General features: G+C 40.2%; 1 long non-coding RNA gene across 1 annotated transcript; it reads left to right on the top strand.

Moving 5' to 3' along the window:
* The first annotated feature begins 4,844 nt into the window (after positions 1–4,844).
* Positions 4,845–104,524, top strand: LOC130610456 (uncharacterized). Its single transcript, XR_008975052.1, has 4 exons — positions 4,845–5,221; positions 102,461–102,595; positions 103,182–103,314; positions 104,394–104,524. It is a non-coding gene; the product is annotated as an uncharacterized LOC130610456 (long non-coding RNA).
* Positions 104,525–144,179: the final 39,655 nt, after the last annotated feature.

Here is a 144,179-nt window from a genome sequence, read left to right on the forward strand (position 1 = left end):
TGATGTGGGGGGGGAGCAAACAAGCAATCGCCGCTGCGGCTAAATCAATGAACCCTGAAGAGGAATGAACCCTAAAGAGGAGTGACAGTAACAGAGTAGAGACGTTCTGAAAAATGCAGTGCATATAGTAACAGGCAAGGAACATTTTAACGAGCCTTGGAAAGGAGTAGAGAGGAGAGTGCTTTCGATTTCCTTACCAGGAGGTGTCGAGGATGGCCACAAAGATCAGAAAATAATGATACAGCATAGCACTTGCAAACTGCTTGAATGCACGTATAATAGCACTTGCAAATTTCAATGCCTTGAAAAGTGGTACTTGATAGTGCACTTATCTTTGCTCACTATCTAGGTAAACAGGTGCCGCATGAGCTATGCAATTTAAAGTGTTGACCCATACTAGACAAAACTGGACTTATGATATGACTTTTTTATATTTTTTTATACTTGAAATTAAATCTTTTGCTTCTTTTTTAAAGCGAATGATTGCTTTTAATGTTTGCACTGATTTAGTTGCATGATTAGTCAAAAAACTGCCATTTGAAAAAAATGTTATTTTTATAGCAGCAAAAAATGAATACAGTTAAATGTATTATACATAAATTTTGGAACCAAAGAGGCCAACATATTAGTTATAATTTTTATGAGATGGCAAAGCCATCATATCATGTAGTCATACTGAGCAATCCCTCACGAGGCCTACCAATTGTTTCAGGGTACAAAATGGATTCTGTTTGTTCTATTCAGCGTCTTTTCTATACCATACGCACATGGAATGTAGAGTGAAAAATAAAAAGACTATTGTAGAATACATTACAATATGTGCATCCTTTAAATCCAATTTTTATGTTTATTTAATAAAGTTCCTTTTAGGTTCTGTTCCGTAATAATTTAAACCAAACAATTTTCACTTAGATTTGCTGTTGAAGTATTTTACATTTGTGTACAGTTTAAATAAATAAAAAAGATTGAAAACTGAATGTGCTTTTCGTTTTTCTTTTTTTCTTCCCCCCCCCCCCCCCCCCTTTTCAGTGTGTAACATCTGGAGAAACTTGCTTACTTTCAGGACTGCATGCGGCTGCAGACACTGAACTGTCGCATTAGACTGTAGTTGTATTAGTCACTGCAGAAAGCCTTGTCTGAGAGCTCAGCTGTGCTCCTAAAAATGTTACACTCCACTTTTATTGCTGTCTATACATGTAAGCATCTGCTTCTTTCTATCTGCATCAGTGCAGTGTCTTTGGGCAAAGGAACGGCGCTGTTCCGCATACCTGCAGGTCATTTACAGCAAGTTCCTGGTTCACCTGCTGTGTAAGAATGTAACTTCTTGTCTAGGTCACTCCCTCGGTGGTTACAAGAGGTAAAAATATAACGTGGAAAGCACTTCCAGGAAAAAGAGGTCAATACTGTTTGATGAACTTTTTGCTTTTTAATTAGCTGGCACCAAAGAGAGGTTTTCTTTGAGTAAAACGCATCCCCTTTACTAACAAGGGATTACTAACAAACCCCAAAATACTCACAGAAATTCTCAGCAGCTGTGCATATATCTAGGTATTGATTTCATTGATCTTCACAGATAAATTCTTCCTCCTGGAGACCTGAGCAAATGCCAGCTGAAGCTGACAGAAGGACCTCTGTTGACTTAGCAAATGTTAGGTCTGACCCTGAGACCTGGAAAGTGTTGAAGAAGCAAGTTCATGCAGCTAATGATGGGTTCTAGTTACAATTCACATTCAAGCACAGCCCACCCCTCCCCAAAGCCAGACTGCAGTGAAATTACTTTGTTTCAGGAGACCTGTAGGAGCGATTTGCTGTGGCTGTGTCAACAACCTGCTGTGCAGAACTTTGTCCCCACACCAAATTTTTTGAATATTTCATAGTTTTCTCACCACCTTGAACTGCACATTTATTGTCAAAGCTCTCTGCTCCATCTCTTAGCAGCCTTCTCCCTTTGTTCAACTGTGCTACTGATAAGTTCAACAAATTCCCCTCGAAATCAGTGGCAAATAGATGTCCCTTCAGTCTGAAGGCACATTTGACCTAATACGACACTGTCGTTATGAACAAGACTGGGCTGCACTTTTAAAAATGGGATATATTGAGAAATCTTTCCCATTGAAATGCAAGGCCCTGGAGGCTGGGTCCGGTTAGGTTTCATTCTTAATTGAAAGTGTTTGGTTTCTGGGGTTGAAGCCAAGCCCTGCATTGGACACTGGGACTCCTGTGCTCTCCCAGGAGGAGAGAAGGGTGTCTCGGCATGGGATTTGGACCTGCAGTCCTGGGGAGCAGGGAGCTGCTGACAGCCGGGATAGTATGAGCTTGGGTTGGTCAGAAACAAGGGGCAGGAATGGGCTGTGTTCTCCATCCCACTACAAACTCACAAGCAAGAATAGGAGCCTGAACTCTTTCAGGAAGAGAACATCCCTTTTCTTGGTAAAAAGCTTTCATAGCTTTCTTCCCCTGCCTTCCCCACTCAGCCATTTGCTGCTACAGCCCTGATATTCAGGGGGCAGAAACAGAAATGCAAAGAAGAGCATGAATCAGTACGGTGTCAGGGGCATCATGAAGGAGTGGGAAAAGCTAGATCATGGTCCAGGTTCCCGAGTCCTTTTATTTTGTGTGAAATGGCCTCTGGATATCGATTGTAACAGAACACACTTTGAGTTTTCTGCAGAGTGGAGTCAGTGCTCTGGGTGTGCTGCAGATAGTGAGGAATTCCTGAGTCCTGGTGCCATCAGCAACCTGTCACACAGATTTCTAAGGCTAAAATAAAATAAAATAAAATTTAAAAGGTCTTTAATTTTGTGGGACCAATCTGAAACAGTTGGGCTTGATTTTTCAGAGATGTGGCAAGGCTAGTGCTCTTGCCAGCTTTTTGCAAGGAGCTGCAGGAATTTCACTTTCTGCAGCTTCCACCTCCTGCATTTTTGAAATCAGGCAAAATGCAAGATGCCCAAGATTAATGGCTGCATTTTGAAAATGCTGGGGTTTATTTTCCCATCTGTCACTCCCATCCTTATAAAACTGAGCATCCAGTTTCACTGCCTTATGCCAGGTTAAGTACTGTACCTAAAAAACCAGCTTGGTCTGGTCCATACCCTCCCTGAGGTAACTAGGTGTCCCTATAGTCTCTGATAGGCTTTGAATTTGATCCTGTAAATGCTAAATCAGTGTCTTCTATCATGCAGAAGAATCAATCTCTGCAGCTGGAAAATATTAGTCCTTTAAAATATTCTAATGCAGGCAAAACCCTGGTCCCAGTGCCTGGACCTCCCACTGGCATTAATGAGGATGGTGTGAACGGGGTGACTGTCATGATGTGGTGCAACAGAGCACTTGGTGGATTAACTCTGCATACATCATGTATTTCCACACATAATAGACACCTGCTCCAAAATTGCCAGCTCTCACCTTCTTTGCTTCGTTGCTTGTGAGAGATGAAGTCAGCAGCTGAAATTAATTGCTGCACTCTCTGTGCCATGGGAGAAGAGGGAAATCCCTCACTGAATGAATCCTTTTTAAGAATAATTTTTGTTTGGAGTGGTTTCTCCAGTGAAGGGCTGGAAAACATTTTGCAAAATGGATCAGAGGGGCAAACTTTTGCCTAAGAAGAGAGTCTGTTTCTGTTAATACTGGTGTCAGTCTGCAGTAGCTCCCCTAAAGTCTGCAGATATAGTTCAGGCTAGCACCAAAGACACATCTGAATCTGTTTTTCTTGAAATCCTGATCGGGCCCAGCTCAATCCCAGTATTTCTAAAACTTCTCTCTTTTTTTTTTTTCTCCCCTGCTTTGGAATCAGCAGCTAAAATATTTTACAGCACCCACAGGTGCTGCATGACAGATCAGAAAAAAAGAGAAGCCCCCAAACCTGGTCATGAACAGAGGAAGAATCTCCCTGCACACACTGGAATTTGGCCAGGAATTAGCAATCTCTATTGGTATAACATACCCCAGTAGCTTTCATTTGCTTGCCCAGTCAGTACCCTTGAACCAAAAGCTGGATTTACCTGACTGCTGGTAATTTGAGGGTCCAATTTTATTTAGGTACCTTCATTGATTTCAGGGGAATTGTTTCTGATTTGTACTAGAATAAGTGGGAGCAGATTTAGGTTCTTTAATGTTCTTCCAGTTTAGCTCTTGGAATAACTTATATTTCATTATTATGTGTTTATGTAATTAGTGCAATTATATCAAATTATATAATTGGTACAATTACTTGGACTCATGTAACCACTGCATATAGCATTCCATGCTGTAAAATCTTTTACCCTGGAAAAAAAAAAAGTCAATATTGCATGGGAATCTTAATTTGTTTTTAAATTCCAGTATCAAATTTAGGGCCTGCCCACATGCAAGGAACTTCTGGTTCACATCACTGGAACCTCTCCGAGCAGGCAGCTTGCAGCCTTCATCATAGACACTGGGTTTTTAATCTGATTTGGCCAATTCTATTCAACAGAGGCCCTCCTTGAATGTGTGCAGCTCTAAACAGACTTTCTCGTACAAAGCAGAGATGTCAAGTTTTATACACATGCCATTTTAACCTGAAAGATCTCTGAAGCCATCAGAGATGTGAGATATGCAGTTTCCTTGTAATTAATCATCTTCGTTATCTGCTGCTGAGAATTTTAAGCAAATACTTTTATTAAATTCATAGGTTTTCTCTTTTTGGTTCTTGAAACTGTTTTTTTCCCTTACTATAACCTGCTTTCAGGGTACATTTTTGTGAAAGCTTGGAAACAGTAGGATCAGCTGAGTCTGTCTTGGGCAAAGTAAGCATACCCAGCAAAACAGAAAAAAAGGGCAAGAAGAAAACCTGGGAGGTGAATTGATTTCCTTAGGTCAGATATCACCATCAAGGAAGACCTAGGACGACAGCTGTGTTTGCTGGCCACCTGACAGATCTCTCCTAGTGAAAGGATGAGCCCTCCCAGGTGGTGAAGCAACTCAAGATCTTTCCTGGCCCAAATGCAATCACTGAATCCAGCTGCAAAACACACAGACCCCAGGCGAGGCACATCTCTGCCTAATGGGTGCTCTGCTGAGCCCTGCTGCTGCCTGCTCCTTCTCATTTTGGACCTTCTTTTGGAGAGGGCTCATCTTCTGCCTTGTCTTCCTGCAGATTGGTCTTTCAAAACAGGCTTGGGAGAGGCAGCTGCAGCCCTAAAATGGCTGTGTTGTAGTAGGCTGCAGCTAGTACTGCCTCACTGCCTTCCTCCAGCTGGTAAGTGTGCTCAGTGCCTGTTATTTTTATCTTGAGCTTTTGCTTTGTTTTTGAGGATAATTGCACGTTATTGCTGCAATATGTTATAATAAGTGCTATGAAGATGGCTATTGTATCCAAGGGGAAAGAAGATGTGGCTGGGGAGAAAACTTAAACCTATGTGTCAGCAAAACAAACACGCCATGTTTGGGCTGTGTCAGTCAAGTGGTACCAAAGTGGCATTTAGGTTTTGGCCAAGTGGAGGCTGCAGGGCTGATCTTGTCCTTCTTTGCTTTGTTGGATGGAGTGTCTTGTGCCCGCTCCCACAGAAGAGTTTGTCACAAGCTGTAGAAGAGCTGCAGTGGCTGTGCTTTACTGCGGCTGTAGCTTAACTCCTTGCCTGGGTGATGGGAAGCCTTGTCCTGGGCAGCGCAACAGGAGTGAGGTAGGACAAGTGGATGCTGAAGCAACATCCATTTGAGGAAAAGGGCTATTAAAGCTAGCAGAACTGGCTCTTGTGAGCTGGAAAAGACTGGGCTCTTGGATTTTTAGACCCCCTTGTCCCATCTCCTATTCACTATGCTAGCTGTGGTCAGGTTTGCTCTCTTATGGTTTGTTTTTGGGTCAGATTTTGGAACTGACCTACAGATGTGGGACTTTAAGCTTAAAAAAATAATTCAGGACCTTGTAAATTAAGGCCTTAGGCTCTTTGAAAGGAAACAAACAGCTCTTATCTGTCCTAATGAGAGTCATACATGCATATTTTGTATCCAATTGTATGAATTATCTTTAGCAGTGATACTTTGTAAGACCATGTAATTTATGAGGTGGTTATCAGTGACTCATAACTATTTATTTATGTCTTAAATGCATTGTGTATGTTTGACTTGATCGGGTGGCATGTTTGCATGTGTGAGCGTGCATTTTATGTGCAAACACACAGACAAGAAAAGCAAGGCTTTCTCTAAGCAAATCAGCTTTGCCTTGTTAATGCCTCTGTAATAAAACGTGTTTTGGGGGATCCTGATGATAGATTGGAGGTAATCCAGTGTAGCTGCCCACTGCTTTGAGTAGTTCTCTTGGCTTTGGGGTGCCTCATCTTAAGTATGCTGTCTTGCATTAAGTATGTGCTGTGTAGGTGCTCTTGTGATGGCTGAAGAGAAGGCAGCCTGTTCTCAGATGTGGCTGTGTTCCAGCCAGCTCCACATCCAAGAGAGTGCAGCAAACCACTTTTGCTTAACTTGTGCTTTGAAATTGTTCAGAAGCTGGTTTGGTCTTTAGCACAGTTTGGAACAACCTTGAAGCTGCCTTTAGGATAGCTGTCAGGGGTCCCCAGTGTTGCTGTAAAAGCTGAGAAAGGCAGAACACCAAAGCACCCTGGTCACACATTTTGCATTGAGCCATGCTTCCTATACTGGGAGCTGCTGGGCAGCACTTGGGCAGAGTGAGCCCACCTAAACCTCTGTGCTGAGTGTTTCTTACTAACTATGTGATAGCTACAGAGACTTAGGATTTAAGCTGTCTCTGTTTATATTAGCTGCACACCACAGTGGTCAAATCACTATGTTAACCTTGTATGACAATGAAGGAAGCCCTGTATTTCATTTTATGGGTAGGTTCCCTTACTTTGTTCTTAACCCCCCCACCCCATGGCAATTGTAGACATGCGAATCTTGGAGCACATTGCTTCCAGACCATACTGTCTTGAAGGGAGTTACTGCATCAAACAGGGAAAGCAAAGCTTATGTTTAAGTTTTACCCCAAATGAAAGCTTTTTCTATTCTCTGTGCCGCAAATAGATTTTCAATTACAGGAAGCACATGCTGTAAGTGCACCCTAGGATCTGATTCCATGCTTTGTCTGTCAAGCTTGTGAATATGCTAACTTTTACAGTAATCTTCTTCTTTAGCATCACCTGTCTTACTCCAAAGTTACTATATATAACAACAAAAGGAAGGGCAAACCAGTCCATCTGCCAATAGCCACCAGCATCCTGTCTCTGTCAGACTTTATCGTGGTGATGTTGAACATTCCAACAATTCAGAGGTGCTCTGTGACTTGCTGGGCTTAAAAATCTGTTAGCATTAATGTAGGGCCAAATTCAGTTATTCACACCTGTGCAAAGCAGGCTCAAAATCCTACCAAATTGGAATTCCCCAGTCAATTACAGCCATAAACAGGCTGCAAGAGCGCACAGAGCAAAGGCCATAGTACTTTTTATGCAATATCAGAGCCTAGCTGAAGATGCTGCAACTCCGTGAACTTCCATTGTTGCACCCATTTGCACCAGGTGTGAATTTATCCTGCTGGCTTTTAGACAAAACCCTTGCTTTAGATCAGTCAGCAGCCAGCCTCTTGGTATTGTGCTCTCTGTATCTCCATAGCTGGTAATAGCAGCTACTGTTCTTTTCTGCAATATATTCATGGCATCAGGAATTATTACTCATGTCATAATACCATTGTGAGCTGTTTGTTTAATAATACAGCATCCATATCGTGTCACTGTAGCAATATCCTTAATTCTTTCTATTCTTAACTTCTGTTTTGAAGTGTTTATACTTTTAATTTAGCTTTTCAAATTCTCACTGGATGTAAGCTGGCACAAGGGGAAAAGGTTCATAAACACAGTTGAAAGAACCTGCCAAATAATTTATTGGCCATGCCTGATCAGAAAAGTGAGAACAAGTGTTATTTGCTTAAATGCTTAAAGCTTCTTTTTTTTTTTTTTCTTGGCAATAAAGGGTAAAGCAGACTTTATCAACACCTAGGAAGGAAAATGCTGGTGCTGCTTTTCTAATCCCTCCTCCACCACCCCCCACTACTGAGTGGATTAAAAAGTTAATAGTATCTTTTAATTTGACAAAGCAGGATACTGAAAAAAACCTCCCAAACCCATAGCTTGCCTTTCTTGTGTCAAGCAATTCAGGAATTTGTTAGGGTGGTTGTTCATTTAGGCAAGGATGTATTTGCCTCCTATCTAGAAATCTTTGAAACTATCTGTGCATCCCTGGTACCATGCAGAAAATGAATCTCCTTAGGTCTTCCTTTCTTCTCTTCTGTCTGCTGGCAGAAGAGAGGAGCAGGATGAAGTGAATATTTAGGCAGCAGATCTTCTGTCAAAGGTATTGGAGTAGAAATCTTATCCTATAAATAATTTGGGGTCAGGGAACATCTGAAAGCTTCGTTGTTGTCCCCTCTTTTTTCTTTCCTGTTTTTCTTTCCCCCCGTCTGATCAGCTTAGCTTCTGTCAATGTTATACAATATCACTCTAGAGCTGTCTTTCCTGAAAACAGGAGAGTTCTGGAACATAAATGTAGATCTATTCTGCTGGGATATCTACAGTGACCCTTTACTAGGGCTCTGAGTAAATCTTGCCATAATTGATAGAAACAGCTTTAAAAGCAAAGCAAAACAGATCATGAAGAAAAGAAAGAGCTGATAAAGCTTCTAGCATCAAGAGTGTGCATGTTGAAACACTCTCTAATTATATATTTATCCAATCCAGTTAATACTACAGAGCTTGCAAAAAAAGCCCCATAATTAGGGGTTGTGAAAATGTCTACATAGCAATAATATGGCACCTAAATATAGCATCTTTCCTCCTGAAGCACTTTACATCATTTGAGAACCTCAAATTGACTCAACTCACAGCTGGCTTTCACAGGTGCAACCTTATTGATTTCAATGGAATAGTGCCATTTTTTTACCAGGTTTAATTTTCCATTTTTAAATGGAAGTTTTATCTATCCTATGGGCTTGCAGGGCTGCCCATTACAGTAGTATCTGCATATCTTTTACATCAAATCAGCTGGCAATAGCAAAACCTTTAGCAGACTTTCGGAGTCTCTGCCACATCTGTCTTCTCATGCTGCATAAGTATTTGGTCAGTCTAAACTCATTTGTACTGTGTATTTTGGGGACAGAGAGAGAAGAGCAGCTGATGGTGGCAAAGTTGTGGTCATGGGCTTTGCTTACCGTTTTTGCTAGAATCTTATTTCACAGTTGTAATTTCTGGATTGGGAATGTCAGGACTCTGGTATTTGTGTTGCTCTGAGCACATCTGGAAGATCAGACGTGTTCCTAAATGTAGCAGGACACAAATTATGTATGTGTCATGATACCCATCATTGATAGGGTGAAAGAATAGCCCCATTCTTTCTCATTCATTCTCTGGGCATAATTTTATAATTGAATTTAAGACTGCTTCATATAACTTTAAAATTTTAAAGTGTACTTTGTCCAAATGGGAATTTGCCTACATCACCAGGGCAAAGACTCAACATTGGAAAGTTCCGCTGGACTCCCCTGTGTCAGAATGGGTCCTGGAGATTTTGTTCTACTTGTCTGCCACTTTGCAGATTACCTGTAAAACTCAAGACAAACCTTTTAACTACTTTGTACTCCTCTAACATGTGAAAGACGGTGTTTCCAGAGAGTGAAGTGAAAGAATTGTACTCCGAGCTCAGAAGGAAACAAAAGAGATGGTTTGTACGTTATCCATATTTGCTACTACTTCGAATTGCACAAGTTATCGACTGCTCATCTTGAACATAGCAGAACTTGGAATACTTTAAGAGAAAGATTAAAATGCTGTGCTGAATGGCTTCCATGTGAGGAACTATCGATTGTACTGAAACTCCTCAGCCTAAGGAAGAGGAGATGTTGGTGGGGTAGGAGTGAATTCTGCAAAGCAGCAGTCAGAAGGTGAGCAGGGATTGTTTGTTCTGTGGCAGTACATCAATTAAGGTCATTGAATGAACTAGAAGAAGCCAGGCCCAAAGCAGAGAAAAGGAGATGTGTGTTCTCCATGCAAGTGGTAGTGGACACAAGGAATTCACTGCCAAAGGTGCCTGTGGAGGCTAAAAGGCTTGTTAGGGTTCAAAGGATGACTGGACAAGTTTGTGTAAAGAAATGCATGGAGGATTAGTAAGTAGCTAGAAACCACATCTGCTTAGGAAATACCTTGATCTGAAAATAGCTGGAGGCTAGTAGAAATGTGAGGGAAATAGCATAAGTGGTTGCCTTATTTCTACTGTTTTCTGGCTGTTTGCTATAGGAGAGTTGATGCTGGGCTAGATGGACCGGTATAGCTGTTCTTCTGCTTGTACTCAATATGGTAACTCTACTACGCAGGTTGTTGCAGCAGGCATATGCGGGTTGTTGCTCCAAAGCAAAGCTGTTGTGTGCTCTACTTCTCCTCTGATCTTGACTGGGGAGCTCCATCTCAAGTTGCCTGTGAAGGTCTGGGTTCAGATCCTCTGTAAATGGATGATGTCTTGTGCTAGAATACCAGCTTAGTATGAATGGAAAGTAGAGACTGTGGAGTACTGAAAATCAGCCATGTTTCCTGTAATAACTGATTTTTCTTTGAGGCCTCCTCTCTGATGCTTTAGAAGACAGATCCTGCATAGCTCTAAAAGGATTGAGGAGCTGTAAAGTCTTATTGTGGAAAGAGAATAAATTATATTGAGCAACTCCTACACACAGACATACAGGAAAAAAAAATCACCTCCTCCCATAATATCAGATTGTAGATATTCCTTGCATAGAACTGTATGGAATAAACAAATGCATTCATTAACATTTACTCAGTAAGGTGAATTGAGGACAGAATATCAGTCCAGATATCCAGGCTTATCTCTGAATTTCCTGGATTTTATGGGTTTAAGTCTGACTCTGAACAGGTCTTAAGGGCATTTTCTTGGTGGATTAGAAGGGTCTGTGTTTGGACAGTCCCATCTACAGTACCTATGGGATTGTACAAAGCCCTAGTTTTACTATTTGTATGTGTTTTAAAATCCTGCTATTCATTTGCCTGAGTCAAACAGCTTTCAAACTGGAATTACAGTTGGGTACGTAGCATGAGGATAGTACACATCTGGCAAGTGCTTGGAAGACTCAACGAACTTTTCACTGACAATGTTGGAAAACAAACAAAAACCCTTCTTAAAATGTGGTCTGCAGATGGGTCTTCATAGTCTCTTCCCCATTATTTTAATGGGGAAAATTCATCTTTAACAGAAATGCATTCAGTATAATAACAGCAGGAAAATGACTCAATGGGAGTCATTTTCCAGGATATTTTTCTGTCAGTGCAAAACTTTTGTGCCGAGACTGTTCCTTGTGGGGTGGCTGTAGTGTCGGAAATGCCATCACCTTCATTGGTGTCTTCTGCTGAAACAGCACTGGATGAAGCTGCAAATTTTCTAAGGGTGTTTCTCTGGTTGCTATTGTGGGTATGGGGCTCTGCTGCAGGCTTGCCCAATTTGCCAAAGAAAGCATCGCGTGCCTTGTGCGGCCAATCCCAGCTCCAAAGATGGTGTGCTTGTTGCAAGCTCGTGCCAAGCCATCTGTAAGATTTGTCAGATAAATGTGACTAGCGAAGTGGCACTCGTGAGCAGATGAAGGGAAATTCCCTAGGGGATTCTTTTTTTCGCTCGTCATTAGCAGGAGAGGCAGTGGGAAAATTCATTGTTTAGCTGTTCAAAACACTGGTGAACATTTGATACCGAATAATCTTCAAGGCGGGGGGGGGATGATGTCGAGCATGTCTTGAGCAGCCTAGACACTGTGCTGGAGACAGAGTATCATGTTCTGCATGTCAGGCTTACCTTGGCAAAGAAGGATATCTGAGCTACTCAATTTCGTGTTTTGCCTTGAAATCGCCTTCCCTCCTTGGGGTAACCATACACAAAGTGACATGTGGCATGGAGCAGCCTGGAGGTACATTGCTGCTGTTTACCTGTATGTATCCCTCAAATGGAAAATGCAATCTGCCCCTGCTTGCTGAATGAAGCCTGTTTGTGCTCTCTTTGGTAGCAGCTTTGCAGCGAGGGCTAAATCTTGCTTGCTTAAGTCAAGAAAGTGACTTAGATGTGATGACTTGCAGAGCAGACTTACTGAGCTTTGCCACTGATGTTTTGTGAGGTAAAGTGATGCCAACCTTACAAACTTAACCGATGGCAAGTGCAAGGTCCTACACCTGGGTTGGCGGAATCCCAGGCACAGCTACAGGTTGGGCAGAGAAGAGATTCAGAGCAGCCCTGCTGAGGAGGACTTGGGGGTGTTGATTGATGAGAAAATGAACATGAGCCGGCTTCAGTGTGTACTTGCGGCCCAGAAAGCCAACCGTATCCTGGGCCGCAACAAAAGGAGCGTGACCAGCAGGTCCAAGGAGGCGATCCTGCCCCTCTACTCTGCTCTTCTGAGACCCCATCTTGGAGTGTTGTGTGCAGTTCTGGTGTCCTCAACATAAAAAAAAAGGACATGGAACTGCTGGAACAAGTCCAGAGAAGGGCCACGAGGACGATCAGGGGACTGGAGCACCTCCTGTATGAAGAGAGGCTGAGAAAGTTGGGGCTGTTCAGCCTGGAGAGGAGAAGGCTGTGTGGAAACCCCATAGCAGTCTTCCAGTATCTGAAGGGGGGCTATAGGGATGCTGGGGATGGACTGCAGTGATAGGACAAGGGGTAATGGGTTAAAACTTCAACAGGGGAAGTTTAGATTGGATATAAGGAAGAAATTGTTTACTGTAAGAGTGGTGAGGCACTGGAATGGGTTGCCCAGGGAAGTTGTGAATGCTCCATCCCTGGCAGTGTTCAAGGCCAGGTTGAACAGAGCCTTGGGTGACATGGTTTAGTGTGAGGTGCCCCTGCCCATGGCAGGGGGGTTTGAACTAGATAATCTTAAGGTCCTTTCCAACCCTAACTGTTCTATGAAAGTAGATCCACAGTTCATGCTGATGAGAAACAGGTCACCAGTCTCATGTTCTCCACAGAACTTCTTTGGCGCAACTCACTTTTTGCTAAAGCGAGTTTTTAGTCTTGGAAGTGAATAATCTAAGGTCCCAGAACTACCTTCCCAAGTAAGATGCTTTAGGCAAAGTCCTTGGTTCTTTCTTATTTTTGTGGTAGTGCAGGGAGATTTTATGGCATCTCAGTTTATGGACTGACAGGAGCATGTGTGGCATAGAATACCATGCTCCCATTGCCATCAGCCCTCTTATTCAAACTCCTCTTAGGTTTAAACTGGAGCTTGGAAATTAATGGAAATATCATCCTGTTGAAAGCTACAACATTGTACTTGCACTGGTTGGTGTCTCTTCCTCCCAGGGAGGATTGGGTGAGGTGGCTAAGCTGGTATTTGAGGAATAGGAGAGAGGGGTTTGCAGTATTCTCAGTTCCCTGAACTCTGCCATAGTCTGGAGAGCACTATGGGTCTTGCTTTCGGGGAGATTGACTTAATGGAGAGCTGGTGAAAGGGACATAGTAAAAGAGGTTTTCTGCTACTGAATCTCATAAAACAATCCACCCCAATGGTTTTCCCCCATACAGTGGTATACAATACAATGAAAGGTTCAGATATTGTCTCCCACCACTTCTTCATGTAAGTCAAGATGAAAAGCACACCAACCAATCCAGAAAACCACTGTCCCATAGAAAGGGTCTCAAAGCTACATTCAGTAGCTTCAGTGTGTGGGCAGACTTTCAAAAGCTGAACCATTCTGTAGTTCCACTAAGCTTGAGGGAGATGTGAAGCAGAGACTCTTCATTAGGGACTGTAGTGATAGGACATGGGGTAAAGGGTTAAAACATAAACAGGGGAAGTTTGGGTTGGATACAAGAAAGAAGTTCTTTACTGTGAGGGTGATGAGGCACCGGAACAGGTTGCTCAAGGAAGTTGTGAGTGCTCCGTCCCTGGCAGTGCTCAAGGCCAGGTTGGACAGAGCCTTGGGTAACATGGTCTAGTGTGTGGTGTCTCTGCCCACAGCTGGCGGGTTGGAACTGGATGATCTGTAGGTCCTTTCCAATCCTAACTATTCTATGATTCATGATCCATATGATAGTATGTGAAATATAAGACTGTGTATCAGTGGCTCTTTATCAGCGAATAAGTTGCTTGCCAGATGCAGCAGGTTTCATCAGTGAAAAAGTAATTGTGAATTTGGGTTGAATGCACTGGGTAGCTGGAAAAATGAGGATATTCCATCAACAACTCCAGGCTTTGCTTCAGCTTTTGTGCAAACAGACAAACTTCTGTGGACTCCAGTACAGTGTTTCCTGCATGCATGAGACTGGTCTTTTTTTTTATACAGGAAAAAGTCACATCACAAGAGACCTTTGACGTTTTAATGTGTCCTGGCATATCGATGGATACATCCAGTGGAGAAGAACAATCTGGGACACTTGGTCTGCATTTGTGCTTTGCTGGAGATTTGCTATGTAACCTCGAGCAAATCTATTAATCTCCTAGTACCTCAATTCCCCAAATGCAAAATGGAGATAATAAAACATAACTCCCTTAGCAGGGTAAACACATTAAAAAATGCACTTAAAAGCAGTTGGGTACTAGGTTAATGGAGACCTATATCTTGTGGGGAAGATTTGTTGTATTATAAATAATACGTCTTCACAATTATTCCATTTAGTCTGCCTTGAAGCCTTCAAAGACATACCACGCAAATGTTTACTGGCAGCGTGTTTCCCCCCTTTTATTGGCCAACAACATGTTTAGACCAGACTTTGCTGTGGCAAAGTATTTCAGTGCATTGCACATGGCAAATGGCTCCTTTACTGTAAAAGTAGATAATTTTTTTCCAGAGAATGCCCCAAATAATGCTGTACTCAGCAAAAGCCTCTGCACCTGGAATAGCTGTCTCTGAGCAGATTTCCTTGCAGAATGTTCAGTGTGCTTCTGCCTAGAGCTTTCAACTGTAACAGAGAATAAAGGAGGTATGGTGGGTACCAAGGACAAACTTTTTAAGGGTGAGTTAGCTTTGCAGACCACCTGAAAGAACTTGGGTATGTCTCAAGTCAGCTAAGCAGTGCTACTGCTAGGATGTTGCAGACAAAAAGGCCAGTGTTGCGGAGTTCGGTTGAATTACCTAGGGTACAAAGTGGGAGTTTGGGGGACTCTCACTACAATGTTAGTGAACAGAAGCTATTCAAGCCATTAGACCACCCACTGTTTTAGCAGTGTTACTTAGCTTCCCTGGACTCTGTAATTGCTCTTGTCACATTACTGAGGATAACATAGAAATATTGCAAGCTTTTGCCTTGAACTTGGAGTGTTGAGGCTTATGTAAGGGGGGAAAAAGGCTACACAGGCTGAAATGAAGGATGTGATTCTTATCCCACTTTTGCTTGTTTTATGCTGGTTTTGCCTCTTTAATGTTGATGGAATGAGTTCAGAAGCAGGCCTGTGTCTGCAAAACAACTTTGCGTGCCTGAAAAGTGTGTATGAGGGTGTTTTAAGGAAAGCAGCAGCCTGGAACTGGCATTTGCTTCAGTTCAGATAAGATTCCACCCTCTCCCGTCATACAGTGAAAAGCCAGTGTGACGTGAAGAAGAGCAAAAGCTTTTTCAGTGATCAGGGCATCAAACAGAGAATTGCATTTGCTCAGATGCCCTTCCGATGGGGATGTTCCTCCAGAACTGATGATGGCAGAGGTGTGCTGTCACACCCTCTACTGCAGGCAGCAGGAGATGGGGAGCAAGACTTGCTAGTGTGTGAGACCTTTTACCTTCCTGCTTCCAGGAATGAGGTGTGTTAGTGTGTGTGGGGGGTGTGTGTGTGTAATAAAATTGTGGTAACTCCATCAATAACTCAAAGATAATCCCAGATCTGCTTCTGCTGCACAGCTCAGGAGGTGTCATACATCCAGCTAAGAAGGGCTGGGTACCAGGAGGGTTTGCTTTCAACCTCTGCCCTGCAGCACAGGAACTATTGAATTGAGGGTTTTCCTGGTGTCTGCTTCTTTGACTGCAATGTAATGATTTTGGGTGAAAGGCACCATGGAAGAACAGCAGTGGCACAAATATATGAAAACCCCTAAGAATCATCAAATCATAGAATCACAGAATGGCTTGGGTTGGAATACCCCCAGATGATTATCTGGGATGAGAGGTAACTTTGCAGATGGAGCTACCATGTCAAACATTAGCACCCAACAGTCCTCCTGATCTGATGCTAACAGAAACCACAGCAATGTTTGGTTTAATCTCTGGCAAACACCTATGCATTGAGTAAGAATGAAAAGTTGATCTCATGCTTGGGAGGAGTTTGGGAAGAGTGAGTACGTGCTACTTGCTTGTACACCTGGCAGTGCTGGCCAGTAGCTCCTGTAGGTGATGCTGGGCATGGCAGGTGTGCTCCTGGTCTCTTGCAGGCTGTGTGTGCTGCAGTGAGCACAGCTCTGAACCTTTCTGCAGCCTGGTCTGTGGTCTACATGGGCTGTGTTAGAGGGTTGAGGTTTGGTTGAGTGTGACCCATGAATGGGATGTTATCACTGAGAAGGTAGCATTAATTGTGGGTACCCATGTGCACTGCTGGAATGGCACTTCTGGTCATACAGTTTGTTAATACTTATTCCATAGCGAAACCAAAGCAGCCTAACAATTCTCTCATAAAGAGGAGTGTTCGCCTGATTTCTACAGTCTGTTGTGCAGAGGCCCATGGAGAGAGACTAGGTACCCGAACCTTGGGGTTTTATCTCCCAGTGGTGGTAAGCTTGAGGTCAATTTTTTGTATTTCATGACTGCTACTGTTGATGCTATATGCGCTAGTGAAAAGCGTTTCTTTTTCCTCAGTATCTTAGGTATCCTACCATATCTTGGTGACTACAGGTTAACAAAATCTCTGGTTTACTGTGGAAAATATTACAAATTACTCTAGGTATCCCTTCGGTGATATTGTGCCTGTACTTTCTATTGTGGTTCAGATTACCTCCATTAGTAGTGTCTCATCCTTTTTCCAGTCAAATTGCTTACAAATATGTGTTGGTTTTAACTGTTTGGGATGTGAAATTTATATAATGCAAGGTCATTTATTCTTCTGTTTCTGATCATCTGTTACCTAGATTAGCAGACAACAAAGAAAAAAGTGGTAGTGCCAATCTACTATGTGTCGCTGTATGTATGTATAGCACCTAGCACAGTTGGGAGTATATATTATCGACACTGCGATGGTGTGAAGGGACCTTATTGCTCTAGGCAATACACAGGCAGACAACAAAATATGGTGCCTTCCCAAGGAGCTTCTGAACAAAATGTAGTTAATGATCAATTGGTCTTTGCAGCAGAATTCTGTAGGAGACCAGTGTATCAAAGCTGCATACATAAAATGGAGGCACATGTTTATCCTACTGATGTTATAAGAGGGTCCGTGTTACATTCATACAGAGGTTCGTGGAAGGCTGTGTTTTAGGTTGTTTGGTGTGACTCTGCAAGGACTACTTAGTATTAATAAGAGGACCTAGAACAATAAAGTCAAGGCCTAGCTAAATAAAGGCCAGTGGATCAAACAAAAAGGATGGCCCGAAATGACTGGTGAGAGAGATAACAAGGCTCACTTCAGAGAAGGCTAAAAGGGTATTTCTACCCACGTTGAACTTCCTTACCCATATGGACAAGCCAGCCAGAGACTTTTACGTGGTGCAGCAGAGAAGTTGCAGGGCAAGTTACCCTGCTAGACCTGGGTGTATGTATTGTGTCATTGCCTTGCAGAAAGGAGAGGCAGTAAAGGCCAGGCAAATCTTCCTAGAAACTGAGACTTGGGGAGAGGCAAGGTAGAAAGAAGGGGATAAGAGGATGCAGTGGAAGTGGCTAACGAGGACCAGTGTCATGGGGACTGTGGGAGGACAAGGTTTCCAGAAGAGAAATGCAGATCTGCTGTTGTGCATGTGTTGATGACTGCTCAAAGCTAATGATACGAAGACTGAAGCTCATCTTTAACTAAGAAAGGGACTCTGAGACTCGAGCTTCTATCTTTCAGACCAGCAGAATGAAGGAGGGGCTTGCAAAATGATGAAACTACACTGCTTGTTTGGTTTTCTTCTTGGGGGGATAAAAGTGGTGCAGTGGCATATAAAGAAATACATGGAAACAAGGTTGAAGGAGGGTCAAAAGCTCATTGAAAAGATCTGAAATTGTGGGAAGTAAGGTTCATTTGCCTTGGAGGACCAAAGCTGGCCCTAGAGGAAATGACAAAGCAAGAGAGCAAGTGTGGAGACAAAATACCAGTCAAAATAATGTGGACAGGAGGCCTTTGGAGAGCATATGGTGGAGGTGACCAGCACCTAAGGAATGCAATGGAGGTGTGACCAGGGCAAAGAGATCGAGTTAAAGTAGGAAACACAGTGTGCAAGTAAATTAAAATAAATATTTGGTATTTTGTTTTTCTTTGTCTCCCAAATTTTACACACAGCTTTTGTAGAAACTGCGAGGTATTTTGAAAGAACTTGAAATTACTACTGTTTCCCTACAATAGGTAAGAAAGTAGGTCAACGTATTTTGTGATGATTTTTAACTATTCATTTCATGGCACAATTTGGGGAAGGGTTATAAAATCTCTACCCACATTTCTCATTTTTGCATGAATATATGAATTTCTTCATATGAACAAGGCAGAGATTAACACTTAAATAGGCACAGAAAGCAGGGAATGGAGACTAAAAATGGAGATTAAATAGATTCAATATGAATCGAATGGATTCCGATGTGAAATCTGCAAATGCAATCTCCTGCAGTGTAAACCAGTTATATTTTAAGTTCCCAAGTTTGATCTGCACCTGAAAAAGCTTAGTCTAAATGGAAATATGCATCTGTACAAAGCCTCTTGCCAGACTTTAAAAATTAATTTTAAGTTTAATTAGTGCAGCTTTTAGTTATAAACAGAAGATGTATGTTAGTGTGGAAACTGAACTCAGATTTCTGGACTTCCAATAGCACACATGTACCACAAGCCCACTGCTTACTGTATGAAAATCAGTGCAACGCTGGCAGATGCAGAGCACAGAGGCATACATAGGATGGTGTTAAGTTTTTGATCTTTGCCGTGAAATATCCTACTGTAAGAACTGCAGATGGGGGGAGCTAGGAGAAGACTATCCCTTGGAGTGCAGAAGGCTAGTGGTGAAGTATTTATATTGTAGTACTTTGGGGAATTGCACTTTCAGTGGCTTACAGGCTGCTGGTGTAGAAATGGATGAGTTTTCTTGCCATTCTTTCGTCTCCTCATGGTGTGGAAAACCATGACTAAAGACATCACCTGTATCTGTCGTTTGCTTTTTTTTTTTTTTTTCCTTCCCTGTAGGCTGTGGAGGTTCAGGTCTTTCCATTGCAAAGTTAGGAGCTGATAATCCTCTGCAGGGTCATCAGAACTGCTGAAGTGCCAGACTGGCTGTTTCCCTGGTTCTCATGAGTGCAGGTGCCCATTCTTCTTGCTTTAGGGGATACTCTATTTGCACAGCCTTAATCAGCAACACGTTATGGTTTTGGCCAGTGCAGTTCATGATGGTGACATAGCATATTTATTTTTAATGTGGAATTGGCCCATGCCTGATTGAACAATGTACAAATAAAAGAGATGGAAATCAGAACTGGTTTGGCTTGCTGGCCAGCATAGACAAGAATAAAAAAGAATAGCTGAACACTTCCAGCAGGTAATTATCAGTCTTTTGTGTCTACCTCATGCCAGTGAGAGGAGAGAGTGCAAGACTTTTCCTACTAGTATTGCGTGCATTTGGGGAATGACAATTATGACTTGGAAACATTCTCCTGCAGGATGTTCTTTTATTGACATTCTGGTTTTATGAATATTAAAATCTTTATCATCTGGTCAACAACTCCTGGTATTCATTTTGGAAAAAAATGATATTTTCATATTGTACTTTGGATAAGGATTACAGAGAAAATGCAGGATCATGGAACAGTGTAGAGCAAGAGTGTGAACAAAATAGGAAGCCCACTTAGTCCTCTGCTATAAGCAATCTTGCTCAGTATTTTAGATAAAATAAAAGCACTGTAATAGCCACTTTCACAGGTCTGACCCTGTTGAAAAGCCTCTGAGAAAGTATAAGTATCTTGCTGTTTTTTGCTATGTGGGCAGGCTGCTTTCAGTATCTATCTTGGGGAAAGATTTCACTTGATGACAGAATTATTATTAAATAATATATTTGGTTGCTGGGAGTTACCCTAGACTTGAAATTCAATAGGTAATAGGCTTTATGACACTGATAAAGTACCTAAATTTGCATATATTATGTCTGAAATCAATGGAACAAGTGAAGGGAATCTCTAGTAAATGTGTTAAAGAACTTTTCTCCTATACTTCTGGAAACAAGTGAAAAATGAAACATTTCTTAATGCTTGGCTTAGTACAAGGACACTGTGCTTACTGAAGGGCTTAACTGCAGCAAAATGAACTGTCCAACTGCTCTGTCTCTGCTGGGATAGAGAAGAATTTCTTGGGTCCTAAATGTGGCTGTGGACAGTACTCATGGGGTACTCTGGGGAACCTGAATTGACAAGGGTTTGAGGCACAAATCTGGAATAAATAATAAAATCTCTTCACATTTATTTTCATACCTGTTTTTCTGTTTCAAAGGTACATAATAATGCAATGTGGTTAGAGCAGTGACATCACTCTCTCCTCTCCCTAAAGGGGGGGGGGGAGATGATGCAAGGATATTAATCATATTAGTTGTGGCAGAGGGCAGCTGTCTTCCTCAGTACCTGTTCCATGACATAAATAATATTTCTGGATGTCTTCAGGGAGGATTAAAAAGTCTAATGTTAAAGAACAAGGAAGATATGGATATTTTGATTTTGTCTTTTCTGCTGTTAATCCCACCCAAGATAAAATGTTAGCAGCAAATTTATCTCTGTTATGTCTTCTGTCCAAGCCAGCTTGGGTCTCTGCTTCAGACTGTTCAGTATTTGATAATTCCCATTTAAGTCAAAGCTCTAGCTAGCTTCTGACTATAATAGCTGTCAAGTTGTAAAATACAAAGCCTTCATGCAAGCACTACTTAATTGGTAAGTAATTCATGGTATAGGCCTTCATCTGTGATTACAAACCAAATTGCTAACATGAGAAGTCACTGCAGGGAACACTGAACCATCATTGTCTTTCAAAAGTTGAGAATCTTGCAAGGAATTTCTTTCACTGGAGGTGGGGAGGGGGGCTGTGGCCAAGCAAAATCTATTGCAGAATTCAAAGAAATTCTTGGGAAAAATTATTAGATGTTTTGTATTTCCAGGCATTGCTATAATGGATTTTGTTTCAGAATAGAAAATGGAGGTCATACTGAGAAAAGGAAAAAGCTTCTTTCTTTCATGTGGTCAAAAGTGGAAGCCTTCCAAATTTGGGAAAATACAGTAATAAATCTGCAGCCACCTAGAATTATGTGGTGTTACAAGTGAAGACAGTTCCAAACTTCATTCCTGCAGTAGGAACAAAACTTGGTTTTCCCACCTTGAATCCACTGCTGCTTGTGCTCTTCTTTGTCAGCTCCTTGTACCAGCACCTTGGGGCAGAGCCAGGCTGCCTAAGCCTCTGCTTTCCAGGGCATTGCTGCCCACAGCAGATGGTTTTGGTACAGTTACACCAAGATTTTTACAAATGAGTATTGTCCATATTGTAGTTAACATCTGGGACAGTCAAATTCAGAGGTCCCACAGGACTGGATGGCACCTCATGAGCTCCTGAATCCCTAGCCAGGGCTGGCAGCCACATCAGCTGACTTCAAGTGGGGAACTGACATGAAAACCAGGCTGTTTTTTCACCTCTTTTGCTCTCCAAAAAACTACTCGGGTACCTCATCTTTCTGATGGCTAAAGAGCGGCTGCTTTCCTTTGTGAGGTTCCTCTCCTTGGTGTGGCGCTTAGGCCTGGGAGAGCACCTTTACTCTCTTGCAGCCTCTCCTTTATATTTTTCTCTTGCATACTTAATACTGAACAATTCATTGCATTATTTATTTTTTCCTCTCTTGCTTGAGGATTTTCTGCCCATTTTCTGTGTGTTGCCAAGTGGTTCTGTGTTGTAGCTCGTTAACTGCCAGTGTGTTGGTGTTGCATATGGTAAAAAAGTGTAGCTGGCAATGTAGTATCACCTCCGCAGAAGAAAAAGATGTGAAACCCCACTGAATTCAGCCCTGAAGCTGCTCCTGTGGGGACTGTCCAGGGCAGGGACCTTACTGGGTACAATTAATTAGGGATGCTGTGCAGCTGGGGAAGTCTGATGAGCGGGGCTGAAGTGGAGCAAATTTCTGGCTGTGCGTTGAATGTCATGCTTTGCCATCAGGGATTTTAAATGTTGAGGTTAAATGTTGTTGCTGGAAACTGTCGGGGAAATGGGGGACTCCAGAGGGAGCAAAACAGGTAACGAGGGTGGGAAAGCGAGCTTTGTTCCCAGGCTGCTGTGCAGTGGGGGAAGGATGATTGCTTGCTACTTAGGAGAAAACAAGCCTCGTGAAAAGGAGGTTGTTTTCCTCCATGGGGACCGGGTGGGGAGAGGAGCAGAAGTCTGCGGAGGAGAGGGGCTGGAGGAGGAGGAGGGGAAGGTGGGGTGAGCGGGGCCCAGCCTGGCAGGTGGTGGATGTGCCAGCGCCTCGGGTTGTCGTTTGCACCTCGGTCACGTGTGTGGAAAACATTGCTGCTGTTGTAGCTGGGTACCGCTTGCTGCGCGTGGGTGCAAATGGCAAGGCGAGATGTGGGACGGAGCAGAGCTGGGCCCAGCTGCTTCTGTTTATGCTCTGCAGGAGGAAGCAGACGTACAGAGTGACTCTGTCTTGCCGAAAGTCAGCTAGGGGCTGGTGTCCATGGGGAGGCTCGTGGGGACTGGAGGCAGTCCAGAGCCTTCCTGCAGAGCCTGCTTGTTCTCCCCTCTCCATGGTCAGACCCTGGTGCTCCGCAATGGGGCTCATTTCACTTGTGACTTGCTGCTTGTCCTCATCCTCAGCGGTTCAACCCTCATCCCTCCTTGCTGATCTGTGGAGGCCGTGGCAGAATTTGGATGCGCTCTTTTCTGTCTCAAACAATAGTAAAATTCCTGAAAAGGGGGTGAGCATGTGCGTGCATGCAGGTGTGTTTGGGGAGGGAGGCAACTGATCCTGAGACATCGTGAAGAAGGTAGGCAGCCCAGGGCCTGGTATGATGGTCTCCCACTTGCACCAGCGGTTTTGTGAGGCCATCAAGGCTTTTTGATGCTCAATTGCATCACAAACCCCAGTTCCACTGCATTTCTGTTCTCAAGCCTCACTCTGTATCCCTGAAGACCACTAAATAAATAAAAAAAAAAAATTCCATCCCACATAGTCAGTGTTTGAAGGAACTGTGGTCTGAAGATGGTCTTAATGGTGTCATGGTAGAAGCATGATGCACCTGGAACAGATGTGAAAGGGGAAGAGACCCAATCTCTCTGTTCTGCCTCTCTCCATTTTAAATTTGAATAGGACACGTGGCTCCTGACACGTTGTCTAACCAGCTCAGTTTTATGTGCTACTTCAGTCAGGAAATTAATCAGGGTAAAAAAGATAAGGGAACGTTATGCTATTCAGAGTAAATAGCTGCATTACACAATGCTGCTCCCAGTGCCTAGGTAAAGCTGTTTAAGAAAATGGGCTGGCTTGAGGGCTTCCTTCTGATTGTCTAATTAAACTTCCAACCTTTGCAATTATGAAAATAACTGTGTGGTTAGAACTACTTTATATGCTATAGGTAACTCTTGAATTAGCTAGAAAGAGACTAAGATGTTTCCCTTGAGATCTTATTCTGAGATTTTTATTTTTTTGTTTTGTGTGCCCTTTGTGCTACTCTACATTGAAACAGTATTTTCAGAAAAAATCCAAACTTGTAAATACGACTGTTGTGATGGCTCAAACCAGAGGTCCACTTGTTGCAACATCCCATTTGCAGCAACGCCCAGTTAAAAAATGCCTGTGAGGAAAGTGTAAGAAAACTGATAACAGACACAAACCAGTAGGGCCTTCCTAGCCTCAGCAATTAGCTTCCATTTTAAAACCTTTCATTCAATCATAGCCAAGCAATTGGAAGATAATGTCTTGTGGCTGAGAGTTCCACTGGTTAACTGTGTGCTCTGTTAATGCTTTCTCCTAGCTGTTTTCATGTTTTCTGGCCTGCAGATGTGCATGTAAGGTTTTACTTTTTTTTTTCTACTTTTTTTTTTAATGAACCTGGGAACATTATGGCTATTATTTGTATTACCTACAATTTTTAATACAGGTAATTAATATGTAATTCCCAAATACACTCTTATTTATCTCTCTTCAGTCATCAAAGTCATCAAACTCCCTTAGGATGGGTATGTGTCCTAGTCTCATACAATTTTCTATTTTCTCCCAGACCCATAAATATTGGAAGCAGCTGTCTGCCCGATCTCCTGGGGTACAATCCTTCTCAGGTGAAGGTGACTCCATCTTTCATAGTACACCTGTGTACTGTGCAATCGGTGAGTTCTGCCTGCCATAGCCATGAAGGTTTTCATTACAGCAAGGCTACAGGTGCAGATATTAAAAATCTAGTCTTCAAAATAATTGTCACTTTTCTCAACCCCCTGCTTCCTCACAGGATAACTGTGACAGATGAAGGATTGGTAAGCAGAGGCTGTGCTGTCCTCTGGTACAGCGGAAATGCCAAAGTACTTTTTGTCAGGCTCTGTTATCACCTTATCCTCAGCTTTTGTTGATATAAGTGAGCACATCTCTTTGTTAGCTCGCTTGTACCTTATAATGTCATCTTTTTTTCTCCTGTTTTATCTGATCCTCGTTATAAAAACAGAGCTACGTGATGCACAGCTGGATGCACTTTGAGAAATCTGCTGCTGCCTGAGTGCTACTTGTTCTTGTGATCGGAGGGGAGTGCTGAGCTGAAGAATAGAATATGTCTTTTGTGATTGATCTGCTAGGCAGGTTTGATAGTGCGGAAAAAGTAGTAGGTGTCGTACATATAGAAACGTTTGGGCTTGGACTCTGTTTTCAGTCTGAAATATGAAGTGTGGTTGAAATTTGAAAGGAGAGACGGACTTTGCATTAGCAAGCGGCAAGCACAGCTGAGTGGCTTGTCTGGTGTGTTCAAGTGATTTTTCGGTTTCTAATGGTGCTGGTTGCAGTGGGGACTGCAGTGTGATAGCCCGTGGAGGTACTGACAGAAGCAGGGATCTGCTGGTGAAGGTGCGATACATGTGGTATTCAGCCATCACTCAATGCTTCACATTCTTGTGAGAAATCTGCTTTAATCTGGGTCTGGTTCCAACTGGCAGTGCATAACAACAAGGCTTTCCAGCCTTCTCCTCCCCCGGGGTTTCAGTCCTTAAAGATGCAGGTTCTGATAGCATGTTTTTCTTTCCAAGCCAAAATTAAGTTAAAAAATTGACAAGCACTTACACCCAGCAAAATATTTAACCTTACTGTCAGGCTGGAATTAGCCTTTGAGTGGCTTTCTGCTATTTCATGGTTAGCAGCACTAGAGCAATCATAGCTACTTGTGCTCTCTTTGGGGCCAAGAGATCCACGAGGTCACCTGATTGTCACTGTGGCTTTTCTGAGATCTTTCTCTAGTAAGATTGTCACCTATTTCTTTTCCTTGTAATTTCAAGACCACCTTCTCATGAGATTCTAGGGGCAGCAGGTAAGGGATCGCAACTGCTTGGGACCACAGGTGTGGTCCTTGCTTTCTATCCAAGATGTGCAACTTCCACACAGTGGTGGTTTTCAGGACTTGTTCTGTGTCTGATCAGGGCTGTGTATGGATCAGAATATGCTGGAAGGCTTGATTCATTTCAGGGTGACCTTTAGTATTTTAACACTATTTTTCATATATCTGGCAGAGTGAAGATAACGTAGACTAGTGATTGCATCTAGATGTGTACTCTATTGCAAGCTGTTTATGCCCCTAGCCATTGAAATGACCTGTTGTCAGACTTTATTATGTGCAGGGTATGATATTGGGTGAAAATAGGCTTTATATGAGAAGTCAAGGCTCAGTATCTTTAAATGAGGCTAACTCAGGGAGGACCACTCTTTATTTTTTTTTTTTTTTTCTAGTCATAGCAACCAAACCAGGCTGGCTGTGCTCCAAAAGGCCAGTTTTTCATGTCCTTTTGCAGTTGAATTGGTCTATGTTTTTTGTCCTACAAAGAAGCCTTAGCAGCTCTCCTGCTGGTTTGTTTTCAGTTTGTTTATTTGTTTTTTTCTGGCCATTATAAAATAGCTCTTCCCCTTCCCTGTAGGCTTCTGATATGTTACTGACCACCTTCTGAAGATATTTACTGTAGCATTGTAAGAAATAGTCTCTGTGTCTTTAAAACCCTGTCTAGTATCAAGAAGCTCTTGGTAAGCTGAATGTAGGAGCAAAGCTCTCCTGTGCTAGCAGCTCCATATAGACCCAGGAGCAGTACCATTGATGATTACAGCCCCAACTATCCAAGGGTTAAGGGACCAGGTTTTGAAGGGCTTTACATGATCCCTTTGTTCAGAGTCTTGTATTACAGAGCCAAAATGAGCATCATAGTGGTCCACCTGCATTGCCTTGTGGACACAGGTGTTGACTACAGACCTCGATACCAAGCATCAGCCTTACTATGACTGGGCTCTGACAGCACAGGAATTTTGGTATTTTGCAGCTTGCAGATTACACTGCTCAATTCTTTGCTGGCCTGGGACATAAAAATCTGGTAAAATTTTAGTGGGCTGAGTTTCTAGGCAGACAGACTTTAAGTGACCTCTGTCTAGCCTTCATGAGTCTCTAGATACATTATTTTTGCACATGCTGCTCAGCTTTCTCCAAAGAGAAACCATAGGCACTGGCTGTCTAATCCACACTTGATTTAGGTTATTTTTCCATTTACTTTAATCATATTCTCAACCCATTTGACAAACAGGCAAATGTGTAATGCTTGGGGCAGACCCAGTTCGCCTGTGGGGGAAATAGTTATTTAAAATAAAAACAGTCTGATTTTTCTGGAGGTGATGAAGACCCGCAATTCTGATTGACTAGTTCACCAATAGATAAAAATCAAAATATCATCAAACTTATCTATTTACAAATTGTCCAGGAGCAGATTGTGAAATTGTCAGGTTTGTCATGTAAAGTTATTCACTAATTTCTTCAGGGAATAATTAGATCATTAGACAAATATGCCATAGGCAATCTGTGTGGGAACTTGTGTAATTAACCAATCCAAAATGAGTGATAAATTGTATATCGGTAATTTTCACACTTCGCAATATAAGATGTGTTAAGTAGTTTTGTCATCAAGTTAAGGAACAGAAACAATACATTGTGACTTATATAACTAATTAGCATTCCTGATTTTACAAACACAAACAATTTGGAATTTACCTTGGGCGACAGTTTGCTCATGTGAGGTAGAATATTCATGAGCGCAGAACTTTGCACTCACTTTTTGCAAATGCTTGAACGTTAAAGGGGTCATAAATCTGGTTAATCAGAAATTTGCCTTTCAATTCTAACAAATGTTCATGGTATGTTAGTAAGAAAAAAAAAAATCTTTCTTTCCCCAATATTGGCTCAGCTTCTTGTAAAATCCTCTTGACAGCACTTACTGAATCAGAATTGTGTTGTACTAAGGAATGGGTCTGTGCACGTTGTGTAAAGTACTGGGTGATTCCTTTGTTCATCCAGTTGCTGAATTTATGGTGCGATGTCATATTATGACTTCCGTTGTAAATGGATTAAGTGGGGGGAGGTTGGAAACAGAAGAATGCAACAATTTGGAAAGGTGAAATTGAGGAAGGATGGCAGTAATCAGGAGAGGTTAAACTGTGGCCACAAGCAGGCAAGAGAGGCACAATGCACAGGAAAGGCTGTGATCAATGTGGTATAGAAGGGGTATAGCCAAGGAGAGGTGTCATACTATAAGGTGGTGGAAGCTGGGGGTGAATATCAAAAAATGAAAAAGCTCTGGCTACTGCAATCGTTTAAGACCTTGATATAGCCACCTAAGAAGGTGTAATATGCAATGGTAAACTGAAGGTTAAATATATATATGCATGCACACATACCATGTGAAGGAAGATGGAGCTGATGACCTCAAGGTCTTCTTCCATACCTGAATTTGAGGCTCACAAACACCATAACTCTGCAAGTGTTTTAGGCACAAACCCCAAACTCTCCCCTCTTCATCTCCTCCTCTGCGGCATCTTTTAGGTACAGAGTGAGCTCATCAGCATAACATTAGGTCAAGCACTATGCAACACAAAGTATATATAACAAAGCTGTGGTGTGTGCAATCCAGGGCTACTGAAAATATCAAGGTCTCTGGGAAGAACAAGCAGCTCTCTCCTATATATTATGCTGAAACTAGTAGAACTATGTGAATGGTTTCTGGTTTGCTCAGAAGACATAATTAAATGCAGAGACAAATCAGTGACACTGTCCAGTTGCATCAAGCCGCTACAAAATTCCACAGACATATCTGACTTGACCCTTTTAAAGATCAGTGGGTTGGATTCTCTTTCTCAATTTGAAAAAGGTGTGTGAGAATGCCAGGATGCTTTTAGAATGAAGAGCATTATGTATAGCCCATTAAAAATAAAATTTAAAATCAAAATCCACTGCACCTCTGGAGAGTCAGCAGAGGGAGTGCGAGTTAGGAAGCCCCTGTTTAGTATCTGAACGGATGCAATGCAGGAGGAGGGAAGTAAACAAAAAAGATGTGCGAGCTAGAACTGTGGGAAAGAAATAAACCTAAAATAAAATCTTGATGATAAAGTTAAGGTGACAGCAGCAACACCCTTTGATGAAAGTTGTGATACCCCTGCCCTTGGAGGCATGTGAGCTTGAAGGAATACATGCTAGAAAATGTAATAAATTTCATGAGGTTGCCTAAGCACTTCCAAGTCCTGTGATTTTAATTATTATTCTTGCAGTATTTTGTGCTCACACCCTCTAGTCCATCAAATCATAGTTACATTAAAATCCTTTGCTTTTCTATATTTTTGACTCTCGAGTTTCTGCTGAAATGATATGGAGTCTCAATATTACCAAGATGGTTATGGAGTCAAGCTTAAATTGTGATCTGAGTGCATTTAATGTGTGAAAAAGCCATAAGGCAAATAACAAGATTCTCAGGGCTTGAAAAGTCATGATGGTGCTTAAAACGCTTTGAGCTGGCAATGCTAGCACTACTTAAAATGAGAGTGCATTTCTGGGCAACCCCACAGAATCTATTTTACCTCTGTATCTTGTAGGGTTTTTCTTTTCAGTTACAGAGAAAATATGTAATAAAAAAAGGCTAAAATGGTATTTTTGTATTTGTGTTTAATTTGTCTCTTCCAAGAATGCACACTTATTCCCTAGAGCTGTACTTTTCTTTTTTTCCTGATCAGTTCAGGACTCTCAGTCTTGGCTCTAGCTGAACAAGTCTGAGACCAACCATTTTCTTGAATGTTTTAGAAGGGTGACCAGGAGTGGCCTTAAGATTTAAACCAAGCTGCAATTTTAATTAAGGAAAAACTTCTGTTTCTCAATCCTAGAGGTAAGCAGAAATGCCATACTAGCTAGATGATATTTTAAATAATTGAATGTGGTTTTGTCTGGCGCTTCAGAAATACATAGCATGACCTTCTTTATGCTTCCCAACAAATCTGCATCTATGTTGAAGATCAAAATGAAGATAAGCAGTTGTATAAAAGATACTTGCGGGCTACTTACATTTTTGTTCAGTTTTGAATACTGTTCTTTACCTGTACAGTAATTTACTTTGAAGTATATGCTCAGAAAGAAATGCTTCTTGAGATTAATAGGGAATAGATGCTGAAAATCTCGATTATTTCTTTTCTTTTAAAAAGGCAAACACCAAAACAAACAAAACCCCCAAACCCCCACCACCCCTCCATTCCCCCCACCTCCAGAAAACAAATCCCAATCAAAAAAAAAACCAACACCAAAACTGACAAAAAACCTCAACAAAAATATTTAAAGTCCACTCTACTTTTGACTGCTAAAGATCTGTAGGTCACAGAGGTGTATCTTACAGCTGTATGTGTCTGGTGTTGGCTATTATGCTAGCAAATCCTCATGCATTTTCAGTTTGTTTCACTCCAGTATTATGTTCCCCAGTTTATTTTCAGTGGTTTTTTGGAATTTTTTTTTTCCTCTCTCCTCTCCCCTTCCTAAACTTCTGTCAATGTGTTATGGTAATGCAGCTCTGCTTTCCACTCATGAGGTGCCTGCATTCATTGGTGGGTGATACGAATAAGTAAAACCTGTCTCTTAGTGCGCATTCACAAGAGTGTTGAACTGAGATTACACTGACATCTGAAATTCTGGCAGTTTGTAACTCCAAGTGCTTACACTTTGTAAATCTCAATCGCGTCCTTAATGTAGATTTTGTTTCATTTCTTGCTAAAGAGTAAAAAAAAATGTAAATTTAGAAAAGACTGTCACTCTCCCCCTTGGTCTTTGAGTGATTTAAGTCATTCCTTTGTCAACTGATCTAATGTGTTTTTTGCAGTGATAATGTCATCTTAGTCTCCAACATCTGTGTGCTGGACAGAAACTGAGATTCCTAGATGTGTCTTGGGTGCACCATGTCTTCACCATAGCACAATGACACATAGGTAAAACACATAGTTTTATGCAACAAGTGCAAATGAGACTGATTTGAACTGAGCATTCTTTGAAAGCTTTGATGAAAGAAACTAACATTTAGGCACAGGCTTATTTGATTTTATCAAAACTGTTCTCCTGAAGAAACTGGAAGTGGAGTGAGTCTACGGTGCCTTAACTGGCTCTGGTGCTGCGGACACCTGGGGAAGGTCAAGATGTGGGTGAGAGTGGCATGACTCAGGACTCTTGCTGGCATGGGCTGAGTCACAGTGCCAAGTTCATGTGTCTTTCTGTTGCTTGCAAAATCTGAGATCTGTGATTATGGCCTCTCCTAAGAAGAGACTGAACTGTGTCCTGGGTGAGTAGAGGAGAGACCTGTGAAGAACAGAACGTTTTCTCCTGATTTATCTGAACAGACATCTCTTGCTGCTTGGGGCTCCCACTGGGACTGTGGGACACTTTAGTTTTGTTCATGGGCTGAGCTTTCATACAGCTTTAGCTCTCAAAACTGAACACAATCTGTTTCCTCACCTTCATGCCTTTTCCACAACTATCTGCCACCTTCTTGCCCACCCTGAAGTGCATGCACATAAGGGGAAGCAAAGTGTTAACCGCATGCCTCTGACCCTGAAAGAGCCCAGAGGCTAAGGAGGTATCTGAGGTACAATTGTAACTCAGAAAAGTGGTTTGTTGTTTTTTTTTTCTTTTTCCTGCCTTGTTGTTTAGTGAGGCTTGAGTTAACATTGCTGCAAGGGTCTTTCTCTGGTCTAGGTCTTGGAAACAAAGGCTGTTCCCCAGCAAAAAGCTGATGAGCCCCAACATGTCAAACTGACAACCAGCATATGCTTTGGTACAGCATCACCTGTTAAGTAAGGACGGGAAAGTTGCGGCTACAAAATTATATGGTTATACAAATGCAAAACACTTCTTACAAAATAAGAATAACATGCCAAAATAAACCACTGTAGCGGAGAAATGGAGCAGCTGCTCCTGGGCAAGATGAGGGGTGTAACTGCAGATGTCAAAGTCAGCCTCCGTACCAGAGAGCAGCAATGGAGTAAGGTGGTTTCTGTTGTACAAAGTGTATGGCCTTTAAATAAGTATAGGCCTCTGCTAGCTGATCTCATGCCTTCTTGAGAAGAGGTGGTGGGACTTAGCTGTGCTTGCTCTGTGCTGTGCCCAGGGGCCCCTGGAGTTAGAAAAAGAGAGGAACTTGTGGTGGCAGGGTCCCAACTCTGCTTGCAGTGGTGGCTTCCAGCAGTACAGCCATGGGTGTTCAGGAGCAGGGAGCTAGGATAGGCTTTGAATCTGGTGGGGTCCAGGGCGCTCCATGTGCTGTGGTGGGAATTGGCATCAGACTGTGTCCAGCCTGACTCTGCTGGTGTCCCAGTGACCGTCCAGCATTGCTCAGTCACTTCACTGGGTTTTTTTAATGACTTTTTTCCCTTTCCCCCCTTGTTTTTCACATAGGAAATGAAATGGATATCAATGCTGGCAATTTAAATGTAGCAATAGCAAACCCTCTGACTTCTCTGTTCAGTGTCTCCCTGTGAAAGATTACTTTGGGTCAATTGAAGTGGACTTAATTTTTCTTCTGAATAAAATATCATCATAAACAAAAATCACTTCTGTCCAAACCAGTGTCTTTCATTTCTTGCTATCTGAGCCTTTATTCATTTTTATTAAAAAAAGAAATTAAATAAATTAAACCTCCTTTTGCTGCCTAACTGTTCTCCCCCTCCCCAAACCCCAGAACTTAGTTTAAAGCCTGATGGACACAGTTTGACTTGTAGAAGTTGTTTTTCTCAATTATTTCAATATACACTTCCAAGTTTGACATGCAATATCAAACCCTGTTGATCTGAAATAAATTGATAAATAAAATAGTTGTCAAGAGTGTTGCCAAGCTTTCCTCATGTAGATTTCTGAGTGCCAGCTGCATTTGGTTCTTAATTTAAGATTTCTCTATATTGTAACAGGTTTAAGCCTTAAAAATGAGGGCTGACATCTTGAAGACCAACATCATCATCTGTGGAAGCTCAGGCCAAAAGACAAGAGTTGCAAGATCACTAACTTGTGTAACAATACATTTTCCTATGTTCGAATAATAAAAAAGCTGCAATTACTTTTAATTAACTTCAGCAAACTACATTTTTGAGGATGCTCTACTTTTCTTTCCCTAATGAGAGGTTAAGTGGGCCAGCAGAATTTAATTTAATTGGCAGTATTTTGTTTCTAAGCCACTGCAGGTCACCTTACTGGCTGAACCTGGTGCTCTGTTTGGAGCCAATGGTGGGAGGATAATCTGATCCTCTCGACCCAGGGGCTTTTGTGGTGATGCCACCAGCACACCCACAGTCCTTCCAGGGAGACTGGGTGGGAGGAGTCCTGTTGTGTGTTTTTGCAACATGCAGCCAGAGCAAAGGCCTGTGAGCTGTGCTCTGTTTTGCTGTTTTTGAAGAAGTACTGAGAGAGTGGCAGAACCTCCTGGATCTCTGCTGTTTAATCTTCAAGAGTTGCACCTTGGCATAAGAGATTATACATCTTGATCAGCCTGCACAAGCTGCACCTTATAGCTTTGGGTGTGAATTTAAAGAGTACGAGGGGAAATAGCAATGACAAAGTGCTCTGCTAGTCTGGACAGAAAAAAAAAACAACCAATCCTCCTGTATTTGCCAGATACATAGTATGAACTTTTTCTTGAGCTCTGGCCTTGGCTGAGCAAATGCAATTGTCTTTGGAAACCCCACTGGGGTCTCTAGTTACCCACAGAATGTTTTGCCAGCATGGTCCCTATTGCTGCAGAAAGCTTAGAGGTGAGCCCCCATACAATCTAGGTACATCAGCAGCCTGCTGCTTACACTGAAGAAAGCTGCTTGTTGTTGAGTGTAGCAGGCCTGACCTGTGGAGCAGCCAGCTGGGGCCACCTCTCTCTGTCAGGCTTCTTCACCCATCAGCTTGTCCTTTCCCAAGGATCCATGAGCTGTTTTTCCGTGGTGTCTGGAGGGATCAGGTTGTGCTTACCCTTCCTACTGAGTAGGTGCAAATGAAACCCTACATACAGTATTTAGCCTGTCTGCAGTACCTGTCTCAATGGCCATGGCAGAGTTTGAAAATGTAGAGTATGTAGCTTCTTCTTGATTTAAAGACTCCTAAAAAGGGGGAGGAAGAAACCTCCACCCTTGTAATTATTTTATTTTTTTTTTTTTGGCACTTCTTTCAGTTTGAGTTGAACCAGAGCTGCTTCATTGATCCATGTGAAGATTGTTGAGCTATGTAAAAACCTTGCTGTCATATTCCTGTCAGATATTCTGTCATGTGTTCCTGCCCATCTAGTAAAATGTCATGCACAATATAGTCTTTCCTACACAGAATAGCCTTGGGCAAATGCACTCTACTAGTGCCTGACAGCCCATGGGATCTAATCTCTGCTCCCTTACCGACTGTTCGTAACATTTCTGTGCACTTCAAGACTTTCAGGCTAATCCTTTTGCATATAACTGTAGCAAATAAGAATTTTGGAAAGCAGTGCCAGACAGTGTGGTAAGCCTACAGTTCAGTTGCTTTCTATGTTGTTTTCATGAAGGAAAATGTCTGTGATGGCTGAGCCCATGGGGAAAGGTTTTATGTGGCGTTGTCTATTTCCCACTAAGAATAAACCTTTAGTTTAACTTGCTATGGACCATTTCTCCAGATTTTGGAAGACCCTCCATGTGTGATACCTGAAGGTGACAACAGTGGAGCTTTATGATAGCTGGCTGTTTTCCTTGGATTACAGACTGTTCTGTATGCCAAGATCCAAGAAAAAACTAGCAGAGGGTTACCTGACACTCAGTAGTAGTGCATTAGTTCCCAAATAACTCTGGATTTCTGCAGTCTGACAGTGTTGGTTGAAACTCCTGGAGAACAGCATGCCTCTCCTGAGCTGCAGTGGGAGAGGGTTATCCTGTGGACATGATGATTTGTCATTTCGCATGGAATGGTCCACTTGGGGGCATGTTTGCCAAAAGTCCTGGAGCAATTACTGTCATTGTTTTATAGTGAAGCAGGTACTATGAGGTGACATTTGAGGTTGGGTGGAGTTTAAATGCCAGATTAATTGATATAGTTGATTAAATCCACCTCTGAAAGTGGAGAAAGTTGGAGAAGCTGGCTGAGGAGATGTGGGAATGCAACCTTGCAAACTGTGCTCAGGTGAGCTCCTAAATGTTAGTTTCCAAAATCTAACGGTTATGGGGCCTGGATATCTTATGGGATAGCATTAAGCTTCATATCCTTTTGTACATGGGAATCCAATCCAATGTAGTAGTAGCTGTAGGAAAATGATTTAAGCCAGTGGGTGCCTGGTGACTGTTATCTGCGGGAACTAAACTCACTGCTGTGAGCTGTGGGACTTGGCAGAGCTCAAAGCTGCAGACACTGAACTTTGCTCACATCTCCTGCAAGAATCTCAGCCCTGCAGGTGAGGGCAGTGAAGGTGGCCATAGATAAAAAAGTAATTTTTCATTAGTACTGCCAAAATAATTCTTTTCACCCTGCGATAATCTTCTGAAGTATTTTTATAGCTACACTTTAGAGAGATGAAAATTAAGTGTTCTGTGTGTCTTCAGCTCTTGAAGCTTGCACTGAAGTCACACCAGGAGCAGCACAGATACTGTAAACTCTGCTCATGCGCTGAATGCAGCTCCTCCGGCAGCAGAAGGCCCAGCAACCTGCCTTGCTCTCCCTTTGGCAAGGAAGAACCACCTTGTGATTAAAGCAGGGCCGGGACCCAGGAGTCAGCCTCTAACTCCCAGCTCTGCCCTGAATTGCTTCTGTGTCCTGGGGGTGGCTGCTCAGAGGAGCAACCTGCTGGTGTTGCTCCCAGACCTATTTCAGTCCAGGTGAGCTATGCTATCCAAAAGCATTTGCTTGAGTGCTGTCAGTGGATGGACCAGGGGTGCTGGTGCAAGCAGCTCAACTGGCTGTGCTGGAGAGAAGGTGGGAAGCAGCTGGAGGCAGACTGAGGCACAGCTGGGTTTGGGAAGACTCAGGGTCACAACACAGGAGGATGTTGCTTCCTTTTTCTCTCATCTCCTAGATAAACAAACAAATCTCCTAAACTGTTAGTTATTTCAGTGAATTACACCTGGGATTAACCTGTGCTGTTGGCCTCATTTATCTTTGTGCAAAGCAAGCAGGAACACTGAGGCCATACCCAGGAGCTGGGAATGAAGGATTATTGCACTATGTGGCATATTCCAAGGGCAGTGAAAGAGAAAGACTTTGCATTATTCTTTGCGTATGCAGCAGCTCGGAAACTACCAGGAAGCTTGCCATGGTTTCTTGGTATGCTGTAATCCTGTGGAGGTGTTTGTGATAGCAGTTTTGGTGGTGTGGTACCTCTGACCTCTGCAGACTGGCGTGCTGGAACAGACTCAGCCCAGGATAGCTCCGCTGATCGAGGGGAGAGGTCAGACAGCCTGGGGACAGAGGGAGGAAAAATGTTCACTGGGACAACTGGTGTCTGGACTGATACGCTTTCTTCAGTCTTGGAGTAGGTTCAGTGGGCTTAGCTTCTCTTGAGACAAACACTCCTTAAAAAATAAGTTCAACCGTGGGAAAGTGCCCAGACATCACATTTTCAAAACAGAATGTTTCGATTTGCTTTCATGCATTCACAACTTTTTAGTCAGCCTGTCTGAAGCTGTAGCTGTGCTGTTACAAAGAAACTCTGGACTCCCTATCTTACTGTATAATCACCATGTCTGCTTTAGGTATACCTGGGGAAACAGCCAGGGGCAGGGGTCCCTTTCATGAATCTCTTGCTGGTCTAAATGGCAGATTTGATAAATGAAGATATAACAGACATCAGAAAAGGGTGGAGCAGCATATTACAGCTTGTGGATTCAGAGTTTAGATGCACCTATATTTTATTGCATTGTCTGTTTATACCAACATGTGATGCCAGATTCTCATGCTGTGTAAACGATGAGCTAAGCACAGGGGCTACTCTTTGATGTTTGTAGACAAAGGGATTTCTCAGGAGCAGTTTCAATGAGGTGAGGGGCTGATGTGTGCTGACTAGAGCTTGGAAAGCTGTTCCAAGCATGAGAGAAGGTGTGGGAGATGGTGCAGAAATGCCTCTGTGATGAGGGAATGAAGGGGAATGCAAGGTCAGTGCTGCAGGACTCACTGGGGGGTGAGTCGGGTCACATGTGGGACCATGGGCAAATCCATTAACTGCTCTGTGCTTAAGCTTTACTGCTCTAAAGCAGGGCTGGTAATGCAATATCCTTGGCTCCTGTGGTAACTCATAGTTGATAACAGCGATGTCCAGAGTAAACACAGCTAAGCCTGGGTCTGGGTATACATTTGGGTTTGTGCTCTTCTTTCTTTTTGACGCGTTTAGACATTCTGCCAGAGTCAAGGGGCTGTGAGAAACCAGGCTATCAGCATCCAGAGGCTGAAATCCCAGCAGAAGACCAGTTATTGTATTATTCTACTTCATTAAGTACCTGCTTGAGGGGTTAAAGTAGCCTGTGAAAACGTGTTATCACAAGCAGTGGAGTGTCTTACAGCCTTTTGGGGAAAAGGAAAGATATGCTATCTGTACACTTCAAGATCCATTTGTAGTGGCAGCCACGCAGGTTGTACTCCCTTCCCCCAGCTCTCTGCTCATCATAATACCTGGGCACTTCAAATACTGCAGATAACTCTCCTTGCTCCACAGAAGGAGAGATTCTCAAGTAATGGAAGTTTAGTACTGGCTGGAAGAGAGTCTCTCATACAGCAGCTTGTGTATCTTCGGCCCTGGACCTCCATAGGTCAAAATTTAAATACTGGTTGAACAGGAATATATGATCTGTAGTCATAGTGGGCAAAGTAATTTTAAACTCTTGCATCCGTGTAGAAAACTGGTTTTATACTGACTGCTTTACGGCTGCTGGGATGTATATGGGTTAGTGCATGCTGGGCTGTACACTATCCTTTCCTGGTGGTTCCTGTCCCGAAATGAACGCTTCTTCAAGCTACCATTTTCCATGGAGTTCCAAGCAGTAAACGCAGGCAACTTGTTTTCAGGACAATAGAAAGTTTAAATGTGTGTTCAGAAGTTTGCAGGGTAATAGATCCTGTCCCGTCAGATTCGGTACCAGAGGGTATAAAATATGTCAGCTAAATCATCAGGTGTTGGGATTAGATAACATAACTTAATTAAGGTACAGTTTTCCTGAGAAACAAGCTGTAAGATGGGTAATGCCATTACTGGATACCATGTAGCAACATGTAGGTGCCTCCACTAGAACAATAGTAGAATAAACAAACATCAAAATGGGTAAGTCTTTCGCATATTGCTAGAGATGATAAATAATACATGGCAAAATTTAGCTTTGTGGGTTTTTTTGCTTTTAAATCCTTCATAATCTGGTCCTTGCTTCTATTTGCAACTCATTTGTGTTTGCCAAATTGCTTCTGAACAATTTTCAGCTGACGAGAGTTGTTCATGAGGCCTCTGCTCTGTAACTAGCTGGTAGTTGTTCATGATGTGCTTGACTGGCTGCTGAAGTCAGTCTGCACTCTTTTTCTTTCTGAATAAATGGCTTAAACTTTTTGAGCACAGAGGAATAATGGAGCAATACACTCTTAAAGTGCGTCATTTGGTAATTTATATTAAAGTCATGAAATCTTCAGGGTTGGAAGTGTTTTCATAAGCATTGATCCAGCAATCCAAAAAGAGAATAATATGACTGGACCAGTAGCAGCAAACAGATTTCACTGACTTTCCCTTTCCCCAGTTCTTTGTAGTATTTAACTTGATGAAAAGAGTATTTGAATTTCTGGTTCTTAGTGGGGTGCAAGGTGTCCGAGTGTGATGGCGACCTTTCTGCTGGGCTCCTGCATGGATTTGGGTTGGTTGCTGCCTTCCTGCCTATGCTGCTGAAGTAGCACTGCCTGATCCCCCCCAGCTGTAGGGCTGAACCCCTCTTGTCTTGCAAGGAGTGTAGGTGGCCTGAAACAGATTGAACTAATGGCAGAGTACAGTGGAAAATTGGAATGCTTATACTTGAGCTTGGTCCCTGGCCTCTTTTAACGCTGTAGGTAGAACCTATGTGATGAGACTTGATGTACAGTTAAGGAACTAAAATATTGAATGTTTCCTATCTTGGAGAAGCATTACTGGGGAGCTGGGGAGAGTGGGATATTATTATTTGGGAGCTGGTTTAATAACATTATTTTTTTTTAATGGTCAAAAGCAATTAGGTAAACCAGAAAACATTAGATGTGGACCCAGGGTGGCCTTCAGGATACCCCGTGTTACAGTGTTTCCCCGAAGCAGAGGTTGGATATAGATAAAAGGGAAGGAAAGTACAGCTTCTGGGGTAGTGAAAACATTGAGGTGGCTCAAGGAGAAAGGGTATGTATGATCTCTTAGCCTGTAGGTCACCCCTGTGTTGTCATGAGTAGCAGACTAATGTATGTGAAGAATATACTTATGTCTGAAGTTTACCAGAGGGGGCTGTCAGATTATATTTGATAAAGCTTAAAAATGTTTCTGCATTTATAGCACTCTTGATTTGCTGAAAGGAACAACCAAGCAAATAACTGATGACTAATTTTTACTGCCTGGTGCAAAAATATGTCTAGGTGTGTGATTTCATCAGGCTTCTCTGTACCACTACAAGTGAGATCAGCATCAGTATTGCAAACTCTTGGGGTGAGGGAGAAACTTTCCTTGGGAGTCAGAGAAGAGGAAGGAGGAAAATGATAATTTAAGTATATTTTAATGTGGCATAACTTTATCTCCATGTATTTTACCTTGTCTTTTACCAACTTAGGTCTTTTGTTTATCTTTGCTCTTAAGAAGAACAAGGCAGCGATTCATCCCCAATATGCAAGGATGCCTCACTTTGCATTTGTATAGTATTGTCTGGCAAGTGGCTCAAAGTCCTTTACAGACTTTAAGGGTGGTGTCTTCAGCTGGTATAGCAGTGTTATGCTGACACCATCTGAAAATCTGATCCTTTCTTAATTCGCTTTCTGTCTGCATATTTTAACTTGATGTACCCTAATATTAGAGATGCAAAACACCCGCCTCTCCAAACCCAGCAACAGCACAATTTGCTCATAGATGACCTCTCTAACATCAGCTTTTAGAGCTGCGGGAGCACCTCTTTGTCTATTCCATAGGAGTTCCTTGTTCTTACAGTTTTACATATCTGTACTGAAATGTGTTGTTTGAATGAGTCCAGGTTAGCAACTGATGTGAATTATTTTGTACAACAGCTCTGCATTTACTGTTGTTTACTGTAAGTCCTGGGGGGGAAAGTGCCTCTTATATGCATTTTATTATGGTTTATCTTCTACATCATAATTTTATGTCAGTGAAAGTTTCAATGCTCTGTGTGCATCCAAATGTAGAGAACTGCTCAGAACTCCCTTCTGTGATGGCTTTCTGTACCATAGCTAATTATACATTAGTTGGGAAATGTGTGTTACTGATAGTTATACTGTTACAGTTTCTAATGTCAAAATGTCACATTGGACCAAGTGCTGCAAAATCTGTACTTGTCTGAAAGTATCTATATTGATCTTGTCACCGCTGCAAAGAATTTATATACTTTATATATGTGTATGTATGTGGAAAATTATATTTTTTGTGTGTTTATATATAATTGTGTTCAAATAATATTGACTTGTGTTCTATTCAAATCAAACCCTGAATTTTTTATTAGCTGAACCTCTATCAGGTTTATTTGGTTTATTGATTATTTTCACTCAGCCCTTGTTAGTCTGAATAATCTACAGGTTCATTGGCTACCCTATTTATATATTTATTTCTTTGTTTACTTACTTATCCTTATCTTTGGGATCTTCTGGAATCAGCCTGATGTTCTAATCTTTAAAAAATAATAACAAAAGGATGTTAGTAAGACACATATTTTTCAGGTACCTATCTTTTAATATTTTTAGTTAAAAGATATCTGGATCTATTCACTAACAAACATTATTTAATATTTTTAAATGATAAGTATTCTTTGCTGCTAATAGAAAAAAAAAATGGAAATCATTACTGAAAGTACTTGATCTCTGTAGTTCACATACATAAGAGCAAACTTGTAGGAATGTTATAGGCTGGTTGCTGCAGGGAGTTATGGTAAAACTGTCAGTAACTGCAGAAACAGCAGAAATGGTTTTGACTTGTTTTTAGGAAGAAGATTGGCTTTATGGCCTCCTAATCAGCTCCTCATAAAGAACATCAATCTTTCCTTCATACCTTTGAGATCTAACTCCTTCTTCCCGCTCAGCATTATCTGTGTCTTCCAAAGCTAAACTTTATTCATACTACTGGCTGTGGAGCTACTGCACTGATGCTAAATTAGTCTGGGCCAAAATAGTCCTTTTGGTGACTGCAGGTGTGCGGTTTGCTGGTAACTAGTTCATTTTGAACCCTCAAAACCATACTAAATAGGAAATAGAGATTCCTCGTGTAAAGGTTCTCATGCATAAATGTTGTATTAAAAATTATCTGTAATTCTCAGAAATGTCTCATTACAAGCTGTGGAGGCTTCCAGCAAACTGGAGTCATGTGTAATGCAGTTTTTATTTCTGCATGTTAAACAAGTGTTCAGGGATTGAATCATCCTGCTCCCTGATGTGATTTGGTGGTCTGAAACAAACATGGACTAATATTCTCCCACCTGGGCTTTACATTTCCCTGAACTCTTATATAAGCCTTGTAATACAACGGGATGCTGTGTCACTTATTCCAAAGGTATCATCACCAGTGGAGACTTGCCAGGTGACTTCATCCTCCCACTCAGTTTTGCCTCTGTCTCATGGTTACCTTTTGCAGAAGGAGCATACCAGCCTGTCATCCTTGTGCACCTCACTGAATTTTCTTTCCATATTTCCTACTGTGGAATCCCTCAGGATTACTTGCCCTTTTAGGAAAGCTGAAAGGCCTCCTTTCATAGCTGCTTAATTCTTATAGTCAAGATATTTTTTATTCTTTGACCCACAATCTTCCTATTCTGTTCCCCCTAAGGATTCCTTGGTATTTGCTTTGCTAAATATTAGATATTTCTAGCTGCGTAGAAATGTCTCCTGATTCTTTTTCCTTGTGGTCACAAATCTGTTTCTTGTATCTCCAGTTCTTGTACCATCTGTCCTTCCCCCTGCAGCATGTGTGGCTGTAATTTGGGTAACTTATTGTCCAAGAAGTCTTTGTTTCCTCAGATGCTCTGCATTAATGACGTTTGAGTTTTAGACTGTATGTATCTTTTCATTTAATGAACCAGCAGCATATTTGGACTACTATCAGACTGAAAAACCTGATCACAGCCAAGGCACTACTAGAAGCTTTTCCCTGCTTATCTGCTATTTTCTTAGAGGAAACAGTGAGCCTATTCTTCCCAGGCTGTTCCCCAGATTGGTGGTTAACTGCAGCCCCTTCCCCAGAAACTCAAATAAGCTTCATTTCAAAGATTCAGTGACATCATTTTGCAGAAGTGCTGGGTGAAGAATAAGTTTATTTCCCTCGACACTACATCTTAATGCATTTTTGTTCATCAATGCATACAGCTAATGTGAGGAGGCAATTCAGTCTCAGCAGTCATTCTACTGAGGGTGAAATACTGATAGGTACTTCATTTAATAAAATAATAATGCTGTGCAGCTGTACACTGTCTCTCCCACAAGGATCTCTACGTACCTGAAAGAGTATTAAATAATTAAGCCTGACAATACCCCTGTATTTCATTAGTTCCATTACACAAGTGGATTAGCAGAGGTTAAGTGACTTGACCAAGGTCAGGATCAGACCTTATTCCTATGAGGGAAGCCTGTTTGGGGGACAGTTTGTTTGCAGGTGGATCAGTTGGTCTCGTATCAGGTCCCTGTGACAACTTGGGGTCTGTGCACGAAGGCAGAGCCAAAGCCAGTGGCAGAGCAGGGAGGAACTGGGGAATCCTGGCTCTGTTTTCTTAATTTGTTTCCAAATGTCCAGGCCTAGGATAATCCATACTAAATGCGGTGACAGGACTGAAGGGTTTGATTTGCTGAAGCCACAGAAACATGTAACCTGGTGCCCAAGAGACCTGCAAGCATTTGTTTCATATCCACTGACATCTCCTGTCCAGTTGGCTCAGCAAGTCATATTTTAGTGAAGTTATTTTGCACCATCTGTATTAAAAATGGCAACCTGGCCAATTACAATGGATTTTGAGTTTATTCTGTGAGAGTTTTAAAATGGAAAGAGTCCAGCAGTGAGCCAGGGGAAGGAAATACCATGTCTTTCCCAAGGAAAGTCAGGGTTTGATCCCGCATGCAGCTGAAATGTGCAAAATTAGTCGGGTGCTGAGTGTTCAGCATCTTTTCAGAGATGCTCAGGATTTTGCAGAGTCAAAGCTCTGAGCTATAAGGTTAAGCATGAACATTAATGAAATGTTATCTCTCTACCAGATGGAACCAAGTGACAAGTACTCTGGCTGTCAAGCACAGAAAATTGTGAATCTGTCGCACATCCCCTGACAACAGCAAGGCAATCTTCTTAAAATTGACTTATGCAATAGGAATGGAACTGCAGTGGGGTACATCATTCACATGGTCAAAATGCTGACCTTCAATGGGAACTATTTTCCCCTAGTTTTGTTTATTTGTTATTTTTAGGGTGCATCTAGCTTTCTGATCAGCTGCCACCTTGCAAATAATCCACATAAAAAGGATGTTTTACTGATAGCTACAAGCTAAGGCTCAACTTGTATAAAAATTACATGTATACTTGAAATCTTTACAACTGATGATTCCAGATAAGAGCAGATACTCCATTCTGATCAGCCTTCGGCTGAAAGGTGTAACCACTACGAGCTTTTTGCTGTCAATGAAACATCTTCCCTGTCTACCAAGATATAACAAAAACATTATGTTGCCATATCAGAGCACAGCAGAAATCTCCTGGAGCCTGAAGGGATTGCCTCATATTTTACAAACTTAACTAACTGCTGATAAATGAACAACACCATATTTTTTTATATGTGCATACTCTGCATGAATGATCATGTAGTAATATTTCACCCACAGCTGAAGTATCTTTATATAAGTGGAATACAGAGTATAAGGGGAATGTATAGGGGAACTTGCATGTTTGAGGTGAGAACAGAGATGAAAAGTAGAGTTAGGAAAATAAGACAAGCTTTCAAAGCAATCTCGAATTTTGACTGCAACCCTTTGGTCTAAGCTCATAGCAAATAAAACAAGGTCATTCAGAGGAAACTGAAGTTCCTCTGGAAGCTTGGCTTCTTGTGGATTTCACAATGAACTTACCTTTGCCATATAATTGACCTGCTGCTCCAATTCTCACCTGCTCTTGGAAAATGCCCTTGTCTGTTCCTTCAAAGAAGGGCTCATTTTATGATAAAGTTTAAATGAATGGTTTGGAGTGGATTTTTTTTGTATAAAATATTCATTATGAACAAACTGTGAACTTGTGAATATGCATGATTCCCCTTTAATCTGTTTCTTGAGAAACATTTCCTTTTCTTTTTTTAAAAATGTAGGCAAAAATGGGTCTGCTTAAACTGACCAACAAGACTTAAGTATCAGTTGCCGAACAATCTGCACACAAGCTGCCTACAGGCATGATTATTTTTCACGTAAAGAATTTGCTAAGTGACTTTGAAGAAAACCACAAACGTGACTGTGGACAACTCACAACGGACTGAAACTTGTTCAGTAAGTTATGTCTTTCGCTCTAACAAAAAACTAGTCTCCAACTAATGGGTGTTACACGGTTAAGATAAGAGAAAGAAGTCCGGAAAAAGAGGATTGAAAAACTTGAGGATATACTGGAAAACTCCTACCACACTTGGGAAGCATGTTCATTAGTTTCCTTCCCTTACAGTAGAAGGGGAAGTGATCATCTGGTTAGTGTTTGGACAACTGCATTTAGATGGTGGCAAAGGCCAGCCACATACTCAATATGTGAACATTTCTTCATCATGTGGTTGCTGGGACATTTTCAGAGGTTCCTACTGCTTAAAATAATAGCAGCCTATGGGATTCCCCTGCTGCCATCCATGGTGTCCTCAAAGCTGTATGAAAGCATTGTGCTGCAGCCTCTCTTGTTGTCCCCTTATTTGGGCAATGCTACTTGCCATAAACCACTTCTGGGGGGCTAATCCTCTGTCCCAATGATAGAACTCCTTAGCATATTTGTTTGGGAAATGGCTGTGGGGGAAGGGGGGAAATACCTGAATTTCATACCTCACAGAACAACTCTAGGAGCCGCTGAGGAAGCAAGAATCACTATATTTGCATAACCAAGCTTAAGTTGATGTATGTATATCTCTTTCATGTTATTGGGAATAGAGTTGGGAAATACTGGGAAAATTCTCCCAAGTTCATTTTACAACAGTGTTTAGCCAGGATTGTTCCAGGTAGTGGTTATAGCAAGGATGGCTTTTGGGAGATACTGACATCTCAAGAAGGTACAACCCTGAACAAAAGTCTTCTGAATGTTTAGCTTGCAACTGAGGTAAGCACAGGGTAAGAGATAAGTGCTTTGATGTGATAGGACCCGAGATGTGCAAGAAGAAATTCGTTTTCCTTTTCTATAGCAAATGTGTAATTAGAAAAGACAACCCAATCAGCTGACAAAGTCTGTGACTGTAGGCAGCATGGATCAACTCAATTATGTGGGAAATCAAAATGTTCCTTTGACTTTTGAGTATTGGGCAGCCTCATCCCATTTCTGAAAGGCTCTGAAAGCTTTCTGGGATGAAGTCCTTCACAGTTAGTGGAAAAGGATCCCAGGAACAGGTCGCCATCCTGTTTGCCATATTCAGGGTGTGTCTCTTGGCCCCATCACACCCATGTCTTCTTGCCTTAAACTTCTGTCATGCTTGTGATGAAGTGGGTGTCAGCACTGGGGGAGGAAGGGATGTGCTGAAAAGCCATGTGTGTTTGTGAAGTAGATATTCCAGGTATAGAAATCTCAATTTAAATAGAGAAGAAGACCCCCTGAGCAACAAGAGGAGGAGGTTAGAGGAAGGGAGAAGCTTTACTTCCAGAGTTCAACCACTCTCTTTCCAGAGCATGATCAGAAGCCTTGCATTCGAAAACTATCCAAAAGCAGAAGCTGTCAAGGACTGCTGAAGTTAGTTACTAGGTTTTTGAGATGTCTTCTGTTGCTTAGTTTTGAAATGCAGCCAGTGCTGGGGTAGGTCGTGCAGTTGCAACACGCACATCGGTTTTAAGCAGAATATTGACTATGTGCTAGCGAAATCCAGGCAGAGTGGAAGCTGGTTTAGGGATCTGCGCTTGCATCTCTAGGCTCATGAAAGTGAAAAATGAAATATTTGACTATCGCAAACAGTTCCAACACATTGATCTTCAAAAACGTGTTGCAGGAGCAGTGCTTTGCTGCTGGCTGTGGGGAAAGGAGACTGCACTTCTGGAAGAATCCCATTCTTTCCTTCCTCTCCCACTTGCATATTAACCCAGCTTAACTCTCTTTGGCAGGGTCAGGAAGCACTTCAGATCAAAAAGGCTACCTGCCAGCTTTCATTTTTTGTAGTTTAGTCATTCATGTTTTTCTGTGGAAGAAACACCCTGTTTGCTTAGGAGGTAAACTTATTTTGGCAAGGGGGTAAATTCACAATTCTCGCTGTCAAATTATGGCTAAAAAGAAAGAGAAATCATTTTTGCATTCCAAGAATTAAACTCGTTAATGTATGTAGCATTACATTTTAGCAAAGTAATCACAGCTGAGCATCCAAAATGTTGTCTTGAATGCTTGAAAAATTTACTGAAAGTAGAAACGGAAAGCGTTCTGCAATGTCCTTTATAAGAGAATCTGCTAGTAATTCTCATATTAGGTCAGCAATTCAAGATGTTAAATTTTTTTACTTACATATAATAGATACATGCATATGAGTGTGAGTATAAGCAAAAAAATCCTCACAATGAAAATTTTCAGTAGTTTTCCGTATTTCAAGCCATAATACTGCCTCATATTGAGCATTTACAATATCCATTATATGAAGTTTGGGTTTTTGAAGGGTGCATATTTATACATAATCTGGTGATTCTATTATAGAAATATAAAAATAAACAGAAGTTATGTGTAGCTTTTTAGAAAAAAATAAATAGTGAAATGGGGCAGAAAGCCCAGCTCCTGGTTCCTGTGCCGGTTTTGGAATTCCTATGTGTATCTGTGCAAATTCTTACCTTGAAAGAGATGTCAGCTTTTGAGCCCCGTAGTCTGTGGAGGCAAGCCACTGAATATTGTATGGGTACTTTTTTGGTTTTAAATAGAAATGTGTAATAAGCACTACGCACAAACTGGCAAATTTGTGAAGTTTTGTGAGGGCTGATTTCCAAGGGTGTTTACATATACCAAATTGTTGGTGGAATGTTCTCATTGATACTTGGTATTTTTGGACCTGAGAGGATCTGCCCCAAACCTGCTTTTGAGCAGTTTGAGTTAGGGATATGGGAGAACTCCTTAGGTTTCTCTATGTGTATACGTGTATGTGTATTATTTATCAGGGAAGTTGAAATGGATGCTTCATTTCTGTTTAGTGTAATTAAGCCCCTAATATTAATATATAATCAAACATTTTGCTTAGGGCTTGACTCTTCTGATTCTCAGCCTCAGCCTGAAGATATTGTCTCTTTCTTTCCTCCTTATTTTTTCATTAGTAGCTTAGATAGGCATGAAAAATCTTTTGAGCTTAACTAAGAGATCTTTGTTGTTGTTGTTCTTGTATAGTTCAAAAGCAGTTAATTTTTAAGACCTCAAACTTGGCACATGGCCACTCTCAGCTGGCAAATCAGCCTTGCTATTTTTGCTGTGTGTGATTTCTAGTTCATCTGGAAGCTGCTGCCAAACAACTTTAGTCTAATTCTCCTGCCCCTTGCCTCTTCCTATTGCTCTCCAAGTGCTCTCATGTGCTTCCACCCAGTTAATGAACCATCTGTAAAATGAAGGAGTAGCTCAGTCCTCAATGTCTCTGCTGAATTCCCCAGGCTGTTACAGCAACTGTGGTGGCTGGTGGCTTGCACAGCGGTGACTGAGTCAGCTGGGCTGGCAGCACTGCACTCGCCTCTGACCCACCCCAAGCAATCATTCCGTGGATAGCAAAATTATAGGCACTGCAAGGCTAATCTGTTTGGGAGCCATGCTCCTCAGTGTAAGGTGATCTACCTCTTCAACGTTCTTCTCTGACATCCATTGGTACAGGCAATTGCATTTTTACAACCACAACATTTTCTCTGGCATTCAGTCTGCAGCTTGGGAGCAGATTCTTGTAGCTTCAGGTGTGTGAAAGTAGAAGCTGGCATGTTTTGTGAGCAGCAGGTGGGAGCTGTTCAGTGGGAAAGTTAGATGAGATGGTAATTGGGAGAGAGTCTTCAGGCTAGTTTAACTGAGGCAGGAAAATTTCTGTGGACTTTCTTTTCTGTTTTAGAGTAGTTTAAGAAATTAAGGCAAATATCATGTCAAATTTAAAAGCAAGGGGTAGGAATGAACTTTGTGGAGCCTACAGCAGAGTCTGTCTTGGACAGTATGATTAAGTTACTCTTTCAAAACCTCTTTTTTAAATGAAGTTGTGTTTTTTGTGTGTGGTTTTTTTTTTTAATTATGAGATCTAGTATAATGCTATAAACTGTCTTTGCTGAAAATTTTCTAAGCAGAACTTCTGCAGAAAATGTAAAAGAAGCTTGCAAATCTTTCATCTTTTCCCTTTGTCTGTCCCCTTGTTTATCAGTATCAAAGAAAATCTGTCTGAAAAAAGATGCAGAGAAATACTAAACAATTTTTACCTCATCTGTAAAAGGAAGCAGTATCTGAAACACTACAAATGGCTTATCCCTCTCTTGTATCATCACACTTATTACATGTAATGTTATAGTAGTATTTTTAAAATATATTCAAATAATGTAGTGTATCACAAATGTAGTGTTTGGTTTCACCAGAGGCAGTTTCATGAGCAACTGAATCATCACTGAATGTGAATTGCTAATGTGCCCCTTTCTAGAACTGGGTATTACCCACTCTTCCTGGCATGCTTGGCAGTGCTTACAGTCAAAGGTGACTGCAGGGCCCAAGTCCCTTTGAGGTGGAAATACTGTGTAGGTGAGAGAGACAATGTTCAAGAAGGACGGAAAAGTAGCCATTGAGTGACAATGGGCATTTTTTAAAAATAGTTAAAATCTTGAAACAATGAAGTTGGGTGTTAATGTTGTTTTTTGATTCTTGAGAGCTGTAAAAGCCTTAGGCAGGCCAGAGGCATTTGGAGATACAGGCACTTTCATGTTACGTGTGTTACGTATTTCTTTCAAACACAGAAGGGTGAGCTTGTACTGAACTGGTACTAGAGTTAAGCAGACAGCGCTGGCAGCATAGCCATAACTTGCTGACAGTGACAAAGCTGAAATTGGCAACTGAAAATTAAACACACCAAGGTTTTTGATATCATTTTGTTTAAGATAACAAGTGAGACATCTGCAGAAACTGATGTGAATTGTCTAGGTTCCCAGACACTTTTTGCATCAGTCGAAGTTTGGGAGTGTGTCTGTCTGCACATGTGATCTTTGCTATGAGTGTCTGGCACAATGTATCACCAGAAGCCATCTTCACCTCATCTGCAGTAGGGTCTTTGCTGACATCATTAATTAGGAAGATTTCCCTCCCTAACAGGAGGACATGAAAGGGATGGAGTTTAGTATTGCTGTGTAAATCCTGAAGACTGACTGCAAGTTCCTCAGATCATTCCCTGCATCCAAGATGGAAGGTTATGAAAATGATGTGGGTTGCAGTATCACTGAAGCTTGGTTGATACTTGTATCTCTAATCATCTTCTCATTGGACCTGTGTTCAGTGGTTCCTTTGCTTCCCTAGCTCTTGGCAGAGGTGGTAATGAGCTGGTTGCAGCTCAGAGCCGAGCAGATGATAACAATGAGGATTATTCAGGAAGAATGGGTGGGACCTTCTGCCTGCCTCAGCTTGTATGATATACGTCCTATACTATTATATCACCTAAAGGCTTTCTCTCAGTCTGGAGGAGAGGAATTGGGCCATTTGAAATCAGCTACGTAGTCAGCTACTTGCCTTTAGACAAGCATGTATTTGTGGATCTTTAGCTTTCTTGAACAGAAAATAGACACAAAGTAAAAATGAAGGGGTGCAAACAAGTTCAAAGTGGATCTAAACATATATTATGTATTTTTTAAAGATAACTTGTGTCCAGTTCTTCTCATCTACTGTTGGCAAAACAAAAATATTGATGAAAAGCTGCTGGAGGAAAAGTAATTAGAAAGCGTGAATAACTTGGAGACCAGAAAATGGGCAGGATGGGGGATGGATGGGAACAAACAAACAAGGAGATGCAGAGTGCTTTTGTCTTGGGGCTTTCTGATCTGTGTTAAGGATCATATAGTCTGTGTAAGTTTGAATTTTTGGTAGGGTTATTGAACTTGGCAGTGTGAGCTGCACATTCAACAGGAGAGATTTATGAACTTAACTCATGTAGGAGGTTAGACCTGTGTGCTGTTATCCATAAAGGATACAGTAACCTTGGTATGAATCCTTCCACACCTGCTCTGTTTAAGGTCATGATGTGATAAAACCCACAATACTCCTGATCCCTGAAGAATCTGAGCTCTCTAGGAAAAATGTGTAATAACTACTAATATTTAATGCATATGCTATCTTTGCATTCATCTTAATTGACCATCCAGCTCCCACTTCTAACTGTAGGCTGTACATAGTGCATGTGGTTTTGGTTGGTCTTAACCATCTTTACAGTGCTAATAAGGTTTAGGTTTCTAATTTGCCTTTTGTTCTTCATTCAGTCTGCCTTAAGACTGTGCTGAAGCTTCCAGTATGAAAATTCAGGCAGATGTATTTAAAATGTATTAGTCTAACAGCCTGAGCTTTAGGATTAGGATTTTGTGTGTGTGTATGTGTATGTATGTGTAATTGCACAGGTGCTTTATTCATTTGGTGGTACTTACAGGGTTCTGTTTTTCCTGTGTGTATTGTGGTGTTGTAATTCTCTAAAACAAACAATTATATTTTTCTGGCCTTATCTTTTACAGTGAATCTCTTCCTCCTTGTGGATCATAGATATTTATTTTCTTTTCACTGTTAAAAAGAACATGTCTTTTCCATTTTAATGCACCATAGCAAAACTGATAATACTCATATGAGGCTTTAGAATTTGGAAGCATGTTATATACATTAAATCCTGCAGAATTCCAATCGAGTTAGTATTTTTTCCCACATTGTGCAGATGAAGAAACACAGTCAAAGTCATTAAGCTACTTGCCAAACCACACAGTGAGTTAAAGATGGAGATATGATTGGACTTTGTGGTTCTCAATCCATGTTCAGACTAGTAAAGTATATTGAACCTCTGGGTTCTTTTTGTAATGTAAGGTAATATCCAAAACCTTTCTTTGATTTCTTAATGTAGAGTGAGAATGTCATTGACAGAAAGACCATTTGATTTTTCTCAGCCTCAAGGAGAATGTGAGTTTTTTTAGAACTGAATTTTTCATCAGAAAATTGTATGCTGACTTTTATACGTCACAAATGCCATATGGACTCCTAAATATGGAGAGGGAATAATTATGAGCCCCTTTGTACTGACTCACTTCTCTGATTTTTTTTAACTGCGTTTTAAGGATTCAAAAGCTGATTGCTAACGTGGTGTATTGCTTCTGTTGTTAGATAATCTTAGCTTTTTAACTGAATACAGCCGTGCAGTGCCTTATGATTAATTACATGTACAACAGGTGTTGATCTTGTTGGACTGAGATTATGAAGTTCTCTGCTATCCAGGTGGTCTGTTTTAATATAAAAAGACCAGTAGCATAATGAGCAAGAAATTGAACTAACGAGTGGGGGAAAAAATACTTGAATGCATTAATCACCTTTAATAAGCTTAGCCAGCTCAGCACAGCTAATCAGCTGGGAAGTCCTTGCTTTGAAGAAGCATCAATTGTTGTATACCCAGTAGGGTAAATAAAAGATAAGCCAAGAGCAGTGGGAAGGGTGTTTGTACATCTAAAAGCTTTCAAGATTTTCCAAATATAAGGCACCTGGTATGATGTTTTTTTTAAATTATATTAGTCAAAATGAAGTTGCAGTTACCTTCTGGTAATGAAGAGATATGTCATTCAGATATCTCCAGATGCACTAGCATGGCAGTAATTATTGAAAAATGCTAGTTATTTGCAGTATAGCTCATTTTAATTTTCACACTTTGAAGGGAGCCATGGGCCTAACTTAAAGCTCCTGTTTATGAGCCCTGAGCTCAGAAATGTGAGGCTAAGATACTACTCTTACTTAAAAAGATGTGGTGTTAAGTCCCCTCCCCACACAATATTTTCCATTTCATATGCATCAGTTCTTTGTATTTCAAATTCTTTGACAGTGAGGTGTCTGTCTAATGATAGTTAACAGCCATTTTAGCACAACATCTGTAATTTCTTTTCTTTCCCTAATACCATAAATATTTTTTTTAACTCCTGGTTTTGCAACTCTTGTCCACATGGTAGCAATGACTGTACTTGTGCTATTGTTATGTTGTAAGCTATTGGACAATTGTATTATACACAAATGTAAAAAATATACAGAACTTCCAATGATGGGATCCATCTTTTCTTGAGAACTTTGTCAGTTCTTCTGTGTTGCTGATATTAGGAAAAACTGTTTCTGATTCTGGAGTTTGCAGGTTAGGGCTGTGCAATTTCAATATTGCATTCTCGCTCGTGCATCGTAGCAGCTTCTCCAGGGCTAGAGAAGAAGGACAGGTAGTGCTCTCAGTACCTGTGGCACTCAGGATATGATTTCCTCAGGTTATTGATGTTACTTTTTACCCACAACTGCTTATATGTTTTATTTTTTCCTTCCTCCCCCACCCCATGGTTTTTATTTGGCAGTTGAGACACGTGGTGAACTTGGAGGCTTTTCCCTTCTATTCTGCTCCTTTTTTTTTTTTTTTAAATTGGTGTGTGAATCAGCTTTAATTTTTTTTTTAATTAGAAAGAGTTTTTAAACTGTAAAACATTTTCCTTGATCTCTTGTAACTCTGAGAACAGCTGAACAGATCTTTCATCACTTTGGTGATGAAACTAAGCAAGCGAAGTTTCAACATTTTGGCATTAAGTGAGAATGTAGGATTGAAAGGTAAGTCTGACCATACTAAACAGCTATCACCTGAGCTAGAAATCCTGGTACGCTGATACAAAGACATTGCTGGCCATTCTGAAGGATTTTATTAGAAGGAAATAGCATAGAATGTTTTCAGATATAATACAATCTGTCCAATCGGATGCTTTGAGTCAGAGTAAGGTCTTGTCTGAAGTGTGACAGAGCATCTGTGTAGAGGTTCTTGGTTGCAGCGAGTCACCTGCATGCTTACATGTTAACTTTTCCAGTACAGTGAGAATCTAGCCATGTCTTGTGATCACTTCAAGACAAGAGCAATTACTGTTATGTTTTCTTCTCACAGCTTCCATTTGATTACTAATGGTGGTTATGTGGAACTTGGGGTGTTGTGTCCATACAAGCAACTCAACACAGATGAAGAAGGACATTGATGCTGTAGCTGTGTGTCTGGGCATAACCCTCCTGTAGCTAGCATGATCTGAGGCTGTTGTAATTGGGGAGTAGGCAACACTTTAAATACTGGCAACATGTGGGCATATTCAGTAGCCACTTTTCACATAAAGCTCCTGGGTTTTTTTGGAACTGCCTGGCACACAGTTTGGCAGGACCCATGCTGAACTGACTGAGGAGAGGGTGATCTCACCCTCAGAGTATTTTCATGTTGATGTGCCTCATTCTCCAGTAATGTTGTGATCCGATGGAGTCTGTCACATATTCCTTAACATGTTCAGACGAACATGCTCAGATTTATCATGCCAGGCTGAGAAGCTCAGCCAGGAAACTGGAGGGTGAGGAAAGCCTCCAGAAGTTGGATATTCACTGAAATGACCATGGTGTCATTCTTTTAAAATAGAGTCCACACAAGACTCCCCTTACTTACCATTTAGAAGTTTCTACAGTGCTGTGGCATAGTCCAAAACCTGCAGAAAACCTGGCTGTCTCAAGGCTTTCATTCTGAGCACTTCACCTTGGGTGAGAGGGAAGCTGGGAGTAAAAAATGTGAGGGGCAGTCCTGTACTTGTACGTTAATGCATCTGTGCCAATGAGCCTGCAAGGAATGACCTGGATGTGGTTACTGCTGATGTTGCCTTCTTCAATTAGAAGAATTGGACTGTGTCCAAGCTGCTGATAAATGTTGAGTCTGAAAATGGCTGGTTCTTATTTTGGGATATGACCATCAAAGTCCTTGATTCATAATTACGATCCTTGAGACTGGAGTACAGTAATTCACTCTTCCGCTTTTGGAGTGGGAAGGTAGTGGGAACAGCTGCTTTCTGCTCCTGTCTGAAAGGCTACAAACTCTTAACAATTCTGGGTGCTTTCAGAAAGACACACAACCCATATATGTGCAGCACACAGATAAAACTTCTTTCTGAAATTTCAGGCCAATTCCAAGATCCAATGAAGTATTTTTGCTCCAAGACTTGACACTGATTGGGCTAAGACAGAACAAGTTATCCATCTAGCATTTTCTCGGAAGACATCAGATGCTGTAGTATATTAAAAGATAGATAATGGAGTGTAAAATAACACGAGAAATCAGTACAATTAGTTTTAATAGTCAACTAGTATGACTGCAAATTCTCCAAAATTATTTCCCTTATCATTCAAGGAATTTGTTCAACAGCATGGTAAAACTGAGGTTTGGTTTTTTGAAATGAGAGTTGCTGGAGGTGGGGGAAGAGGTGGATAGGATGGAATAATGCCTGTCATCCTTACCCTTAGAAGTCTCAGAAGTAAAAATGACCTGTAGTCATAAATTTACCTTGTATTTCCCTGAGCAATGCTATAATAACGAGTGTCGTACATTAAGAGAATTGACCTTAAGCTACCTCCCTCACAGATTACTTTGCTTCCTGCAAGCTCACAGTGCTTGCAAGCATATGTGCATACTGTCAAAGCATGATGTCAAGAGAGAAAATAAGGTTCTAATGATAATTTGGGTCTTGGCTATGCTTAGATAAAATCAGTAGTGAATGCTTTTTATGCCCGATTTTCATTAGATTTTTCTAACGCCCTGTTAGATACTTAAATTGTCTTCTTTATTCTACAGAGTAGATGCGCAATCGTGGGGAGCTGGCAGTATTTTTCTGATTTTGCAGTGTATGAAGAAATCTCTTCTTCTTCCGCATGTTCTGCCAAACCTGAAAGTCCTGCAGCTCAGTCAACAGATGAATAAAACAGATAACCGAAAACTTTCTTGAGCCTCTGTACCACTTTCAGAATTGCCAGAGGTCAAGCTGACTGTGTCCTTGCAAAGCAAGTTAAATAGTAAAACTTTCTTTAGCCATACCAATAAAAGAGCAAGGAACAAGGAAGCAAGGTTGCTTAGCAGTGATGCAATCAAGAAGTTTGTAGTCTCCCAATAAGTAAGTTGATACTTTGCCTCTAGTTTTTAAATGAATATGGTAGTTTGAAGTGTGAAGGTAAAACCAAGACTTCTAATGAGAATGAGTGTGTGGAGTGAAAATTGGCACATCTGAGGTGAAAGTATGACTGAAGAACTTAATTCACTCAAGATGCAGGTAGCAGATAGTCCTCATTAAAAAAAAAAAAAAAATTTGAAAAAACTGGCAGTGTGCAGTGGAATTCCACCAGTGAAGATTTTTAATGCATTTGTCAAGCTGATGTTGTTGACTGTGCAATGGCAAATGTATTTATCCATAGACATTAAGGAAATGTGTAAAAATTATCCATGCAGCTATAAACCTGTTAGTGTGGCCTGAGACGTATACAACTCTTTGGAACAAATTATGAAGGAAGGTATCACTAGACAGCATAGTAAGTGGAGAATGTGATAAAAATGTAGTGTAGTTCTAACAAAAGATGATCATGCCAGACTGATCCTATAGTGTTCTTTGACATGATGACTGATTTTATAGGCAAGCCAGCTGTGCTAGATCTAACGTATTTGTTTTTCAGTGAAGCACATAAGGCAGTGCTACATAGGAAAATATTAGCTGAGCAGAAGGTAGAGTTTGGTGTTATAAAGCAGGTACCGTAGAACTAGTGAAGGGAAGAAAACATCATTGCTGGTTCCAGAGAGATGAACAGTAGACCATTTCAAGTATTGCAGGGGAAAAAAAAAGGTAGCTAGTGGGCCAATGAGATACGCTGCTGCTAGCAGTGTTGGGGACATGAAGCATTGTAACACCTGGGACAGCCCGGGTTATGAATGACCATGAAATTAATATTGTGTGGTACAAAGGGGTGACATCGTGAGTTTGGTCAGCATAAGTTCTTGTAAACTGAACTTATCAACCAGAAACAAAGTAAGAGAATTAGTAATAGTTGTACTGTCTAGGTGTACAACAACTACTGCAGGGCATAGCAGCTGAACAGAGGATCATTGTAAGCTACCTTCTGATCCAACCTCGGAAAAGGCAAATAGAGTGCAGGCAACTATTTATAGTAGATAACTTTAACACTTGTAAATAAGGCTTTATATACACAAAATAAGATGTAACTTTTAGTCACCCATATTCAACAGAGAGTGGTTTACTGGGGCAGCTTCAAAGAAAGGTTACCATAGGGGACTGGGAAAAGGGAGTCTATTTTATGAGCGGAACTGGAAAAAGTTTGGCTCCTTCAGTAAAATGAAAGCAGAGAAGAGGCATAATTGCTGTCTACAAACAAATCACATGGGTAAATAATAAAGGTGGGGAAAAAAATTAATCCGAAGAACAGTGTTGGTAGCAAAGCAAAACATTAAGTTGGTCATGAATATGGTTAAGATGGAAATCAAAGATTTCTAATTGTTAACACAACTGTGAAGTTCTGGAAAACTTTTCTAAAAGTACGTCAAAGACAACCATCTTTTAAGATGCAGTATAGTAAGTCTACGAGTGAGATTATATGTCATAGTTGTCCAGTTGTGAAGGGTTGTATTGGATGTTCCTGGTATTCCTATGCTCAAAGCTTGTGTTACAGTTCTACCATGAAACCGGTCTGCAGCTCATCTAAAGGAATTAGATGTTGTAGCCCCAGTTCATCTAAAGGAATTGCTTTTGCAGCTGTGACTGTAGAAATACATCCTTTAGCAGTGTTTCATTATTATAAAGTACAGATGAATATCCTTTCACTAGATTAATGGTCTAAGTTGTATAAAGCTAGTTATCTACAACAGAACTAGAAATTGTCTGCATTTGAAAGTGAATAAAATGAAGCACTGATCTGTGATGACAGTTTAAGATTTAGGGAAATTTAAATTAAGACTCGGAAACCCTTTTCTGAAAACATAAAATAGGATTATAGGCTGGTACGTATTAGCAGACTGAAATCCATAATGGAGTTGCATCAGTTCCCTTGTTTTAATCTTGTTGGTATGGCAACCTATGGCTGAAATTGTCCAAAAGGACTTTTATTAGCATGCGGCTCTTTGTCTCCATATCTATCAGTGCTTACTGCTGATTTTCACCATATCAACAAATTTGAGGGGTTTGTGGTTGTTTTTTTTGTTTGTTTCAAAATCTTTTGATCCCCAATGTGTAACATTTTTGCAAGGAGATATTATTTACAAAGAACTTAAACCATCTGCTTTGTGCTTAATCATAGCTTCTGTGTTGGTTTCACAAGTTTAATTTCACTTTTTATATTGCACCAAGAGTATGGTCTATGGGCTGTTTAGAAAAGATGCTGTCTTCCAACACCAGTATTGTTCAAAAGACTCACCTTAAAATTTGGAGCCCATAATCCCAGATGTGGCCTCTGAAATAGGTGTTAATACACAGATACAGCCACGCTGGCTTCCTGTTACTCCCAACTGGACACAGTTTGGAGGCCTGGGGGAAGACCTGTGGATCTACATTATGCGAATGTGATTCCTCAATTCCAACAGTAGCAGCCGCATTAATCCCCAACGTGGCTGTTGGGGATCACTTGGGCTGCGCCCTGCCTCCCTGGCGTCATTACTTTTTTTCCATCTCCAAATAGGTGATGAGTAATTACTTGGTCTTGATTTATTATTCAGACCATAGTAATTCTGTTACAAAGTAAACATTTTTGTTGGCTGAGTTCTAATGCAAAGGCCATTTCACAACCACCTCTTATTTTAGGTTTTAATTGCTTCGCCTTGCTGTCAACTGATGGCCCCCTCCCCCATGCCCAAGCCCTCCTCCCTTCTGCCTCCCTTCACGGTAAGGGTTTTTTTCCTGTTTCCACACTGCTAATGTGATGAGCAACAGTTGCAATATCGCAGGGCCCTCTCTGAAGACGAAGAAAAAAAAAGAAAAAAACCCAAACACCACCTTGTTTGCTTTTAGAGCTCTCCCGCCTTTTCAGTAGGGGCTGTGTTAATCCGTGCACTATGAAGGGAAACTCCTATGTAAATCAAACCAGTGCTCTATGCTCTCCTCCTTCTCCCTCTTCTAGCTTCTATATATTAAGTGATTGTTCTCCTCCTTTAGAAATGACAAATGATTGGTTGCTTTACTCTTGGCTTTCAGCATACTTTCTTTTGCAGCCTTGGATTCGGAGGGCTGATTCTTGCTTCTCTCTGTTGACACATCTGGTTGACACCCCCCAAATCTATTAAAAAAAAATTATGCATTAGTGTTAAAATTAGCATGACTTTGTTTCTCTTCTCTCTTATACTGCCATATATTCTTGTGAATTTATTTTCTGCCAAGATGCTCAAATAAACCAGGGCAATTCTAGATCTGAAGATGCAAAAAGTAAAAAGTAACGCAACTCAACCCAGAGCAGATTGCAACTCTTCTTTTTATTTTTTTTCTATGTTTTCTTTTCCCCCTTAATGCTGTTTCTATTCCTCTCTCTTTTCTTTTCTTTTCTTTTTTTTTTTCTTTTTTTTTTTGTGCTGCATAGCCTTTTCTGGTTTAACCTGCATTGCACTCCAAGGCTAGATTTTGATGTCAGTGATTAGTATTTCTAATCGGTTGAACAAGGACAATGTCCCTTCTGCTGCACAGAGGACACAAAGGCCCAGGCACTGATTCTGATGCTCCTTGCAGCATTTTGGCTCTGCTGGTCCCTTTCCCCTGTGGCTGTAAATCAGGGGAAATTCCACCCATCCCCTTGGTGAATATGGTTAGAAACTGGAGCTGCAAACATAGGGGAGCTCCAGTTCCCCAAGGTGGGCAAAGCAGAGCGTGGTGCAGGATGAACCATGTGCATGCCTCCGCCATGGGCTCTGCTTTTCGCTGTGGATGGGGGCTCTTGTGATCTCCTTTTTGTGCTGGCTCAGAAGCTGCAGATATGCTGCTTTGGGGGAAATGACTCTGGATTTCCACCTGTAAAGCAGATTCCAGGGCTTTGTTCTGCCCTGACAAGGCGAACTTTGCTGCTGGCAGCCCGTGCCCTGCTCGGCTCCAGGCGGCATCCAAAGGGCAGAGGCTGAGGGCCCAATCCAACTTGCTTTGCTATTAGTGGGAGTTTGCAGTTCTTCTCTGCCCCCAGGATGGATTCGTGAAGTGGTCGTACAGGTTTAGGCTTCACTTCTTTTCTTTTTCCTGAAACAGTTAGTAAGTTAATTTACATGAGATGTGCACCCTGGCAAATGCCATCTCCTAGCTATTGTTTCAGCTAAGCAGCTGTCATTTGCGTAACATTATGCATCCTTCATTGTACCATGCTAATTTTTTGAGGGGCAATTTTTCTACAATGAGCACTGCAGCTTCTAACAGAAACCTCTTTATGGCATTGGCCCCGGGGAGCTGCAAGCCCTGCCAAAGCAAACAAAGGCTTACTGCTCCAACTGGGCATGTCTGTGCCTTTAATACAGCGTGAAGTTCACAGAACACTGCATCCAATCTGCACATAGTTAACACCTGGTCCAATGCCTTCTGGCAATTAATCAAGATATCAATCAGTGATGACAAAATTAATAAATAACCCATGCTTGCATATTGCACATTCTCAGAATAGGAGAATTTGCATTGACACTTACAGCCCATTTACATTTTTTGCCTGTGTTTTCAGTGTGTGATGCTGTACAATACAGTAATTATTGATGCTTATAAGTAACTGGTACCTTGAGCACTTATCAAAGAGTATAAAAAGACACATAAGTCTATCTCAGCAAAAAAAGCTTTGACCTCCCTGAATTACAGCCCTAAACTTTGATATTGGGCTGTGAAACTCTTCTACTGCTAGCAAGTACATCAATGGCGCTAGTCTAAGTTCGTCTTCTTTCAAAAGTAGTAGAGTGGTTTTGGGTTGAACGTGACATATTCTTATCTCTCTAATTAATGGGACTGTTTTGCCAAATTCCACTGTTATACCTTTGTTAACTCTCAGCTAGTACCCAAACTTCTCTTTTGAAGTAACTTGGAAGTTAGCCACAACTTCAAAAGGAGGAAGATCTATTCCTCTTCATTTAGATTCCATAAAAGTACTCTGGACCATGTTTAATTTGTCAAAACAGAGGCAGCACTTGCAAATGTAGGTGTACAGTCATTTACACTGGCCACGTGAAGGTGTTACTAAAGGAGCTGTTTACTTTCTTTCAAAATAGAAATCCCTTGGTCGGATATGAACAAAGGTATCTTCTCTTTTGTAAACGCTGGTACTTGTTCTTCAGTGATACCAAAAAAAAAAAAAAATCCTGGCAAAGAATGAAACAAGTATTTTTTGTTATCCTAGAGAGTCCTTACTACAATGGTACAATAGTTAGAAAAGGTAATTATAAATCACTGTCACAAATGGCTGTTCTCTTTTGCAGCCCAAGAGAGGCTAAGGCTGTTATGGGCCTGGAGTTCAACATTTACTGCTGGTTTCAGGTCAAGGTTGAAGCTCATTAGTGGCATAGGGTGGGAAATTTCTTGTGCTTTCACAACTTGTTTATGTCCTACCTGCTCTGTGAATGATCAGCACTCTCCTAGCTAGGGTAATAAAAACCCACTGATAGATGCCATGGCTTTGAAAGACAGGGTCATGCATAGCCAGGTAGAGCCAGGAGTAGTCATGGAGGAGTTACACCCCATGCTCATGTGCTGCACTGCCCTACTCTCTCTTAAGCAATATTCTGGCACTAGTACCAGGCTGGGCAGTGGGTTTCCAATATGGGTAAGTATAGCCTGGAAAATAGTAGTTTTGGTGATCCTAGCCTAAGTATGAAAATTGTGCCAGGACCAGTTAGAGCTGAGTAAATGCAGTAGTTTCGCAATAGTCTGGCACAAGAAACAGGAATATAATCCTGACACCTGAACTCAAACTGTGGTATCTCCAAAAGGTAACTTCTGGAATATTTCTGGTTTGGCTCCTGAATTATTTGGAGTGTAACAGTTCCTACAAACTTCATGATTTAAATAGTTTTCAGAACAAGAAGACAAGAACATTTAAATTAGCTTAGTAGAAAGGCATTTAATATAAAAAGAGTAATAAAATACATCACCTGTCACATGTGATCTTTATATGACCTTAGCCACAGAACAATAAATATTACATAACCACACTAAAAGCAGTTTTTAACATCATATATTTATATTTAATAAGTCGTGATTTTCTTTCCTTCAAGATGCAATTTTGATGAGGCACTTTAAGCGTGATCTAAAGGCAAAAACTTTGTGACTGGTTATGTAATGCTTCTAGCGGAGCACCATTTAAAGTCTGTTTGAATAAAAACACATGTAGTTTGGTTTACTGTGTTTCTTACCAAAATAATAGAGCTGTAACTATAAAGACCTTTTTGAATGCAATTTCCTGTTTTATGCCTTTTTATTTTTTTTCCTCTTAGTTGTCTATTGGGCAACTCTTCACCTAGATGCATAAAATTAAACTTGATGAAAACTGCCTAGGACAAGTGATCAGTTGCTATCACTAATTATCAGTTTAACTGTTAGATTTGCACTTGCGGTCTATAAAAGAAAAAACTATTGCAAGCTATTTAGACTCTGGTTGTCCCTTTTAAATTAACTGACTGAAATTCAGATTGCAATGTAAAAAAGCAACAAAGGACATAAAAGTATCCGGCTTTAAATTGTTTTTTAATTACATTAGAAAGCCAAATATTATAACTGTAATTATCTTTTACCAGAGGAAGTCTCTGATTTATTTTTTTTTCATGTGCTATTCTGTCTTACTATGGGTTTTGGGGACAGTACCTATTAAGAACAGATTTGTATAAAAGAAAAGATGATGGTACTTTGAGTACAAATATACACAATACAAATATTCAAATCCAAGAAATAAAATCCCCACCATATTTTTTTTTGACTCATGTATGTTTCCTTAAAATTTTCTAGAGCTCTATACTGACCATTTTTTAGATTCATGTTGTCTGTCTTTGGATGATGCCTGTAAATATGTAATATATAGAATCATAGAATAATTAGGGTTGGAAAGGACCTTAAGATCATCTAGTTCCAACCCCCCTGCCGTGGGCAGGGACACCCTACGCTAAATCATATCACCCAAGGCCTCGTCCAACCTGGCCTTGAACACTGCCAGGGATGGAGCATTCAGAACCTCCCTGGGCAACCTATTCCAGTGCCTCACCACCCTAACAGGAAAGAATTTCCTTCTTATATCCAACCTAAACTTCCCCTGTTGAAGTTTTAACCCGTTACCCCTTGTCCTGTCACTACAGTCTCTAATGAAGAGTCCCTCTCCAGCATCCCCATAAGCCCACTCTTTGTGTGTGGCCATCCAGCCCGTTCTTTATCCACCGACTGGTCCATCCATCAAATTGATGTCTCTCCAATTTAGAGACAAGGATGTCATGTGGGACAGTGTAGAATGCTTTGCGGCTTTGCGCAAGTCCAGGTAGATGACATCAACTGCTCTACCCCTGTCCATCAGTTCTGTAGCCCCATCATAGAAGGCCACCAAATGGGTCAGGCAGGATTTCCCCTTAGTGAAGCCATGCTGGCTGTCACCAAGCACCTTGCTCATTAATCCAACTCAAGAGAAGACCAGGTTTGCACCTTCTTCCCCCAACAAGTTATAACTGTTCTGTGCAATCAGCCTTTAGGCACTAGTCAGCTGAAATGGAAAAAATAATAACAGGAGCTCAATAGCCTGCAGATCTCTGATTTCTGAGATGACTTCAACTCTTGTGATGAGCTACACTTAACCTAAGAAATATGATTTAATTCCACTTCAAAAGTATACTTAAATCTTTGATATATAGTCTGTGGTCTATTAAGCTTGATCTTACCCTGACCTTTTAAAGGAAGAAAAACTGTTTCTTTTTAAAAAACACAACCAAACAAAACACAGGTATCTATGTGGGATCCAATAGTTACAGCTTCAAAGAAGAAAAACATTTAAATATGTGCTTTACTTAACTTCTTCCATTGTCTTATTGACTTTAGATACTTCACACTTGCCTTTTGAAAAACATTTGACTTCAAACTTGTTCCTTTCATTGGAGTTCCTTGATTGACTTTGGAGAATCAGTTTCTTGAACTAAGCCATCAGAACTATGCTTGCTTAGAGAGGTCAAATATAATAAACCTGGATGTGGCTGAATTAAATTATTAGCCATTTAATGCACTCAAGTACAAAAAAAAAAAGTAGCAGTAGCTGTACCAAAGGGTACAGGTAACAATTCTAGAAAACATATTCAGGATATAGGCTAGGTTATCAGTAAGCTGTTGGATGTGCATTCAGCAAGGGACATTTTATAATATTCTGAAGGTCCCTTCATTTGTCTGTAAAAGAATACATCTCTAAAGGATAGGAAAAGATCTCTATTGCACCTCTGAATTTAGTTTCCTGTTTTAGCGGCAATTATCCACATCTCTATCACACTTTAAAAAAAAAGAAAAAAAAAAAAGTCAATCCTTTCCTCATACCTTGCACTGGTGGACTATCACACCTGCTGGATAGATACCTTGCTTTGACTCCCATCTTACATTAGTTCAAGACAAGCTCACACCCAGTTGTCATGTGCCAGCTTTTTAATTTGACTAAATAACACATTTTCCTCTGTGATGCTTATCCCTGTGATCTGTCTATAAAAAGCAGTCTTGTCATGACTTTTGTAGGCTTGCCACACCATGCTGTTTCAGTGTCCTGCATGGCCATCCATACAGTTGCTCTTTAAAGCTTTTCTAGCGATCTGAGTCTCAGATTACTCTCATGGTTGTGTAGGCCCACTTCATTTCTTATCTCCTAATCCCGGGTGGTTGTAAGGCGGAGTGAAGGGACTTGTCTGGTTAGTAGAACTATTATGTGGTATAAAAGTCATCACAGACATTGTAATTTCAAAGGAATGGGAGATCTGATCATCAACTATCATGCTGATGATAACTGTAGTTACAGTTGGGTATGGGATGACCTCAAAACTGCTTGGTGATTCTTAATTAGATAAAAAGTAATTGATAAAAGCTGAGAGGAAACCTTTGGCGTATTTTGGCACTGGGGTAGGAGAGAGTTTTGAAGAGTTAAATTCTGAAAGCTTCAACAGAAGGCCTCTCTGATAGTTTTCTTTGGATGTTCTCCAGCATTATGTGGTGCAGTAAGGTCAAGGTAATCTCAGGTTCTCCAAAGTGTAGCTAAATAGGTATGTTAGAGCAGAGGGCCTTAAACTTGGTTAGGCATTTGTAGACATCTTAAGGGAGGAAAGATAGTGCAGGGAAGATGGGCAATGCATCAATCAAAATGGAACCGTACTTCAGGGCATACAAAACCAAGTATTTCAGAGTAGTAATTAATCTAGGAAAACTGATGGGAAATGAGAAACTCAAATCAGAGACATCTGCTAAAGATGCTGGTAAAGCAAAGAATTACAATAGAGGGTGGGAAACAAATTGTAATTGAGTTAAAGGGGAAAAGGGATGTGGCAATATATTATGTAAAGTCAATGGCATGTGAGGCTAAGTTAAAGTAAGTGAAAACCAGGCATAGCCAGAGAGGCTGGGAAGCAAAACTGTGCTTGATGGTCTTCTAGAAGCAAGGTTTTGAAGGGGTATGAAACTCTGTGGATTGTATATGGACAAAACCATAACCTGGATCTTCACATATAAACTTGTTTTCTTATTTACCAAGCTCCTACTAGGTAAAGGAAAGCTATAAAATCAAGCAACGTTGGTCCAAAAATGATATTTTTATCCACTGCCATACAGAGTACTTAAAGCTGCAAGAGGCTGTAGTTAATGGAAGCAATTTCTTGACATTATATATATATATATATTTTAAATCAGTGCATTCTAATGAAACTAAGTGGTTTTTCACTCGGTCTTATGGGAAATGCAGAAGTTTAGTCATAAAGTGACAATAGATGAATAAGAAATAACAGAACACTCTTGAATTGCCTTCAATGTATAAAGGCAAAAGAGGGAGAATGATATTGTGATGACAAACGCAGAAAAACCTTATTGATTAAATCGAGTAGTTAAGCCAAAGCTCTACCTTAAAAGTAAACAAAATAAAATCCTTTCAGGTACTGTGAAAAGTGCTTTAAGATGTGCTTCAAAAGACATGTATTTTCTTGGCTCCAAGGTCAGTTAGGAGAGAGAAAGCAAAGAATTGGATTTAAGGTCTCATTTCATCATGGCTAACCAGTAGAAGAAAGGTGCCTCAAGTCTGATTTAGCTCTTGTGTTACTTAACCTGCTAGGTGTGTTGGGAAAGAGAGAGGTAGCGCTATTTCCTAGCTGACATATGTGGTGCCTACAGGTTGTGAGATGGGGAAGGGGGGCAGCAATGTTTACACATTGATTTTTCTGCATTTTTTCTGCTTTGTAGCTAAATCTTACAGGGAAATTTCTGCAGAGCAAAACTAAGCTTCCTTCTACCAAGGTGAAACATAATGCCTACTTGGCGATGGCTTGTGTCAATTTGTTTTGGTGCTGGATAGGTTATGTTTATTACCTAGAATCCTGTTAATTTTCTTAAACTTGGAAATATTTCTTAAAATATTTCTGTATTCTACTGGGGCAGGAGGTCCTAGGTATGTTAAAAAAATTGTATGAAATTCAAACTGTACAGGGGCTCACTCTTCCACCAGTATAACTGAGGTAAAATTTCCTTCAATCATAAACAGCAACAGGTTCAAGACCTTTTATTAGTCACCTTTTAACTCAATTGATGTGGTTAGAAATTGCATGAGTGCTTTTTCTTCTTCTTTCAAACAAGTAACAAAAGCTGAATTAGGCTGCAGTGATGAAATCTGAATCATTTCCTCTTCAGACTAAACTTGCTAAACTGGTACAATCTGGAGAATGATGTAATAAGGAAAAAAACTGTTGTTTGTCTCTTGATACTGTCCTTGAAAAAATCATTGCTATGTAATACAAATATAGTCATCACCTTTTATATCCTTTCACCATTGCTGATACTGGAACTTTTCCAAATAAGTAGCATTCCAAAATTGGCAAAATTGGCAATAACCGTTTTCATAGTTTTACCTAATTATAGGTTAACACTGGCTTTTTTTTCTTTTTATTCTCGTGGTTTTAGATAAAGCACTAGAGTTTAGAGATTGTTTCAACAAGCTATACAATAATATTTTCATTAATTGCTGTCATAAAAGTATCTATAATTTCATTTTCAAATTGACTTATAGCTCCATAGGATCTTGGCTAGACTTCCTTTAGTCACGTATCACTACAATTTTGACGCTAAAATAAGAAACTGAGGAACTTGAATTATTCATGGGATACTCCATTTAGGACTCACAGCTAAAACACACAGGAGTATAAAAGTTCAGAGGTGGTGGGTTTTGGTGTGGGGGTTTTGTTTGTATTTTTTTTTCTTTATATAGAAGATGAAACAAATTGACCCAGCTGAGTAACCTGTAAGCTGAAAATTGTAGATATCTTTGACAAAGATGATAGAGATGAGCCAATGTTGCATAAACTGAATGCTCAAGTTCTCTGCCTGGCACACATACTTTCCCAGAAATGTAATCAGCTTGAAGAATGCATTCTTTACTTTGGCATTTCCACCATCGTTGCCAAACTTTTTTATTAGAAAATGGATAGAGATTGGGGCAAGATAATTTATATTATTTTTAAACATGAACCCCAAATGAAAATCTTCTGTAAGTCTTATAGAATGACAATTTAACTTTATTACATGAGTTTGTTATGTAACACTAGTCTTACACAGGCATTGCATTGCAGAAGTGATGAATTGCTGCAAAAGAGGAAAGGTAGTCTCCTGCATTTAGAGCCCAGCAGTAGGGGTCAGGAGATGCTAGTTCTGTTTCTTATCCTGACTCTGATTTGATATATCACCATGGGAAAGTTTTTGAAAAAGACACTGGCCTTGATCCTGGAATAGGTGCTTTATGGGTAATCCTCTGAACAAACACTTCTTCTGTGTCTTTCTGACTCTAACAGAGGCTCCTATTCAAGTGGAGCTCATTGGATGAGCAGGGCGATGGTGAAGATACCCTCTTTGCACAGATGGGGGAAAAACCATAATACTTCCTTATGTAGCAGGGGAATTCATTTTAGACTGTTCTGAGCTCTCAAATGGGAGAGGCTTGTAAAATGACAATAATAGATTTTAACTGAAGAGCAATCTCTGGTGTTGGAAATGTGAATAGACCTTATCAAGGTGCATAAAATACCACATAGGCATTTTTTATACAAAATCTTCATAGAGAAAAATTTCTTTAGTATAAATTGTAGGTAGGTGAAGTATTGTATAGAGCAAAACAAAAATCAGTGAGCAAGTACAACAGATAAAATAACAGGAATAAAAAGGTTGTTGTGGGAAATGGTGAAGTGTCAATCTTGGCAACTGTGGAAAAACAGCACCTTGATGCTTAATGAGACAACAGACTGGTTGTTTTTTGTATGTGGGTTTTTTTGTTTGTTTTGGGTTAGGTTTTTTTTGTGTGTGGCTTTTTCTTTTTTGTGATTTGGCATCACAGTGTGACTTTTTTTTTTTCCTTTCTCGTTGAACGTTCCGTGTCTTGCAAAGAGAAAGGGAGTTTTAAATGAAAAAGAATTAAAATTTGGCCACACAAAACTGTTAGTTAATGATCAAGTCATTTGAATAGATGCAGAACTGAAATATGAGAGCTTATTTTAAGACATACTTTGTGTGCTGTGCAATGAGAGTATTACCTGAAGGTGCTTTGCCTCCTGAAAGCTTGATTCATTCCAGGAAAGATTTGTGCAGTAGAGGTTTTGCATATACCAGTGCCTGATGGTTGGACATTCAGCTAAATCTATGTAATTTCTTCATATAACAGGAAATAATTCTGCTTGTTCTTATGAATATCACATCTGCAAAGTTCTTCTCAGGAAAGGGGAATCAGCTAATTTGAATTTCTATGTAATGCAAGACTTTCCTTGTCACTGTAATAATTACACTCAAAGTTAGACTAGTAAACTAGGAATACCAGTCAAGGAGTTCTGATTACATTGGATTACGTCTCTCAGAGAAATATCAACCATCGCAATTGTAAGTTGTGCAAGTGTTTTAAAACTGGCGCTGCTTTCCTAGGCTGAAGTTGTCTTACACTTAGCCCTGTAAGTGGCAAGCATTTGTGAGATGTGGAGGTTTCTGAAACAGCTTTTCATGCTAAAGAGGAGTTGAAGTTACTAATTTTCAGGAACTTATGGAGGTTTAGGAGAGGAATGAAACAAGGGTTGAGATCACACCTTGTCATCCCCAGTGTCTGTGAAGACTAAAGAGCCCTGTGACTGGGGCATAGACCCAGGATTTAAGATACTGTGGTGCAATTTCCAGTTGAGTAAGCATTAGAAAAGGAATTTGAAACTTCATCTTTTCCCTGACACCCTAAGCTTCAGTCTACTGGCTACTTGGGGCACCCTGGTACAGAACTGAACTGCTCGCTGGGTATTTCAGAAAAACATATAAAATCAATTGCTTGAGCGACTTCTTGGTATATTAAGCAATGACAAATTTGTTTAATATTGTGCTCTTGAAGACCTTACTAATGGGTTCAGAGGCTTTTGCATAATCTTCTCTGGTTCATTTTATATAGGGGGAGGGCAAAAAATAATAAAGAAAAAAAAGGTATGGTTTATCATTACTGCTGCATTTCCCATGGCCTCCAAACCCAGTTAATGACCACCCTTGACAAGTTCATTTCTGTGGAAGACATTCTCTTACTTCCAATTCACTACCACCCACAGATGACACTTTACAAAATGTCACTGTTACATAATTGATAATCACTCAACAACTGAGAAAATGGAACTTGGAAGGAGGCAACCTTTCTGTGTCCAGAGAGGAAATTCTCTTTCAGCTACTCCATCCCACTGTGGATAAGGTAAATGTTCTCCTACAACTTAGGAAAAGGATCCCTTTTGGATTGAGATGTCTTTCCAAACTGATGACCATTAAAAAAAATAAGAAAGAAAAAGAAATATTTATTTAATAAAATGATGATAATTTAAAATGTATCTTGCCTTCTTGAGAACAAAGTCCTTAAGGAAATCCACAGTGAACACTCCCTCACAGGGGAAGCAATATGCTGAAGGGAAATCTTGACATATTAATGGTATATTAAAGTTGGGACACTGGAGACAGGAAGTGTTAAAGACACGTTTTTCCCTCAGATATTATGTATGGATAGTCCCACTGTAACTGGACAGTCATTGTGATTGTACAATCAATTCTTTTGAATTCCTAGGTGAAGGGTGCAGTTTTTAATAACCCTGTCTCTTAAGGCTCAATCTTTTATCTGTTGCACAGAATAACACATCTGGTGCTTTCCCCCCACCTATTTCTGGGTAAGGCTGTTAAAAGCATGTTAGAATGGAAAATGTCATTTATTTAGCCTCTGATATATGCACCTGATACCAATTGAATTAGTGGCTCACCTGCTGCCATTAATAGAATGTGTGATAGTAGCCTGAGTAGGCATGAGCAGTTACATGAAAAAGCAGGCTTTTTATAAAACATTTCTAGCCGCTTAAGAGTAAGTCATTCACTGGTGTGCAGTGAGCTGCAGCGTAAGTGAAAGAGAAGGGCCCCAGCTAGCACCCCAGAAATACAAGCGACAAGTACTACTGTAATTAAGCAAGGTAGTTACATAGCATTTTTACACTGACATTTCAAAACTGGCATTCACAGGCACTTCCAATTCCTCTCATTTATTATTGAGGCTGCTCACAGCAGTGTACGGATTCCTTCCACTTCCCCCTGTGCTTGCATTCGTCATATACATGACACCTTGGAAGTGGTATATGCATCCGTGATTTGTGCTGTGATTAACACATTATCAGCTTCCCCCTTTCTGTTAGCTAAAAATAGTCCTGGCTATCCCTGTTAGTCTGTCGCTCAGGTGATGAAGATGGAGGCTGCAGGAACCTTCTGTAGCATTTGGCAATCAGACCCATCTTGATCTCACGTTTCCCAAATCTTCCCTTGATCTCCTGGCATGGGTAATGGTTCAGTGTTGTTTTTTTGATGTCTCTTGCTCAAGAACTGGAAGAACTTCCAAACTACAGCCTACATTTTCTTCTCTTCCTGCTGCATTCTTGAACAGAAACAGTCTCTGTGTCCCTTTCACTACTAACAGTGATGCCTGTGCAAGGCATGGGAGGCTCAATTCCTTCTTTTTGTGATGATGGCTGTTGTGATTGTACCCAAATTTATAAACAAATCAAAATTAAAAAACCCATACAAACTGAAAGTGTAAAAGCACTAAAAAAAGTGCTTTGTTACCTTGTATGATTCAAAAATACCCTGAAATATATTTCTGAAAATTTCCTGGGATATTCACTTTTATGGTGTAAGCAATTAGGGGAGCATTTTGGGAAGTGATGTGTTTTGTTTTCGTGTTAGACTTGTATTTTAATAAACTTTCTGCAAACAGAACTTCAGATTGGTGCAAGTATGAGGAGATTAAAATATTAGAGATCAAATTAGCCTCAGAATTAAAATCTGCCTATTTGTTTCCTTACAACCAGACACTCGGCTCTTGAAGCTCCAAAATCTTGAACTGTTTGCAAAACAGCACTGTAGAGAAATGAATGTCTATGGTACAGAAATATGAATTCCTACCATTTCTCTCTTCCATGCTGTTTGCTGTCTCCAGAGTAAAAGCTTCTATTTCAGAGCTGTGTCAAAAACCATGAAGCGTTATAGCCTGACCAAGCATTAACCTAGCACTAAGCAAACTCCTATACACTGGAGACAAGTCAGTGGAGAGATTAAATAAACTTCTTTTAAAAATGTTGTCTCTAAGCAGCTGCAACAGTGGCACAACTATATAGTTACATTTTAACCTTGCAGATTTTTTTTTCAAAATCTAATGGGTCTGTTTTAATCATTTTGCACCCTCATAAAGAATTCTATACAGTCATCAGCTTGTTAGTGCTTCTAAGTCTTCTGAAAATCTGGAGTTTTCATCCTTTAGTTTTGTATTCCATTGTCTTATCTACTCCATCTCAGAATCCCTTCCACCTCTTTTAGCAAGAAAAAAAATCTTTTCAGACTGATTGCTGAAGTCTGTGGAAAATTCAACTAAGCATGAATAAATCAATTGACTAACTGATTGTTTGATCACATGCATAAATATGATGCTCAGGGTCAATTTTTAAACGTATGTAAAAAACCTAATTTGTGTAAACACAGTAGCCGCATTTACTTCTATTTACTCTAGGAGCTGCTGAATTAGAAATGTTCAAGGTAAGATGCTTCAAAGGGAGCTACTTACTGTAAATGTCCCTGCTAAGGCGTCTGAATGGTTGCTTCAAGTGATATGTTCAGACACAAAGACAGAGTGGTTTTATATCTTTTTTTTTCTCCTCTGGAAGAGAAGTGGTTCTTCTTCACTGAACCACCTCCCTATCTTCCTACTGTCCTTCTCAGTTCTTTTCTCCCTGTTTGTGGCTCAAAGGTGGTCATAAAGTTGTAGCAGGTGACAGTCTAAGTTTTTAAAATTCAAAGACTGCAAAGGGTCACTGTCACAGCGTGTTCTGGCTTCTTGCATGTAAAGACTGTGGGATAGCATCTAGTTCAATAACTAAATGAATTAGAGCACCTGTTTTGGAAAAATGCTTAAGCTTGGTATTGAGAGACAGAAGCTGTATTGCTAGTTAGCTGGTGTTTTACACTGATGTTTTGAGTTGATCTCTGCGCTGTTTGAAGTCCTGCACAAGGAGGGGGCAAGTGTGGCATCACTACTAACTACACAGGCTGACCTGGGGAAGGTCCTTTGCCCCTGGCAGAGCTGGCATGGAGAGACAATACACTGAGAAGAGAATGAGAATTTTCTTATATGTGCAAGCTCTTCCCAGCCTCTTGATGTTTGTTACAAATGTACGTTTGAAAGTTGTTTCAGATGTTTTGGTCCCTTTGCTCCTCTTTGTCTTTAGGTTCAATCCTCATTTCCCCCTGTCAGCACAGCATCTAGAATACTTCCAGATACTCACAGGAAAGTGTGGCTATTACATTTTGTGAAATTTTCCTTCCTTTCTTTCTCTAGAAGGAAAATAATGCAGCTGCCTAAAATGTAGATTAATTTGTTTATGGTTACTATACCTTATTTGTTGTTTAAAGAAAGAGGAAATGAGAATAACTTGTGCTTAACTGGTGTGATTTGAAACAGTTTTCCTGAGTTTGGGAAGTGCAAGGTGCAGGTGTGTGAGGCAGGGAAGGTAAATCCCAGGTTTTGGGATGGATTTGAAAGAAGCATTAGATATGGACAGAGCCTTGGAATAGTGTTTTTCTTCTGTTTCCACTTCCTTTGGGGTCTGGCTTGAAAAAATACATAAGACCCTGAAAACTTTTAAATAAGGCTAAATGTATGTGATATTATGCCCCAGGGATGAGTGGAATAGTTGCACAAGTAGGGGTTATTTTTCCTTTTCCTTTTTTTTCTTTTTTTCTTCTTTATTCTCTCAGACCTCTTCGACTTGCAGCCATGTGTGGATGCATGCCACTGGGCTTCATGGATGTTTAAAGTCAGGGTGTATTGTAGGCCTATGGGCCATACCCTCAGTTAAGGTCAACCCCACATGGCAGAGCTGGCTTTCACTAAGCATGCTGGCTGAATCTGATTAAACAAGCTGTGTGTTTTTCACACCTTATATGTCCCTACCAGCTAGACAGGTTAATCACATAGTGGTTCACTAATACTTCCCAGGAAATCACTTGTTACTACTAAAACATATTTTGCATCCAACTTTAGTCTGCTGAGTGTTTAGTTTTGTTATGAAAATGAAAGCTTTAATAGCTAATGAATGGGTCCCTACACTGTCTGCTGTGGAAAGCAAACTCAATAATTTCATGTGGCAAAACTCCACTGCTGGGGATGGGGGAGCACAGCTCTTGGCATCCCTGAGCAACAACAGACACCGTGGACCATGGGGCAGCACGTAGCACATGGGCAGAATGGGAAAATGGCTAATCCTAGCCAGATCCCATTGCAGAACATCTTACTATCTGGCTAATCAGGATAAGTGCTGAAAAGCTTTGAGTGTGATGTCAGATTTATTTCACGATGAACAGGGAAGATCTCTTGATCCTCAAACACTTCAAGTAAAAGTTAAAAGGGGGGGTGTGAGGTGCGGGGGAGGAGGCGGAAAAAAGATATTGCGCTTTTTTTCTTTTTTTTTCCAAGTGTGATGAACTGTTTTCTCCTCTAAGTGTTTTAAATAGCGGCAGTGTGAAAATTACATTTGCTTTGAATAATTGCTAGCGTTTTTCCCATTGCAGTCCTTCTATCTGGAAGCTTTGTATCTAATATTGCTCTTGCATGAAACTCGGAGGAGCAGTGTGAATGGAGCAGCAGGTCCATTTTTAAAACCAAAAAATATTTTATAATATTTTATTTGCTCAACAGTTCTATGCTGTGGCAACACAGGCTTACGCAGCACTTTATAAGCGTAGGCCCTGCTCCAACAAAGGCTTATAGCGCGTATGTTTAACTTTACATTGACTCCAAAGGGAATATCATGTGTGATATGGACTGTAGGTAGGGCCCATTTCCTGTCCTGAGCAGCTTGCGAGTGAAATAAGACAAGACCCAGGACAACTGTGCATGAGCAGGAGTCTTGAGCAAGGAAAAGATCCAGGGGAGAAAACCCTTCTTGAAGGGAATTTGGAAAAAGGAGGGGGGAAAAAAAGGGATTTTCATGTTACATGTCAGGAGCAGCTAGAGAGAGAGAGCCTGAGGGTGACAGGGGGAGCTTGTGATGGGAGGGCAAGGCAATGGCTGAAGGACTGTGGAGGGTCTTCTAGGAACTGGGATGTAGTATAGTAAAGGCTCTAGTGTGCTGTCTTTTGATTTTATCTGTTGACTAAATAAAACTGGTTAACACTTAAGGGCATTCATTTTTATTCAGTCTAATGAATACTGTCAAATTCTGAGAACAGCTTGTGGAATTCATACATAATTGTTTCACTGATGAAGAAACCGAGGCAGGAAGACTGATGATTTTCCCAAGGCCACAGAAGGAACATCATAACTTAAAAAAAAAAAAAAAAATCTCTTTCCCAGGCCTGGGCTGAACCACTAATTCATCTCTGAACAGACAACAATATTTTCAGCAGTGTTATAGTCTCATTTTCAGTTCTTTCAGGCATCTCTAGGAGTTTAAGTATCATTGGAAGACAATGCATTGCAGGCTCCTGAATGTCTAGGTCAAGTTTAAGAAAGAGATTTAGACTCCTAAAACACTTGAAAAGATTGTCTGATATCTGAAAAGAATATCTGATAGGAAATCATAGACATTTTTCTATCATACATGTAGGTGGGCTGGATTATGCTCCACTGAAGTCAAACAGATCTGGTCTGGTACAGCTGGCTACAAAAAATCCCAGTCGAGTCCTAACTTAGCAGTTAGTTTTAGAAAGGGTCCTGCATTACAGCTTCATTTTAGGAGCCACGTTGCCTAAGCCTGTATTAGCAAACAGTAGCACTTCCCTTTTTCACCCCTACCCATCAGTTTGGAAACCAAGTTCTAGTTGGCAGCATCTTCCTCTTGTGTGAGTAAGGTAGGAAAAAATGATTGTTAACTGCAGGTGCTCTGTTTAGGGAAGCAGAATCCTTTTCCAAGGATATATGTCGCTTTCCAACCTAGTCATGTAAATACCCAAGCCTGTGCATGAAGTGCATTTCTGCTGCATGATGCACACTCCTGTTTCATTCAGGTGGAGTCCTGGTAATATCAAATACATATCTGCTTCTAGCTATTTTGAAGAATAATGCTCTGAATCATCTGCTGTTCAGCAGTACATCTGATACATAAACAAACTCACTTAAAAACACTACACGTATAAGTACTCATAGGAGCTGCAGTCAGTATTCAGGATAAGTTCTTTCAGGAAAACTTCTACCTGTTTGAGTAGAAAGATTGCTAAATGAGTCACACTCCAGGTGGCTATGCACTGCTCCAAGTTACTGCAGGCAGCTTCACTGGACAAAGTGCAGCATTTCCAGAGGTGAAGGAGCTGCAGCAGAAAGGGGGTCAGCAGAGAGGTGACCTCTCAGCATGTGTTTGCATGAGCACCACTATTAGTTTTGGCCAAAGGTTAGGGAAAGCACTGTTTGGTCCCTGGTTCATGCCTGCCTTTGCTTTATCAAGCCGGAAATATTGACTGGTTGCAACTTTGCTCATAAACCTGCTGTTTTGAAGTGTGGATTGGGTATATTCAAATTGGAAAAGATGTGGTGTGTCTTGCTGCCTGTATCCAGGGCAGGAGCCATGTGCTTTGCAAGCGTTATTCTGGACTCGTGCATGTCTTCCATTCGGATGTATGGGAGTTCTACCTGAGCAAGCCCTTTGAATTGCGTCTTAAGTGTTTGAGTGAAACCTTATGTTATGAAAGGTCCCTGTGTAGGGTCCTTTGGGAAAGGACTTAGTGTGTACATTTGCATCTCCATACCCAGAATACTTTTCCAGCTCATTGCTGTTTCATAGCTGTGCTGGTGTCAGTGCTACAGAGCAGCTGAAAATGGCTTGATGTGCTTCTGCATGCTGCTGCTTTTCCTCTGGAGCAAAAGAAAGGATGTCTGTCTGGAAGGAGAGGATGAAACAAAATGCTCCTATTTTTCCCTGCAGCATGGGTAGTCTCCTGGCCACCCAAACAACCGTCAAGAGCTGCTAAGAGGACAGATGCTGGTACTTAAAAGCTTAAGCTGCCTGCAGAATATCACTGCGCTTCCAGGCAAAGACGCAGCTGTGTGAAATTGTGAACCTTTAACATGATCCCACCTCCTTACCACAAACAGTTTGTGGCAGCTTGGAGAAGTGCTGAGGGTCTGGAGATGTAAAATCCAGACTCTTGTGTGTGTCATAGGGAAGAAGAAAAAATGGTAGATTCTGCACTGATACATCAAATGTGGCAATTGTGAGTGAACCTGTTAATGTTAAAAGCACTGGGGTCAGGTGTGAGTGCTACAAAGCATCCTATTGCGCTGTAGAATTAGAGCCCAAATGGAAAAGAGCCTTCCCAAGTGGTCATCAATTCCCTTCCCTGACAGGCAAGGGCTGTGTTCTGTGATGAATATACTAGTTAATGGCATATCCTTGAAGATTCAGTGTGTAATGATTTGCAAGTTGTAGCCTGAGATAACTCACAGGAAGTACTGCATAAATGTCAAAGTTACTCTTAATACATTGGTGGCAGTACTTTTTCAAGGAATTGTCACTGAAGTGAAATTAACATGCAAAAGATATGGCAAATCTACTAGCAAATTATGTAAATATTTTGCAAGGGGCAAACTTTCAGTGCCAGGCGTGAAAATTGGGTCACAATTCCCATTAACAATTACACAGCCTGCGTGCCTAATTTTCCAGGCACCATGCTGAAAATTCACCCCACGTTATGGAAGCAATTAATGGCTTAAAATTCTTTTTAGGCCAGTAAATGTGCAGAAGTGTTGATAGCCTTTTCTGGTGGCATTTAATGAGCTATAATCTGATAACTAGATTAGATTGTTCTCTCATGATATCGACAAAGATTGCTTTATATCGTTATTATTGCTATTTAAATACTACAGCAATGCCAGATGCATGGATCAGAGCCCTGTTGCGCTAGGTGCTGTACAAATATCTGTGAACATGTGGTCTCTTCACTGAAGACAGATATAATAACTACTTTGCTATTCTGGTCTGCTTAGGCACCAGGGAAATGCTGAAGGTTCCCACACAGTATGAATCTATTAAAAAGATAATCTGAAGCTATTTTGGTTTCTCATATAGAAGATTTTTTTCTTTCCTTTTCAATGCTTACACATGACTTTCATTAGCATTAAATGTGTGTGGAGGGAGAGTCGCTGTTAATGTTTGTAGCTCAGTACCTATCCCTTTCATATCAGTTAAATCCCAGCGAATATAACTGTTTAGTAATTGTCTGGTATTTAATTAAAATACAATAACCCCTTTCCAGAGACGCCAGTTGTGAATCTGGTGGCCCAGTCATAAAGATGCTAATTTAATGAATATTCATAAATCATGAATATTCATGGGATGTCAGGGATGTTCTTTTGTACCCTGCTGCTATGCCAGGTCTCGCTGGCACAGCAGACGGCACATGTTGAAGGAGCTTTGCTCCTAGGGGAGAAGAGAAATATTCACACTGGAGTGGGACGTGTGTCTGGGTGTAACTCTGAATGGAGGCGCTGGGAGGAGAAGTGGTGGCTGGTGAGGAGCGTGCGGCCATCCAACCCTCCAAGTGGGATGCGAAATCTCTTTGTGGCTACCAGGTGGCAGGATGCATTTCTTCTTGGGGCTAATAATACTTTCATAGCTGATGTACATCTCTGGCAATGATGTTATAGTCAAACTTTGCAGTCACAGTGGCCACAGCCTGTCTGCTGAGATTTCCAGTTGCTCTTCCCCTGGCCAGGCTGCATATGGGAAAAGGCACTGCAGGAAGCTGCCTTAAAACACTGCAACATCTGCAGGTGGTAGGTCTGACCTACCTGATGCTGCAGGGCTGAGCGGTGTTTATGCAGGAAAGTCTCCCCATCCAGGATGCTCCACACTGCTCATTGTAGTGGTATCTTTGTCCAGGATTTCCAAGGGTTTGGCAGCCTCCTTGGCTGGTGGTGGTGACCCCACTGCAATACTCAATACTGCTTTTGTAGCTAAATATTTCTTAGATTAATTTTGCGCTGTGTAGGGGAATTTGGTGATGTATCTCTTTATTATTCTAAAGAAAAAACACAGCTGCAGAAAAGTATATTTTATACTGTCACTTGAGATGCAACTGAACAAAATCAGTGTCCATCCACAAAGTTCACAAACTCCTTGCTTTCCTCATGATATGTTTTTAAAGAAACCGTGTGTTTAACTTGTCCCAAGAAATCCTTATTATGCTTTCTAAGGAGCAGGCAAGGGAGTCAGCCTTGTATTCATTGCTCCTACAAGTTTCAATTGCCCCCATCCTTCTAGGCTGATGGCTGAAATATGCTTGAATGCAAATGCTGCGTGCCCTTATGGTGCATGTGTGATGCCAGTGAGACACTTTGCTGCGACTTCACGTTGCGAGGCACATACCTATGGGTGCGGAGCAAGCCCGCTTCTCACCCTGCTGCACGCTGCTGTGATGCAAATTTGTTCTTGTGAAAAAATGTCAGCGCTTAGAGTTGATCTGTTCACTTTGACAAAGTGGAGAGCAGGAGCAAGCACCCGTCCCTCTGTCCAGACTCAGATGTTAGAAAGTTTTGAAACCCCAAGCAGTGCTGGTGCTCCGAGCAGTGGCTCCCTCTGTCCCTCAGGACCACTGCAGTGCTCCAGCTTTGTGAGAGATCCTTGCAACAGCAACCCCCCCACTCCCCCCCCCCCCCCCCAACACTTCAAATGTGTTCACAAAAACTGGCAGGGAAAGGAGAAGGGAAGAAGGGCTGCCTGCGCTATCCAAGAGAGCTCTGTTTTCTCTGGTAATATTTTTCAGCTAATACACTTCTTTAATAGTTGCCGGCTCCAATCTTTGCTTACATAAATGCTTATTTAAAGCTCTTACGATCAAATCATTCATCTGGACTCAAACTCGCTTCTAAATTTGTGCATGCAAATTTTATTCATGGGCCCAGCTGTGTTCGTGCCGAATTTGCATTTGTGCATATGAATGTGTTGTTTTTTTCCTCTGTCAGCATACAACCACAGGCTGCAGCTGAAAATATGGACCTAGATTTCAAAAATTTTAATGACCATACACTGAAAGTTTTAGTTCCTTTCCCCAGACCTGGCAAACTTGTCTGCATAAGCCTTATCTTTATCCCTTTGCTTTAGGGAGTTTGCTAGTGTATGTTTCTGAGGACTTGCTTGCACGTGGTGTTCAAATAAAAAATGAGACTTTGTTTTGCCAATATGAGTATTGACATGAAAGGGCAATTAACTTTTTGTCTTGCTTTTTAAGCAACTAATCCTTCCTTCCTATGTTTGTGCCACCTCAGTTTACTTTGTCTACCGAAAGCTTGTTTTGAGAACAGCTGAGATTTATTTTGTTCTGGGGGGGCGGCAGGGCAAGAAATCAGTGCACTGGAGTCTGGGAAGAAAAATACCTTTCTGCCTCTGTAAGCAGGGCCAAATTTGAGTGTAAATAAATACCATTCAGAGAAGGAAACAGTAAATCAGTCTTGCAGAACAATTTGGATATCTGATTTATGCGGCATGAGTAACCCTGCTTAGTGCAGAGCTGCTGTAGGTTCTGCACTATTCTTAATCAGAAGGGCCTTATAAGAACCTCTTCCTGATGCTATATGTAGAGGATTTTGGCTGGCACTTGCCTTCTGCATCCCCCATCCGCTATAATGTCTCTTTCTTTAATGTCTGAGAGGGGATTACATGAGAACTGAGTTCAGCTTGGCTCTGGTAAAGTTTGTTGAATCAGCTTGCAGTAACTTCTAACTTCAAATAGCTGCAAAGTTGTTAAAATAAAGAACAGTTGTAATATGTTGGGTACAAATGTACAGTACACTAATTTGTGGATACTAAAACTGACTCGAGGGTTTCTGAAATATGGTCTTTATATGGGCAATCTGAAATATATTATAATCCTGGGAAGAGCATAGAATGTGTCAAGAAGATCCCAAGAACTTTGCATGTGCTTTTATTTTTCTCCTCCTGTGAGAAATATTGGGCACTCATAATTTTGCTAGAGATTGGAGACTTTGAAAGGAAACAAAAAGAGGTTTTTTGCTAATATTCTGGGAGTCTGAGGGCATTAACTTCCTTTGGTATCTGACAAGACTGTAGGAGTTTTGGATGCTGATGATCAGTAATGTCACAGGCTTATGTTGGAAGGATGCCTTCCTTTCCAGTAGCAGAGTTACTTTTGGAAAGCTTTAGCTTAAGTGGTTAGACTAAGGTTGAATAGTGACTAAATGACAAATCTGGAAGCAATCCTAATTCCACTTGTGAGCTGCTTAAACTGCTGTTTAGACATAATTGCATCAGAAATGTAGTATAGGAAACTGGACTATTCCATACCTACAGAAAAGCTCTGTGTTTGGGATACAACCCTGGTTTGGGTGGGTGGGTTTTTTTTTGTTTGTTTTGGTTTTCTTTTTTGTTGGTTGTTTTGGGGTGAGGATTTTTTTGGTTTTGTTTTGTTTTGGGGTGTTTTGAGATGCCATGCTCTCCTGTAGCCTGTTTGTGTGCTACTGACTTGCTGGCAGTATGGAGCTGAGGTGTTCATGTACTGGGATTACACACAGAAAAACATAGAGGGTGCAGTGGGAATTCCTTTTCTTGGGCAATCAGTACTGGGCTGAGGGCTGCAGAACGTCTGAGATACCTTCTACCTTGCACTTTTGTGCCTTTAAGATTTTGGGCGAGTGAGTTATTCCTTCAAATAAGACTGCTTATCTCTATAATGCAGCCTTTCTCAATAGAATAAGAGCCCAGCCCTGTTAGCTTTGCACACATCTGAGTTGCCCTTTGTCACATAAGTACTCTAAAATTTGCCAGTGTGGCTAATTGGAGTTGTAAGAGTTCGATGTTAAAGCATTAATGAAAAGAGTTTCTGTTGCGATGGTTTTATATAGCCTATTTGCATCCTCCTGCTTAATAATCTAGAAACAAAAGCATTCTTACAGAGGACATAATTATGTATTTATTCAATATTCCCCATTTATCTAAGGATTTCAGTGGGATACCTTCACCCAGAATATTCTCCAACTTATATGAAGAACAAAAGATAATTTTCAGAAAAAAACACATTTTCTGCTTTAGAACCCAGTAGTGCTTGTTTAAAGAAATAGTAGATACTGAAGTGAAAATGACAGTCTCTTTAACATATACTTAAGTATGGTAAGTGCAACGATGAAAGCAGACATAAGAAGTGAGAAAGATATAAATGGAAAGATTAATGACAGCATTAATTTATTTGCATCTATCACAGAGAAGTATTTGCAACATTAAAAATTTGCAGTTTGTGAAAGGCAATGTAGTAACCTAATTCTCATCTGGGTATTAAAATTAATACGTGTGATATTTCTACAGTTTCACCTGACTCCCTTCCTTGTTTTGTTCTCTACCTTGGAATTTGCAATGCCCTTTTGTGTTCTTATTCATGATGTGGTGAGCAATGCTTTGACCTCTTTTGCACTTTAGACCCGAAGCATGTGCCTTACCTTTTCTGATGAGCACAGCCATCTTTGCACCATTTAAAGGAAGAAAAAGTCATTTGTGCAAGCTGATAATGCAAATTATTTCTTGGAAAGTATTGCAGAACACAGACACTACTGGTTATTCTGATTTATGTGACAACTCCCTCTTCACTCAGCATTCAGGCATAGGTTCACTTAGGAGTTAAAGGGGTGTGTTTCCTCCTTGTTAGCACGTTGGGGTGGTAAGTGGAGGTCTTCACGTGATCTGGAGGGGCCATAACCCTGCAGGTGCCCATGGACCCAGGCTGCAGTTGGGGCTTGCTACTGCCTCTTTTGCTGCAGGATCCCTTTGCAGTTTCAGGTAGCAAACCTGTAGTAAAGTTCAGTTCGATGCCAGCTGACACAAAGAGGAAAATTGTGTTTCTTTGAAGCTGCGGGAGCTGGGCAGTAGGAGCAGAGAAGTTATTAGGCTGACATAGAGTAATTGCCGGAAGCGGAATTTGGCCAAGCCTCTTGGTTCATGCTGAGAGCACCTTATGCAGTTTATATTACAGTTAAAGATTTGTCTTGTGATATTGCTTACCTTAAATGACCACTGCCTCCTTTAATGACCATTGCCTGAAAGGCAGCAGGTAATGAGATAATGTTCATCCTGACACTTTCCTGGATAATGGCTCAGTGTTCATTCAGGAAAAAAATTCACTCTGACCCAATTACCTCAGCAGCAATCCAAGGTTTTTGTATTTTTTTTTTTTCTCTTCTTCTTTGAGGTCTTATATCCAAACACTGTCCAAATCTCACATATTCACAGGCTGATTTGATAATTTGGAAAGAGAGACAGCACATGAAACAAATACATGAGATTGTCTTGACTCAGTATTTACTCATTGTTCAAAACTTTTAGACCAACAGAGGTTTTTTTGCCTTCAGAGAGAGATGCTCTTTATGATAAATAATAGCTTCTTCTTTAAAAAAAAAGGTGAACTTGAGTATGAATTCCAGAAGACCAAACTGTTACGGCAGCAAGGCCATTAGGCAGCAATTTGTCTTATAACAGATGTTGTAGAGTCCTGTCACTTCAAATGTTAAAACAGATGGGATATACACTTGAAAATGTACTAGAAGTATTTAATTTCCTTTCCAGCACAGGAGATTTCTTCTCTCCAAGCTCTTCAATGCTCTTCATCTTTTTGTTAAATCCTGTTGCATTGGTTGGTATTGTTTAATCTCCTTGGAAAGCTTTGTCTGAGTTTGTGTTCTAATGCAATTAATTTTGAATTGCTTTGGTTTTGCTGAATGAGACATGATTCCATTTTGAGCTGGCTTTTTACTAACCTCTTTCAAGATTCTTTGCAAAGCTTGTTATTATCACATAGTACAAAACTGTAGAGCTGACACTATCTGGCCCTTATTTTTAGCAGTTATGGGCGATGTTAACCAAATACATACTATATATGTCTACGTATTAAAAAAAATAAATCCTGGGTAACCTGGGACACTCATACGCATGTTAGATTACAAGGCTGCCGTACATGTCATAAGGTTACTGTTGTTTACCATAACCATGATTTCCCATCATGTGCAGGAAGGCTCAGCTGACTTCATTAGACTCTGTATCAGGTTTTCTAATCCAACACAGCTGCTTTTTCAAAGTCTGGGGATTATCAACTCAATCCCCAGATGAACTGAGAAGTTGTTAAGTGAAAATGACAGTCCTGTAGTGGTGGAGGAGTGGGGGTCTAAAAATTCAGATGATTCTCCCCAAAAAGTGTGGTGGGAGACAGGGAGGGCAGGTATTAGCTTTCATGAGTCAGACTTGGGTGCTCAGCCTGTGAGGGCTGAATAGCAGATACTACAGACAGATTCATACTTATGTTTATACTTCATACCATATAATCCATTTTCTCCTTCTTAAACTGGCTCTCCATGAAAGACTTGGATTCGTTTACATAAGTCAATGGAAAAGCCCTGATAGTACTGATGGCAGTTTAATTCTTGCTCTGTTGTAAGGCATGCATAATATTCCAGTAAAATTAGCTTTATAAATGTCAGTGTTTAGACAGCTAGCACAAAGTTCAGCACCTTTAAAGCTCTCTGTACTGCGGCATCTCAGGTCTTTCTCAGTAGAGGAATGTATTGGCTGTGTCAAATAGCATTCTTATTTTCATCTTTTGAGAGATTATAACTGCACATGTATTTGTAATGAAATCTAGAAGGAAAGGCCATCAAGAATGCCAGGAACTTTTCATTGTCTTGGGCTTTGCAGCTTCACTGTCTGAGCCCTGAAAGGATAGGAAGCGCCACAAATATATTTTTCTTGTTGTTCCTTTTCTTTCTGGGATTTCTCCAAAATTCCAATTTTGGAGAAATAAAAAGCTTTTTCATGCTTTTTCTTTCTGACTTTTAAATGAACTCATTTTCCGGAGGGTAGACCATGGAACACATCTTAATGATTCCTTCTGTCATGCCTTTGAATGCTATTCTGTCTTTACTCTCACCTCACCGATTTGTCTTGAATTTTTGTAATTTGAGGATAAAAATAAAGCTATTACAGGCTTTGTTATGATATGAATTTATACTTTAGGTGAATTTCCTTAATGTAATACTAAAGTTGAATGCAATTAGTCCCTATTCCAAACACCTGTATCTTTTGGAAGTAGAAAAATCCAGGGGCTGTTCCAATGCACTGAGCTCTTTGGTGAAAATGTGGAAGAAGTGTTCAGAAGATAAATCCTGAGCTACAGTGAGATGCAGGCAGTGAAAGGTGTCTTTCATCTCTAGCTCCTGTGTTGTCTTCATGTAGCTATTATTGTTTCCAGTGTTCAGTTGCTGCTTCATAACTATCAGCAGCAGCTTCATGATCTTCTTCGTGATCTTGGGGGCGACTTGTTAGCTTGTGAAGAAAAATGTTACCATTTTATGAAAATCATGGTTTCTCCCAAATTTTACTTTTATTCCGGTTGCATGTATGGGAATGCAACTGGATATGTAGCTTTTTTTTTTTTTTGGTAGCTTTTTCTTAGCAATTGCTTAAAAGAGTAACAGAATTCAAAGTAATAGAAGACCTCAGACAGTTTATACTTACTGTTCTCTGAGGTCTGTACAAGTAGAGAAAAACTTTACAATCTCAGGGCATTCAGTTATCCTTAAGTAATTTGTTTATTAATTAAAATATTGAGCTCACATTTACTTAGGCTTTCTAATATCCGTACTTCTCCCATGAAGTATTTTTAATCAGCTACCAAGTGAGTGAAGTAATAATTCAGCTGTTAAAGCTTTACATGGCTAAAAAAGTTACATTGAGAATTTATTAGTAGCTTAAAGCGACTGTTAGAAAAATACTAGGTATTTGAAGCTGATAGGATTTGTGCGCCATAAAAAGAGCTATGGGAAGAGAAAAATTGCGTAAGGTTAGCAAAGACTTCACTGAAGAAGATAAGATCTATAAGGAAAAACATGAGGTCTTTTTTTTCTTCTCTAAGTAGTTAAATGTATTTAAACACCAAATTTAAAATCAGAAAAGGAATTGAAAAACATGACCATGCAATCCAGAACCTATTGATAGCTGGGCATCTAAACTTCAAAGGTGACTTCTGTAGAAGCTGTTTAGCCAGAAACAAAACATCTAATCTTGCCTGAACCTCACAGAATATGTAGTTTAGAATTGAAGCACAATGGGAGTGCAGTTTGCTGGATTATTTTTTTTTTTATATTGCCTGTCTAGCAAGAATACAAAAGCAACTATGTGCATAAAACACTTCTCTGCTTTCTAAATATAGCAGTGCCCACTTGAATGAATATTTCATAGAAGAATAACCAATATAAAGGGAATAAATGCAGCAATGATATTGGTTGGATATTGTTTTTAAATGGAACAGCTTTTAGACAAGTAAATGAATATCTAATGGAAGTGCTAACTCGTATCTGACAGATACTGTGTTTTGTTTGCTAATGGCTAGAAAAACTTTTAAACCAGGGAAGTATGCATAAATTTAAGTTGAAATAAAATGGAAATTAAAAATTTGTGCATGTTTCTGGAGCTTGGACTTTTTTGCAGCTAACTGGTTCACATGAGATGGGATGCAATAAGACAAAGATGCAAACTCTGCCCTGTTCTATATTGAGGCAAAGGCAGAGCAGGCAGCAGTGCTGGGAAAGAGTAAACGGTTGGACTGCCTCTTGTCTGGCAGGGGGAATGGAATGTACTTTGGTGGTTTCAGTCTAAATCTCTTTGAGGAAATATCCAGAGTCATGTTAGGCAACCGCTTTCCTTCCCAGAGGTTCACTTGTGTGGGGTCCTGTAAGGCTTCAGGCTGTTCCACTGACACACATTGCGTTAGCAGGGGATTACTGAAGAACACTGCGTGGGATGTGCTAGGTGCAAAGTCGACACCAACCTTTGCATTTCCTCCACCACCTAGTTCAGATGCTCCATTTATGTCTTGAAGGATGTTTGGAACATAAATCTAAAAATGCTGGCAGGAGCTCAACCCAGCGAAATAAATTGTGTCTTAGTCTCAAGCCAAGGTGACAGACAAATGCTTGACTGTGCCCTGACAAGGACCACAACTTGTCCCCTCTGTTCAAGATGGAGACCTATTGGATTCCTGACTGGGGCAGTTTTGCAAGAAATAGTATGAAGTGTGACCTGCTTTGTAACCCTTGCAGTTGCTGGGGCCAGGGAGGGCAGGTGGGGAAGCATCTGCTATGTGAGAACGAATTAAAGTTTAAAGTTTACGAACTTTTTAATAAGTGTCTTGAATTTGCTACTGTAGCCTAATGAAGGGGGGGGGGGGGGTATGAAGGAGAAGGGGGCTCAACAAACGTCTGAAGAGAGAATATAAAGGAAAGGTGAGGACATATCCTGAGGCCCAGACTGTGAGAGGTGAGAGAGAGGTCTGATGAAAATGTGTAGGAATTAAGTGGGCTATGATCTATTGCAAAGCCAGGAACATTGGATGGGCTAGGATTTTTCTGAAATTAATGAGAATTTCATGTTCATCTGAAATTTTAACTATGTGCAGGCATCTCCTGGGGAAAAAAAAAAACAACGAAACCAGTGGGAAAAGGATGGTTCAGCAAGTACTAGCAAGGTATTGGGTTTTAGTTTTGATCTGTATTTTGCTTTATGGAATGGAGAAATGGATGCAGAGGAAAGGCTTTTTTATACTTTAGATTTCAGAGAATGAAAAGTACCTGAGAGTACAAAGGCAGCAGGCAAGTTGGGTTAAATTGAGCATGAAATGAGATTTCACAATCTTTGCAAAGAGATGGAGGAGGAACAACAATGTAACAAAATGGACTTGAGAGAATGATAGCTAAGATGTCCCCAGAGGCAAATATAATACTTGAAAGTAAAGGTGAATTAACTACCGGATCCTCAAAGACATGGTGTTATTGTACGGGCACAGAAAAACTCAGTATGAAATTTAACTTGGCTAAAGAGTGGGCTCTGCACAAGTGACAAGAAGAAAACACATTGAAGTGGAAACACATTAGAAGATTGAGTACCAAAAAATGGTATAAGCGTGTAGGGATGAAATCAGGAAGGTCCAGGCATTATAAGAGATGCAACTAGTTAGAGCTGCTGAAGTGCGAAGGAATCACTCTCAACATATATTAATAAGAGGACAATCCAGATAAGGATTACTCTTTGCTTACAGAAGAAAACAGGCTGCTTAATGAAGACTCTGAAGAATCCTTTTTTTTTTTTTTTTTAGCATTCATTTCATTAACTAAAGTTCATTGTTTTCATATTAGTAGAACTATAAAAAACAACAGAAAAGGGAGAATATATTAGCCAAAAAGTAGAAAAGACCAACTTAAGGAGTTACAGAGAAACTAGATTTTTTCAAATTGACTGGTTGTGATGGATTTAATGCTAGGATAACTAAGGGTTTGCCTAAAGCAGTCTTCAAGCCATTAGTGTTATCTTTGAGAGCTCATGTGAGATAGATGAGGTACCAGAGGCTGGAAAAAGAGCAAACATAGTGTCTTTCATTTTGAAAAAGGGGGAAAAAAAAGAGTGAATTACAGACCAATCAGTTTTAACGTCAGTCCACAGAAAAATTCTGGAAAAAAAAAAAAGAAAAAAGAAATTAAACCAAACATTTGAAAGCAGATGAAGGATAACAAGAAAATGAATAGCTGCCAGCACGAATTTGTCAAGAACGAATTGTCAAACCGCTTGAATTTCCTTGTGCAGCAGGGTAACAGACTTCATGGAAAGGGAAGAAACAGCTGACATCATGTCTCTTGAGTATAGCGAGATCTTTAAAGTTGGCTTACATGACATTCTCTGAATCAAGGGCTGGATAAAAATGCTGTTAGGTAGGGACAAAACTAACTGGAAGAAACAGGTTTGGAGGATAACTTTCAGGAGGATGAAGGAGTATCAGAACAGAAAGATGTGTTGCGCGGTGTTCTGTAGAGCAGTGCCCAGCTCCCATCACACCATGACCTGAGTGATGTTTAATTTACAGAAGATTCAAAGTGAAAGAGAGTGCAAAGCTTTCTGGGGTCAGAATGGCCTTGAGAAATGGAGAAAAGGGTCTGGAAGAATAGGCTGAAACTCAATAAAATGAGTACAGAGTATTGGAAGTTCAGCAGAAATAAACTGCAGGAATACAAGATGGGGAACAACTGTTTAGGCAGCAGTTCTTCAGAAAAATCTCTGGGGATTATAGTAGATTACAAACTGATCATGCTGTTGCAAAAATGGCAAATATCATCATGGAATGTATAAACGGCACTATAATCTGGAAGATGTGTGAACAACTCCTCTGCTATGCCTAGTACTAGCAACGGGCTAGGCTTTAAACTGAAAGGCTATAAACTGAAGTTGCTGAGGGAGGGGAGCCTCAATCCATCCCACTCATACCAGTTTAGTGCCAGTGAGAGATGTCCAAAGCCTGCAGAAGGATTGCAAGTCAGCAGGAAAGCACCTGGAGAGCAACACAAAGGAGTTCCAGCCAGTAAGTTGTCTTCACTGGGGGCCCAACTTAAATGCCTCTAATCAAAAGTATGTAGCTCAGGGAATAAACAAGAGAAGTTAGAGATGTACTCATACAAGCAGGGTTATGATCTTATTCTCATCACGGAGACATGGTGGGATGGTTCCAATGACTGGAGTGCTGGAATAAAAGGATGCAGGCTCCTTAGGTAGGATGGGCAGGGGCAATGAAGATAGGGTGTCTCAGTGACCAGATGGAATGCATGGGGGTCCCACTGGGATGGATGAGGAGCTGGTGGATCAGTCTAAAAGGGAGGGCAGGGATGAATTTACAATGGGGATTTGTTACAGGCAGCCTGATCAGGAAGCCTGAGAGAGTCCCTCTATAGACACATAGGAGTAGACTCACACTCACGAGCCTTGGTCCTCATGGGCTTGTGAATGGGTGACTGCTGTTGGAAGGACAACACAGCATGGCATAGGCAATCCAGGAGGTTCCTGGAATGCACTGATGGTGACCTCCTTTTCTAAGTGATAGAGGAGCCAAGGAAGATGGGTACTATGCTGAACCTTGTTCTCACTAAAGAGGAGGGGCTGCTGGGGAATGTGAAGCTTGAAGGCACCCCTGGCTGCAGTGACCCTGGTGCAGTTCAAAACCCTTAGGGAGGTGGAGAATGTGCACAGCAAGCTCACTACCCTCAACTTCAGGAGAACAGGCTTTGACTTCTGCAGGTATCTGCTTGGTAGGGTTCCATGGCATAAAGCCCTGGAGGGAAATGGGGCTGAAGAAAGCTGGTAAATATTCAAATATCACCTCCTGCAAGCTCCAGTGTTGCACCCTGACAAAGAGGAAGTCAGGCAAAACTTCCAGGAAACCTGCATGGATGAACAAGGACCTCCTAGAGAAACTCTAACACAAGAAGGAAGCCTACAGAGGTTGGGAGCAAGAACAGGTAGCCTCAGAGGAATACAGAGAAATTGTCTAAGCAGCCAGCTATCTGGTTAGGAAAGCTAAAACCCTGGTAGAATTAAATCTGGACAGGGATGTCAAGGGCAACAAGAAAAACTTCTATAGATGCATTGGTGATAAAGACAAGGGAAAATGTGGGCCCTCTCTAGAAGGAAAAAGGAGACCTGGTTACCCAGGACATGGAGAATGCTGAGATGTACTCAATGAGTCTGGATTGAGACCAGCCCTGAGGAGGACTTGGGGTTGTTGGTTGTCAAGAAACTCTGCATGACCTGGCAATGTACGCTTGCAGCCCAGAAAGCCAACCATATACTGGGCTGCACCAAAACAAGCATGACCAGCAGGTTGAGGGATGTGATTTCCTCCTCTACTAGGCTCTCATGCGACCTCACCTACAGCACTGCGTTCAGCTCTGGGGCCCAATATAAGAAGGACATGGACCTGTTAGAGCAAGCCTAGAGGAGGCCACGAAAATGATCAGAGGGTTGGAATACTTCTTCTATAGAGACAAGATGAGAGAGTTGGGCTTGTTCAGCCTGGAGAAGAAAAGGATCTGGGGAGACCTTAGAGCAGCCTTCCAGTGCCTAAAGGGGCCTATAAGAAAGATGAAAAAGGACTTTTTTAAGAGGACATGTAGGCATAGCACAAGGGAGAATGGCTTTAAAGTGCAAGAGGATAGATTTACATTACACATTAGGAAGAAATTCTTTATTCTGAGAGTGGTGGGGCACTGGCACAGGTTGGACATGGCTTTGAGCAACCTGGTCTGATGGAAGGTGTTTCCTCCCTGTGGCAGGGGGGGTTGAACTAGATGACCTTGAATATCCTATCCAGACCAAACCATTCTATGATTCTGTGAACGTCTTCCCAAAATAATGTTCACTTTGGGAGTACTCTTGTCTTTCTAGAGAGATGTTGACCACTTAAGAGACAATCCAGACAAGAGCGATGGACATGATCACCATGTCCAGTCAAGATGTTATGGACATCATGGAGGGATTACATGGATGGATGCTGTTCAGTGTCAAGGAAGACTGTTGTGGGGTCCTAAAAGGAGTACACCTGGGTCGGAGCAATCCCAGGCACAGCTACAGGTTGGGCAGAGAAGAGATTCAGAGCAGCCCTGTGGAGAAGGACTTGGGGGTGCTGGTCGATGAGAAAATGAACATGAGCCAGCTTCAGTGTGCGCTTGCAGCCCAGAAAGCCAACCGTATCCTGGGCTGCATCAAAAGGAGCGTGACCAGCAGGTCAAAGGAGGTGATCCTGCCCCTCTACTCTGCTCTTATGAGACCTCACCTGGTGTATTGTGTGCAGTTCTGGTGTCCTCAACATAAAAAGGACATGGAACTGTTGGAACAAGTCCAGAGAAGGGCCATGAGGATGATCAGGGACTGGAGAACCTCCGGTATGAAGATAGGCTGAGAAAGTTGGGGCTGTTCAGCCTGGAGAAGAGAAGGCTTCATGGAGACCTCATAGCAGCCTTCCAGTATCTGGAGGGGGCCTATAGGGATGCTGGGGATGGACTCTTCATTAGGGACTGTAGTAACAGGACAAGGCGTAACAGGTTAAAACTTAAACAGGGGAAGTTCAGGTTGGATATAAGAAGGAAATTCTTTCCTGTTAGGGTGGTGAGGCACTGGAATGGGTTGCCCAGGGAGGTTGTGAATGTTCCATCCCTGGCAGTGTTCAAGGCCAGGTTGGACAAGGCCTTGGGTGATATGATTTAGCGTAAGGTGTCCCTGCCCACAGGAGGGGGTTGGAACTAGATAATCTTAAGGTCCTTTTCAACCCTAACGATTCTATGATTCTATGTAAAAGGATGGAGCTGAATGGAAGGAATAAGTTTCATTTTGTGTAAGATGAAATGGGATGAAATGGTTGTTAGGAAAAATTGGACATTAGGAAAAAAAAAAGAGTTTTCTGGTAATTCATTGTCCTGGGTTCAGCAGTAGCAGTCATTTTTTTCTCCTTAGTAGCTGATGCAGTGCTAGAAGTCCTAGAACAGATTGTCACCTTTGTGGCTGGAGGGTTTTAAAAACAGGAATAACACAACATATAGCTGATTCTGTTTTGGAGCGAGAAGTCCTGTGGACAGTCTTCCCAGTCATACAATTCCACAACTGCTCTGCTAATGACAACCATCCCTCTTCTGTAAATATTTGGGAAGGGATGAAATCACTGTGGTATTGCAGTTGTTTTAGGACATTACATCAGGAATTTCTGCTACAACTGGCATGGCTGTCAATATCAAAGTGAGTTAGAAAGTACTTTCGGCAGGCAGTTTGATCCAGCTCAGGCCTGGAACAAACACTGCAAAACAATAGGTTTTTCCTGCTGTTCTGAAACACCTCACTGTATATTTGCAGATAATTAGTCTGTCTGTTCGCATCTTTCATGTACTGTGTTGGTGGAACTTGTGAGCTGTACAACTAAATGATTAGAAAACTGTTTAGCTCAGTCCTGGTGTACTGAGTTTTACTGTGGGCTAAATCACATTCTTTTGTTATTACAGTCAAACTGCTCATACTCCTTTTAAATTCCTTTACTTGGATTTTGATTCTCAATACTCCATATTAAAGCTCTTTATCCATACCTACACGCTTTCTCTTTTGCAGTTCCCGTGGAGATTTGCATAGCAAAGGAGATATCTGTGTTTCTCCTGACCTCATCAATATTCTGGTGCACAGCATGCACTTATATGATAGTTTATTCCGGGATGATGAACAGATGCAAAAGTGTCTTCAATTGTCTTTGGAAATTAGCAATGGTCAATACATCCTGCAAACACAATGCTGGATGCTGTGGTGCATGCAAAACATGCATGGCAAGCAGAGCACATAGCCTTTTCCTGCCTCTAACACACTTCATTTAATTTTAATAGTAGAAGGAGATGTGGTATCTTTTGAACATAGATATCCTTGTGGGCTAATGTTAAGGCTTGGACAATAAGAGTTTTGCATAGGAGAATTTGGCTTAACCTGTCAGTCTTCCAGAGATTAACAACTTCATCAGCTACTGTTGATATTGACAGTCAGTTGCTAGGCTACATGTTTACTGCTAAATGAATAGGCGACTTGGGGCCAGTGTGAATATTCAACAGATTGGCAAATAAGTAAAACGTGCTGTGACTTGATTTGTTAATTATAGTCAAAATAAATGGCTGTATTGATGACTATGATTTTACACAGCATTAGTCCTCTGAAAACAGCAATTAAGTCTGCCATGTAAACATATATCTTGCCTGTGACAAAAAAAAAAAACAACCAAAAAAACCCTCAAAAAAACTTAAACAACTGAATACACCACTCCAAGCCATTTCAGTTGGAGTCCTGAAGTGCTTACATTAGTTAAATTATGTCCTTGGGTGTTTTTACACCTCTGACTGAAGCACAACATTCAGGCGGGGTCTGGATTTTGAAAAGCTTTCTGGTTTGCTGCATGTAGTGCTACTTCTGGTCAGAGTTTATCAAAAGGAGCATGATCACACTCGAGGCAGAAAACCCAAGTAGCTGGATTTCAGGAGGATGCTTTTTTTCTAACATTTTTTCCTGTTGTGAGAAAGCTGAGCATGAATTTATTACTCTGTATGCTCTTTTCAGCAGACCTTGTGAAAGAGTTCTCACATGTATACTGTATTGCTGCATTCCAGTTTGTCAGCTGTGTTAACTAGAATTCACTTCTCTGGATCCATACTCTTTTCTTCTTACATTTTAAACTCTCAGTGTATTGATTTTCCCATTCTGTGTTTCAAGACTTGCATACACTGGCAGGTGCACTGAGCATTCAGCATCATTCATTGTTCAGTGTTGCATATGTATAGGCAATGACACTGTTCTGGGATCTACGGTGCCTTTTGATTGAAGCTTGGAAAATACATATTCTGTTCTCATCTCTGTTGTCAACGTCTGATGTGGCACTGGTCAAGCCTCTCTTCCAAGCTCTGACTCAGTTTTGCTATCTGTAATATATAGTTGTTGTTTTTTTTCCTCCATAAATTACTGCCAACCTAAAGAGCATTGAAGTTGCCAAATATGCCCCAAGTTTCACAACATGGAAAGAGAGGTTGTTTTAGTCTTGAGAAAAGCAAATGTGTTTTTTCTTAGAAAAGCACAACTTTCCCTGAATAAGCCTGTGTTACCAATGCATGTTTAGCTTTGGGTTGAGTTTGGGCCAGTAATTATTTTTTCCCCCGAAGAGTGAAAGAAAGGACCTCCCTTGTTTCAGGCCTTTTTTTTTGTCCTGATGAACATCTGTCCTTCTTTGTAATCTCTTGAGTAGCTGTCTCCTGTGGTTTCACTGAGACACTTCCAAGATTAAAGCTGCAAAAGCAAAGCCATACTGACCCATGGTGATCACAGTTGGTCTAAGGCAGGCAGGTACCAAATGCTAGAGCAGAGAAGGAGTTTTGATTTTTCCTTTAATGTGCTGCTGAAAGAGAAACCACCCAGTGCAGATGCTTGGCAGACAGAAACTTGGAAAAAATCAGAAGGGATATGAGTAAACTAGAAATGGAGTAGGATTGGGGAAAAACTGGGACTGAACTGGTTAGCTGTAAGGCAGCAAATAAGAAACTCTTGATAACAGAAAGAGCTCCAAAATGAAGAAATAGCTGGGAGAGAGATGGGTACACTGAGATCTATTTGATGAAAGAAAAAAAAAGATCAGATTGAAGAAGAAAACAAGGAGGCTGATAATCAGCTGCAAATATTGGTTAGCAGCTTTATCTTTGCTTAAGGATAAGAGATCAATGCTCTCTGATAGCACATTGTCATACATCTGCATGACATTCATCACCTTGTGACACCAGTGCATGTTATGCAAAAAAAGCATGCAAAAAAGTCCCACAAAGTCTCCCCATAACCTAATTGCAGGGTCTAGGATCTAAGCTGACTGTTACAATGAAGGAGCAATGGAAATGTGACAGCTCTGTGAAATCTTCGGTGCTCCTCAATGATTAAAAAACCAGTAATAGTTGCCAGGGAAAGCATTGAGGACAACAAAAAGAACATCAAGGATCACCTTGAATGCACTTCTCATTTTGAACCTTTCACTTCTGAACATTTCTGTAGGACAGGAAGCTAAAAATTTCAAAAGAGGACAAGGATGTTCCAAATCATTGAATGTCTTCACAAAGTGGGTGGTAGACCAGTGGAACTCACTGCCAAAGTGCATTATGGATGTGACTTATTTACACATTTAAGTTTGTGAAAGACAAAATCAATGAGAATTACTAATTGCATGTAAATTATGTATGGGTCAGCAAGTCTCAGAGCTGAAAACAGTTGGAAGCTGAGAGGGTATGAGTGGGAAATAGCATAAACAGGATTGCTCTGTTCCTCATCTCTAGCATCTGATTATGGCCACTACTGCAGACAAAACCACTCCTTATACATGGGGTTTGTCCTGGGCATTCTTTCCTACTTGTGTTTTCATTGCCTGTGCTATAGTTCATCTTCTGACTCGGAGAGGTATTTTGAGGGGTTTGTCTCCCAAGGGCTACATTTACCCATTTGGGTTTATGTCATACGTTATGTCATAAGTACTGAGATCCTCTTCTTGGGAAGCTGACAAATCTTCTTTCAGTGAATGAAGTAGGAGCATTTATGCTTCTGAAAATCATGGAAAAAGGGTAGATGACAGTTTCCCCAGTGATTATTAACTTTAATGATGCACTTGACCAGGCATCAGAAGACTGATTTAATAACCAGTGTGATTATGAAACCATGCATTGCTGGTTTTCTAGTTATCTTCAGATTCCCACAAAGAGAACCATTTTGTGAAAGCTTCTTCTATGCTGACCAGAAACTGCCTTGCAGACCCAGAGTGGGGAAAATGTTTTGCTGTGGCATCTTCTTGTGGAGGGAGGAATAAATGCCTTCAAGAAATTTGCACTTTTTTCTTTCTCAGTAGTCTGCCTTCTTTCCAAGTTTTGTGTGCAGTTGTACCTGCCTCCAACCACTAATAATGAGTGAATAGCATGAAGAAGCTCAAGGTGCAGGTAGCAGAAGCAATTGCAAGAGCCCTTTTCAAGTCTGGAAATGTTAACTTTATACTGGCTGACTACTGGGATAGTTTCTCTTATCAACTCCGTGGTTTTGCACATCTGAAAAATATGCTGGTAGTCCTGAAAAAAAGAAAGTCTTTCCACAGCTGGTGCATATCTATGCGTGGGGGCAACTGGCAAGCTCTTGGCAGCTTCTCATTGTCCAAGGAAATCTTTCTCCCTTCCTTGCTGGTTTTGCCCTAGGTAAATTACCTCTTTTTGAAATAAACTCTTAGCTTTCTTTTGAGAGAGTTTCAGACTAGCAGCCTTAAGCTAATTACAAGCCATTTGTAAATGTATCAGTTCTTGTTCCAGCACTTTAGCATGCACCAGGATATCATCTAGGTATAACAAACAGGCTGAGAGAGGCATGCCATGTAATACCCTCTCCGTTAGACTTTTAAATGTAGCTGATGTATTTCACTAGTCAAAAGCCATTATTTTAAATTGCCACAGTCCTTGTCCTAATGTGAAAGCTTTTTTCTCCTCCCGGATCCACTTCCACTTGCCAATAGCTACACTTTTAAGATTCAGGGTAGTAAACCAGACAAAGCTTTCACCAGAATCTAGGATACTGCTTACAGTAGTAGAAAAGCACACACTAGATGACTTGTGTTGTTTTCTATAATCTGATGCTGTCGTCTTTTTTCCTTAACTGGACTCAGTTGGCAGTCTGGCTGAAGGGTCTGTTCTATGTTCCTGACATGTTTCTTCCATGGCATATAAGACTTCTTTACTGCTTCCCTGCTGAAAAGAAAAATGCTGTTTAGTTTAGGTAACCCATTTCACCAGCATCACTCTTACGTAGAAGCAGTAAAGTACAATTTACGTATTTGTCAGAGAGAGAAAGTAATTTCTAACCAAACAGTCTCAAAACCATTTTCTTGCTTCTCTTTGAATGTTTGGTAGGGTGTCAGATTAAAAGCTAATAAATTTCATAAGCGTTCATATGCTACCCCTAATCTTCCTATAGTTTGTATTAATTTATCAGGTCCACATTTTACCACCCTGGTCCCACTTTCCTCATCTCCTTCTGACTATTGTCAGAAGCATTCAGCAAATAGATAGAGATTGACTCTTATTTCAGATCCAGAACAACATCAGCAGCCACAAGTTCCAGAGATAGGGGGTCTCAAAGCAAGTTTAGAACACTCTTCATCTTTCATTTGCTGGAAAGCTGACACTGCCTCGAATTTCTAGTGGTGTTTCTGCCCCTAAAGGAGGGACTTGGCCACTGCAAAAGAGATCTGTGCTGTTGAATCACCTATTCCCCTGCCTTTCTTCTCAGTGTCCTAACTAAATTCTGACTCAGTCTTCATGATTGTTGTGCATTTCACATAATTTCTTACTACACTCAAAATAGCCGCCTTTTTTTTTTTTTTTTACCTTTTTATTATTAATTTATTTAATTAACTAACTATTTAGCTCCCTGCAGAGCCTACTGGTAGGCAGGTTCCACCTGCTGGTGTGTGAGCCTTCTGATTTGTTTCATCTTGGTGCCCCGCTCCTCCCTGCACTGCATCTTGGTGTCCGGCTTCTGGTTTGGAATACACAATGCTCTTTTCTTACTATCCCTGTATTTGTATAAAAGCATTTTTTCCTCCAGGATCAATAATGACCTCAACTGCGTTTCTTCATTTTTGCCAATTTCTTTTGATTATAAACTTAGATTGATCGTCCCTCCTTCCACAAAGCAAAATAATAACATGAACCGTATTAGAATTGCCAAGCTGAATTTGAGATAGAGAGCTACACTTTAGAGATCTTGGCAAATTGTTAGCATCTTCTTCTGTTTTTCACAGCTGTTTCCTATTGTGGTATGCAGCTGTGAAAAAAGTTCAGGATCTGTAGTAAATTCTACAGTCAGTACAATATCTTTTTGTCTTTTGCTGATCTTTATTTCTGGCTCTTACCTGGGTGTCTGTAAACTGGTTTGTAGCCAATTTGCCCTTGAGGTCCTTACTGATATTTGAGTATATCAGGGAAAGGATTTGTTCCCACCCAATTCAAATGGAGGTGGGTTGTTTCTTTTATTTTATTTTGGTTTTTTTTTCTCCCTTTCTTTGAGAGCATCACAGTTGTTGATACTGATTCATTTTCATTCTGTAGGACACTTTTCAGTTCTCTGAGCCCTTTATGCAGTTTATCAGATAGCAACCTTCAGGTTGGTCAAAGCTTTTGTAGACCTTTCCAATGTTATTTCAAACCACAACTGTTGCAGCTGCGCCTCCTAGTCTCTTTGGGCATTTTGCCACTGGCTTTCTAATAAGGGTTATTCTTTACCAGAACGTTTTCGGGTGGTGTTTTAACTCCTCCTGTTCTTTACATGTTTGAACGGTGTACTGCCTTTTGTTCTGCCCTGATACAGGAGAGATACCAGCTCACGGGGTTTGTTCCTGGAAACCAGAACGTGGGGGTTTTCTGTCTTTAACCCTGTTACAGGTAGCCCAGAGTTTGAAGAAGAGCAATTGATGATTGATTCATTTATCTTTGATGCAATCCTGTTTATTTACAAAGTCCTGGTTTCTGAATCTGTAAGTAGAGTCAAACAGGCGATAATTCCCTTGCTTGCAATTCCTAGTCTATTTCAGTCAACACTTGGCTCAATAGCTTCCGTAAGATTTATCTAAAAGTCATGCTGTTGATGCTTTTGTGGCTCTTTTTGATGCTTCCTTTTGGCTTTTGATTGGAGATTCTCCTGCAAACATCCAAAACAACCATTCTGCTACCAATCAAGGTCCTAAACGTCTAGGCTCCAGGGCTTATTTTCATTCCAGACTTCCCATATGTTTATGCTTTGGTTGTTCTTCCATTGTTTTGATTATTTTGCTCCATAAATGAGCTTAATGTTTATTTGTATTTAGTACAAATGAAAAACAGTTCTTTTACTCAATGATTTCAGCAAGTTTTGGTCAATCCCACTGTGATGCTTTCTTACAGGTGTATGGATGAAGGCTACTGAGGTGCATACGCACACTGCAGGAACAGGTGGGCAGCAGCTGTATGGCATTTAGGTTGAATTCTTGGGTGAACGTAACTGAAGTTCTCAAGTGGCCCTCTAATTACTGGTTGACCCTTCATCTGTTTCCAAAAGTGCTGATGGTGAGATCTGTTTGGAGAACATTATATTTCTTAAATGAAAAATTTAGAGGTAGTTTTTTTGTTTTTTATTTTCCCCTGTAAATCATTCATGCTCTGCAGGAGCAAAAAGACTTCTAGTTTTTTGGTGTTTTTATTAAAAGTTATTAATTTAGGAAAACTTCAGGATTCTTTCTTCCCTTTTCTTTGATATTGAATAGGTGTGGAAAAGAGAAATAAAGTGGATTTTATTTAATGAATAATTTATGCAAAAAGAATTTTGGAAAAAATTTTCACTTCTAATTGAAGACATTGCATCAGACCACTGTTCCGTCTTAAGACAACACTGAAGTCAAACTCCAAATTCCTTTCCAACAAATATGTGTATTTTACTCCTAGCAAAACTGCTAATATCTGAATTCTTAAAAATGCTTATGCAAAAAGTGGAGTGAGACATGAGGCATGGCATAGTCCAGTGCTGCTATTTCCCTCTGGAATATGGCCATTGTGTAACTGCATCAGCCTCTCACACAGGTAACTAGAGAACAGGTCTCAGTATCTGTAGTATAGATTTGGAGATGCTGTATGGTGGCTAATAACTACCATTTTTATAGATGCTAGTTCCTTCCTGACTAAAGGGAAAGGTTTAATGTTCCAGCTGTAATATTTAGCTGAGTAAATTTAGTCGTTAACCTGTGCTCTAATACCTGATCGAACTCACCTTGTGGACCCAGAGTCCCTGGAGTTAGAAATGACTAACCCACTGAGTTACTGTGTTGGTGTTATAATAATAATAAAAGTGAGCTATATAATTGGCACAGGTGCTAGAAGTGCTAAGATGATCAGGGTTGAGACCAGGATGCTGTTCTGAGCTTTTTCACGAACTCCAAGCATGAAGTAGAGGATGGAAGCGGCTGTGACCCAGTGTCAGCAGCCAGAGACCTGAAAGAGCAAGTTTGATAGGTAAAAGTGTGGGGTTATAAATTCCTGGCTTCCTGTGAGTTGTCCATTTCCTCACCACCTTCTCCAGCTTTCATGCTTGCCGGAAGGGAACTTTACTTATCAAGAATACCCCTGGAAATCATCCTGGTTTTCTGTGTTTCTGGGTGAAGAGCAGAGGGGCTCAAACCAGGGTAATTGGAGCTTTTGGGCTCAACGGAGAACCACAGCAAGCACTGCCTTGCTCATGCCAGCACAAAATGCCACATTGCACAGAATACAGCGTCTAATTCCATCAATTTCTTGTTCGACACAGGAAAACAGAGCGTGATTAAAGAAATTGTGTCTTAACTGACTGCTCCATATTGTCATGCCAGAAACAATTAGCTTAACTAGAAAGTTAATTTAATTGCAAATGTGGATGGGCAAACTGTGCCAGCCACTTCATTATCATTATTCTATGTTATTCTAATGCTTAGCGCTGTTTAATACGTTCTTATGGTATATGGTGGTGTAATTAAAAGATTGTCTCTGCAGAGGTTAAGGTTGCTGCTGAAAATAACCTCCAGTCTCAGTTTTACATGTCTTTATCTGTGAGGTTTAAATACATGCTTTAAAAACATTTTAATAGAATTTTCTGGCTTGTTTTTTACTTCAATGTATGAAAAAGAACAAAAGCATAAGGACTGCCAGAGACATATGTAGCAGCAAGAATTGACCACAGACATTTTGTAGTAAAAATATTCTGTGTTTTTCTAAAGGAAGAGATTTTTTCTCTGTTCATTTTTTCATGCATTTTGAGATATCACATTTAATTTCTGTTATTTTTACAAACAGCAAAAAAATTGCCTCATAAGACTGAACACAAGGGTAAACATTCAAATCTGGTGAATAAAATGAGAACAAATAATTTTTCTACTTCCTGGCACAGAAACACATAGGAATGAACTCTTGTAATGGTCAGTTTTTAGGAATGATTTCCTTTGGGGAGAAGAACCATGTGAGGAAAAAATATAAAATTTGATTGGAAAATGTGCAAATTGTGATTGGGGTCTTTTTTTCCCTCATGAATTTCCTCCCCAATTACAATGAATGACTTTGCTACTAATTCAGCCACATTTTATCCATGGACAAAATAGTTATTACTATTATTTTACCTTACCATATTTAATCTTACTTTACTGTATCCCATAATATCTTGGTACCTGGATTTCTCTGCTAGTTTCAGATTTTTATTATATTTGAAAACTGCTTGCAATAAATACATTGCACTGGCAGAATTTGTTGCTGTACTCTTTGAATAGCTGGCTGAATCAAAGATCCATCCTTGTCCTTCCTTGGACTGGTAATAATTTTCACATAGTCTGCTTTTTAAGAAGTATTTTGTGAAGAAAAAAACCTGCCTGCTACACGAGGCTTCATCATGGTGGTTCTAATGCATAATATTGAAGAATTTATGTGGTTTTTATGTTCCTCATTAAAACAAAGAGAAGGAAAAAAAAACCCACAACCTCAAACCCCAATGAAAATTTGGATCAAATTTTGAAATTAAATGACCCAGCCTTTGGCAGACACCCCTGTCTGAAAATCTCTGCTTAAGAAAGGGAGTGTTACCAAGCTTCAGTGATGGAAAAAAATAATAATAAAATGATACTTGCTTTTGCAAGTTTTTTTTTGTTTTTTTTTCTTCATGCTGCTGTTACAAAACACATCTTAGGCCACCTGCTTCAGAGCATCAACTCATGTTTGCTGTCAAGCTGCCCTACCTGTGTTTTCTAGGGTTTTGGTGATAGTTGTTTCTTACAGGGCACTAAGCCTTTGCTTGTTGCAGTGTATGGTATTAGCTGACAGAATATCTTGGACTAAACAGGCCACTCATCTGATCCAAGATGTCATTTCTCACGTTCCCATAGAAACATAGATTAATCAGTCATTCCTGATGCATTTCTTGTACAATATTGTCATTTTGATGCTCTTTTGCTGCTAGTTTTGAAGACAGCTTCAGATTCATTTGAGGAAATTGAGCCAACTTTGTGCTGCTTTTTTAGCAGCAGGTACTTTGCCTGTAATGAGGAAAATCTCATTTTGCAGAATTCTTGCAAGGTAAAGAAAACATAGCTTCATATCCTTAATGAGAGCATTCTTATTCAAGAGCGCTTGACTGTAAAGAGTGCTATCCACAATGGTTAGTGTGGAGAGGAAACCTTAAGTAGAACATGCTATTGTGGCCTTTGAGCGGTTCCCATCTCCTCTATTCAGAAAGCAGAGTTAACTGAGGATAGCAAGAACAAACTGTACATGCGCTTGAGAAAAAGAACTTGACTTGGCAAGTTGGCATAAATGTAACACAATATATTACCACTTTCTGCTGGGCTTATTCTCTTACTGTCATTGACCAGATCTGTTCAACTGCTGCCATTTTCGGTTGCAAGTAGAAGAAATCCCAAGTCCACCCCCCGATCCCTCTTTTACTTTCCAAGAAAGTCAGTTTATGTAATCGATACCAGGTCTGTCTAGGAAGCTGTTCTGAAATTTAGGGGGGTGGTGCAGGGGGAACAGTGAGGGCTGAAGGATGAAGAAGGAACAAACATTAGACCTGACAAAGCTTGAAATATAAAACAAAAAAGCATCTGCGAGGCATAATAAAACAAAGTGTATATACGTGTTGTTCTCACAGAGTATTTGGCTGAGCCCAGGCAACGGGAAAGCATGCATAGCTAACACTCCTGACTGTGTGAAACCCTTTGTATACTCCAGAGTCTCTGCAAGAGACCTTGATTACAGAGTTTGGCATGATACCCAATACATTTTTTGGAATGGTTTCTTGTCCATCACTGACACTCGTAATGAGAAATTTATACACCATCCAAAGCGGATAAATTAATTTCAAACACTTTTGACTCGGGTCAACAATGGCTATTGGCAGTGCCTATTATTTAACTTTTATTAACAAAAAAAAAAAAAAGAAAGAAAAAAAAAGAGGAAAAATTACTCTTCTTCATGGTGATAGCATGGTAAAGACCCTGAGTATAGTAGAGATAGAATCTTGGCAAGCACATATATAGGTCAGGATGGAGTATTTCACTTTTCAATGTAAATGCAAGTAATTTTCTTCAGTATGAACAATTTAATAAATTCCCAGGATGGATTTCATTAAGAAATTTGCATATTGGCTCGTGTAAATTTTTCTGAAAATCAGCTGGCAAAAATAATTTGGTTTTACTTGTACTTTTCCAATCCAGTTAACAGTCAAGGAATGAAGTATGAATTATCTATCCCTTTGAGAACTCCATTTAAAACTCAGATGCTCAAGTTAGCCTTTTAAAGATGATAACTGTGCATATTCTCATGCAGATATGCACACCAGAAATGGGGAAAAGCATTAAAACACACCTACACACAAAAACCTGTGGACTGGAAGCAAACAAGAAAATTGCTGCATCTTCTTGGGAGATACTGAAATTATGGGGACATACAGATAAATTGCTAGTAAATTCCCATTATATGCAGCCTGAATTAGATAATTTACTATGTTCTCTAATTCAGTGTAAGTTCTGGGCGTTTGGTTGATCTTTGACTTTTTCTCTGTGTTTTATTTTGTACATGTAAGGCATAAGGATTTATTGAAGACAAAACCCTATTTATATACCCGAGTTATCCAAATGCAAGAAATTCTGCCAGCTTTTTAAATATAGCTAGAGAGCTTTGTGTAAATAAATTATCTAGGTTTTCAGAGCTATCTGATAATGGAAATACACAACACTAATAATACTAAAAGGTGAAAAATAAAATTTTAAGGAAATATAAAACATGGCAAGTAATTGGTGGGGAGTGTGGACACAGGCAGTAGTGCACAGGCCCTTTTATTTTGTTGTATTTAAATTAGCTTCTTTGTGCAGGAACTGTTTGTGGTTTTCATTTATTTTTGTACTTTAAATTTAAGCTGTGTTGCAATAGGAATGACAAAAATGGTATATGTGATTTTTCTGAAAACTACTTCAGAGACTTTTTGCTAAAAAGGCAAATTTCCCTTTTATATTCCCTTCTTACCTCCCTGCTTCCTTTGTGCAAGTAGGATTTTCAGAGGAAGGTAATAGTTGCTGTGTGCCTCGGTGGTTCGGAGGTTGGAAGGATGCTTCATGCAGCTGATACGCTGGCTGCACTGTGCATAGTGACAACTGAAATACGGATCCTGGGATGCTGTGCTGGTAAGTCCTGATGGCATCGCATGGACACCCATTATTAGGGAAGAACCAGAGCAGGTTTTCAGATGAGCTCAGACTAGATGATCTAATGGTCCCATCTGGCCTTAAAATCTGTGAGTCTATGAAAGACAGTCCTGCAGTTATAAGCATTTTAGAACTGTCAATTCCAGATTTACTTCAATGTAAGAGGCAATTGCTTCCATGCTGAAATGCTTGGTTATGTATTATGTACATGGTGTCATAAATGTTCTATAAAATAGAGAGGTGCAGTATAAGCAAAACACAGCAAAGCAGAGCAGCTTGGCATAATAAGGAGAGGTGATGTTAATATCTGTAGAAGATAGGTGTTTGTAAGAGATTTGAAAAGGGAGTAGAGTGCGTTTGGAGGAGAACAACAAAGAATACACTCCCCCAAATATAAAGGAGACTAAAGCTGCAGTGCCAAAGTATGAGAGAAAGAAGCAGGAAGAGAGAAAGGGGGAGTGAGTGAGACAGCAAGAAATTAGAAAGGGCCAAGAGCAGCAGACAGAGAAGTTGCAGGATGCAAGGGATGAACACAATTTACTTATTCACTCCCTTTCTAGAATTGTGCTTGTATGGCTGTCATTCAGTGTCTCAGCTGCTATGCCTTCTTTAACTTCCCTGCTAAAATATACTGAGGGAGAGCAATGGGAGAAATGGGTGGGAGATAAGGGAAGTGTATTTTTTGGTCCTTTTGCTTGCTAATGGAGCTGGGTTTGCATACCTGGGTGCTGGAAGAGATGTTGGAGGTATAGGTCCTGGGCCCTGGCAAGTACCTGGCAGTTCATCAGAAGGCGGCAAGCTGCTGGGTGGGAAGAGTGGGGCTGCAGGAGCTTTTCACCCTGAGCCTTAGCACCCTTGGAGAGGAGTGCTGCAGGCACAAATGTATTGCAGTCATGTGTGGTGGTATTAGAGACATTCTTATGTGGGTTTTTGGGAGGGTTGGAGCTTTTTTAGGTTTGTTCGTTGGGTTTTTCTCTGTGTTTTTTTTACATTTGAGGTGAATATTCAGCTCTTCTCCTGGCTCCTGGGTATCCCAGATATTATTTTTTTTTTTTCAGGTAATGTGGATTAATGTTAAACATGCTCAAGGGCAGCGTGAGAAGAGAAGACCTCTGCCCTGGTGCAAATGTTTGCAGCTGAGCCCTTTCCTCACAGTATTTGCCCAAACAGCTCATCAGACCTCTGTCCAAGTACAACAAGTACATGCTGGAAGTAGCTACGCTTACAGGGAGTGTATACAAAAAGTATTCTCAGGATAGAAAAAAAATGGTTTGTTGACACAGGAATTTCTCTCTATTATATTGACAATTTCAATGAACTTTTCCTGTAGGTTTCTGAGGTTCAGGATGGCTTTTTCTGAGAGAATGGGGATATTTCTTGGGTTGTCAACAGTTTTCACCTGAGACGCTGGTTTAAGTCAGTACTCCTCTAAACTCAGAAAATCTTAAGCCTTATTCCTTCAGCTAATCAAAGAAATGTGATGATTACTTGGCTGTTATCTATGACACGGTGTCTTGATTTTTTCCTACCAAAACAGTGAAATGAACAGATTTTCCATAGTCAAATATTTGTGCTGTTTATTTTGCAAAACAGTCGTTTTCTCACCAACGCCCAATTCACATCTTTCTGGTTAGTTCAAGTAACTGGGAAAGGGGCTCTGTAAGGTGTGGTATGGCAAGGATTGGATTGCAATTTTATTAAATTTTTCCCCAGAGTCAAGGAAGGAGGAAGTTGATTATCTTGTAATTGGTCTCTCTCTGGGGTGATGCACTTGTTAAATCCTTATATGTGATGGGACTATCTAGTTACACTGAACAGATTACCTGCTGATTGCTACTTCTGGGATTTACAGATAATGCTGAATGCCAAAATCTTTCTGAACTGTGAGTGGAAGAATTAATTCCCAATGCCTTCATTTACTTTCTAATGACAGCTAATACTCTATCTAGGTTTCATTGTTTCCAAGCATAGATACTACAAAATCTCTTTTGAACGAAGCAGACAGGATTTGCTGGCATTTCTGCCTTTTGCTTTGATGTGATAAGGAATTGTTTGCTTCCTAGCTGAATATCCATGACTTGCTGTTCACCCTTGATGAAGCAGCCAGGCTTCATCCTCTGAGGCACTTTCTCTTCTGTGTTTGGAGATGGGTGTTACCTCTAAGGTCAGAATTGGGTACAAATTTCTGTGGTATTTCAGGAGATGTTTATCCAGGGATTTTATCTTGGACTTTTTTTGCTACCTAGCTGGTAAAGTACTTTTTCTGTTTCTGTTGGGATGTTAAACTTCCTCTGTGATATTTCTCACACTTTTTATTTTATTTTCAGTGTAAAATAACCACATGTAATAGAAAGAAGGGCTAGGCGCATTCAGACCTGATGTAAGCAGTTAAGAGCAATTATTTCCAGGAGAGTGGTGGCAGAACTGAAACTGGCCCAAAAAAATCTCTCTTATGAGCTGGCTCCCTGGCATGCCTCCTCCCCTGGCCAAAATACTGTAATCCCTATGGCTGGTTTGCTGTGCACCAAGGTGCTCCTCACTTACAGGGCTTTGGTAGTAAACAGCGAGTGGTGGGGATGAATGGGGCTAGGGGATGGGAGAGGAGGGGAAGAGGGGGCTGATGTATTCTTACCACAGGGAAGCAAAGCAGAACACAATGCTGAGTATCATTGCATAACAGATGATGCATTGTACAGCTTGTACCCTCTCCTAAAGAGCAGAGGTGGGCACGCCAAGGAAGGCTTGAGCCTGGCTCCCAGTAAGCGCCTGGCTCTGGCCTGCATCCACGGCTGCAAATAAAGATGAGTTAAGGAAGAGGCAAGGGGAATACACTGGCATCATCATAGTCCACATTACTCACAGTACCAAGATTGTTGTGAAGGTGAAACAAATCCTCAGGGTGGCCAAGAGATGGGCTTTACTTGTCTGAGAGACCTGCTCTCTCCAGCATGTCCCAGAATCATCTTTTCCCCAGACGGAAGGGTAGGGTGTCCCCTAACAGCATCTCTGCAAGGAGACAGGAGTCTGCTGCCTTTTTCTCTTAGGAACCTCAAGCATCATACTGCTTTGCAGCATCATGTCCAGGCTCTAGCAGCTATTGTGGTATTGCTGCAGGGCAGCAGGGCCAGCATGCTGCTCCAGCCTCAACACCTCAGACCACAGCTGTCTCCAGCTCAGGGTTTGCAAACATGTAGCTTCTCTTCAGCCTTTAAGCACTTACCAATGAACAGAAAATGGGTCATGAAAAAATCCCAACAAGATACAATACAGAGGGGTGTCTTTTCCCTCTTTGTGGCAGATCAAACACATTTATCTAAAGTTTTAATTTCTTTTCCTTTCACATCATAGTGAGGATCTTCAGCAGAGAACGGAACAGCCGGGTGATGTATTTTTGGGTTATAACTTGAGAACAAAAGCTCATTAGGACTCAAAGATTTTATATGGATAACACCACCCACGGTTACTTTAGATAGGGTAGAAATGTTTTTATGCTTTAGGGCACAAACTAGCTATTAAATTACTAGGGAACTACAAATATCTACTAGACATATCGATGGGAGTGCAACCAGAACGCAGAGTACTACATAAAATAATTATATACAGCACAGCTAATATTAGATCACACGAAAGTACATGACTGTTCTATAAAAATAATTTGCATCTTTGTATTGGACACTGGGGGAGGGGGGCATTGGTTTTGTGCAAGGAGATGCTGACCTAACTGTCAAAGGTTCAAAACCCTGCAGCCTCTGCCAATATTTCTTGGTGGGGCTGCGCTGCTGGAACTGATGGAGGAGCTGTTTCCTCAACTAGCAAAAAGTCCTCCCTTTTCTGTGGTTAGCTAGGAAGTAGGGAACCCAGATGAGAATGGATGGATGATCCATCATGCTGAGAGGATCCACTGAGCAAGCATGTCCTTGACGTGTGAGCCCGAATTGGGGTCGGTGACAAGGACAACTCTGACATCATATGAGTCATGTGAGAAGGGAGGGGTGTTGCTGCCTCCTGACGGGGGGACGCATCTGTTCCACGCTAGCTCGTGAGATGTGAAGAGGTTGCAGTGCTAAGATGCACATAGGGAGAGTGGGAGTGTGCCGCTTAGCAGGGCTTTTTTGAGTTTGGGAATCTCATCGGAGCTGCCTCTCTTCTTCTCTGTGATTCCCACCCCTCAGATGCAGGTGGCTGTTGGACCAGTGCCAGTATGGCAGAGGAGCAAGAGGGTCAGGCCTTGGCATGGGACAGTGCTGTGGGAAAGTCAGTGGCAGATTTCCCACATCTGTGGGACTTCAGAGGCCTGTGTGCTGTTCCTTGGGGGCTTCCGAAGGATAATGGAAGAAAAGCTTCAAGAAGGTGTTGTAGGATGTGCTTTTATTAATTACAGCGAATGCAGATGCTGTTGGATTAGCTGCCTGATGTTCTCACTAGAAAAGGCATGCTCTGAGTTGTTAATAACTTTATCAAACTCAGAAGTCAGGGCTCTTGTATAAATGAAGTTTTCTAAGCTGTCATGTCTGTCTCTTTGTGTATTGGTGCTGTCCACTCCGTAGGGAAGCTTTTCTCTGAAGGATAAAAAGGAAGTATGTAAACATGTAATTAAGACCATCAAAAGTTATGTGCACAAATGGGGTCAGTTCTAGCCATAGAGCTTGTAAATATTTCGTTTCAATATTTCTTTCACTTCTTGCCTCAGCTTTGTTCCACAGTGGCAAAGAGATAAGTCCTGTACAAACATGGTGAAACGAAAGCTCTTCCTTCAAGTATTTTAGGTGTACGGCTAAAGTTAGATGTGTGGTGTAAATGCATGTACCAGCTTCACTAGTAGTTGCAGTTAGATTTGTATTTGTTTTGTGTTAAGATTTTTAACTAAGACAAGATGATGGTCAGCATGGGGAGGTCATGAGGGTATCCGCTTGTAAATCTAACAGCAGGAGGATGCTTACGTCAATCATAAGCCAACTGTAGCTCAGTGACGGGGCGGGGGGGGGGGGGGCAGTTCTGTTAAAGGTTAAAAAAGTAAGGTGAAGTGTTGTCATATCACATGCTTGATACTCAAAAAGAAAAGGGAGCTGGTGAGGAAATGCAAAGAGAAAGCTCACACAGTCCAGAAAGGGACTGAAAAAAGACCATGGCGGATGTTGGTGAATCAAAGCAGAAATAGAGATATTGCCATGGACTGAAGTGGATATTAAGTAATCTATATACAGAAGGTGGTGATTTGTGTTTCTGTCTAAGAAATGACAAGGTGAAGAGGAAATGAAAAGGATAATACAGATGCTGCTGGGAATTACTGTCATAACTCTGCTATTGTGAATAACTGGTAAAACCTGAAACCTAGAACCCTCATTGCATGCACAATAAATGCTGCTTGGTTTCAAGTGCTTGACTAGTGGCTACTGTAGTCATGTGGGTGCAGAATGAAGCAGATTTGTTCATAGAAAGAAAAATCTTACTTCCCCAAGCATGGGGGATGATTCAGGGGTCCTGTGTGCACATTTAGGGAGCAGTCATGCATGTGTCCTGCCCACGTGGATTCTGCTTTGGTTAGAGCCTGAGGAGTATACTTCAGGGAGCAAAACATCAGAGGGGGAACCTGATTCTAACCAGCTGCATTCCCTGTAGTGTCTGCTTCTACTTTGCACAGACTTTGCCATAGAAAGCTCATACCTACTATTCTTTGTACATTTTATTATTTTAGTATGTCATTTTTTTCTGCCAAATTTTCCTTAGGAGTGTAATCTGGAAAAGTTTTGGGTAGAGCTGGATATACAAATCCCACAATTTATATCTTACCTAAACCATGAAGGAATTTCATGGACCAAGTGAAAAGACACATGTGCAAGGCTGGGGCTTTCTTCGAGATGAATGTCAGAGGCTTCTCACAAAAAAATGACTCAGTATTGTATAATGGAAGTCTCACTGAACTCTGTTATTGAAGCCAGCATGATAGCTACTTATACTGCACTAACACCCAGCAGCCCAGCTCGTATTGGGACCCTGTTGTTCTTGGCACTTGTCATGCAGGGTGAGAAATAAAAGCTTCTCCTGATACATTGCAGACAGCATGGGATGAGCAAGAGTGCTGCTGAGATGTCCTAGTTCAAAGAGCAAGCCAGTGGGAGTGCCAAGGACTTACACCACACCTGATGACTGGGTATTTTCAATTTGTGTCTCTTAGGTTTTTGTGTTTAAGCTCATGTGTGGACCTTAATGTGGTTATTTCCCCCCACTCTGCTGCAGATGCCCTGTTGTGTACCTCTATTTACAGTAAAAAAGAGGCAAAACATGACAAGCTCAGACTTCCTCCACTTGGCTAGTGGATTTACACACATCTTCCTCCTGCCCTTCAGCTCTTTGCAGACTGCTTTGACCCATTCCGGATGAGCTGCACAAAACTTGTTTCTTAAGCATTAAGATGGATACAGTTTATTCTGATTTTCTTTGGATTTTTTTCCTTTTATAATTTTTTTTCTCAAAGGAAATCTCCTAATGACTATCGTGATGGCACTTGTAGAATTCCTTCTTCTCTGTCCCCATTTCCTCTAGTTCTGCTCACCAGATGTCTTCAGGTCCGGACCAGATACATGCAGGAAAATGCTGGGAGCACCACCTGTAAGGTGGTCACAGACCACAGTAAAATGTGAGAGGGCAATGAAGGGCTTTGTACTTGCTTCTCCTTTTGTGTAGCTGTCATACAAATAATCTTGAGAATTTTGGTACATTTCAGTCCTTTAAGGAACCCCAAAATAACCCCCAGAAAAATATAGCTTCTGCTTTAGTGGCTCTCCCAGTGATGATTTTCTTATTAATCTCCCTAGCAATACTTATAAAAATGCTTGACTGTGTTACGCAGATTGTCTGATGTGATCACTAGCAATTATGCTAATCACAGTCTTCTCACAGTTCTTTCCCATCTGTTTTATCCACCTATGGATACTTACAGTGATATAAATGATAAAAGATGCTCCAATCACATCATGCTTTAATGTGCTGGTCAGTGTATGATCAAAGAATATACAGATAGACACTAGGCAGGGGGTGAGGCGTGAGGGGAAGGAAGTTGGAGTATTCCATTTTTTTTACGGAAGGGTAATGGACACACAAGACTCCTAGAGATGCCTGTGGCAGAGTTGTGGCTTGATTTCAGGCCTATGGAAAACCTTTGCTCTATGAAGCCACATAGGCTAAGCACCACTTGGGGGAGAAAAGGAAAAAAAATGACCTCTTCTGCCATTTAATGGAACTGGAGGAAGAGGAATGTGAGAGCAAGGAGCAGATTTTGTTTGTCTGCCCTGTTGGTGTTGTTAGCTGTGGGTGGGAACACAATAAAACATTGTTTTCTTTGCTATGTGGCTGAAGAACTGCAGTTTTCCAAGTGCAGCTTGGTTAGTGAAAGCACACAGTATTCGAAATGCCAACCTTGAACACAGAGGCCGTGCAGCTGGCACCTACCACTGAAAGCAAAGGGAAAAAAGATCCCTTCTTCTGTAGGTGAGATATTTATAATGGCAGGGGCTCATCTCAGTGTTCCTCTGTGTTACTGCATATTTTTTGCAGCCCAGTTACGGTGCTGCCTTTCAACACCTGGGAACTAAACACTGGAGAGAGCAGAATAGCCAACATGGTGCGTGGCTCTGATGTGTCTAAAATTGGTACCGTCAAGGCAGTAAAGCCTTTCTCGGGAAGGAGGCTGGAGACCCCATGTTTGCATTAGAGCAAGAAACTTCATTCTGGTGAGAGCTGTATCCCTGACTGCTGGCATAGGTAGAAGTTTGGGCATGCAGAGACTGAGGATGGGGTGACATGATGTGATTAGATAAGGGATTACCATAGTTAATGGTGATGAAGCAGCTTCTCTCAGAGGCTCCTGGTAGCTGAAGTGGGATCTGTTTCCACACTTTGATGCTTCTCTAACCCCTGATGCTGAACAACAAGTAATGAAAGAGGTCTCAAAGAAGCACTTGTTTGTAGGATACTGCTTCAGTTTCCTGAAGCAAAGCTTTTATTACATGAATTACTGTGGTGAAGGACAGTAACTTGTTTAGAATGTAATGGCCTGCTGCTTTTCCCTTTCATAAAGTTTTCTTCTCTTTATGCGGATACTTGATGCTTGGAAGAAATGAAGTGTGGCCAGTAAAGGCTGTATAAGGAAACTATTTCCAGGCGGAGATGGGATCTCCTGCTAAATGCAATCCCTAGTATGACGAAAGTATGACAAAAATATTCCAAATGCATGAAAAACGCTCTACTACTTATTTTGTTGTTGTATGCAAATGATGAATTCTTTGAAACAGGAGTGTGTTTTCAATTATGTGTATGGACATACCTATTAGACCGTGGCCCCAGTTCTGATCTGAGGGTGTAGATACTACCTTGATAAATGGCAATAGCTTTTCTGAAAAACTTGGATTAATCTTGGACACGAAAAAAGCAGCAGCAGCAGCAGCATTCACTTGGAGATCGTTTATGGCCATTGGAGAGAAGATCATGCTTTGCTGGAATATTACCTGTCAAAAAAGAACCCTCAGCAAAATCATATCCGTTAGGAGATGCTTTCCTGCAGCAGATCCAGCTCCATATCCCATTTCCGGATAATGCAACACACAATGGGACTACAGATTTCTAAGGAAATAAATTCTTTCCATGTAGTTGTCGAAACTTTTGAGTCTAGGGAAATATATAGAGACGGATGGTATATGTCATTCTTAGAGGGATGAGTTATTTAAAGCTAGTCTGGGGTATGCTATTCTTAAAGAAATTAGATATTTATTAACAGACTTGAATATTCCTGTAATGATTCCAGTGAGAATAATGAAAATTATGACTGAGTCAACATAAATTTAGATGTAGGAGTTAACTTAAGCTTGTAATTTTCAACGGTACTTAGTGTTGACCTAACTTTGAGCTCTTCAAAGTCAATGGGAGTTTCATGATTTATGTCAGTAGAAAGAAAATTACTCTGATAAAGCTTCTGAAATCACACCCTAAATTGATAAACACATACTTTCACTATATTTGTGATATCCTCCTAATAGATGCTTATTATCCTAACATGGATGGGTTGTTCCTAAAGAGTTGGAAACTTCCCTTAAGAATACTGGAATTTAAAAAGAAAAAAAGTACCTTAAACCCCTTTGTGGTAGGGAATATGTCATCTACACCTTTTTGTAAAGAGCTTATTGCACCAGAAATTTAATATGTAATAAATAAAAATAGAACATCCTTTCAAATACATTTGTTAGATACCTAACTATATCATTAAGACACTGGTTATCATTCATGTTCTTTAGTGCTCAGGTGTTTACAACAAGCCTTAAGATACACAGCTGATAGTTAAATCTGTAACATATGCCCCACCTGGAAAATATGTCTCTGAAATAGCTGTTTGAAATTAAATTTCCACTTGAAGTTTGCCTATTTTAGGCCCCGTCTCCAGCTGGAAGACCAAGATTAATTTCTTTGAGAGTTAACTCCTTTACCCCAGATGAGCATTGCATTCCAAACTTGGTTTTTGTCCTTCTGGTTAGCTATGATCTTTAGAAAGCCTTGATTGTGCTTGGTTAGAGAGGACAGGGAAATAAGTAAGATACAGTGCAAAAGCAAGGTGGTATTAAGGAGAATCTTATGAGTGAAATCATAGTCCTCATAAAGTCAACTAGAGTTTTGCCACCTGTTGTCATGGGGTCAGGATTTTTTCCCTGAACTTCTCTAATGTCTTTACTTCTGATGACTTTCTATGTAAGTCTTTATGGTACATAAATACTGGTTTATGTATTCTGAAGATATAGTGCCTGGTAAAACATTAGGTGCAAACCTAGTGTAAACCTCCACTGTGCTTCTGTTCTGTCTTCTTCAGGCATTAAAGGATGTGCCTTTTTGGCTACTGCTCTTCTGCAGCTGAAACTTTCCCAAAATTCACAGCTAAGCAGTTCGGTGTGTGTTGCATGGGACAGCTAGAGAATTCCAATTACTGCAATGGTGAGTAGCACTGAGACATGTAATCCTCAAATTTAAGTCATTAAAGAGGCTGTAAATGCACCCAGGAGCATTCAGAAGATAAACCAAACACATTTAAATATAAATATAAGAAAACACCTTCAGGTCAGAATAGTCTTTGTCAGAGGTATTATTTGTGTTTTGGTGTCTCAGAATGAGTTGCAAAATGAGAATCACAGCCCTATTTCATTAGGCATTATAAAGTGCTTGTAGAAAGAGTTTCAGACATCTAAGATATGCATGCTAAGAAAGCAACTGCTGAAAGCATGGTAGAGGATGAACAGAAGCATGCAGTGTTGTTTATATATATATATGTTTGTGTGTTATACACTATTATAGATCCTGATTTATCCTTTAACCTGCTCACCAACCAGCTAATTTCCTACAGACTCTGTAGTAGAAATGAGTATTCAGAAGGGATTTGGGGGGAAGATTTAAAAAGGGATTTGTAATGTTTAGCTACTGGTTGATCAAGTCTCCCATTACTGACATTTGACCAAGGACTTCTGACTCTTGTGCTTCCGAGAGGTTCTAATCAGATATTGCTTCTTGAACATGAAGAGCAGCTATGGCTTTGAATGTTACATAGACATGTATTATACAGTGCCACTTGACATTTATGCTGACGAGTAGTAGGCTGTGAATATGAATTTAAATGCAGATTGTTATACGTTGAATACACCACTGAATCCCCACAATGATACAAGAGCTTTGTTCACCCTACATGTTAGCTGTACAGATACAGAAGTTTAGCTAAGTAATTAGATTGTGTTAATGTAATTGATTCTGTGGAAATTATGAAGTAAAAAAGAAAACATTTGTCTTTGCTACTTATCACAGCATTTTTCTAAGAAAAGGACAAATTATTTTTCTGATTGCACCTTCTCAACTTAAAATCAAAGACACCTTGAAGTCAAAAGCTGTGCAGTGGTGGTGTTTGCCTTGCAGCTTTAGCCAGTATTCTTTGCAGTGTTCTTTCTGGGTGAGGAGAATAAAGTGGGTAAGTTTGTATAGAAAGGCTTGTGAGCATTTCACCTATTGCTTTACTTTTGCAGTGTTTCCTTATATTTACTGAATTTTGTGTCCTCAGGAGTTTGCTGACAGCAGATAGATTCCTTCATTGTGCTTTAAGATTTTCACTTGTGGCCAGTAAAAAGTTGAATTAAACACTTTCAAATCTGAAATGCATTTTCTTGCTATTGTGGTTATGGTTTAAGCTGTCTTGTTTTAAATACCAGTGGTCTGAGGCCTAGGAAAGTGTTGCAGGTCTTTAAAACCCACGTAGTGATGCCACGTACCAGGACCAGCTTGCAACCAATAAGAGCAGAAGTACTCGGCACTAGATGCAGAGGTATTTTCTATGCCTAAAGAAACAAAATCAGTCACACACCCTGCACCCAAACTTTCTGCCTTTAAACTGTAACCAAAGACCCATCATATCATCTGTCTTCTAGACATGCTGTCCCTCTGTTTCCAAACTCACCTTACTCAGAGGCAAACCTTGCAGAAGAGGAACCCAGTCACAACCTTCATTATACGCTCTGCCATAGCAGGCAAGTGAATAAGCAGGGTTCAGATTGTTTCTTTCAGCTGAAAACCGTATGTGCTGATTGCAACTTTGTTAAACACATAAATAACTGGAGCCCTTCCAATCAGAGCCAGCCAAACCTTTTAATCATATACAGAAGTGTTCCTCGTGACATAATTATGCTATCCAGACTCCTTCCTTCATTGGGAAATATTCTGTCAAACAGTAAAATAATTAGCATGGATTTTAAAATCGGCATTGACATTCTAATGTCTAATTAGGTAATTGTCATTGGCACAGCAATACCTATTAGGAGCATGCAATTTGTGGAAGGGGTTTTGATGGAACAGACTGCAGGTGCAGATGGTCTAACAGCAGGACTCTTACCCGATGTAAACAAAGGTATTTTAATTAGCCATGTGACCCTGATCATTGTTAAAAGGTAAGGGCTGTGCATTCATCTTCCCACCATCTACTTCCTGGTACTTTCAAGGGTAATGTTGAAATACCTTGACCTATGGTAAATTACGTACAGACTTGATTGAAACTCTCTTCGAATCTAATTATTGTTTCATTTGGCTTTTGGCAACATTAGTGCTATATTGCAGTTGGCTCAGAAGTCTTACCTAGTTGCCGGGCTATTTTTGGTTTGTAGATGTCAATTGCTAACCTATACAAAGATATCAACTTTTGTTTAGCTTATTAGAGATGACTTCCAAGATGTTGAATTTTCAGCAAGAACATGCTGGAAGTAAAATGTGCAGAAGACCTGAATTCTATAAAATTATGAAAATCCATTGTTGGTGAGTTTTCATGTAACTCAGCACAGATCTTAGTTAGTTTTAATTGTGAAAACAGGAATGGACACATAGTCTCAGTAGCTATTGAAGTTAGAACCTTGAAGTTAGAACCACAGGAGACCCAGTGGGCTCCATGACCTGTTTGCATCAGCAGTGGGAGAAGTTCTGCATATCTTAAGATGTTCTAGAGCAGACATTGCACCTGGTATCTGAAGCAAAACTTCACGGAAACTTTGTTCATTTCATTTTTCAAAGTACTGCAAAGTAAACAAATATCCTAAAAAAAAAAAAGTGAAGGAAAAGCACTTTTGTAATTTTATTTCTAGAGGCTGTTTTAATTGATGTCTCAATTATATTACAGTTCTTAAATTACAGTAAGAGTATTATTATTAAAGTTTGGCCTTAATCATGTTTAGTTTTTCAACACTTGATCATGTAAAAACAAATGCGTGTGCTTCACTACAATGATGTAGCCCTATTTAGTATATTGGAATTGTTCTCACAAGCAAAAACTGAAGTATCTGTAGAGTTGGGGCCTTAAACTGTACACTACTTAGTGCAAGGTCTGTCTGTGGTATGTTTTCTGCAGTCTTTAAATCAATGAGTTGCAGATTAGTAATCTGCAGGTCTGATATTCAAATAGAATGAAAAAAAATCTATATATCTTCTCTCTGTCTCTGCTTTTTGGTGCTGTGTGGACTATAGGACTACAATTCCTCTATCAGCTGCAAGTGGTTATGTCATAAATAGACATATTATGAAGTTGACAATAGTTCTGCTAGTCTGAAAATATCTACTGAAACAATTTAATTCCCAGTCTGAGTGCAAGTATTAGATCAGCATCTACATTATAAGTACAGATATATGATACCTGGATGGCTACAAAGGTAGAATTCAGTACTGATGGTGTGTGAATCAGATATAATGGGCTTGAAATTTTAGCTTTTGGCTAGCTCCTGAGGGAAGTGGTTGGGCTTGGATTCAGCCAGTGCCTTAGCCGGGAACTGAGGTACCCCTCTCCTTCTCAGAAGAAAAAGCAGGTACCTCCACGGGTAGAAAAATTCACTCTGGGAAATGTCTCGTTATCTGCAGTGGCTGAAAAGAGGGAGCTCTGGCTGACCAAGCTGCTAGGTTGGCTGCTTAATAAATGTTTGGTAAGAGTTTGTTAGGATGAGTGTAGGCCATGACGAGAACTGGTTTATGTGTGTGGGGGGGGAGATTTGTTTGGGTTTTTTTGTTGTTTTTATTTTTGTGAAATTGCATTGCTGAAATCAGACAGCAAATGTGCATGGTACCCTTTCAAGTCACTTCTGCAGGCAACATAAAGACAAAAACATTAAATCTGTTGATTTTAAATCATTATAAAACCAAAGTTCTCAAATTCTTAAGCACTTGAAATGCATGAGAATCAAGTGACTATACTTTGAATACAGCTGCAATGGCTGCTCAGGCACACGGTTTCTTTAGCATATGAGGATTCCAGAATTTGATTTGTCACCATTTTTAGGGTGAGAGGATCTCTTAGGGGCTGGAGCACGTGGTAGATCTTAGTTATTTCATGAGGGACTGTTTAAAGTTATGGGTTAATGAATGATGCTGAACAGATTCTCTAATGAAATACGGCGTGGCCTTTTGACTTTGTGTTCAGATCCATGCAGAACTGTAAAATGAAGAATCTGCCTTCCCAATAGAGGTGATATAAGGCTATGCATTATATCACAGCTATTTTATTTTTTTAAGCTGTCCAATCCAAACGCAGAAACATGTACTGAATCAATGGTGAAATATAAACTTCTTTTATGATCAGATTAAGTACCTTTGGGAAAACGTTTCATCTTGAGAATGGCCTATGTCACCACTTTCCTACGAATGTGAATGTTTTTCCACTTCTGTCAGGCAAGTGCTATAGAGACCTTATTGTCTGAGTGTGAAATAATGTATACTTGTTAGTTAATGAGTTCAACCACCATGAGATAATCCTCCAGTGACATGATGCCTGTCTGTGCTTAAAAAAATATAAATAAAGGCTAGTAAGAATACAAATGATAAGCACACATTATACCTCTCCTACTGATGCGGGGGTTTAATTATGGGGGACAATTACCTACCATAGTCAGAGGATTCACACATTAATAACATTATATGGGGATAATGTCTTTCTAAGCTGCTATAGCATTTAAAAGCTGGTACTTATGTTGCAATCCAGATTCCGTCTACCCGTCAGTCCTGTCTGGATTATTGCTGCATTATGCAATGTGGTTTCTTGTGGGTTTTTTACTGTCTAATTAACCTGTGGGTCTGACTTATCCAGTCCACTCTAATAAACCAACATTAATGAGTGAAATAATAACAACGATAAATCTAACACAATTTCTGAACTTCTCTGTTAGTATTACTTTTGTGTTCAAGCAACATGAAGTCTCCATTAAACATACGTGTATCTAATGCGGTAGTCTTCTGAAAACTTTTCTTTGGTTTTATCCTGGAAAAACTAACTGCATTGGAAGGGTAGAGTGGACAGACAAACTTTCTGACTCTGCATTCCCTGCTGTTCCTTTCGTCCTGCACTTTCACGGCGGAGAGATACACTAAAACCTATCAAAACCTAATCTCTTGTGTATCCTTCTTCAATATTGCATTTTGTGCTCTTCCCACTGTAAAACCCATTAGTGATCTCTCCTAAGAACGAGTGAAGGACTTGTGACAATATTCCAAGAACACAGGTAATTAAAAAAATCACAGGAATATTGCTGGTTTCCTTCCACACACACACACACACACACCCCCAGTACCACTTTTTGTGTCATTTTAATGCACTTGTTGAATGAGTGGAGTTTATTCTAAAAATAAGCTTTCTTTAGTGGGCACTGATTTCCAGTGGGGGAAGATGAATCAATGGCTTAATTCTAGTTATTAGTTTTCAAAAGTTTATAACCATAACTTACTCATAAACTAAATGAATTCTAACAGCCTAGTGATTTATTTTGTGTTTAGTACAGGTTACTATTAGCAAGTATAGTGTGCCTGTATTGTGAAGAGTTAGGAGAGACTCAGTTACAGCTGTGTCTAATTTACTTGATAACTGCTGTGTTTTCCTGTGAAATCAATTAAGGACTTTTCTGATTATTTGGTTGCTTTATGATTGATTTTTCCCATGTTGATACATTAATTCAATCAGATAATGATGTGCTTTCATTTTGCTTTACATCACATCTTTAGGACTACTGGGAAACTCTTGTTAGATAACCACAAAGTTAAAATCACAAATATAAAGAGAAGGTACTGTTTTATAGGTGCAGTAAGTACCATGGCATAGATCAATGCAATTCAGATTGATTCCAGAGGGGATTAGTAATTTATGTCAGCTCTAAATGTGGTCTTGGATTTTAGGGGTTCTAGTTTTACTACCAACTGTTGTTGGTCACTTTGATGTCTTTAAAATCTGTTCATTCTCTGAAACTGTCAGTGTACAATCGGAAGCAGAGCTTTTAGGAAAAATTTCCAATTAAAAGTATTTTTTTTAAGAAACTTGTATCAACCTTCTCAAAGTAATCCATCTAATAACGTAATAACATCCTAATATAGATACACTTGAATTCAAAGGATTCTGTAGCATGTAATCTCTTTTTACATTAAGTATAGCTTAGATAATACTTTCTCTAGGGATATGGTTATTTTTTTATTTTTTTTTTACCAAAGCCATTTTTAGGCTTCAGAAATATGCTAGTAAAATGTTATATCAATCAACCTGAAAATGAAGGCTGAACAGTGTACCTTTATCAAAATTGCTTTATTGAGTGTGTGTGTTAGCTTCATATAGCCAGGTTTGTAGAAAGCATCTTTCATTAGATCAAGCGAAATAGCTGGGATAAAAAGACTAGACTAAAAGAGAAACAGAAAACTTCTGCAAAATAACACCTTGGGAACAGTTGTTTTAATTCAATTTCATGTTCTTCTATTAGACAACTTGAGAAAGAGGCGTACCTAGCACCTGTGGATCAGAGCAGTGGTGTTGCTGAGGGAAAAGCAGTATCTTCCGTGTGTGTTACAGAGGATGGTCAGTGGTTGTGTAGAAGTGTGATATACCATAGAATGAGTGCTTATATTAAATTCATCAATTTTTCTAGCTAGAACATACTTCCAGTGCTTTGGGTGGTGTCACAGTAGTGGTGGATCCAGACATCATACTTCTTAACTTATAGATAGCTACAGTTTGCCTCTCTGAAGGAGTCAGAAGCAAGTACTTTCAATCAAAATACACAGTGTGGATCTTAACCATCAGAAAAACTACAACACACTCCTTGAAGATGAGGCTAGGAACTAAAATTCCTGACCTGACTGGATAGTAAGAAGCATAGGCTCAACAGATACACTTGCTCTACAATAACTTCCTTCATTTTCTACATTTCATAAGCTATAATGTAATTCTACATTCTATGAAATGCAATTCTACATTTCATAGGCTATAAACTACCTGTCTCTTTCCTTCGGCTGAGGGAGAACTACATTGCCATCTTTCTGCTATCTTCCTTTCCCTCCCCTATGAACGTCCCCTCTGTTTCATTGGTGCTAACTACCTTTTATTTCAGAGATGGTCTTATAAATACTCATCTTAATTACACTCTAAGCAACTGTTCTCAACTTGTTTTTAGCTTTGAAGTCTGTTGCTTCTATTTCAGACAAGAAATAGAAGAGGACTCGTATGCCCAAAATCTTGTGTTCTCTCTAACTACACCAGTTGGTTTAACAAGGGACATTGCCTCTAACTACAAACTTGTCTTGCCTAGTTTCCGTGTAAGTCTGGGCCTCCCTGGGTGATCAGGTTTGAGAAATTTGGAATAGAGCAGTTGCTTTATGGCAGGCAATTCCCCACTGGTAGCTGGATGTGTCTGATTTTCATTAAGTTTCTTTCAATATATGTTTCCTGTTTGTCTTCACCCCTGTAGTTGCCATGGTCAGCAGGTATATGAGGTGGTGTATACCCTGTTCTGAGGTGCATGTCTATATATAGGATGCTGGAACTTGTGCCTTTCGTGCTTAGGAGCATTTATTCTTAAGATTAGGAAGATGTACTGGTGGTGTTTATATCTGTTGCACTGTTTAGTCTGGTGTCTCCAAGGGTTTGTTGATCTATAGTTTGCTTCTGATGCCTTTGGTGGACGTGAGAGGGTGTTTAAAAGCTGGAGAAGAAACTCAGTTCAAGGAAAATGTCAGAGGCAGTGATCAGGGGTTCTGACTGTTTAATAATTTGTAGGATAGTGTAGGATCTGCTGTATATAGGCCATTCACTTTGTACTGTAACAATTAAGCATAATATTAGCACTGTTCATTCAGGGACTTGAACTGTTTCCCTAGGAAAGTATACCCTAGTGAATAAAGATCATAAATAGGCTGGCTACATGTGCCTCATGATTGTTCTTCTGGTTGCAGCTATGATGGTGCCTCAGGGTTTAGCTGTCTATCTTGGGTTTTTTTAAATGTGTTTGGAATGATTCCTGACCCCATGATGTAGGTCTAAAGGTTTTCACTAATGGTAAAATACCATTTCTTCTGCTGATCTGATCACAGATCTGCGGTATGGGACTGATAATCTCTAGAAAGATTTTAATGGAAGTATTCCAGGTATAGTTTGATGAAGGAATGGTTGTTCTGAATGTCTGGAAAGAGCAGAGAAAAGAACAAACGCTTTTAACCTTCTGTGTATGTTAGCTGCAGCCCATGATTGGTGCAGTTACCTGGAACCTGTTGTTTATGGTAGGCTATGGAGTAGTTGAGGTATTAGATAACTGAATTCAGCTGTATGTAAGACTGTAGGATGTTTCTGTGAATATTTATACCCCTCAGCAAGAATAGTATGGATGCCTATTGGTCTTCAGACTTCACTTGATTATACATCATGAAGACCATGTGAAACATTTGCAGGAAATTAGAGTACCAGTTTTTCCAGGGGATGCCAGGCAATGGAACTAGTGGTATACATCTGAGCTCTTACATGAAGAAGGGGGTTAGAGTATTTTTTTTAAGTTCCTTTTAGTAGATAGTGTCTGCTAGTATTATCCATGTAGTCTGCAAAGGTTAGCATGATGGTAGCCTTATGATGAGTCAATCATAAGGGTTCTAAAAATTTTGTTTAAAATCTTTATTAGTGGCTGATTCTGATCATTGATGTGTTTTGGTCTGTTTTTGGGTTTTTTTGTTGCATTGGATTTTTTTTGGGTTCCTTTGGTTGGTTGGTTGATTGGTTTTTTTTGTTTGTTTTGCTTTGTGCTTTTTCAGTAGTTGAGGTAGTGATGAAGGTGGGAAAGCAAGGAGGTGCCCAGATGTTGCTTCATCTTGGCTATGAAAAAATTCTTGGAGATGCAGTTGGTTTAAAAAAAAAAAAAGCCTCTGATGTCCCATATGCTTGTGCTTTTCAGGCTAGCTTCTATGTGCAGAAGTATGCATCTGTGGAGAGATGGAGAGGTTTATTTGCTTATTAGTTTAATAGCTATGACAGCCTAATGCCAGATGTTGCGAAGGTGCTCTGTGGTGATGTTGCAGCTTTGGGTGAAGTTGCGGTGACTTGCCAAGTCGGATGGTTCATGCGGTTTGTTCTATCTACTCTTGCTGTGGTGGTATGTAAAACAGTAGCAGAAATTGTTGATGTGCTGTTTATTTTAGTATTGTGATGAAATTTAAATGACTGGAGATCAGTTAATTGTGCCCATATGTAATTATCTTCTGTACTACAGTAATATTTGAGGTTTCACCAAGACTGGGGCTCTGTGGTTCTTGGCCAAGCAGCAAAACTCATTCCTGAGAGAGACATTGCTCTGATCTCTCCTATCCTTGTTCCTTAATATCGTCTTTCTAGTTTTTACACCCACTTTTTGTATGTAGATCTAAATTAAAATGAGAACTTTTCAGGGACTGACTTGTTTATTACTTTGTGTTATAATACTTACTGTGGTGGAAATTCTGCTTGCTGAGGTCTCTTAGGACACAAGGAACACAAACAATAATAGTATTGAATCATGGAAAGTTACACTTTCATCTGTTTGATATTTACATTCTTTATGAGAGAGAGACTCAGCCATGTTCATACTTTTGCACTGTGTGTGAACACGCTTTCTCTGGAGTTCTAGAATGTTCATTTGGTGTCTTGCTTCTTGCATTGACTCCTGTTCTTACACTGCCCTGGTAAGCTCTGCAGCAGCTCATATCCACTGCTGAGTGAAGAAAAGGATGCTAAGTTCAGAGTCCATTAAAATGGACTAAAGGTAAAGTTGTCATGGACCTGGAGAATAAATCTAGTTGCTTTATTGCTGTCTTAATCCTGTGCAGAGGGACAAGGTTGCCTAAAAGTGGTAGAGGGACAATGATGCAGTTCCTAGTCCCATCCCACAGTCACTCAGAGAGGGGTGAGATGTGTCAGCTTTGCCTTGCCTTCCTTCATAGAATCATAGAACAGTTGTGAAGGTGTTTGTGCTCAGATATGAGAGTGCTTTTCAAAAAACTGTTCCTCAAACTCACATTTAAAGAGGAGTAAAAATGAAACAGTCCAGACTCCTCTTCAAAGACGCCTGTGTGATATCTATATGTAATATAGATATATTTAATTTATGAAACAAAAATAAAGTGGTTTCATCTCACCCATGGACTTCACAATACTCTCTTCCTCCTTTTCACATCTTTCACTTGCTTCACAATCATGAAAACACATACAGGAGTCTGGATGGATTTGAGGTAGGCAAGTTGTTTGTTTTTTTTCCCCAAAAGGGACTATTTTCTTATACAGTTGTGTGGGCACACAGCCATGAGGTAAGAGCCTTCAAATTTTTTTTTTTCCAGGTTTACCTCTGGTTTATGCCTTACCTATCTAACCTGTATATTTGTATTATTTTGCTGCTTAATATTCTGCTATGCTGAATGTACACTTACATGTAAACAGACAATAACAACATTGGCCCACAAAGCCAGCCATGAGCCTTTGTACTGAATGCAGAGAAAATTCATGGTAAGTGCAACAGTCAAAATCATGCAAATTACCAACTGTAGCATCGTAAAGATGTAATTACTGGACCAAAATGCCAAATTTTCAGTCCTCTTCTGATTAGTTGTTGGAGCAATGAGTTATCACAAGATTGCTACTTGTTAATATTGGCAAATCAACAGCTGCTATTCTTTGGTATAATAATATCACTAAATTCTGTGAATGTCATCTATCTAGTTTTACATCAGATATGATTATGCCCATTAGGATTAAAGTCATTATACGGTAGGATTAGAACTGAGCATGATTTTGGATAATGATAGTGTTAGTGTCACTGTAGATTTCAAATTATATTAATTTCTGTCAATATGCAAAAATACACTAGAAAACCTTTTCACACTAGAGAACATTTTCACAGGGACTGGGGCATGTGTTTGTTTCCTGGTAATAGCATTCAGATGATATCCAGGCTATAAATGAAATAAGACTGTATAATTTACTGTCTGTTCATAATAAGAATATGCACTCTGTCGTCGAAAATTCAAGTGTTGTAGAAATTATCCCATCTTTGAGCAAATGTTGCAATTACTTCAAGCTGTTGAAACTCTACTTCCTTTGAACAGAAGTGTCCAGAGCAAATACTGCAACAATGAATCTTTTTATCATTCTGCAATCCCATTTGTGATAAGAGGAATTCCTTGGGGATTACTTTAAATTCTGTACATTAGCAGCAGTTCCGTGGGTTAAATCAGATAAAACAGGCTCTTATCAGATTATTAGTCACATTAGGCAATTACATTCTTATCTCTTAGAAATAATTCTTGCAGCCTTGGTGCTTATTTCTCCTCATTAGAAGAGGCTAATTCCTGATTAAGATCTCTTGCCTTCCGTACAATAAACCTTTATATTGGATTTGCCACATAAATTGAAAAATACCTTGCGGCAGAGAGGGACAGCTGCACTTCCCTTTTAAAAATATACCTTGCTTATCATTTAAACATCAGTCATGCAGATTCGCTGCCTGTAGTTTGGCATTTAAGAAGACAGAGCTATAGTTTTTTGCTGGCATCAGAGTTAAGGGCTTCCAAACCAGAATGGTTTTACAGGGCAGGTAAAGCAAACATGTTTTCATTTGGTTTTATGGAGTTGGGTTTAACTTGCATAAAAATCAGAGTAAGGGAAGCATGTTTCACATACCATTTGCATAATGGCCATAAATACATTTTCCTGTCAGCAAGCCCTCCTGTGGGATGCCTTCACAGTGAGCATCCTGTGCAGTGTAGGTGGGAGGGTTGGTGCCTTGCTCTTCCTGAAAGTTTTCTGCAAATACTATGTCACATGTACAGAACCATGCTTGCTGGCAGGTATTTCTCAAATACTGGCTTGTGTTTACTGTAGGAACTGGATCAAAGTTGTTTTGCTCTTTCATGTAATTAACTCAAAAAAGAAATACCCAATTGAGTTATTTACTTAAGATAAGCAAGCACTTGGGAAATGTAAGTGCTTCAGTGGAAATGATACATGGGAAAAAAATGAGAGACGAATTGCTCCGTACATCTGTCATGTCTGAGCTTCTGACATTTGTAACAGAAGCTGGTTGCAGAAACAGGTACTTCGTACCCTTTTAGGAGCATTTGTTTTTGCAGGTGTTCAATGCTATACCATCCCTACTGCTGTTCCTTGTGAGCCATCATGTATCTGATGTAATCTGTGGGTTTTAGCCTGTGTATGTGCTTGTGTGAGAAATGAATGCAATCAGCATTGCTTCAGTATTTTTGTAAAGGATTAGCAAAATTTTTTCCCTTATTAGACATGAAATGATGGGAAGTTTTCAAAGGCAAAAACAGCAAACACCTAACTCCTATTAAAATGAAATGGGAATTAAGTGTCTGAAAATTAGACCTGTGAAAACCTTTCTGGTGGTCTTTAGGACTGAACCAAATTACACTGAAATCCAGGCGGGAATGTGCTAAGGATGAAGTGATTGCTTGAGCCAAAGTGTTGCCTGTTAGAAGTGGTCCTGAGTGAACTTTTCAGTGTTTCTTGCAAGATCCAACAAAGATGCAATGTTTGTCATATTGCAGAGCACCCTTTTATTAGTAAAAAGTTCAATGCATTGACTGTATAAATATTGCTACGTTCATTGCTTCCCTTTAGTTTTCATGATTTGCAAGTAATGTTAAGAATTCTTGCCCAGAGTCATCATGTTTGGACTTCAATCCACTGAATTGCATGGGAAAGGCTAACAGTTACTTAAATTATTCATAGAGTTCCTAGAACAGTCCTGTGCAAAATTCGGATCTCCAGGGTTGTAGCCTTTCAAAATAGAGAAATGAAACTGTATTAAATTAAGGAACTGATGACCTGTGACAGTGATTAGAGCAGTTTCTTAGACAAATTGCAGGACAAGGGTTAAGATGTTGTACAGGGGTTCAGATGCCCACCTGGACAGATCAGGGCAAGGACTTCAACTTGGGTTGCCTGTCATGCAGTGACCAGAGAGCACTGGGCCACCCCTTCTCTCTGCCTGAAGTCCTGTTAAAGCCATCCTCAGGGAATGTTCCCACTTTAACAAAGTTTCTTTATGCAAAAATGTGTGACTTTGTCCTGGTTGTGTGATGCTACAAGCTCAGCAGCTCTGAAGAAGATGCTGCGCAGCTAATTTCCATGACAGCACACAAAGATTGCATTATCTAGATAAATCAGAAGTGAGAGAAAGGAGGTATTATCTTTACCTAGTTCTCTGAGGTATAAAGATTAAGTGATTTACCCAAATCTTGAGAAGTTTGGGGTAGAGACGTAAAACTGAACCCACATCTACTATTTCCAATATTGCACTTCAGATCTGCTCCTGGTTGTGATCTGCCAATGTCGCAACACTGTGATTTGGGCCAACACGGTTAAAGGTCTGTGGCGACTGTGCGTCTTTACTGATAGGGGATTTGGCTGAAACAATTGTTCTGAGCCTAGATGACTAGCAGGATGCCTGCTAACTTAATCCCCAGCTGTGAAGCAGAAGAGGGATGGAGTCTTGGGGCTGCTCTGTGCAATTCCCAGCTGCTCAGGCAGTAACTTCTGGAATATCAAGGCACTGATGCAGTGCACATAAAATTATTTCTTAAACTGTGCTCCAAGGGAAAAAAGGTTTATGCTGATAGGTTTTGGAGATCAAAAGTTTGCACTAGAGTGGAAGGTGCTATCTAACTGCACTTGAAGCAGTGTAGCAAAAAATCATCAATGAAGCAGTAGGTCTTAGCTGTTTCTTTACACTTATGCTTCTACTTCGAGTAAACTTGGCTGTTCACTGACATTTGTTTTTCTGTAAAACAGGTAAACAGATTCTATTAGTGAAATATTATTGTTATTGTTGTTATTATTCTAGACTTTTATTCTGGCCTGGTTCCATTTCTGAAGAAATTCTGGTGGGGCAAAACCAGCCTGTCGGGGAAAGAGGGTCTTGAGCAAGCTCCTGTGCTGAAGCTAAATTCTTGACTCTTACTCAAGAGTCATGTGTGAAATGTTAGATTGCCTGAGGTGTGATAGACTAGCCTTTTTTTCCTTTTCTAGTAACTATAGCATTTTCTCCACTATGGTATTTCACAAGTTCTGTTTCCCTGTCCATTTAAGAAATGTGATGTGGGTAACTGAGCTACCTGAGTGTATTGATTGTCTCCAGCTTCTTACTTAGCAGTATTGACCAATAAAAGGCAAACATCATTCTGACTAGGGCTGATGGAGAAAAGAAAGATCTCTTCAGAAGCTTTGATAGGGTTGTGGTGGTTTTTCTTTTTTGTAATTATTTCTTTTTTTTTTTAACTAGAAGAAAAACAAAAAAAAAAAAAACAAACCAGAGAGCTGCTTCTTTCCTGGAAAGCCTGTAAGTTTTATTGGAAAAATCCCAAGCCAGAACATTTCAATAGGAAATGCATATATTTCTGTTTGAATTTTCTCTCCTACCTCCCCCATTCTCAAGGTGCTAGACTCAAATTGTTCTTTTACATGTGTTTAAAAATGAAGTTTCCTATCAATGGGATGCTGCTAGCTTCTGTGCAAGCATTCTTAGAGGCATTGGGCATGGATTTCTTGAGCTCCTATTTGTAGTTATCTCAGGGTAGCAGAACTCAATGTGGCCATAAATTTGGAGCAGTTATGACCTCCATCTCTTCTTCTCTTCAATCTAGAATTATAAGCCTTTTCTTTTCTAAATACAAGTATTTTCCAAATGTGCTTAATAATGCTGTTTTTGTTCCCTGGCCTTTTTTCAAGGTTTTATGCTGAATGAAAAATGGGCAGCTCTCTAGGAACAGTACATTGTAATGGTTGCTTTGCTGCAGAGGGATTTGTGAATTTTATGTTTGTGGTTACTTAGTTTTAACAAAGTCAGTCTCTCTGGGACCAGCATTTATAAAGTAAGCATAATGGGCACTTGTGACACAAGGAGAATTTATGACAAGAGTACAAACCTGCTTATGGTTCTTCTAATAGCCTACAAGGTCATATACCATGACCTGCCTTTGAAATCACATCAGATGTGGACTCAGCTCTAAAGTATACAACTTACAGTGACCATACCTTCTAGTTCTTTCCTATGACGTTACAGGGGGGAGAAAATAGAGAGGTGTATCATGTATCTGAGCATTAATATACTATTACAACCTGTGCATCCAGGAACAGTTGGCTACTTCCCTATCTCTTTAGGTGGGATAGAAATGGTTGCTTCTTGTTACCTTGAGTCTATCCCATGACCAGAGAGAAAAAGACACTAAATAAGAAGTCTTGTTAAGGTACTAGCTAAGCCTAAGAACCTTATTGGTTATGGTGACTAGATGATCACTCCACAGTAAGTGGTCTGGTGACTCCAATTTCCATTTCCAGTCTCTGTGATCTTAATATAGAGATTTTCCTCTTGTTTCTCATTCCTGTCCATAAGACCATTGCCTGTGAATCATTAAAGGATGTCTGTGTATCCACTGCAATTCTTCACTCTTGGAAAAAATGTTGCCACATGGAATGTTTCCAAAGCTTTCATTTCCCCAAGGATTGCCAAAATATAACTTAATAAGAAAACAGAAATATAACAATATTTTGCTTTTCCTTTCAATCTAATTCTTTATTGTTGTTTTTAAATCTAGAAGTTTTAGTCCTGAGTCTCTCAACACATGTAGAAATAATTGCCGAAATGAAAATTTGCCAGATTAGAATGAGAAAAGCATAAATTCAGTGGCAGACCACAGGGATTCACAGCAATCTGTGGACTAGCTCATAAGATCCTTGAAATCCCATAGAAAACCAAGTTTATAATCAATAGGCTTATGCTTGCTCCATAGGGATCAGCAAATCAAAAAGATTAAAAAAAAAAACCATGGGAGTTTATTCTGTGCTTACGCACGGGCGTGAGGGTATCCTTTAAACAACCTTACTACCATATTTTCTGTGGTTGTGTTGAATGATGCTTTGTAATGGAAAATACCCAGCTGCTGAAAAAGACCTTAAATTCTGTTACATTTTAAAGACTATTTTTTGTGTATTACTGCCATATTCTCACTTGTTACGGAATACTTATTAAATTAGATTTCCTGAACACCTTGAACTTTCTCCCAGGAAATTTGAACATTATTAGAAGTAGCTTTTAAGAATTTTAGGTTTGGTATCTGAAAAAAGTTAAATAAATGCGAGTCCTGGGCTGTGAAAAGACAAAGAGAAGTATAATTCATTCACAGGTATGATACCTGAGCTGTTTGAGGTGATGATTGTTGCATATCAAGGGCAAATCCATCAGACTTAGTCATAGACCACTTTTCTCGCTGGTTTTAAATTGATTTACCCAGAGAAAAAGAAAAAAAAAAACAACAACCCAACAAAACCCCAACGAATCAAACTAAAACTAGAGCAAATACTAAATCTCTTTGCTTCCTGTAGCACTGTATATTTAAAACATCACTAGTTATATTCAGCTGGGTCTTTTCCAATATCACTCAGAACATGGAAAGTCTCCAACAGACTTTGCTTGGTTTTGGCTTGAGGCCTGATATCAAAAAGTGGACTGAACGTCTGCCTGAGCACAGCTCAGCAGTGCTTGAGAAAAGGCAGTCTGAACTTCAAGGAGCGCTGTGTCTGATGACACATGTACAGCTTCCTATCTGTGGGAAGTTGGTTTACCAACGGGACAAGTCATATCCTCAGCTGGGTTCTACCCTATTTGTTAATTTTCAGCCTCTTTCTTTTTCTCGAGGACCATGTTTGCTGAATGTAGCATTTTAGGGGCCTACAAACTTTCAGATCCTGAATCCTTGAACACACTGGAAACTTTGCTAGTAACAGAGGCAAGCACCTACTGAGTCTTGGTGTATGGGTCGAGTACTGATTTATAAGGATGAGAACTTTATCGTGCATATAAAGAGCTGCTCAAGTCAGACTTTGCAGTAGAAGTGATCTAAGGATAATTGTTTTTATAGCCATCCTTACAAAGGTTTTAGTGCCTTTAAACTTTTATTTGCTTTAACATGACAAAAGTTCAGTTGTTGTCTTAGCTGTTTATTTTACAAGGCAGTTATAGGTGGATTTTGCTGCTGGTCAGGTTTGTAAAAAACACGTGCTTTATTGAAGGGAGGTAAAAATCACTCCAGGATCTCCAACAACCTTGACTGTTGCATTGCCCTTTTGTGTGTTTGTTCCTGTTAACACAGTAATAGAAAGAAAAGGTTTTATGCAGCTTTATTATGAATGGGAGCTGATTCATAAATTCTGTTGAACTTGAAAGAGCTTCAGAGGAAATCCTTTAAATAAAAAAAAAAAAAGGTTTTGGTTTATTCAGTCATTTTAAAAAAAATTAAATTGCAAAATATGCAGATGGTTTTAACTCTTGGTGAATGACTCTCCAGAACTTTGGAATTTGGATTTCATTTTGTTAAACTTCCAAAATCTGTTGGCTGACTGGAGACTTTCAGGTGCTATGATGAGGCTGGAAATCTGTTCCGGTTGTATTTTCATTTGGACAACTTGCACAAAATGTATGAAGCACCTTAATTCCAGATTCAGTTAAACACCTTACTAAATCTAAGAAAAATCAATGCATTTGGCTAATTTGAACAGTGGAACAGTCCCCAAGTATAATTCCATGGAGAATCAGGTAGGAAAAAGTTAACAAGTAAAATTCAAATCCTCTTTCCAGAGTGCTTACTGCCTTAGATTATATGTGACAAGTCAACTAAAAGTCAATAGTACACAGATTTTTGTGTCCAACAAAAGATGAATAGGTTCATTTCCAACAAATGGTGTGAAATAAGTCAAGCCCTCAGCTTATTACTCACATTACCTGGAGTCTTGCATGTTTAAACTGTTCTCATGTATTGGTTAGCAGTGATATAGATCCTACCTGTATTTACAATCTTTCATTTTCAGTTCTGCAGTACATGAAGCAACCTTTGATACAAACCATGTTTGTTTATTTATTTATTTATTTATTTACTTATCTATCCCCATAACCCATCTTTCAATACTCCTGAAACTTTTGTGGAGAGAGGCAAATATTTCGCCAAAAGGAAAACTATTTTTACAGCCCCTTTAGACTGTCTTTGGAAGGATATAAAAATGGAATCTAACTGGAAGAAACTTCTACTGAAAAGGTGAGGAGAACTGAAAAATAATCAATTATATTGTTTAGATCAAGATACTAGTATGTGAGATCTGGTTTCACATAGACTTCAAAAACAAAGAAAGATAATTCCTTTCGAGCCTCTGGCAATGTGACTGGCTGCAGAAGATCAGAGCTCAAATTTACATGGATCTGTATTAGTTCAGGTATGAAGAGTTTCATTTTGCTGATCTTTTGAAGCAAATTCCACATAGCAGCACAAGAAAGGGCTGCCACATCGGATTTGACACCCTCCAACTGTGCCTTATGCCAGTGTTTTCGTTGGTTCCCTCTTTACAAAATAGCTCTTTGCCAGTTTTCTGAGGACTCCATCCTTTCTTTCTTTCTTTCATTTCTTCCTCCTCCACCCTCCCCCCTCAACCCCCTTCCCCTCCTTCCCCTTTTGAGAATGGTTTAGTTTAGAGTTGTTAAAGTATGTATCGAAAAAGCAATGAAGTAGAGGGAAAGGAAGAGCTGAATTGCAACCCCTGTATTTTAGTTAGAAAATAACCCTATTATAAAGTGATCTGTTGCATTATTTTGGTCTATAAACATTTTTTACTCTGTGGGCATTTATTAACAAAACATGGATATAATTAATAGCTTTTCAGTTTCTAAGAACTGTAAATAAACTGAACCTTGCTCAACTCCTGGCTTACATTGCTTCTTAGACTCTCCTAGGCTATGCTCTTTTGCTAGCCACCTCCTTTCCCCAGTTGTTTAAAGCTTCCTTGTACTGACTTCAAGCTTCTTACCCTCTGGTCAAGAGACAGCTTGGAGACGTGTCCACATGCTAAGGACCTGTATGAGAATGCCTTCTTCCCATAAAGAACTGTAAAAACTGTTGCTGTATACACGAATTCCCATACAGCTCTACATAAGGATTAAGCTGTGGCAGCACAAGGTATGTCAGAAGGCAACCAAACAAACAGCAAACTGCCCAGTGCAGTCCTTAATGCCTCTGCATTGCTACCAGTCAGCTCCTCAACGCCAGAGTACAGTCTTTGTAGCCGTGTTTCTTACCCTGCAGATTGTGTGCAAGCAACCAAAATGTGACCTGATATACCCAGCAAATTCAATTGCTGTTAAAATAACACAGCTGAGGGAGCATAGAGCTCTATATTGCTGTGGTGGTTCAAAAGCTGCTCTGAGCAAGTGGTACTAACTGACAGCTCCTATACTATGCTATATATAGGCCATACCAGCCTCTTACAAGCTCATACTTTGAAATGGATAATATTCATAGCTACTCCCTGAGTTCTGTAACTTTGTTAAAGTAGCAGCATTTAGTTTGCAAGCATGATGCATGGTATCAGTTCCAGCAGTTTTCATACTGTTTTCAAATGCTTCTCCCATACAAGTCTTCCCTCTCTGAAGTAGTTTGTGACCTGAGGTTTGCAAAGAGAAACAAGCATGATGACTTTATAGCATTCTATACATGCTGTTCCCACCCCCCAAATATGCTTGGTAAAATAGCCACACTTGTGATGAACATCTTGATTATAGATGAACTCTTAACGATTTCAAGTTTGGAAGAGTTGAGCTGGCTTGCATACATGTTGGTTCTTCAGTGTTCAATTGTGAGGTTTTAAAGTTGGAGTCCATTTAGAAAATCTCTGCAATTTTTAGAAATAACATTACTGTGAAAAGATAACAAAAAATCTGGTGGCATATGGTTGTATTTAGGTGACTAATACTCACTTGGGGCCACCTTCTTAATTTACTGTTGCTTCACCACTCATGAGTAATGCATCCACTCATAGCTCATGCCAATAAAGCTTTATGCCACCATGCATATAATATTTCATTGCATGTATTGCCTTCCCCATTGCTATGGCACTTACGTGGTTTATGTTAACAAGTAATCACCCAAATGAATAACACAGTAAAATTATATAACTTGTAATAAGCTTTAACAATTAAAAAGCCTAAAAGCAGATTTTCTAAGGCCAAGATACCAAAGACTCCAAAGATACCATTATGTCAAGAAGTTAATTTTCAGATCACAGCAGCAGCATGCAAACACACCCTGCAATGAAGAGTGGCTTTGCAAGAAATGCTTTAAAAATAAGATGACGTGTGTGTGTGTGTGTGTGTGTGTGTGTGTGTGAAGAGGTATCTGATCAGTTGGACCATAGCAAAATATTTACTTTTCTTTCTGCTGAGTCATGAATCTTGCCAACATCATATTTACTATAAATCATCCTAAGTTCTGGATAGCTGCATGAACAATGCCATGAAACACTCCAGTACCTCCTTTCCCTCACATCCTGGATTTGATCGTTTTCAACAAAAACTCCAGGCTGTTTTAAGTGACTTGTACATGTGGGAGAGTATCATCTGCCTCTGAGACTTGGTTGTCAAACTTTTTACAGATGATGTAAACCGGCACATCATCATGTTTCTGGGATAAGGTAGAAGGCAAATATAGTTTTTGTTGTTGTGGTGGTTGATTTTAGGGTTTTTTCCAAGTCAACATTGGGAAGATGAGCGTTCTCCGAAACAGAAACTGGAAAATCAGACCAAGATATGGGAACTGGGAGCTATTTTTAGTGAAAACAGGTTTATCAGTGGAAGAAAAGGGGACTAAAGATGACAAAGAGAAGAAGCTCACTTGTCCCCCATGTGTAGTGTGCTTTTGTGCTGGCTCCATCAATTCACCCTATGTAAGTGTCATTCATGGTGGGATCACAGACTTATTCTTTCAGTTGTCTGGAAGTTGTAGGTCACAGGAAGAACATCTCTTAAAGATCTGACAAAATATTTTAGACAGAAGACATATATTTTTAATTTTTCAAAGGCAAGTTAAATGTATTCATTGCATAAGAAATCTATAATTTAACAGCAGTTGTGCAGCAGCCTTTCCATGCTATATTGCAGTCTACTGTATTGATGATTTCAAATATTTATACCATCGTCCCACATTCATGAAAAATATTTAAATTAAACATGCATAGGAACAGATGCCATTCTGTTCTGGCAAGAAAACCTAGTCATAAACTTCTGCTTATGAAATGTTATTTCACTTGACCCCTATCAGTAGGAACTCATGAAAATTAAACTTGGAAAAGGAGAAATATTGTATGTAAGCTCTTCTTTCAGTGAAACCTTTGTGTGGGTATGTGAAGACAAGTTGCTTCCCTTAATAGCAGAAGACAGTTTGATTTCATAAGGTGAAGCTCACTGCTTTAACTTCTAATGCAAAAGTCAGTGCCCAGTTAAAAGTTTCTTTTCACCTGTGGAAAGCACTTGTTAAAGAAGCTTTCTAGACCAAGTTGGAAGTTGTTAATTTGAGTAGTCAGTGTTTCCATTAACTGTTAGAGATGATCTAAAGAAACTACATTTATTTTTCTACTAAAATGCACAACTTTGCTTTTGTTCTCAATATACTAAAAAAATCCAGAGAGAGGTTGCTTCTTACTAATTCTAACTAATGTCGTGTTATGAAATAGGGAAAAAAGAAAGGAAATGTCATGTAAAGATGCAGGCTAGGGGTGTCATCAGCACCAGTCTATTCATGTTAAGCTTTTACATCTCTCTGCATGTAGTCCATATAGGACTACATATGCATTTGACTAGCATATTTGTAGCAAAGTCTGAACAATTGGTTCTATCTATTGTATCTAATCTATCTTGGCATTTATACAATCCTTTGAATCCTGTTATCTGATGGAAGTTAGAAAATAAGTGGGTGATTTCATGGTTCTCTCCACTTCTATTAAATCCTGTTTGAGATGCTAGTCTTGGATTTTCTTTTTCTTTTGGCCTTATATTTTAGCAGCGTTAACAGATTTTATTGTGTATGTCCTCCCTTTCCCCTCCTTAGCTGATGCAGAAAAATTGTGGGACTTAATGACACTGCAATATTTATAATGTATGTTATTTGTCATCTTACTCCTCCTGGTTTAGTTTGCAAAAGTTCTGGGGAAAGGGGAGTTTTGGATTTATACACTAGCTCTGCTTTTCCATATGATACTGTCCTGGGAATCAGAGCTGGGCTGATGGAAAGGTTTGATCATTCCAGGGGCTGAAAGGATCTCACGATACTGAGCAGCAACAATGAACATGTATTGTAGAAAGCATCACACATCACATCAGTCCAGAGCACAGAGTTCTGCCATGGTTTAAATGAGAGTCTCATGAGGAAAGGACTCTTTTATTTGTGAAGGGAGGTCTGTTTGCCCTGTAGGGAGGCACCTGTGAGCAGCTCAGTATTGCAGCGTTTTAGAACAGTTAGGGTTGGAAAGGACCTTAAGATCATCAAGTTCCAGCCCCCCTTCCTTGGGGAGGGACACCTCACACTAAACCATGTCATCCAAGGCTCTGTCCAACCTGGCCTTGAACACTGCCAGGGTTTAAGGTTTAGTCAAAATATGAGCGAAATTTGTATTAGGAATAAGTATTATCTAAATGATTGTATGTGCCTGGGCATGAGGTGCAGTAGATTCCCCACTTAACAGAAACCCAAATAAATCACAATACCTTGCACCTTAGGAATTAATGTAGCTCAGCCTGTCAGCTGGGTACAATGTGGCTTATTCTGCTAACTGTACAGTTTCTAGTAGCGTTTTCCTCCCTCATTTTTATTAATATTATACTAGATAACAAATTACATTAAAATCATCAAGAATAGCAGGATTTCAGAGTTAGGAAGTCATAAGATCCCGCTCCACAGTGTTTTGTATGAAATGGCAAAAGCAAAGAGAGAAGGAACAAGAGCTAACTGGTGATATGACAAGAGGATACCTTCATGTTTGTACTCAGAGCAGTGGACAAACGCTGTTCCTTTCATGGCCTCTTTACTTGCCTTTAAACTTGATACTTGATATGGAAGTAAAAGCTGGGTGTAGCAAACCAAGATGCATGACGTGGGCTATGCAGACAAATGTTAACCTAGCTCCCACCATGTCCTTACTTCTCTGCTCTTTTGTCCCTGTCCTCAAAAGGCTGTATAAAAAAAATAATTCTGTGCTTCACTGTTTGAGAATGGAAGATTTTTCAAGTTACGAAGGAACAGGAACAAGAGTTAATAGACTTGGCTTTAAATCTGAGCTCACCCACTGAGCTGTAGCATGAGGATTTTTCACAAGTTGCTTAATTCTGATTTTTTTCAGGCACATTGTCTCCTGCTCAATGGGACCTGAGATGAAAGGAAAATCTATTCTTGATAGCAGTGACTCAGTAACAAGAGATTAAATTCCTTAGATAGATGTATTTAGGTTATAGTCCTACCCTACTGAAGAATTTAATATTTGTTTGAGTATTTGTGATGTGCTTGTATTTAAAATGTGTTTTTAGAATAGGTAACATAAACACTCTGGGTCTCTATTATTTTCCCTTTCACATCATCATTTTTTTTCTGCCACTTCCTTCCTATCTATAACCCCTCCTCTCTCAAATAATAATGATAAAAATATTCCCAGATTTTGAAAGTTACCAGGATATCACAGTGAAAATATTGAAGGTCTTTCCAGTTATTTTCTCAGGAATTTTGGGAATAAAACAGTCAATGATTAAAGAATTTAAAATATTAATAAAAACCCTACTAAGAAATCTGCCGTAAGGAAATGCTGACCAGAATTTCTGCATACATACTATAGTTTACAAAACAGCAAAGTATATACCATAATAAACTGTGTTTTTATTATGGTCAATGAAAGTAGACTTTGGCATGGACTACCCTTGGAACGTTTGTTTTGCACATCTTTACTTTGTTGTTTTAATATAGTGACTCTGATTTTTCGTTAGTGTCAATTCTTTGCATTTAAGTAGTAAGTGGATCAGTTGGACTAAATATTTAGGGAAGGTCCTGGATTGATAGTCTTAAAAGCTTATCAACCTCTGTTTACATATAGTTTACACATAGTACAGTTAGAACACAGGGAATGCAGCAATCCCCTCATCAGAAAATATTGTGGTTAAGGGAATGAGTTTCTTGGGCTTCTGGTCCAACCACTCCAAAAACTGTCAGAAGGGTGGCTTGCTAAAGGTCTCTGAATGATGGACAGGACCTGTTCTGGGACCCTCCAAAGCGTTTGTAAGAAAAGCAGTTGTGGGAAAATGCTATTAAGATGCAGATAGTATCTTCATAGCTGTTTGCATCACTTGAAATTAATAAGCTATCATAACTCTAGAGGATGGGTGGACTGGCTGAAAATGTGCCCTGTACCAGTGAAGTAACAATTGGCAATAACTGCATTGGTTATGACAGAGTTGCTACAGGTTTACAGGAAAGAATTGGCTTCATCTCTGGTCTTTTGATAAGTGGTATTTTACTAATATAATGTGTACACACCAATATCCTGTGAAATTCCTGCACGTCACCAGCGGTTTTTATTCATGCCCATTAAAATGCATTACAGTGTGGAGGTTGCTGAAATGTAAATTAAAGGCTACGGCGCTTGTAGTTTAACAGCTGCCATGTGGATTGACAGCCTTTGTGCGCCCAGCTGGCAGTGTCAGGTTAGTGGGTCTCTAGTCACAACATTAATCAGCTTTATTAGTGCCACTAATACCAATTTGTAAGCAGACTGCAAGGATCAGACGGCCCAGCTGTCAGGCACTGCACATAGATTATTACAGGATTTCTTTTTATTGTTTAAGATTGGAATTATAATTTAATTAGGGAATTTAACTATTTTTTACACCCGTTGAAAACTAGAAAAGATTTAATAATAAAAAAAAAAAGAAATGTTAACTTATTTATGCAGCCATTCTACCATTTTTTCTAGTCCCTGTTCCCCATCCTCCTCCCCGCCTCCACCCAAGCATGCACGGGAGAGAAAATGAATTCACTTCACAAAACCTGTTGTAGTGTATCACTTGCTGAGATGAAGAACTTCTTACACTGCAGCAACAGCTCATATTGTGCTAGTCAGGATTTCCAACTGATTTCAACAGATTTTCCTTACTGCGTTGATGTGATATACCCAGTGCATTGGAGGACCAAGGAATACAGAGATTGTGTTTATAATTTGCTCAAAAAAAACCTGCTAGCTGCCTGCCTGGTTCCTAGTTTCTTCATAGTAATTACTAATTTTCAATCAAAATGTGTAAGATGCCTGAATCTGAGGACTCTACTAAATAAGGGTCATGTTGTACACTAAAGTCTGATTCAAGAAAAGCAAAGCAAATTTGAATACATGGTCATGTCTTATATCTTCCTCTTCTTTTTGGTGTGGGATCTCTTGTCCTTATTGCATTACACATCAGTTTCAACTCAGTTTTAATTAATGATTTTAAATTAGGCTAAGAGGATATTAGCTTGCAAAGCCTAGCAATGAAGAATGGATGTTGTGGCTCAGACACAACCTTCCAAAATCTGTGCAGCTCACATCTTATAACACTTTCATGTCGGCCATACAGATTACATTTCCTGCAACACTAAAGCAGCTTTTCTAGTGGGTCAGAAATGTGATAGGTTTATTCTTTGTGGCCTGAAAATAAAACTGAGGGGGGAAAAACCATCTACTTAATGCACTGAAATAGGGGAATGTGAAGATGAAATTTCATGGATTTAGGAGACTTACGCAGGAGATATTTTTGAGGAGTGTCTCAGAGCTTTTCTGATACTACAAAATGCAGGGAAAAGGGAATTCCAGCTGAGAGGTCTCCGTGCCCCACAGTCTCTTACCTGGAATTGCTGTGTGCATCACATGTCTCTGGAGTGTGGCCCTACCAGGATTGCTGCAGAAATGGGCAGGCTGTGCAGGGCTGTGAATTTTATGCTACTGGCTGTCCTCTGTGGCAAGCCCATGTAGAGTCCCACATGAAAAGCTAATGAGACATGATATTTCTTGTTTTGTGGACCCCAAAACCACCCAGCACTGAAATACATGTGAAGAGATCATACACAGCTGATATGCATGTCTGATTGAATGCTCAGTTTATCTGATATTTGCTCTTTCTGGGCAGGGACAGAAATGCAGTTTCTCTTTAGGAATATTCTGGTTTTAACATATGAATCCTGACAACTGAAGTAACATACAATCTAATTCTGTATTTTTCAGTGCAGGTATTACAATTAAGAAGAAAAATAGGTCAAATTCAATTGACTTCTTTTAGTTAAGGTTTTTGATTTGTTAGGAGGCATACTGGAATTTTGCATAATTTCTAGATCTGAGGTAGCAGGCCCGGAAAGCAAGTGCAGTGCAGATACAGGGAGGAATATTCAAACATGGGAAAGGAATAAAACTGTAACATATGGAAGCTAAAAAAATGAAAGACTTCTCCTGGTGAACAGTAACGGTGACCTGATGGACCTCAGATGACCGGGGTAGTAAGAAGATGGCCAAGAATGGCTGTCCTGTTACACAACAGAGGCAAGTTATTAGCAGATGAAGTTGCAAAGATTACAGTGCTTACTGCTCTCTGGCAGTAAGCCATTTCTTCGCTGAAAGTGCCAACCTGGTCAGTGTCCCAGTGACACCAGGGCAAGACCTTATTTTCCAATAAGTGAAAAATCTGGAGAACACTTAAATAAGGGCTGCTTACAGATACTTCTGAGAATTTACAGATGGTGGGAAAAGCACTAGACTGCTGGAAAAGGGAAACCTAGTTCATATATTTAAAGAAGAAAAAGATAATAGGCACACTGCAGCTTAATATAATTTCTTCAGAAATACTAGAGCAAAACTTTAAGGAGACAATGCATATGCATGTAGAAGCAAACAAGGACCACAAACTCATCAGCAGCAAATCATACCAAGTATGTCTAACTTCCTCCTGTAACAGAACAATACACCTTTTGAACAGGAGGGAAATGATATTGTTGACTTGGATTTTTGATACTGTTTCACAGTACTGTTTCAATAACAAACTACAGAAGTGCATTTCTGGTGAAACTACTGTGAACTGGATGCCACTTTGACTGGAAAACTGCAATTGTATATTGATAAGAAGGAAGGACCAGAGAAGACCAGGCAGAATGATCATAGATACAGAAACCTTGATACGGAAAAGAAGAATGTGTGAATGGTTTATCTGTGGAAGACTGAAAGAAGAGAAAGTAATCTTTAAACACATAAAGGAGAAAATAGACTGTTTACTTTGCGTTAGATAAAAAGTAATAGGTTCAGATTGCAAAGAGAGTTTAGTCATTAGAAAAAAAAACTTTATAATGGTAAGAATAGTCATGACTTGCTGAGGAGATTAGGGAGGCTTTGATATTGAAAGGCTTTACAAACAAGTTGGGTGAGCATCTGTCAAACTGACACAAGCATTGCTGATCTTGTGTTTGGACAGAGAGGTGAGCTAGATTTCTCTTGAGGCCTCTTCCAGCTGCCTTCTCCTATAAAATTTGATTCTGTAACATCAGCAGCATAATGCATGAGCTGGCTGTGGGCCTTGCCTTGCCGATATCATCAGCAAGTGCTGCTTGGTGGAAAATAGCACAGGTTGTCTCAGGGCCATGAAGTCAGAGTACTCACTGACATGCCTTGGGGACCTGATCCACTTGGCATCTAGCTAGTCCCAGCTCCACTCCAGTTTGTTTGCCTGTGTGTCCTTCTCACAGCAGCTCTTAGCTGGAGGGCCAGGGCATCACCCTTGAGTAAGGAGGAGAGATGCAACTGGACAACGTTTCACTCTGTCAGTCTAGGTAGCATTTCAGAGGAACATCCTTATAGACCACAGTAGGCCCTGAGTCATGGGTTCCCACAGTGACTACAGTGGACAAGACGGCCCATGAGTGTAGAATCATAGAATCATAGAATAGTTAGGGTTGGAAAGGACCTTAAGATCATCAGGTTCCAACCCCCCTGCCATGGGCAGGGACACCTCACTCTAAACCGTATCGCCCAAGGCCTCGTCCTCGTGTAGTAGTGTATTAGTGTAGTGTAGTGTAGTAGTGTTGCTGCTGCTGATACTGGAATAGTGGCTGATTAATTGCCTAGAAATATTGTGGGATTGCAAACAAGTGCACCTCTAAGCAGTAGAAGTTCAGCATTCAAAAACCTGAAGCTATTGAAGAGATTACACCTCTAAAGACTGCAGAGCCTAATTTGAATTTAACTATTTAGAGATAGACTTCTCAAACTCAAAAAACTCATTCTAAAATAAATGTTTAGATCATTAAGTGTGCATTGAATATTTGATGAACTTAAATATTTTATAGAAATCTTGCAGAAACAGAAGAAAGTTACTGGGACATATATGTTATACATATAATCCCTCTTAGAAATTTGTTGGGCTTGTTAACCTTATGGAAACTCAGATAAGTTGACCATTTTAACTAAATGTAAACAACTTTGTAATAACAATCCTGACATGTCTTCCCAGAGAGTGATCCTAGGGGCCCAGTGCACTTAGAAATACCAAGGAGTTGCATTACAACCTGCTGAGACACCACTGTACTGTCAAAATGATGTAGCAGTGACTGCACTCTGAACAGTCCTAACCCGATGTTCTGAGACTCAGTCAGCTCTAAAAATGTATTGTTTCCTTACAGCTTTATTAGTTCTTTGTGCAAAGGGTAAACTTCCCAAGGTCTAGGAATTTAAAAAAAAAAACAACCCAAACTTCAAAGTTTTATACTTGTTAGTTCTGAACTCAATAGATATGAATAGAACAGACATTTTGGTTATCTAAGTTTGCTGGTTTTGTGGGTAACAGTCCTGACTGTCTCAGGTGCACTGATGTGTCCCATGGTCTGTGCAGTGTGAGATTGTGTTCTCTTTCATTATAGTTTGCAGAAGTTAGGACTATTTCCAGCATGGATCCCTCTATAGGTGATCAGTAAGCAGAAAATCACCAGCCAGCAGTAGAGGTGGAAGTTAGAAGCTAATCTTTTTCTGCTTATATCATGAAGAAGTCTCCCTTCATGCCTTGCATAACTGCTGCAGATGATGTGACACGGTGAGGACATGGGAGGGAAGGATGGCTTTGTAGGCTTGTCTTGCCCTTGATTACACACATGGCTTTCAGCATGGAAAGAGGTAAATAGAGTTAGTGCTTAGTTATCCTATAGCGCATGCTGTGGCTTTCTGGGTCCTGAACTTGGCTATTGCTTCTGTTCATTAAATGTTCTATTGCCCTTTCTTTGACTTGACTGCTTTGGGCCAGCCAGAAATTATATTAACAAGCATACTCATCACCAAGTAAGAAATATGGTTTATGCATCTCTGCCAGAAATGAGAGAGGGGTCAGTTATTTAAATTGTGTACTAACATGCATTATATGTTCGAAACTTAGCAGGCATGGTTGAAGCTGTTCAAGGTTTGCAAACCAGTGAGGAAGCGGAGTAGTGGAAGGGAGGGATTTGTTCATTCAGAAAAATTTTAAAAAAGATTAAACCTCCCCCCCCCAACCTTGCAGTCAACCAAGAAAGTAGCACCAAGGTTAACCCCTCTGTAAATGGGGGCAGCCCTTTTGACAGTCAGAGACTGCGGTCCTGTCTCTGAAACTGGCTGGAGAGCTGTCACTGGGACCTGTGAAGAGCAGGCAAGAAGCAGGTCAATGCAGCAGCTCCCACAAGGGGAAAGCTGGAGGACGAAGCATATTGATCCTCTCTTCTGTGCTGAAAGGAAAGCCCCCAGGGAAGAGGAAAGCAGCATGAGGATGGAAACTATTTTTGCTTGTTATTTTTAGCTGTTTCTGCATTAGGTAAACCTATCAGTGCTACTTTTCTAAGGAAGGTGTGTTGGTCCTTCATGGAAATTACTATTAGGGAAAGAAAACGCGTTAGTTGGGAAAATCTTCTGAGGAAGGATTCATCCTGTTCAGGAAAGAGATGAAAGTCAGCAGGGAAGGGGAGGACAGTGAAGCTGATGTTGCTTTCCGTGTCAAAGGCCTGATCTCTGGAATCTCTTCTGTCCCATGCCCATCGTTAGACCTAGCTCAAGAAGATGCTCATTTGCCGCCAGGGTGTGTGTGAAAGGCTGTCCTGAAGTAGGTCATAACTGTCAGTCAGGAAGGGCTGAGGAATGCTAAGAGATCCTCTCTTGCGGGTACCATACACAGACTTGAGATTATTTTAGAGAAGAATAAATCTACCCTGGGACTAGCACTGTAGTCAGGTTTCTTTTAAATGTCAGCTACTTAGTGTGTTACTACAGTGGGGCTCAGTCTGCAATAACTGGCATTTATCAAGGCAATCTGTTTATTTTTTTTTTTAACATCTCATTTATGGCAGTTTAAAGTTCTTTACATTGGACTGTAGAAAATCCTCTTACAGATTCAGAAATGATCCCCCATATATTTATATAAACAAAGCTTAGGAATGGGAAATCTAAATTGTTAATCACTTGTGCTGTTTTCTCCATGGAAATATCAAGCAGCTTTCCTTTGAGAGGGTAAAATACCCTCTTTGCACTCTGTACAAAAAGGTTTTCTTTGTTACACCTGCCAGCATGAAAAAGGATTAATTTTAACAGAGCTTAACCTAGCCATCTAGGGGAAACCGTTTAAATGACTCCATGTCTTGGTTGCTTTTAGTGGCACCGCTCTGGTGACTTCATTTGGTTTTATAAAATATAAAAGAATTTTTTGACCTATGCCACTGAACTTTGTTGGATTTCTTCACAACTGGCATGGACAACATAGGCAAGCTTGGACTGTACTTCACTGTGAAAAATATGCATCTGTTTCTTTAGATTTTTTTCTACAGCATTCATCAGGGAGAGCAAATAAAAAGTTACTAATGTGCCTCATTTACCATTACTTCATTTTATAAAGCAATTAATCCTAATATCACAATAAAATTTTGGCAAACATTTGCAGAAGACTTTTGGGCTGTGTTATATAGTAAGAAGAAAATGTGGAGTATTGTTTCTGAGTCAGGTTATTGACATTTTGTTCTCTTGTAAGGTATTTTAAAATGAACCTGTCTTTTGTGGAAAATGCAAGCCCAGAATTTCTGCCCAAAGGCACAATGTGCAGGAGAGAAAAATGTTAATTAAAGCAGTAGTTTAACAATAGACA

This window comes from Pezoporus wallicus, unplaced genomic scaffold (assembly GCF_028554395.1).
Source record: "Pezoporus wallicus isolate ANWC-B61680 ecotype Strahan unplaced genomic scaffold, APGP_CSIRO_Pwel_v1 contig_5261, whole genome shotgun sequence".
Lineage (NCBI taxonomy): Eukaryota > Metazoa > Chordata > Aves > Psittaciformes > Psittacidae > Pezoporus > Pezoporus wallicus.